The sequence below is a fragment of the Muscardinus avellanarius genome (assembly GCF_963383645.1).
Source record: "Muscardinus avellanarius genome assembly, chromosome: 16".
Taxonomy (NCBI): domain Eukaryota; kingdom Metazoa; phylum Chordata; class Mammalia; order Rodentia; family Gliridae; genus Muscardinus; species Muscardinus avellanarius.
The window spans coordinates 44,085,526-44,200,010 of record NC_137802.1 but is presented as its reverse complement, the minus strand read 5'-3'; the positions used below and the strand labels follow the sequence as shown (position 1 = coordinate 44,200,010).

General features: G+C 42.1%; 2 protein-coding genes across 4 annotated transcripts; one reads left to right on the top strand and one right to left on the bottom strand.

Moving 5' to 3' along the window:
- Positions 1–8,985: 8,985 nt before the first annotated feature.
- LOC308275385 (nucleoside diphosphate kinase A) lies at positions 8,986–30,342 on the top strand (the record flags this gene model as incomplete). 2 transcript variants are annotated; one of them, XM_080713624.1, is made up of 7 exons in its annotated part: positions 8,986–9,111; positions 11,570–11,671; positions 14,075–14,187; positions 22,751–22,880; positions 25,735–25,836; positions 27,421–27,533; positions 30,174–30,342. In XM_080713624.1, the coding sequence occupies 7 exons, from the start codon at positions 8,986–8,988 to the stop codon at positions 30,289–30,291; spliced, it is 804 nt and encodes a 267-aa protein (XP_080569750.1). The 2 variants fall into 2 exon arrangements, with proteins under 2 accessions (XP_080569750.1, XP_080569751.1); XM_080713625.1 differs by lacking the exons at positions 22,751–22,880; positions 25,735–25,836; positions 27,421–27,533; positions 30,174–30,342 and adding an exon at positions 14,619–14,736.
- Positions 30,343–36,643: 6,301 nt separating this feature from the next.
- Positions 36,644–97,283, bottom strand: MBTD1 (mbt domain containing 1; the record flags this gene model as incomplete). Of its 2 annotated transcripts, none has more annotated exons than XM_080712701.1 (15): positions 36,644–36,762; positions 53,925–54,002; positions 54,463–54,697; positions 55,754–55,836; positions 57,064–57,211; positions 63,396–63,500; positions 63,826–63,881; positions 64,744–64,978; positions 65,184–65,272; positions 65,699–65,833; positions 67,604–67,721; positions 84,683–84,765; positions 88,328–88,451; positions 90,229–90,362; positions 97,130–97,283. In XM_080712701.1, the coding sequence occupies 15 exons, from the start codon at positions 97,281–97,283 to the stop codon at positions 36,644–36,646; spliced, it is 1,896 nt and encodes a 631-aa protein (XP_080568827.1). The 2 variants fall into 2 exon arrangements, with proteins under 2 accessions (XP_080568827.1, XP_080568828.1); XM_080712702.1 differs by having other exon boundaries at positions 88,337–88,451.
- Between the last annotated feature and the right edge of the window lie 17,202 nt (positions 97,284–114,485).

Genomic DNA, 114,485 nt, shown 5'->3' with positions numbered 1-114,485 from the left:
TTGTTTTTTAGTACCAGGGACAGAACCCAGTGTAACATTTAAAATAGAGTTTAGCACCAACCAGGTTATTAACAACGGCTTTAATCAAGAACCCAGCACCTTCCAGGAGTCAGCCAGCTGTGGAGGAAGGGACTGATGAGTCTCTGTTAGGAGGGCTAAGTGCATTCCCAATCGGCCAGCTGAGTCACACGTGACAGGGCAGAAGTGCCCATGTTTTAAGTGGGGCTTTGAGGGGGGGCTAAGTGCGGGAATGCCGATCCTCTCAAGACATCTGGAGCCTCCCAATGCCTGGGATCTCGGGTCACATGGATTCTCACAATATCTCTGCTCCTAGCTTCCAGGGTTCCGCCTCCTGTCCCTGCTGAGGGCTCACGTGGGGGGACCCGACCTATCACCCAGGGGCAGTCTACCTTCGAGCAACACCCCCAGCCCTATTTTTTATTCTTTATTTTGAAACAGGGTCTCATTGAGTTGCAAAGGGCCTCACTAAGCAGCAGCTGAGGCTGTCCACGAACTGCAATCCTCCTGTCTCAGCCTCCCAAAGGCTGGGAATACAAGCTTGTACCACCATGCCCAGCTCTTTTTAATTTTTTTATTTTGAAACAGAGTCTTGCTAGCTTGCTGAGAGTCTCACTAAATTGCTGAAGCTGATCTTAAAACTGCAAGCCTCTTGCCTCAATTTCCCAAATGCTGGAACTATAGGTGTGTACCACCATGCTGGCTAAGTCTATGATTTGTATGTATGTGTATGTGTGTGGTAGTAGGGATTGAACCCAGGGGCATTCTACAGCCCTAGCCCTAATGTTTTTTTGTTTGTTTGTTTTTACTGGTGTTCCTGGAAGCCCTTCTCCCTCCAGGCTACACTCCCAGACCTATTTTATAGTTTTTATTTGGAAACAGGGTCTCTTAAGCCAGCAAGGCTGACTTCGCACCTGCGCGATCCTCCTGCCTCCGCCTCCCAAGCGCGGGGATTGCAAGCGTGCGCCACCACGCCCGGCGATGTTTTTTGTCTTGAAACAGGGTCTCACTAGTTGCTGAGAGTCTCGCTATGTTGCTGGCCTTGAACCTGCAACTCTCTTGTCTTAGCCACCAAAGTACTGGGATTATGGATGTGTACCACCATGTCCTGATTATTTTTTATTCTGAAACACAGTCTAAGTTGCTGAGGGCTTTGCTACACTGCTGAAGCTGGCCTCAAACCTGTGATCCCCTTATCTAAGCCTTCCAAGTACTGGGATTACAGGTCTATGCCACCATACCTAGCTTAAGTCTATGATTTCTGAGAATATCATAGCCAATAGAGGTTAAGAATGATCTCTGAAAGCCAGGCGTGGTGGCGCACGCTTGTAATCCCCGCGCTTGGGAGGCTGAGACAGGAGGATCGCACAGGTTCGAAGCCAGCCTCAACTACTTAGGCTCTCAGCAATTTAGTGAGACCCTGTTTCCAAATAAAATATAAAATGGGTCTGGGAGTATATCCCGTAGGTAGACAGCCCCTGGGTTCCACCCCCAGTACCACCAAAAAAAAAAAAAAAAATGATCTCTGAGAGCTGGGCCTGGTAGTGGTGCATGCTTGTAATCCCAGCATTTGGGAGGCTGAGACAGGAGGACCGTATTTCGCAGCCAGCCTCAGCTACTTAGTGAGGTCCTTTGCAACTCAATGAAACCCTGTTTCAAAATAAAGAATAAAAAATGAGCTGGGAAACCCGGCGTAGTGGCGCACACTTGTAATCCCAGCATTCGGGAGGCTGAGACTGGAGGATCACGGTTCACAGACAGCCTTAGCTACTTAGTGAGGCTCTCTGCAACTTAGTGAGACCCTGTTTCAAAATAAAGAATAAAAAATAGGGCAGGGGATGTAGCTCGGAGGTCACATGCCTCTGGGCTCCATCCCCAGAACACACACACACACACACACACACACACACAAATTGGTCTGGGAGTGTAGCTCTGAGGTAGAATTCCCCTGGGTTCCATCCTCAGTACTGAAAAAAAAAAAAAAAAAAAAAAAAAAATGATCTCTGGACACCAGTCTCAGCAAATTAGTGAGGCCCTCAGTAAGTTATCAAGATTCTGTTTCTTTTCTTTTTGTGGTACTGGGAATTAAACATGGGCATTATACCTCAGATCTACAGCCCAAGCACTATGTTTTATTTTATTTCTTTTTTTTTTTTTTTTCGGTACTGGGGATTGAACTCAGGGACATTCTACCTCCAAGATACACCCCAGCCCTATCTTTAATATTAATTAATTAATTTATTCATTCATTTATTTATTTTTGCAGTACTGGGGATGGAACCCCGGGACATTCTACCTCTGATCTATACCCCCAGCCCTATTTTTTATTCTTTTTTTTTTTTTTTGTCTTGATTTTGCGGGTCTGGGGTTGGGACCCAGGAGCATTCGACCTCTGAACTACACCCCCTGCCCTATTTTTTTTTTATTATTATTCTTTATTTTGAAACCGGGTCTCACTGAGATGCAAAGGGCCTCACTAAGTAGTTGAGGCTGGCCATGAACCTGGATCCTCCTGTCTCAGCCTTCCAAATGCTGGGATTACAAGTGTGCACCACCATGCCCGGCTTTCATTGCATTATTCTCTATGTGTGTTTGGGGGGGGGGGTATTGGGAATGGAACCCAGGGGCTTTCTACTTCCAGGCTATACCCCCAGAGCTATTTTACATTTTATTTTGAAACAGGGCCTCACTAAGCTGGTGAGAGCCTCACTAAGTAGCTGAGGCTGTCCGCAAACCGTGATCCTCTGGTCTCAGCCTCCCAAATGCTGGGATTACAAGTGTGTGCCACAACACCCGGCTTTATTCTTTATTTTGAAACAGGGTCTCACTGAATTGCAAAGGGCCTCCCTAAGTAGCTGAGGCTGGCTGTGTGTTGCAATCCTCCTGTTTCAGCCTCCCAAATGCTAGGATTACACACACACACACACACACACACACACACACACACACACAAAGGTATTTGGAGAGATAATATGCTGTCTGTAGTTTGGGGAAGAACTCAGCATTGAATTCACTCTGAGGAAACATCAGAGACAACAGTTGGAATGTTTTTGGTTTCCATGTTCTGTTCTGCCTTCCTCCCTCACCTCACTACCCCCATTCCTCTGTTCATTCTCGACTCTGCTGGTCTTGTGTGAGGGTTTTGTGTGTGTGCGAGTGTGAGTGTGTGTGTTTTAGGGAGTATTGAAACCCCTGGGGGTGCATTCTACCACTGAGCTACACTCCCATCCCTATTTTATTTTTATTTTGAAACTGAGTCTCCCTAGTTTGATGACTATTTCACTACCTTCTGAGGCTGTCCTTGATCCTGTGATCCTACTGTCTCTGCCTCCCCAGTACTGGGATTACAAGCTCATGCCACCATAACTTGCCCAGCTTCTGTGTGAGTTTTGATAGCTTCATACCTTGTCTCTCCATGGATTAGACAGGTTGGTCGGTCATCATGGTCCAGAGCTCAGGCCTTGGAACCAGAACCTTCTGGCAGCAACCTTCAGCTGCTCAATTTCGCCTGGCTTTTGTTGATCCATTGGTAAAATGGGGGTGATCATGTAGCCCCCCCCCCTTTAGCCAGATGTGTAAAGCAGCTGGGCATGTTGGAACATGCCTGTAATCCCAGTACTTGGGAGGCTGAAGCAAGAGGATTGAAGATTTGGAAGCCATTTATTAAGACCTCATTTAAAAACAAAAAGTAAAAGCCGGGCGTGGTGGCGCATGCTTGTAATCCCAGCATTTGGGAGGCTGAGACCAGAAGATCATGGTTTGCGAACAGCCTCATCTACTTAGTGAGGCCCTCCGCAACTCAGTGAGACCCTGTTTCAAAATAAAGAATAAAATATGGGGCAGGGGGTATAGCTCAGAGGTCGAATGCCCCTGGGTTCCATCCCCAGAACTGCAAAAAAAAAAAAAAAAAAAAAAAAGTAAAAAGGCTTGGGTGTATATGGTTGTAGCTTAGAAGTAGAATGAATGCCTCTGGGTTTAATCCCCAGTAGAAGAAAGAAAGAAGGGAAGAAAGAAAGGAAAGAGAAAGAAGGAAAGGAAGAAAGAAAGAGAGAGAGAGAGAGAAAGAAAGAAAGAAAGAAAGAAAGAAAGAAAGAAAGAAAGAAAGAAAAAGAGAAAGGAAGAAAGAAGCTCTGGAGCAGGAGTAAGATGGACTCACAGCTAGGTTCTTGCCACCTTACAGTTTTGTGACGTGGGACAAATTATTACAACATTCCATGCCTCAGTTTCTCCATCTATAAATTAGGATTAAGAGCAGTACCCACCCCAGGTTGTAACATTAGACTATGTGATAAACAGTCCCTCATGACTTTCTTCCCCAATCAGCAAATAGGGCAGATTTCCCAAAATCTCTCTACCTCCCTCTCTCAGGACTCGGTGGCAGAAGACCTGTGTGTGGGTTTTGTGAAGCACAAGCAATTGCCTTCAGTAAGTGATCCTGCTGTTTGATTGGTAGTTGACTCTAGAGTCGAAGGTGGGAGGGCTCATACTTCATTCTTGATTATGGGCAGTGAAGATCTCCCCCGGGACTCATTCTCAATGAGCGCTATGAATGTTCTCGCTTTTCCCTGCATCCCAAGGTGCCTTTCTGTTTCTTATGCACAGGCATGACAATGCATTAGTTGCTCTGAATTCCTTAAATCATTAATATCAGGACAGTCTTGTTCTGAATCAATTCTATTCTTTTTTTTTTTTTTTTTTTTTTTTTTTTTGCGGGTCTGGGGATGGAACCCAGAGGCATTCGACCTTTGAGCTACAACTCCTGCCCTATTTTTACTCTTTATTTTGAAACAGGGTCTCACTGAGTTGCGGAGGGCCTCACTAAGTAGCTGAGGCTGTCCGCAAACTGTGATCTTCTGGTCTCAGCCTCCCAAATGCTGGGATTACGAGTGTGCACCACTATGCCTGACTTCAGTTCCATTCTTTGCACAGTATTAAAGGTAGCAATCATCTTGGTCTCAAATTACGTGTGTGTGTGTGTGTGTGTGTGTGTGTGTGTGTGTGTGTGTGTGTTTCTGGAGATTGAACCCAGGGGCATTCATCTATAAATTAGGATTAGAGAGTTCTACCTCTGAACAACATGCCCAGCTCTATTTTTTTTTTTTTTAATTTTGAAAGAGGGTCTCACTAAGTCTCTGAGAGTCTAGCTAGGTTGCTGAGGCTGGTTTTGAACCAGCAATCCTCCTGTCTCAGCCTCCTGAGTACTGGAATTACAGGTATGTGATATATACCCATCTGGTCATTATTTTTATTTTTATAAATACACTGGAGAAGCCAGACATTTGTTGCTGCCTGCTGTTAAGTAAAATAAAAAAAATGTGAAGTAAAATTAAAAATATGTGAGTACGGCGGAGTGTGAAAAACACGAGAGAAGTCCGGTACATGTGGCATGTAAAGGTTTAATTGCACGGCTCTCCCGGGGATCAGGGCAAGGCACCATGGGGCCCACGCGCCTGTCCGAAGCTAGAGGACACGGGCTCTCCTTTTCAAGGTATGCATCTTGCGAGATGGGGGGGTTTACTCACAGGACGCCCAATTCTCGCGGGGGTTTTGCCCCCCCCCCCGCCCGTGCAGAGGTCATGTGACACAAAGTCACACGCACACGCGTGCAGGACCCAACTTATCACCTGCAGTGGATACAATCCTGGTCTACAATTCTGCCCACTTCTTTGCAACTGGTCCTGTTTTTTCATCCTGCCTTTATTGTTCACTTTGACCCCTACATTATCTTCAAAATTAAGAAACACACCATTTTTTCTCCAGTATAACTTTCATTGTCAAATTACTACTGCTAGTTGTCCCTTCTTTCTGAGCTCTGGTTTCCCTTTCTTGGCTGTAACTATTACCTCACCCACACTAGCAGCAGGAAGTCTGTTTTGCTGTCCCTTGACCCCCTGCACAAAGATGACAGACAGACTTTTGACTCCTGTCTTGTCAGCACAATTAAATGATATAGTGTCTCTCTAACCCTTGCCAATAATAATAATCCAATCAATTCCCAGATCCTGTCAGTTTATCCTATATATTCCTCCATAAACGTTTCTTTTTCCATTCAATCCAGAACATCTGATATCCTCAAAGTCTGATTACTTTGTGTGTATATAAGTGCTGGGATTGAACCCAGGGGCATTCTCCCAGGGGCATTCTACTTCCCAGCCGTGTGTGTGTGTGTGTGTGTGTGTGTGTGTGTGTGTGTGTGTGTAAGTGGTACTGAGGATTGAAGCCAGGGACATTCTACCTCTGGGCTAAAACCTCGGCCCTTTTTTAAAAAAATTGAAACAGGGCCTCACTAAGTTGCTGAGGCTGGCCATGAAACTGTGATCCTCCTGTCTCAACCTTTCAAGTACTAGGATTACAAGTCTGTGACACCACACCTGGCTGACTCAGTTTCAAAATAAAAAATAAAAAGGGAGCCAGGTGTGGTGGTGTATAATCCCAGCATTTGGGAGGGTGAGACAGGAGGATCTTGGTTTGAGGACAGCCTCAGCTACAATTTAGTGAGGTCCTCTGCAACTAAGTGAGACCCTATTTCAAAATAAAGAATAAAAAATAGGACTGAGAGTGTAGCTCGGAGGTAGAATGCCCCTGGGTTCCATCCCTAGTACCAAATAAATAAATAAATAAATAAATAAATAAATAAATAAAGGGCTGGTGGACACTGGGCGTGGTAGCACATGCTTGTAATCCCCGCGTTTGAAAGGCAGAGACAGGAGGATCGCTCAGGTTCCAAGCCAGTCTCGCTGATTTAAGAAACCCTGTTTCCAAATAAAAATATAAAATAGGTCTGGGAGTGTAGCCCAGAGGTAGAAGGGTTTCCAGGAACCACCCAAAACAAAAACAAACAAAAACAAACAAAACAACAACAACAAAAGGGCTGGTGGTATAGCTCAGAGGTAGAATGCCCATGGGACACACTTTCCCAAGTTCTATTGTATTATTATATATGTGTATGCACATATACATGCATATCAGGCGATGTCATTACTGTTCAAAACCTCCACTGGTTTCCAACCGCATTTCTCCAACTCAGTGCCCACTATAATTCTCGGCTCTGAGATAATCACCAGGCTTGTCTCCTTGCTTGGGGCAGGTCTACTGTATTATCACTTTTTAGACAGATTTCTCAGAGACTTATCTTCCCTCTGCTCAGCTTTTTCTTTACAGTGCTTACATAATATGATGTATTGCATATCAGTTTGATTGTTTATTGTCTGCCTCTACTCTCACCCAAGGAGCATACTGCTTTATCCCCAGGGCCTAGAATAGTGCCTGGCACTTGGTACGCACTCAGTAAATAACTGACTGCTTGACAGGCCGGAAGAAAGGAATCAAGTAAAGTGGGGAGCTATAAGTCAGTCTCCTTTCGGGTCAGACCCTAGTTCAGACTTCATGCAAAGCGTGAGCGCCACCTGTCGGGAAGCTAATTTCCTTGAGGACGAAGGAAGTGAGTCACAGAACCTTAAGGTCGAAAAAAATAGGTAGCAGCCCGACGGAAGAGGCGGAAAAAACACATACCGGAAGTTAAACACCGGAAGTTTGCTCTCTAGAATAAAGTCCCACCTACTAGAGGAGTCGTGGGCGAACGGTGTTCTTCAAATAGTGCTCTCCTGCAGCGGATCTGTGCAAATGCGTTCCGGGCGTGCCAACGCTGGGAACCACGTGGGGACGGGGAGTATTTCCGGTCCGGACGGCTGCAGCCGCAGTTAAAACACCGGCAGCTGGAAGGGTGAGGATGACTCGGGGGCCTGAGGGAAAGGGGGAAGGCGTGGGCTTCCGGGAAGTTGGAGACGGGAGGTGAAGAGGTTTATTGAAGAGGTGGGTTCTGCGCTGAGAGGTGGCGAGGGGATCTGATGGGCGAGAGGGCGGACCCGTGCAGACTTGTCAGCGCAGCCCCTGCGCCACGTGGGCTCGCCTTTGTCCGTGGCTGCCTTTGCCCTAATGCCGGGCTGTTCCATATTCTCTTTCCAGTACGGTGCTGGGGACGGAGTTGGTGTTTACAAGGCGCTTGCAGAATAAATGAGGAGTGTGCGTGTCAGGGTTGGGTGCGGAGGGGCATTTTGCGGATCTTTTACTCTGGGGAGGCCTTGCTTGCCCCGCGCTCCCTCGGAACTTTTTCAGCTAGTCTTTGGGCTTTGTCTCTTTTTCTTGTAAGGGCGGAGTGATTGTCATTTAAGGCATGCTAGGCCTGTGGCTGAGTACCAGATACATCCAGGAGTAACCTGCATTGCATACAGGCCACAGATGGGAAGGGAGGCTGACACACAAACAGAAAATTGAACTAGTGTTCAGGTGCTGTTTTAAGAGGTTAACTCAAGTTCAGGAAAGATGAGCCAGGAGGTGGTGCTACCTCAGGGATTATCTTTCAAGGCGAGGGGCCTCCTCTCATGGAGAGGTCTTCCTGTGAAAAAGAAGGGTCTAGATTGGATGTTGTATTCTATAGTAGGTATTACTAATGGCTGTAATTCTCTCACAATTCATTATTTGTTGGGTAGTCGTAGTATTCATTACATATTAAGGTGTAGCTTGGAAAATGAAGGGAGTTGAGATTCCATAATCTCTTAAAACCCCTTTCAGTTTTAATATCACAGCTGCAGGCCAAACTCTTATTTCATAAGGCCTGTACCAGCTGTCACTTCTGCACTAGTAAACCACATTAGTGTGGTGTTCTCCAGTCTGCATTATTCAGAAAGAGTGTGTCTTACCTTTTTTTTTTTTTTCCATTTCCTGCCTGGTTCCATCACAGTGTTGGATACACAGATGATAACAGAAGCTTATTAAGTCAAATTGGATGGAAATGACAGTCCTTGCTTTTGGGCCTTCCACCACTTTGGGATATTAGTTCATAGATTAGGGGTTGAGGAGAAATTGGGATATTGCCAGAGAGTCTTGGAGTAGATATGAGAGGTTTAAACCAGCTTTATGAGGTAATCCGCTCGAGAAGGATAATGATCTGCCTCTCCCCTCAGGACCATGGCCAACAGTGAGCGCACCTTCATTGCCATCAAACCTGATGGGGTCCAGCGGGGTCTTGTGGGAGAGATCATCAAACGTTTTGAACAGAAGGGATTCCGTCTTGTTGGCTTGAAATTTATGCTGGTAAGTGGGCTTCATTCTTCCTATTATGATTCCTTTACAGGATAGGGGAACACTGAAGATAAGTGTTTTGGTCTCCTCTTTTTAGATGTCTCCATGGTAGGTTAACTACAAATGTCTTAACCCCTCAGTGACCTAGCATCTTGGCTCAATGTTGGAACAAAACAAGTTATTTGGGACTTTCAAAAATAGTCTTTTTCCTTAGCAATGTAGAATTCCACATATTACTGTAGCACTGTAATTTCTGACTCAGCTTTGGGCGTGTTTTAGCTTCCTAAGCAGGTAATTTTAGAGAATGTTTTTGCCCCTTTGAGGCCGGCTGTTTATCAGCAAGAAAATCTTCACATCATCAATTACTACCTGGTTAGTGCCCCATCTATTAGGTACCATTGGGACTTGGGTGGGAAACTGGTTTTCCTTTAGATAGTGTCTCCTGACATAGCAAAGATATCTATAAAAGATATCTATAAAAGCAGTATCTCAATAAGTACAAAAAATTGATTGGCCAACAACTTTTTGTGTGTGTGTGTAATATGTGTGTGTGGGAGCATTGGGGATTGAACCCAGAAATGTTCTACCTCTAGCTTGGTGGTTTTTTTTTTTTTTTTTTTTTTTTTTTTTTTTTTTTTTTTTTTTTTTTTTTAAACAAGGTCTTGATAGTTTGCTGAGTCCTGTTACATTGCTGAGGCTGTCCTGTGATCCTCAGGTCTTGGCCTCCCAAGTACTGGGATTACAGATGTGGACTGCCACACCAGGTGGCCAACAATCTTTACTCATAAACAAACTCAAGAAAAGTTGGGTGTGGTGGCGCATGCTTGTAATTCCAGTACTTGGGAGGCCGAGACAGGAGGATTGCAGGTTCGAGGACAGCCTCTGCAAGTAGTGAGACTCATCAACCTACTGAGACCCTGTTTCAAAATAGAGAATAAAAAATCAGAGCTGGTCGTGGGGACGAACGCTTGTAATCCCAGCATTCAGGAGGCTGAGACCAGAGGATCGTGGTTCGCGGACAACCTCAGCTACTTAGTGAGACCCTGTCTCAAAATAAAGAAAAAAAATAGGGCAGGGGGTGTAGCTTGGAGGTCGAATGCCCCTGGGTTCCATCCCCAGACCCGCTAAATAAATAAATAAAATGGGGCCGGGCGTGGTGGCGCACGCTTGTAATCCCCGCGCTTGGGCGGCGGAGACAGGAGGATCGCGCAGGTTCGAAGCCAGCCGTGCTGGCGTAAGAGACCCTGTTTCAAAAATATGAAATAGGTCTGGGAGTGTAGCCCGGAGGAAGGAGGGCTTCCAGGAACCCCGGTACCACCAAAAAAAAAAAAAAAAAAAGAAAAGAAAGAAAGCCCGTGGGTTCCATCCCTAGTACCACAAGAAAAAGAAAAAAGCATATTTAGAGCTGGATGTGATGCCCCATACTTGTAATTCCAGTACTTGGGAGACTGAGACAAGAGTATCACAGGTTCACGGCCAGCCTCAGCAACTTGTGAGGCCCTGTTTCAAAATAAAGAATGAAAAATAAGGCTGAGAATACAGCTTGGAGGTAGAATGCCCTTGGGTTCAATCCCCTAGGTGGTGCATGCCTTTAATCCCAGTAGTGGAAGGGTGAAACAGAATTTCAGGTTCAGGGACAGCCTCAGCAACTTAGTGAGGCTCTCAGCAACCTAGCAAGACACTTTCAAAACAAGAAAATAAAAAGGGGCTGGAGATTTAAAAAAAAAAAAAAAAAAGAGCCGGGTACGGTGGTACACACTTGTAATTCCAGTATTCAGGAGGCTGAGACAAGAGGAAGGAACGTGGTTTGCGGACAGCCTCAGCTACTTAGTAAGGTTCTTTGCAACTCATTGAGACCCTGTTTCAAAATACAGAATAAAAAATAGGGCTGGGGGTGTAGCTCAGGGGTAGAATGCCCTGGGTTCCATCCCCATAACCACAAAAAAAAAAAGTATTCTGGTAAGAGAAGGTCCGATCAGAATGTGTTAGGAGGTGACTTCTACACGTCTTCTATTTGAATAGGAAGAGATAGGTTGAGGGGTGAATACCTACTGTAAAGTGACCACACTGCCATGTAGTTCTGTGTGTGTGTGAGACTGGGGATGGAACCCAGGGGCATTCTACCTCCGAGCTATACCTCCAGCCCTAGTTTTTATTCTTTATTTTGAAACAGGGTCTCACTGAGTTGCAGAGGGCCTCGCTAAGGAGCTGAGGCTGTTGGTGAACTGCGATCCTCTGGTCTCAGCCTCCCAAATGCAGGGATGACAAGCGTGCGCCACCACACCAGGCTCAGAAGCATTTTTAGTCCCGTCACTGCTTCCTCTGGTAGCGTGGACCATGAGTCCAGCTAGAACGAACCAATGAGCTGAGTGCTCGTGTTTTAGTAAGAGGGTGGGTGAGGGGGAATAACTAGATTGTTGGCTCCTGGATAGTCATGGGGCTGGTTCTCATTCTCTGTCCTGTGCAACAGGCTTCAGAAGACCTTCTGAAGGAACACTACATCGACCTGAAGGACCGTCCGTTCTTTACTGGCCTGGTGAAATACATGAACTCAGGGCCAGTGGTTGCCATGGTGAGTGTGCCTGTGTGGGATAGAGGTGGGAATGGCTCAGTTGGGGTATGAGTCCACTCTCTGACCCAGCAAAGAGAAGACACATCTGCCTGCTGCTCTGAAGACCTATGGCTAGGAGAAATCAGGAGCGGCCTGCTCAATTGAAGCCCCCGTAGGGCAGGGAGATTGTCTCTTGTTTATTGCAATACTGCTGCTAAGTATGTATTGCTTGTTAGGTTTCTACCAAGCTCTCTTCTAGACCCAATCTTCTGTGTCCCGATGAATGGGGACACAGTCATGAATGAGACAGAATGGGTATCTGTTTTTATAGCTTACTTTGCCTACACTCCCTCCTCTTTTTTTTTTTTTTTTTTTTGTTCTGAGGATTGAACCTAGAGGCATTCTACCTCCATGCTACTCCCCCAGCCTGATTTTATTTCTTTATTTGGAAATAGGGTCTCACTAGGTTTCTGAGCCTCGCTACATTCCCAAGGCCTAACTTTGAATCTGCGATCTTCTTGTCTCAGCCTCCCAAGTACTAGGATTACAAGTGTATGGTACCATGCCCCCTCCAGGGGCATTCTACCTCTGAACTACATCTCCAAACCTGATTTTTTTTTCCCCCCCAGTACTGAGGATGGAACTCAGGGCCATTGTACCTCTGAGCTACACCCCAGCCCTAATTTTTAGTGAAACAGGGTCTCACTGAATTGCAAGACGCTAGGTAGCTGAGGCTGTCTGCAAACTGCGAGCCTCCGATCTCCGCTTCTCGAATGCTGGGGTTACAGGCAAGTGCCACTATACCCGGCCCCCAGCCAGATTTTTGATTCTTTACTTTGAAGGGTCTCACTGAGTTGCAAAGGGCCTCACTAAGTAGCTGAGGCTGTCTGTGATCATAATCCTTCTGTCTCAGCGTCCAAATGCTGGGATTACAAGCATGCGCCACCACCCTTGGCCCCCTCCCCTTTTAAATTGTGGTTCTGAGGATCAAACCCAGGCTTCATGAATGCTAGTCAAGTACTCTACGTCTGAGCAAGATCCCCAACCCTTGCCTACACTTCTTGAAGAGAGTAGGGAGGGGCAGACTAAGAACTAAGAAATATGCTTCAGCTCATAGTTAGTGAGACACACTGCAATATCATAGCAGGTGAACTCTTTAAATTGAATGGTCAAGAAAGGTGATTTTTTTTTTTTTTTTTTTTTGTGGTACTGGGCTTCTTCTACCTCTGGGCTACACTCCCAGACACCCACTTTCTATATTTTTGTTTGGAAACAGGGTCTCTTAGGCCGGCTTCAAACCTGTACAATCCTCCTGTCTCCGCCTCCCGAGCGGGGGGATTACAAGTGTGCGCCACATGCCCAGCTCTCAGCCCTATTTTTTATACTTTATTTTGAAACAGAGTCTTACTGAGTTGCAAAGAGCCTCACTAATTAGTAGCTAAGGATGGCCTCAAACTACTATCCTCCTGTCTCAGCCTCCCAAATGCTGGGATTACAAGCATACACCACCACGCCCAGCCCAGGAATGTGATTTTCAAACTAAGATCTGAAGGACAAGGAGCTGGCCTTGCACAAAATGACAGTGAAGAACATTCCCAAGAAAACAGCATGTGCAAAAGGACTCAGGGAGGAGCTTGGCTTTTTGAAGTACAGAAAGAGTAGGAAGGCCGAATCCTGGTGGGTAAGAGAAGTTAGAGATACAGCCAGGAGCCGCATCGTAGGGTTGTGCTGGCCATGTCCTTCATTAGTGCTGGGAAAATCAGGGAGGTTTCAGGCATTTTTAAAGGCCACTCTGAGCTGGGCAGCACACTTGTAATCCCCAGCTCGGGAGGCTGAGACAGGATCACACAGGTTCGAAGCCAACCTCAGCTACTTAGTGAGGCTCTCAGCAATTTAGTGAGACCCTGTTTCCAAATAAAATATAAAATAGGTCTGGGAGTAGAGCCTGGAGGTAGAAAGCCTCTGGGTTCTACCCCAGTACCACCACAAAAAAAAAAGTTAATAATAATAATAATAATAATAATAATAATAATAAAGGCCACTCTGAGCCAGGCGTGGTGGCACATGCTTGTAGTCCCAGTACTTGGGAGGCTGAGACTGGAGGATCTGGTTTCACAGCCAGCCTCAGCTACTTAGTGAGGCTCTACCACAACTAGTGAGACCCTCTTTCAAAATAAAGAATAAAAAATAGTGCTGGAGGTGTAGCTCAGAGGTAGACAGCTCCTGCATCCTACCCGTGGTGCCTCAAAAAAAAAGGCAGGAGCAGGGAGACCAGTGTCCCCAGTGACAGAGCAAGCAGATGCCCTGTAAAAGTCTGTTCAGTGAATAAATGCCATCTCAGTGGGGCCCTTTTCTGAATTAGTAGTTGGTAGATTTCCTGCCGAGGTTGGTTTTCTTTCTTGACCATATCTTCTGTCTTCGGAGGTCTGGGAGGGGCTGAACGTTGTGAAGACTGGCCGAGTGATGCTTGGGGAGACCAACCCCGCGGATTCCAAGCCTGGAACCATCCGGGGCGACTTTTGCATCCAAGTTGGCAGGTAAGATTTTATTTTATTTTTTTAAACCCTTTTCCAAAAAACGAGTTAGCCGCCCCATATATAGGTCAATATTAAGTCCAAGTTCATTGTCATCCTCCCTCTGGTGGTGGTGGACTGTGAGGGCTTTGGTCATCATCACGCTGTGGCTGTCCCTCTTGAGAGAGTAGGACCTGGCCAGAGTCTTCCCTGAAGGCTCTCACTCCCTGTGTCGGTGTTGCTGGGAGGGCTGGATGTGGGAGGTCATTCTTCATTCCTCCTTTAGTGGCAGCTGTGAGTTTTTTGTTTTTGTTTTTTTGACATGGTATAAAGTACGTGGCCCTCTGGCTTTTCTGCTGCTAGGACGCTAGGCTTTCTAGCTGTGGGGGTGTGGTGGGTTTCTGGGAGTTTAATCCTTCTGATCTTGGTAATGTGGCCATCTCTTGCTCACCCAGGAACATTATCCACGGCAGCGATTCTGTGGAGAGTGCAGAGAAGGAGATTAGCTTGTGGTTTCAACCCGAAGAACTGGTGGATTACAAGAACTGTGCACGGGACTGGATCTACGAGTGACAGGAGGGTGGCCTTCACGCCTGCCTGTCGGCTTCTTCCCATTCCAGCTGGGCAGGGGACCAGGCCATGAGAAGCCTAGGCATTTCTGGAACTTTCTCACAACCTAGAGGAAACTCTTGGAGCTGAGGGCTCCCTGTACAGTATTATGTTCTACCATCAGATTAAAATGTTTCATCTCAATGGAGGATCACTTGAGTCGGTTACTTTCTATTGCTGTATTACTCTGCGTTTTTGTTTTCCTTTTTGTGTTTTCTGAATAATCTGTCAGTACTATATAACTTATAGTGGCCAGAGAGATCTCACGTACATGACGCAGACATTCTTTGCCAATTTCCTCTCCTCTCCCTCTCCATCCCATTCACCCTTGGCACTGAGCTGGTCAACAAGAATTATGGAGGATCTAGGTTGTCAAGAGGGGACTGGGAGCCATGTTCAGTGGTGTGTAACTGTAACCCAACTACTGAGGAGGCTGAGGCAGGAGGATCGCAAGTTTGAGTCCAATTTGGGCAAGTTAGCAAGATTCTGTCTCAAAAAACAAAACAAATCCAGAGTGGGTGTTGTATCTCAGTGGTAGAGGGCTTGCCTAGCACAGGCAAAGCCCTAGGTTCAATCCTTAGTTTGCGTGTGAGTATGTGTATGTGTGTGTGTTACAGGGATTGAACTCAGGGGCATTCTACCTCTGAGCTACACTCCCATAAAAACAGGAATAAATTTCAAACTGGTCAGTAGGGGTGGTGATGGTCAGGCTCTGACCCAGTTCCTTTTTATTTTTTTTATTTTTATTTTTTTATTTTTTATTTTTTGGTGGTACTGGGGTTCCTGGAAGCCCTTCTACCTCCAGGCTACACTCCCAGACCTATTTTTACATTTTTTTAAATTTGGAAACAGGGTCTCCTAAGCCAGCGCGCGTGGCTGGCTTTGAACCTGCGTAATCCTCCTGGCTCTTCCTCCCAAGCGCAGGGATTACAAGCGTGTGCCACCATGCCCGGCTTACCCAGTTCCTTTTTAAATAACTTGAAATGAATCATTACCTAGATCCATCTTCTGCAAAGTTTGGGAGGGAAGTTAAAGGAGTATCCTTTACTCTTCAAGGAACAACTGAGCTGACAGAGGCAGGTGTGTATAGTCCCGGCTTCTTGAGAAGCTGAAGCCGGTGTTCAAGGCCAGCCTGGACAGTATAGTGAGACCCTGTCTCAAGAAAAGGGAAGCACTGCTGGGTATAGAGGCGCACACTTGCAATCCCAGCATTTGGGAGGCTGAGACCGGAGGATCGCCATTCCTGGACAGCCTCAGCTACTTAGGCCCTCCGCAACTTAGTGAGACCCTGTTTCAAAAATTAAAGAATAAAAAATAGGGTAGGTGGTGTAGCTCAGAGGTCTAATGCCTCTGGGTTCCATCCCCAAACCTGCAAAAAAAAAAAAAAAAAAAAAAAAAAGGCAGCTGGGCCTGGTGGGGTAAGATTACAATTCCTGCTACTCGGGAGGCTGGAGCAGGAAGATGGTAAGATTGAGGCCAGTCTCAGGCAATTTAATGAGACTTTTTCAAAATAAAAAGGGCTGGGGACGCATCTCAGTGGTAAAAGTGCCCCTGGGTTCAACCCCCAGATCTAAAAAAGGAAAGTACAACTAAACTTAAAGCCTTCACTTTCCCTGGCATCACATGGGCCACAATTGTCATATGATTGCATTTAGATAACATGAGGAACTGGGAAACGTCCTTTGGGTCACCTTGTGCTCATGTAAAAAATTGGTAGTTCAACTTAGGGGAAAAAAAGTGAGTGAATGGGGTCAAATACTGGGAGACAACAATGATTTTTGCCACAAACTTTTATCAGGTTTTCTTCTTTGGTGTTTTCTTTGTTCACCTGGCTTTAGCAGAGGCAATAGAATGAAAAGATCCTTTGGAGAAGAGGAGGAGGATCGTTGGGATGAGGTTGCCTTTGGAGGTGTTTGGAGATGGGAGGGCTGGATCCATTTTCCAAACTGGGGCCTGTTTTGATTCCAAGAAAAGCACTACAGGAAGCTGGGCCTGGTGACTCACACTTGTAATCCCAGGACTTAGGAGGCTGAGACAGGGAGATTACAGATTTGAGTGCAACCTCAAATAGACTTTCATCAACCTAATGAAACCCTGCTTCAAAATAAAAACGAAGCTGGGCATGGTGGCACACGCTTGTAATCCTACATTTGGGAGGCTGAGACTGGAGGATCGTCGTTCGCGGCCAGCCTCAGCTACTTAGTGAGGCCCTCTGCAACTCAGTGAGACCCTGTTTCAAAACAAAGAAAAAATAGGGCTGGGGGTGTACCTCAGAGGTAGAATGCCTCTGGGTTTCATTCCCCATACTGCCATAAATAAATAAATTAAGAAAAAAGTGAAAAGCCAGGCATGGTGGCCCACGCTTGTAATCCCAGCCCTTGGGAGGCGGAGACAGGAGGATCGCGCAGGTTTGAAGCCAGCCTTGCTGGCTTAAGAGACCCTGTTTCCAAATAAAAATATAAAATAGGTCTGGGAGTATAGCCCAGAGGTAGAAGGGTTTCCAGCAACCCCAGTACCACCAAAAAAAAAAAAAAAAAAAAAAAGAAAGAAAGAAAGAGAGCTGGGGATGTCACTCTGAGGTAGAATGCCCCTAGGTCCAAACCTCAGTACCACAAAAGAAAAAAAAAAAAAAAAAAAAAGAAGCACTAAATGCCAGGGTGACTAGTCCAAAGGGTTTGTTAGGGGAGCTTTACTTGCAGAATGTGCAGCTCCTCCTGATACAGACATGGACGGGAAAGCTGTATATAGGTATGTCTTTAGAGAGGGGTCAGTGTGTAGAGTTTATATGAGGGTTTAGGAATTTTGGCTCAGGGCCTTGGGCTAGTTTCTTTCAATGTTTTGGACAAAAACTGAAACCTTTTATCAGAGCTTTGGGAGAGTTAAAGGCCTCAGCTTGGGGTCAAGCCTGCTGGGGAAACTAGCTGGCTAGATCACAGAGTGGTCAAGGCACCCTGTGATTTTTGGAAACAGAAATAAAAGCGGGGGAGGGAACTTGCAGGGAGCTAGTGATTTGCCAGGCAGACAGGAGTGGGAATTGCTTCCAAGTTGAAGACCTGATTTCCATTAGAATCTTCAATCTTGCCAAGGATGGGTCTCAGTTGAACTTTTTTTTTTTTTTTTTTTTGGTACTGGGGATTGAACTCAGGGGCATTCTACATAAAAGCTACACTCCCAGCTTCCAGCTTTCTCTCTATTTTTTAAATTAATTAATTAATTTATTTATTTATTTATTGGTGTTGAGGATTGAACCCAGGGTCTTTTTTTCTTCCCTCTTTTTTTTTTTTTGGTACTGAGGATGGAACCCAGGGCCTTCTTACCTCTGGGCTATACCCCCAGACCTATTTTATATTTTATTTGGAAACAGGGTCTCACTTAAGTTGCTGAAAGCCTCACTAAGTAGTTGAGGCTGGCTTTGAACTTGCATGGTCCTCCTGTCTCAGCCTCCCAAGCACTGGGATTACAAGTGTGAGCCACCATGTCCATCTTGAACCCAGGGGCTATCTACTTTTGAGCTACACATGCACACTTATGCTTTAATATTATTCTTTTTTGAGGTAGTGGGACTTGAACCCAAGGGCATTTTACCTCCAAGCTATACCCCCAGACCCCCTTTTTTTGCGGTACTGGGGATGGAAACCAGGGACATTTGACCTCTGAACTACACCCCCAGCCCTATTTTTTATTCTTTATTTTGAAACAGGTCTCAGTGAGTTGCAAAGGACCTCAGTAAGTAGCTGAGGCTGCCTACGAACTGTAATCCTCCAGTCTCAGCCTCCTGAATGCTGGGATTATAAGCAAGTGCCACCATATCCAGCTACCCGCCCTATTTTTTTTTTTTCTTTTTTGTGGTGGTACTGGGGTTCCTGGAAACTCTTCTACCTCCAGGCTACACTCCCAGACCTATTTTTATATTTTTTACTTGGAAACAGGGTCTCTTCAGCCAGCAAGGCTGGCTTCGAACCTGCGCAATCCTCCTGTCTCCGCCTCCCAAGTGTGGGGATTACAAGCGTGCGCCACCACGCCTAGCTCCTATTTTTTTTTTTTTTATTATTTTGAAACAGGGTCTTACTAAGTTGTTGACAGCCTCACTAAGTTGCCGAGGCCGGCCACAAACCTGTGATCTTCCTGTCTTAGCCTCCCAAGTAATGGGATTACAAGCATGTGCCACCACACCCAGATTTTATTTTTATTTGAAACAAGACCTCACTAAGATGCTGAGGCTAGCTGGGAACCTGCAATCCTCCTGTTTTAGCCTCCCAAGTACTGGGATTATAAGCGTGCATCACCAGGCCAGGCTATTGTTATTATATTTTTTGTTGTACTGGGGATTGAACCCAGGGGCATTCTACTCTGGTTATACCCAGAGCCTGATTTTATTTTTATTTTGAAACAGGTTTTTGCTAGGTTAATGAGAGTCTTGCTACTTGCTGAGGCTGTCCTTGAACCCGTGATTCCCTTGCCTCAGCCTCCCAAGTACTAGGATTACAGGCATGTGTCACTATGCCCAGCTTTATTATTATTATTATTATTATTATTATTATTATTATTAATTTTTTGCGGTACTAGGGATTGAATCCTGGGGCACTCTACCTCTAAGCTATATTCTCAGCCTTATTTTATTTATATTTATTTTTTGCCATACTGGGAATGGGACCCAAGGGTATTCTACCTCTGAGCTATACCCCCAGCCCTATTCTTTAATTCTTTACTTCGGAAACGAGGCCTCAATAAGTTGCTAACGGCCTCACTAAGTAGCTGAGGTTGGCTGTGAACCTGCGATCCGATCCTCCTGTCTCAGCCTCCAAAGTACTGGGATTACAAGTGTGCTCCACCACATGTGGCTTATTCTTTAGTTTTGAAACAGGATCTCACTAAGTTGCAGAGGACCTTACTAAGTAGCTGAGGCTAGTCTTGAGCCTGTAATCCCCCTGTCTGAGACTCCCAAATACTGGGATTACAGGCATGTGCCACAAAGCCCCACTGATCTGGATAAGTGACCACATAGTATTACTGGGCAGGAACAGAACAGCTCATTGTGGCTGGAAAGGTAGGTGGGGAGACAGATGACCAGGGCCATACTGCAGAAAGCATGTGCTGTTATGGTTTGTAATGGCACTGTGGGCTCTATTCCTCTATTCAAGTAGAGTTTTTGAATAGGAAAAAATTAAAACTAATAGGGGAAGCCGGGTGTGGTGGCGCACGCTTGTAATCCCAGCGCTTGGGAGGCTGAGACAGGAGGATTACACAGGTTCGAAGCCAGCCTCAGCTACTTAGTGAGGCTCTCAGCAACTTAGTGAGACCCTGTTTCCAAATAAAATATAAAATAGGTCTGGGAGTATAGCCCGGAGGTAGAAAGCTGCTGGTTTCCACCCCCAGTACCACCAAAAACAAACAAACAAACAAACAAACAAAAAAAAAACCTAATAGGAGAGCTGGGTGTGGTAGCGTATGCTTGTAGTCCTAGTACTTGGGAGGCTGAGACAGGAGGATCATGGTTTGCAGACAGACTCAGTTACTTAGTGAGGCCCTTTGCAACTCAGTGAGACCCTGTTTCAAAATAAAGACTATAGGGCTGGGGGTGCCAGGTGTGGTGGCGCACGCTTGTAATCCCAGAATTCAGGAGGCTGAGACCGGGGGATCGCAGTTCGTGGACAGCCTCAGCTACTTAGGCCCTTTGCAACTCAGTGAGACCCTGTTTCAAAATAAGGAATAAAATTAGGGCTAGGGGTATGGCTTGGAGGTCAAATGCCCCTGGGTTCCATCCCCAGTACCACACAAAACAAAAACAACCTAATAGGTGGCTCAGTTGTAGAAAAAAAATTTTTGTTACAAAGTCAGTAGGAAATAGAAAGGGAAGAGAAGAAAAGCAGTGTGCCTGGCAGGCTCACTGGAGAGCCCTGAAGTGGAACTCTGCCCTCCTCTCAGACCAGGGCCCATTGGTGTATTCTTATCAGTGTTTCTAGGACAACTGGGCTAGCGACTCCTTTTAGGCTGGTGGTATTATCTTGTTGCTGGCCAGTGTACTTGTTAAGTGTAAGTATATCTTCTACTTCTGCTGTATCAGTTGCCCCTTACCTGGTCCTGCTTTGGAGTAACATAATGAGTTTGCATCCTGTATATCAAGGCCAGGTCACAGAGGAACACTGAAACAGAGGCCCTAATCGTGTAACCTCTCCGAGCAGAGCACAAGGCTCTTGCTATCTCTACAGCTATGGAGATGTGCCAGGTAGAGCTTCCAGTGACCTTAGGGCTTTACTGGGGATGGAACTCAGGGGCATTCTACCTCCAAGATACACCCCCAGTCCTATTTTCTTTCTTCTTCTTTCTTTCTTTCTTTCTTTCTTTCTTTCTTTCTTTCTTTCTTTCTTTCTTTCTTTCTTTTTCTTTCTTTCTTTCGATGGAACCCAGGGGGCATTCTACCTTCGAGCTACACCCCCAGCCCTATTTTTTTAAATATTTATTTTGAAACAGGGTCTCATTAGTTGGGAGGGCCTCATAAGTGCTGAGGCTGTCTGCAAACTGCAATTCTCCAGTCTCTGTCTCCCAAATGCTGTGATTACAAGCATGTGCCACCACGCCCGGCTGGTTTTTTTAAAAAATTAATTAATTTTTGCGGTACTGGGGATGGAACCCAGGGGCATTCGACCTCTGAGCTACACCCCCAGCCCTATTTTTATTCTTTATTTTGAAGCTGGGTCTCACTGAGTTGCAAAGGGCCTAAGTAGCTGTGGCTGTCCGGGAACCACGAACCTCCAGTCTCAGCTTCCCGAATGCTGGAATTACAAGTGTGCACCCCCATGCCTGGCTCTGTTTTTCCTTATTTTATACTCTTTCTTGCCTGGCCGCCTGAGTGCATCCAGGCTCTGACCACCTTAAAAGGTCACTTTTATTGGAACCAGTACCTGAGCAATTTCCCAATACTGACACATGCACTATCTTGCTAAGGAGTCTGAATGGCTTCCCGAGGCCTGGGACAGAGACAGGAGCAGATGGCCCTCTCGGGTGGGTGCTGAGAGAGGCTCAGGGCTGTAAAAGGTGACGTCGAGGTTCCCAGGAAGGATCTCAATCTGTGGGACTAGGGAATGAATCGCGGGGACTTTACCCTTGGGCTACTCTAGCTCCTCCCCCTTCATATTGCTACTCAATTGCTACAGGGTCTCGCTGGGTTGATGAGAGACTTGCTACTTGCTGAGCCTGTCCTCCAAACTGCGATCCTCCTGTGTCAGTCTCCCAAGTACTGGGATGACCAGCGTGTGCCACCACGCCCGGCTTGAGGCTTCTAATTTGGATATAGATGGCTGAGGGCACAGGGGTGGGAAAGCTGGTTTTCGGTGGAGGGGAGGATAAAGACTGGGATGTCTGAGCAGAGGGAGAGTCCAACTGGAAGAGGCCGAACACAGATGGCTTGCACCAGGCAGCAGCAGCAGCAGCAGCAGCAGCAGCAGCAGCAGCAGCAGCAGCAGCAGCAGCAGCAGCAGCAGCAGCAGCAGCAGGTTCTCGGGCGTTCTGGAGCATGTGGGGGTAGCAGAAAGCTCTTAGAGGCGTGCAGCCGGCTAGGGGAGGCTCGGGTGGGGCACAAATCACTTCCTGCTCAGTCAGCCTCAGTCGTGAGACCGGAGAGGGCGTCCACGGGCGCTGGGCGGGGACAGAGCCGCAGCCGGTCGGGCCTGGCCCTCGGGGTGTGGCTCCCCGCGCTCCGCCCTGCGCCCCTCCTCTGCAGCCGGCGCCCGGGTCCGGGGGTCGCTTGGGTCTCGCTCTCGCTCCGAAGCGCAGCGCCGCGGCCGCTCTCCCTCCAGCTCCCAGGTAAGGCCCGGCCGATCGCCGCCAGCTTCGCCGCCAGCTCGGCCCCCGCTGCCCCCGTGCACGTCCCCTCCGCCGGCCTTGGGCGTCCGGGAAGCCACGTGGCCGCTCGGCCCGGGCCCCGTGGGGACTGAGTCCTGGCGGCCGCCGAGCCCTGACCGCACCTCCGACCCCGCAGGACCATGGCCAACCTCGAGCGCACCTTCATCGCCATCAAGCCGGACGGCGTGCAGCGCGGGCTGGTGGGCGAGATCATCAAGCGCTTCGAGCAGAAGGGATTCCGCCTGGTGGCCATGAAGTTCCTTCGGGTACCGCGCCGCGGCCCCTCCCGCCCTCCCCGCCGCCCGGGGTCCCCGCCGCCTTTGGGGGTCGCCTCGGCTGGCTCGGCCCCCGCGGGATTCCCTGTGCTCCCCCGGGACGGACGCCCTTGGGAGGGAAGGTTAAGCGGAGGTGACGCGACTCCCGCCGCCCTGCTGGGCCGCCGCTGGGGGGCGGCAGAGAGCGGAGGAAGCCGGGGCCCTCCCCGGGCCGCGCGCCCGCGCCGGGGGCCCCGACCCTTTGTGCATTGGCCTGCAGCATCCGAATGACTGAGGTTTCAGGGGCAGAGACCCTCCTCTGGTGTAGGGGTGGTGACAGTATTTCCCATATTAAAATTTGCATATGAAGCTTGGGGCACAGATCTGAAACCTTAGGAAGTATTGGGGCACAGATCTGATCCTTAAGAAGTATTGGAGGTTTAGGTGAGGCTCGTTACGGAAGGGAATGCTCTTATTATCTGAAAGGTGTAGATGGGCCAGAAGAGTTTGATGTGATCTCTTTCTGACATACGGATGCCTCGGTTGCAGCCCACAGCTGTCTTAATCTGGACCGTCATACCTTCTGTTTAAGATTATAATGTGTGCCAGTAATGGTGGTGCAGGCCCGAAATCCCGGTACTTGGGGGGCTGAGACAGGAGGATCACAGATTTGAGGTTAGTCTCAGCAGTTTTGCTAGGCTGTCAACAATGTGTGTGTGTGTGTGTGTGTGTGTGTGTGTGTGTGTGTGTGTGGTACTAGGGTTCCTGGAAGCCCTTCTTCCTCCGGGCTACACTCCCAGACCTATTTTATACTTTTTTATTTTTGGAAACAGGGTCTCTTAAGCCAGCGCGGCTGGCTTTGAACCTGCGCGATCCTCCTGTGTCTCCTCCCAAGCGCGGGGATTACAGGCGTGCCACCACGCCCGGCGGCTCTCAGCAATTTGAAGGAGATTTTGTTTCAAAAAATGGAACAGAGTTAGAGTGTAGCTTGGAGGTAGAGGGCACCTGGGTTCAATCCCTAATACCAAAAAAAAAAAAAAGATTATAAAATATTATAAAATCCATAACATCATTGATACTACAAGGGTATTTTTATGATTAGAAATCTTTCTGCTAAAGTGGTATCAGTTGGCCGGGCGTGGTGGCGCATGCTTGTAATCCCTGCGCTTGGGAGGCTGAGACAGGAGGATCATGCAGGTTCGAAGCCAGCCTCAGCTACTTAGTGAGGCTCTCAGCAACTTAAGTGAGACCCTGTTTCCAAATAAAATAGAAAATGGGTCTGGGAGTATAGCCGGGAGGTAGAAAGCTTCTGGGTTCCACCTCCAGTACCACCCAAAAAATAAATAAAGTGGTATCAGTTGCATGATTTGGATAGGGTTTTTTTGTGATACTAGGAATTGAACCCATGGACTCCGGAGTTATACCCTCCAGCACGATATTAGTTTAATTTAATTTATTATTGTTTTTGCGGGTCTGGGGATGGAACCCAGGGGCATTTGACCTCCGAGCTACACTCCCTGCCCAAGTTTTTAGTCTTTATTTTGAAACAGGGTCTCACTGAGTTGTGAAGAGCCTCACTAAGTAGCTGAGACTGTCTGTGAACCATGATCCTCCTGTCTCAGCCTCCTGAATGCTGGGATTACAAGCATGCGCCACCACACCCGACTCCGATTTTATTTTTATTTTTGGTACTGGGGATTGAATTCAGAGGCATTCTATCTCAGAGCTACACCCCCAGCCTCATATTTTATTTTGAAACAGTGTCTTGCTAGAGTGTTGAGTGTCACTACTTGCTGAGTCTGTCCTTGAACCTGCGGTCCTGTCTCAGACAAGCATGCATCACAGTGCTCAGCTTATTATTACTATTATTATTATGGTACTGGGGATTGAATCCAGAGGCATTCTACCTCTGAGCTACACTCCCATCCCTATTTTATTTTTTTATTTTGAAACAGGGTCTCACCAAGTTGCTGAGGCTGGCCTTGAACCTGCGATTCTCCTATCTCAGCCTCCAAGATACTTGGATTACAGCGTGCACCACTACACCCAGCCTTTCCCCCTGCCCCCCTTTTTTTTTTGTGGTACTGGGAATTGAACCTGTTTTTGGATGGAATGGCTGGGATGGCTTTATCCTCTTGCTTGCTCCACAAAAGCAGGGAAGACTGGTTGGCAGAAAATTAATTTTTTTAAAGCCAGAATTGAAGAATAGATATAGTAGACCTTTTTTTTTTTTTTTTTGGTCTGAGATTTTCTTCTTTAGAGGCCTCAGAGTATGAAAAACCTTTATTTTTGTTAATACTTTTATGATACTGGTGATTGAACCAGGAACATTCTTCCTCTGAACTTCCAGCCCTTTTTATTTTATTTATTTGGTGGTACTGGGGGTGGAACCCAGAGGCTTTTTACCTCCGGGCTATACTCCCAGACCTATCTTATATTTTATTTGGAAACAGGGTCTCACTAAATTGCTGAGAGCCTCACTAAGTAGCTGAGGCTGGCTTCGAATCTGTGCAATCCTCCTGTCTCAGCCTCCCAAGTGAGGGATTCATCACGCATGGCCATCACGCATGGCTAGCCCTTTTTATTTTGAAACAGGGTCTCACTCAGTTACTGCGGGCTGGCCTGGAACCTTCCTCCTTTCTCAGCTTCCTAAATAGTGGGATCACAGGTGTCGCTGTTGAACCTGGCTGAGAATTAAAAAAAAAAGAAAAGAAAGGAAAAAAACCACATAGCTATGAATGTGGTCAGAGATACCAAACTGGGTTTCTAGAGAGCCTGCCGTGTTGGTGAGGGGCTCAGGGCCGGGTGGGGCCTCAGTGGGGCCTTTGTGGCCCGTTTCCTAACTGGATCCTCCACTGAATGCCAGGCCTCCGAGGACCATCTGAAGCAGCACTACATTGACCTGAAGGACCGACCCTTCTTCCCAGGGCTGGTGAAATACATGAACTCGGGGCCCGTGGTGGCCATGGTGAGTGCTGTGGGGATATGGAGACTGAAGGGAAACTAAGTGCCTGCCTGTTCTGTTTTAGATCTTTACCCCTACCCCATCCTAAACTGCTTTACAAATAGGGTGTGCTGGAGTTATTAGTTAACTAGAAACTTGGAAGGAGAGGAAAAAGATTAAGGTAAATCTCTCCAGGGCTTAGTCTCACTCACTACCTATAAAACAGTGCTAAATTTCTTCTGTTTTTTTTTTTTGTGTGTGTGTGTGTGTGTGTGGTACTAGGGATGGAACCCAGGGGCATTCTACCTCCGAGCTACACCCCAGCCCTATTTTTTATTCTTTATTTTGAAACAGGGTCTCGCTGATTTGCAGAGGGCCTCACTAGGTAGCTGAGGTTGGCTGCGAACCTGGATCTTCCTGTCTCAGCCTCCCGAATGCTGGGATTACAAGTGTGAGCCACCATGCCTGACTAAATTTCTTCTTTTTTTTTTAAATTTTTTTATTTTTTTGGTGGTACTGGGGTTCCTGGAAACCCTTCTACTTCCGGGCTACATGCCTAGACCTATTTTTCATATTTTTATTTGGAAACAGGGTCTCTTAAGCCAGAGCTGCTGGCTTCGAACCTGCGTGATCCTCCTGTCTCAGCCTCCCAAGCGCAGGGATTACAAGTGTGCGCCACCACACCCGTCAATTTCTTGTTTTTTTTTTTTTTTTTTTTTCGGGTCTGGGGATGGAACCTGGGAGCATTTGACCTCCGAGCTACAGCCCCTGTCCTAGTTTTTTTATTCTTTAATTTGAAACTGGGTCTCACTGAGTTGCAGAGGCCTCCCTAAGTAGCTGAGGCTGTCCGCGAACAGCGATCCTCCGGTCTCAGCCTCCCAAATGCTGGGATTACAAGCGTGTGCCACCACGCCCGGCTCAATTTCTTTGGTTTTGTTAGGTGTTTTCCATCTTGATGTATCTTAGACTTGAACCTAAAGTATGTAATACATTGAAGCAAAAATTCTCTGCTCCTATGCCATCGATGGCAGTAATGTCCTTTTGGGACTGAACAGAAGTGTAGGGGTGTGCCGGGTGTGGTGGTGCATGCTCGTAATCCCAGTACTTAGAATGCCCCTGGGTTCAATTCCCAGTACCCCCCCCCCCCAAACACACACACAAATAAAAGAGACTGTGTGATAGGAAGGAAGCAAGATGAGGAGTCTTTGCTGTTCCCTTAGTGTGACTTTTCCTTCCTCTTCCTCTTCCTGGAATACTTTTCCTTCCCCTTCAGCCAGGGCCGTCACTTGCCATCTTCTGGGCCGCTCTTCCCACTGCCCCTGGTCCAGGTATCCCTTTACCACCTTTTCACAGTTTGTGCTTGTGGCTGAATAGGATTGTCCCGTCGTCTTAGCTAGGCTGAGGAGTCTCCCAAGTGGAGCCGATGTTGGATCCTCCATTTGCAGTAGAATTTGTTTTGACCGAGGCCCCTGCTCTCTGCTTGGGGTTATCTGGAAGGGATGTCACCGCTGGGCCTCACTTGAGGTGGGCTGCCCAGGGGGAGAGTGTGTTCTCGATGGTGGTTGCCCAGCGGCGCACCCGCAACCTTTGCTTTGCCCTCCCGTCAAGGTGTGGGAGGGGCTGAACGTGGTGAAGACCGGCCGCGTGATGCTTGGGGAGACGAATCCAGCAGATTCCAAGCCAGGCACCATCCGTGGGGACTTCTGCATTCAAGTTGGCAGGTACGTCCTTGGGGTGGAGGGGGCTTGTTGGCCTTTGCTCTCCTTCAGTTAGTAAAATGGAACGTAAAGCAAATGTGCTCAGCATATCCTCAATTTTTTATTTTTTGGAATTGGAGATTGAACCCAGAGGCATTCTACCTCCAAGCTATACCCCCAACCTGATTTTTTTTTCTTTTTTTTTTTGGTGGTACTGGGCTATACCTCAGCCCTATTAAATTCTTTTACTTTTGCAGTACTGGGGGATCGAACCCAGGGTCATTCTGTTCTCTGAGTTACACCCCCCAACTCAATTTATTCTTTATTTTGAAACAGGATCTCACTAAATTATGGAGGGCCTCACTAAGTAGCTGAGGCGGGCCGCGAACCATGATCCTCCTGTCTCAGCCTCCCAAATGCTGGGATCACAAGCATGCACCACCATGCTCTGCTATTTATTTATTTATTTATTTATTTATTTATTTATTTATTTTGTGGTGCTGGGATTGAACCCAGGGCCATTCTACCTCTTAGCCACTCCCTGTCCCGTTTAAAAAAAATTTTTTTTTATTTGGAATCAGTGTCTCCCTAAGTTCTTGATAGTTTAATTAAGTTGCTGAGGCTGGCTTCTAACCATTGATCTTTCTGTCTTAGCCTCCCAAGTACTGAGAGTATAGGCATGTGCCAGGATATCTGGTTTATAGTAGGTTTAAAAGAAAATACATGACAGGTGTTTATTATGAAACAAGGTCTCACTAAGTTGTTGATGGTCTTACGAAATTGCTGAGTCTGGCCCTCTCAACTTAGTGAAACCCTATTTCAAAAATAAAGAATAAGCCAGGCGTGGTGGCGTACGCTTGTAATCCCAGCATTTGGGAGGCTGAGACCGGAGGATAGCGGTTCCCGGACAGCCTCGGCTACTTAGTGAGGCCCTCCATAATTTAGTGAGACCCTGTTTCAAAATAAAGAACAAAAATCAGAGTAGGGGGTGTAGCTCGGAGGTCAAATGCCCCTGGGTTCCATCCCCAGACCCGCAAAAAAAAAAAAAAAAAAGAATAAAAAATAGGGGTGGGGGTGTAGCTCAGTGGTATAATGTCCCTGGGGTTCCATCCTCAGTACCGCAAAAAAAAAAAAAAAGTAAACATTTTCCCCTAAAATTCCTTAGAGTGTATAATTTGTTTGCTGCTAATTTTGCTATAAAGGTGAAGCTGGGCATGATGGTATATATTGATAGTCTTTCTAGCTGGGAGGCTGAGATATGATCACAGGCTTAGGGCCAGACTCAGCAATTTTGTAAGACCATCAACAACTTAGTGAGACCTTTTTTTCAAAATAAAAAGGGCTGGGTGATAGCGCAGGCTTGTAATTCTAGCATTTGGGAGGATGAGACAGGAGGATTGAGGTTTGAGGATAGCCTCAGCTACTTAGTGAGGCCCTCTGAAACTCAGTGAGACCCTGTTTCAAAATAAAGAATAAAAAATAGCCGGGCATGGTGGCGCATGCTTGTAATCCCTGTGCTTGGGAGGCTGAGACAGGAGGATCGCACAGGTTTGAAGCCAACCTCAGCTGCTTAGTGAGGCTTTCAGCAACTTAGAAAATTGGTCTGGGAGTATAACCTGGAGGTAGAAAGCCTCTGGGTTCCACCTCCAGTATCACAAAAAAAAAAAAAAAAAAAAAAAAAAAAAAAAAAAAAAAATAGGCCTAGGAGCTGGGCGTGGTAACCCCAGTATTTGGGAGGCTGAGACAGGATCGTGGTTCGTGGGCAGCTTCAGCTTCCCTTTGCAACTCATTGAAATTAGCCGGGCGTGTTGGCGCACGCTTGTAATCCCCGCGCTTGGAAGGTGGAGACAGGAGGATCGTGCAGGTTTGAAGCCAGTCTCGCTGGCTTAAGAGACCCTGTTTCCAAATAAAAATATAAAATAGGTCTGGGAGTGTAGCCCGGAGGTAGAAGGGTTTCCAGGAACCCCAGTACCAAAAAAAAAAAAAAAAAAAAAAGAGAGAATTAAAAATAGGGCTGGGGTGTAGCTTGGAGGTCGAATGCCCTGGGTTTCATCCCCAGTACTGCAAAAAAAAAAAAAAAAAAAAAAAAAAAATCAAATCTGGGTGTATAGACCCTGGGTTCAATCTCTAGTACCCCCCAAATCCCAAAAAACCCCAAACAAGTCTATAGTGGTATCCTTTTTTATTAGACTGTGTGGCACTTTATTTTTTGGTACTGAGAATGGAATCTAGGGGTGTTCTACCTTCAAATACACCTCATCCCTTTATTTTCAAAATTTGAAAACTGGGTCTCCCTAAATTGCTGAGGCCGTTCTGAAATCTGGGATCCTCCTGTGTCATCTTGCCAAGTGCTGGGATTACGAGAGTGCACCACCACATCTGGCTGTCTTTGGCATTTTAAAACTTGGAGCTGAAGCCGGGCATGGTGGAGCACGCTTGTAATCCCAGCATTTGGGAGGCTGAGACAGGAGGCTCGCAGGTTCGCGGACAGCCTCAGCTATTTAGTGAGGCCCTTTGCAACTCAGTGAGATTCTGTTTCAAAATAAAGAATAAAAAATAGGGCTGGGGGTGTAGCTTAGAGGTAGAAAAAATACCCCTGGGTTTAATCCTCAGTTTTGCAAAACAAAACAAAATGTGGTAACTAGTCACTGTTCTTTCTCTTAGGAACATCATTCACGGCAGTGACTCTGTGAAAAGTGCTGAGAAGGAGATCAGCCTCTGGTTTAAGCCTGACGAATTGGTTGACTACAAGTCTTGTGCTCATGATTGGGTCTATGAGTAGCGGTGGACGAAGCAGGTCCTTCAGCACTTGGCCCGATGAGCCCCTGGACGATGCTTCATTCCACCGACTCGGAACCCACGGGGCGGGGCACTCTTTTCTAAACCATATTTACCAATAAAGCCTTTGGAACTGGTGCTGTGTCCTGTACTTATTTGATAATAAGCTGAAAGAAGTGACTTGTTCTCTGGCTGTAGTGGCATTATCCAAATTAATTAGTCCTCTTTATTTATTTTGCAGTACTGGGGATTGAACCCATGGGCATTCTAACTTTTGAGCTACACCTTCAGCCCTTTATTTTTTTGTGGGTCTGGGGATGGAACCCAGGGGCATTTGACCTGAGCTACACCCCCTGCCCTATTTTGTATTCTTTATTTTATAGTTTTTGTGGTACTGAATGCTGGGATTATAAGCCTGCGCTACCATTCCCGGCTCCTATTTATTTTTGAAACTGGGCCTCACTAAGTAGCTGAGGCTGATGGGGAACTTGCAATCCAAATCCTGTCTAAGCCTCCCAAGTACTAGGATTATACCTGGTTTGAGTCCTATTTTTTTTGGGGGGGGGTGTGTCTGGGGATGGAACCCAGGGGCATTCAACCTCCAAGCTATACTCCCTGCCCTATTTTTTTAAATTATTTTGAAACAGGGTCTCACTAGGTTGCAGAGGGCCTCACTAAGTAGCTGAGGCTGTCTGCGAACCATGATCCTCCCGTCTCAGCCTCCTGAATGCTGGGATTACAGGCGTGCGCCATCCATCACACCTGGCTTTGAGTCCTAGTATGGAAGATCCTACTCTGGGATCCTTCTCAGAACCCAAGTTTTTGTTTTTGTCTTGGGTACTGGGGAATAAACCCTGGAGCTACACTCCCACCTTTTACTTTGAAATTGTGACACTAGGTGGCTGAGAGTCTAAATTGCTAAGGCTGTCCTTGAACCTGTGATCCTCCTGTCTCAGCCTCCCAAGAACTGGGATTACAGGTGAGGGCCACCATGCCTGGCTTTTTTTTTTAACTTTTATTGGTGCATTGTCTCACATCATAGTGAAGTTCAGAGTGATAAGGAGGGACATATGCATGCAGCATTTGGGGGGCTTCCCTCCAGCTTCCTTCCCACTTTTTCCTTTTCCCAGGATACTGAGACTGGAACTGATAATTTTTTTTGTACACAATGTCAATGGATGTGTTTAGAATCGGTTCCCCCCACCCTTTCGGTACTGGAGACTGACCCTACCAGCATTCTACCTTTGAGCTACACCCCCAGCCCCATGTTTGTTTTTTTTTTTTTTGTGGTACTGGGGGTGGAACCTAGGGGATTTTCTACCTCCGGGCTATACTCCCAGACTTAACTGTTTTATACTTTATTTTGAAACAGGGTCTCATTGAGTTGTAAAGGGCCTCCCTAGCTGAGGATGACTGAGAACCTGTGCGATCCTCCTGTCTCAGCCTCCCAAGCGCTGGGATTATAAGCGTGTGCCACCATGCCCGGTTTAACTCTATTTTGAAACAGGGTCTCACTGAGTTGTAAAGGGCCTCCCTAGCTGAGGATGACTGAGAACCTGGATCCTCCTGTCTCAGCCTCTCAAATCCATTGTTTTCTTTTTTTTTTTTTTGCGGGTCTGTTGATGGAACCCAGAGGCATTTGACTTCCGAGCTACAGACCCTGCCCAATTTTTGTATTTTGAAACAGGGTCTTACTGAGTTGCAGAGGGCCTAAGTAGCTGAGGCTGTCTGCAAACCGCGATCCTCCAGTCTTAGCCTCCCAAATGCTGGGATTACAAGCGTGAGCCACCACGCCCGGCTTCAAATCCAATTTTTTTTTCCCGGGTCTGGGGATGGAACCTAAGGGCATTCGACCTCTGAGCTACACTCCCTCCCCTATTTTATTCTTTATTTTGAAACAGGGTCTAAGTTGCGGAGGGCATAGGCAGCTGAGGCTGTCCGTGAACTGCTATTCTCCGGACTCAGCCTCCTAAATGCTGGAATTACAGGCATGTGCCTGGCTCCAAATCCATTTTTTATTCTTTATTTTGAAACAGGGTCTCATTAAGTTGCAGATGGCCTAAGTAGCTGAGGCTGGCTGTGAACCTTGGTAAAGCTCCTGTCTCAGCCTTCCAAGTACTGGGATTACAAACGTGTGCCACCACACTTGGCATATTTTTAGTTTGAAATGGTCTCCCTAGGTTGATGAGTCTCACTACTTGCTGAGGCTGTCCCTGGAGCTGTGATCCCCATCTCAGCCTCCCAAGTGCTGAAATTATATTGTGTGCACCAAAAAATAGTCTACCCCCTTTCTTTATTCCCTAGTGTGAGATACTTAATATGCTTTTCCTGGGTAAGATTCATATTTTCCCTGCTTTTGAGATTTTGTTGGATTAGCACAGTTAAAATACATTTATAGCCAGGCGTGGTGGTGCACGCTTGTAGTTCCAGCATTCAAGAGACTGAGACAGAAGGATCCTGGTTCTCAGGCAGCCTCAGCTACTTAGTGAGGCCCTTTGCAATTCAGTGAGACCCTGTTTCAAAATAAAGAATAAAAAAAGGGCTGGGGTGTAGTTCGGGGGTAGAAAGCCCCTGGGTTCCATTCTCAGGACCGCAAAACAAAACAAACCTACCACCAACAAAAAAACATTTATAGTACCATCTCTTGGGAGTCTGGCATAAAAACACAAATGGGTAAACTTAGTTTTGTTAATAAAATGCTGAAAACTAAATGTCACTCCCATATGAGAATATGTTTATTATGCACACTGCTACACTAAATACAGTGACTGACACTGATATAATGTATTTGGGGTCTGAAAGCGCCCCAGCCTGGATTCGATCCCCAGCACTGCAAAGGAAAAAAGCTTCCTACTAAGCATGGTAACCCTGACAATTTCTCCACAGATGGCCCACTTGCTGCTCCTCCTGCCAGACCGCAGAGAATTCCTCAGTATCACGTGCTTGCTTGCTGAAGCAATGGATCTAATGGTCACAAGGGATTTTTTTTTCCCTTGTGGTACCGGGGATGGAACCCAGGGACACTGTACCTCTGAGCTACACCCCCTGCCCTATTTTTTATTCTTTATTTGAAACAGGGTCTCACTGAGTTGCCAGGAACCTCACTAAGAAGCTGAGGCTGTCTGAGAACCTCCATCCTCCGGTCTCTGCCTCCTGAATGCTGGGATTACACCATGCCCTGCCTCACAAGAGATTTTAACAGCTGCTTATAGAAGGTGCTCAAAAGTTTGAATGAACCCCCCCCCCTTTCAAACTACAACGCATTAAAGAATTATTCAAAGACTGTTAACTTTAACATTTTATTTTGTGTAAAAAAGGGCAAATTTAGTGAATTATTTCCATCTTGTACACAAAGTTATAATTTTAATGCTTTTCACATCCATGCTGAAAATTTGCAATTTGGTAAAAATGAAAGGAACATAAATTTCTCTGAGGGAATTTTTCACGCCATTATATACATTTCATGAGAAAGTTTCAAACACTTTCTCAATGATCACAAGTTACCAGAAAATAAAGGATTAAATTTGTACAGATATTGATCTATATATCAAATACATACAGAAATGATGTAAAAACCTTATGCAGTTACTTTGATCTCTGTCCTCAAAAGATTTGCCCAGGGACAGATGTTTTTCTTTTGTATAAATGACTGTGGCTTTATTTAAAATATGAAAATCAAAGGAAGAAACCCAGTTTAATCACAGTATTTTTAAAATCCCTTCCCAATATTAAAGGATCATTACCAAATATATAGCACCATAATACAAATATTGATGGGAAAGGGTGTTCACATCACGCAAAATTAATAATAATAAAAAACAAACAAACAAACACTGAAAACCCGTGTTAGTATCCGCAGAAAAAGTTGATAACAGCTTTAGCTTTCCTCATACAACAGCAAGGAAAAGGTTAAAGATTTTAAACTACCAAAAGTCCCCAGGTAATTCTAACAGGAAAACAAAAACAAACCCGAGGTCAGCAGTACATCATCTTGAACCATAAGAGAGCGGGGCTACTGAGTTGTACAATCAGAGATATGGCTAAGACATACATCTCCTCTGCAGAAACTTACTTTCTGTTCTCAGCAGCAGGAGTTAGAGTATGAGCAATGAAGAGGGCTGCAGGTGGTGTTTAGACTAAAGAGAGTCCTTAACCAACCCTCAACTGTTGGTCACTGGATCAAGACAAGAAACACGCGAGGAGGAGGAGGTGGGAACTTCTAAAATACTCCGCGCCTGGTTTTGCTACAGAACTGCAAGCTCATAATACCTGGCTACAAATGAGCATTTCGTAGAACTAATTACCAGGACTGGCTGGCTCCAAATCACATCCCTCCTGGTTTGTTCAGTTCCCCAGAGAGCCCCGGCACCCAAGGTACTGGTAGCGTGCGCCGCACGGCAGGCTTTCTGTGCCTGTGTCAAGGACCCAGAGCCCTGGGTTTAATCCGCTGAGCCTGAGAATAGAGACTGTTGTACCCTTGCCTTGGACCTCTTCTAGGCTTTAAGTTTATGGGAGATTCTTCAAAGTTAAAGATTTGGGAAGTATGAAGATGTCACATGTATGGTAGGTCCCTCTCAGCAATGTTGTTTAAGATAAATATCCAGTAATTTTACAGCTGAATTCACATATATTTGACACATGAGAATCAACTTGCGTTGATGTGATCTGCATTTATGCCCCCAGAGTCAGTATTAAGAAATGATGACATGCGATTCCATACATTCTTACACTATAAAGTAATGTATTTTACTTCCAGTAGCTACTACAAAACCTTAAGTTATTAACCCCTCTTGCATAGAATGAGGTAAACCTGTGCGTATTACCAATGCTATTATTCCCAAAAGTAGAGCAATATTTTAGAAAATAAACTGCTGGTTTTTAAACGTTCTATGCATTTTAAAATTCAAAGAAAAATCTTACCTAAAATGGTCTCCTGGGACTTTCTATTAACATGTTTTAAAGCATTCCATAGGCTGAAGGACTGTAGAGGTTAATCATTTTGATTAATTTCTAATTAGCTCTGCCTATATTCCAGAGGAGGTGGTATGATCACTCTGAAGAGGCCAGGCTAAGACCCAGAAGCACTTTAGAACAGATGCAATGAATTCCTGAGAGTTTAGTTTATGAACCTCACTGGCAAACGCTAGCGCTCTCTCAGTCAGTCACAACTCGGCAGAAAGAAGACGGAGAGCAAACCTGGCACCAGTTTACCCCTGTATCCTAGTTTAAAGGAAGTCGTGTGAATTTAAAAATAGGGAATGTTTAAAATGGTCCAAACCAGTTATTACTGTTAAAATAAATCCTGGCTACAGTTAAAGACAACACTACATCTAAGAATTTTAAGAGAATTACATTCTTTCAAATTAGTTTTCTAGCAAATCCAGGCTAGTTAAATATGGAATTGGAATGATTCTGAAATTTAAGTGCATTTTTAGCTTTGAACAATTTTTGGTTCTCTTGGTAATACAAAACATCTGTTTTGGGGTGTGGTTATACCAAGTTGCTATCTCACAGATGGAGGAAAATGGTTAGAGAACTGATCAGAATCCCTGTGGGGTATTTTTTTAGGAAGGAAAATAAAATAAACGTAGGACAATATTGCATTTTCCCTAAACCCTCAGCACATAGACTGAGATCCTGTATATCTTGTCAACCATTCCAGTTTAACACTTTAGTGTTAGGATAATTTTAATCAATTTGTACTTAAAAGAGAACATACATCCAGAGTTCTTCCAGTTTCATATAGAACTCCAAATAAATTTTCACAGAATGAAATACATTTCTGTACAAACATTTAAAATGGGCTGCAATAAAATGCTGGCAAACAGAATGAATTACCCTTCTATGATCAATGTGGCGATGAGCCCTCTGTGAGGGGCTCTGTTGCATATTTCTGCAGCAAAGGAAGCTGGAGATGTGACTGGCCTCACTGGTAAAATCCAAAAATCTCCCAACAGGTACCAAAAAGGTTCATTTGTAATGACAGTTCATTTGCATTTACAACTATATCCTTCTTAAATCATTTCCTTCAATCCTGCTACCTAAACTTTAATCTTACCAAAAAAGTTAGAATTTCAGTTCTTGTTAACAATGCACATAAATCCAAACTTGGAAAATATTACAAAATTCTTTCAAAAGCTTCAAATACAACACAAAAATTGTCCATCTTTTATAAATTGAAAAATTTCCCCCCCACCCGACTAAAATAGTTTCCCTACCCACCTGAAAAATCTGGAACTGAAATTTTCTGTGTTTAGCAAAATGTCGCAGTAGAATAGCCCGCTGTACAGCTGGATCGATTATAAAGCAGTTCTGTGTAAAACTCTTCCTCTCCCACCCTCAGTTTCCGAGCCACCTCACGGCTCCTGTTTGATGTAGAAGTTGGCAGAGCCATTGCTTTCCTGATCAGAGGCTGCTTGGAGGAAGTTGTAATCCTCTCCATCTAGTAACTCCTCCTTCAGCTGCAACGTGGTCACTGCACGAGAAAGAGAAATGTACGGAGCGTTACCAATCCTTCCACTGGAATACACAGGTTGCCTTCAGTCTTGATGCTACGTTAGCTTTACGGTAAATAAAATTTCATTTCTTCAATAAATCTAATATTATATATGGGGTTCCATATACAATTTTAAAAGAATTAAATTATATATATGGATTGAACCCAGAGGCAGTCTGCCTCTGAGCTATACATCCCCAGTCCTATTTTATTTTTTACTTGGAAATATGCTCCTGCTACCTAGATAAGAGTCTCACTACACTGTTGAGGCTGTTCTCAAACCTGTGATCCATTTCAGCCTCCCAAGTACTGGGATCAAAGGTGTGTCACCACATCTGACACTCTCTTCACTAAATCTTAAATCCTGGAAGGCTCGGGGTATAGGGCGGTGGTAGAGCGCTTGCTTAGCATGTGTGAGGCCCTTGGTCCCCAAAAGCAAAACAGCAAAATGCAACACAACACACACAAGCACCTGGAAGTAGAAGCAGTAAAAAATATTCTTTTTCCATTGCTAGGGATCAGACCCAGGGCTTCTGGTTATCCTAGGTAAGCACTCTACCCCTAGTCCTAATTTTAGATTTCAAAATATACTGGCAATTAAGAAATGTGTGTGTGAGACTGAGGATTGAATCCAGGGGCATTCAAGCTCTAGCCTACACCTCCAGACTACTGTTTATTCTTTATCTTGAAACAGGGTCTCATTACATTGCAGAGGGCCTCACAAGTAGCTGAGGCTGGCTGCGAACCTGTGATTTTCCTGTCTCAGCCTCCCAAGTACTGGAATTATAAACCTGTGCCACCACAGCTGGTATTAAGGAATATTTTGGAAATGAGCAATACTGCATGCTGGTTACTGCACAGTAGATATCTTCATTGGAATGCTCAATAGTGTTCAGTAATTTGACTAAAATATTTTTTATGATTAAGTATTCACTTTTATGTCAATGCCTATAGATATGTTTCTTGCATGCTTTTGAGGTGTAATTTTTGAGGTATTATATTAACATAATAAGTATGACTTTAATATAATCTTATCTCCAAGGAGCACCTTTGTTTTTAATTTTTTTCCCCTAGTGTTGGAGATCAAATCCAGGGCCTTGTGCATAAGCACTTTATACCACTGTATACTAGAAGCTACACCCCTACCCCAATAACATCTTAGAACTCAGGGGTGTTCTACCTCTGAGCTATACTCCCACACCTACCTCTTACCTTTCTTTTCTCTTTCTCTCTCTTTCTTTTTTTGGCAGCACTCAGAATGGAACCCAGGGGCACTATACCTACAAGCTACATCCTCAACCCTATTTATTTATTTATTTATTTATTTATTTATTTATTTATTTATTTTAGGTGGTGCTGGGAATGGACTTCTACCTCCGGGCTACACTCCAGACCTATTTTATATTTTTATTTGGAAACAGGGTCTCTTAAGCCAGAGAGGCTGGCTTCGAACCTGCACAATCCTCCTGTTTCCACCTCCCAAATGTGGCGATTACAAGAATGCACCACCATGCCTGGCAGTCTTTTTATTTCTGAAACAGGGTCTCACTGAGTTGCAAAGGGCCTTGCTAAGTAGTTGAGGCTGTCCGCAAACTGTGATCCTCTGGTTTTAGCCTCCCGGATGTTGGGATTGCAAGTGTGTGTCACCACACCCGGATTTTTTTCTTCTTTTTTTTTGCGGTACTGGGGATGGAACCCAAGGGCATTCTACTTCCAAGCTACACTCCTAGCTAACCCTATTTTTTTTTTTTTTCCTTTATTTTGAAACAGGGTCTGAGTTGCAAAGGGCCTAAGTAGTAGTGGAGGCGGTCTGCTAACCATGATCTTCCTGTCTCAGCCTCCCAAAGGCCGGGATTACAAGCGTGTGCCACCATGCCAGGCTTCAATCCTTTCTATTTTGAGACAGAGTCTTGCTAAATTACCCAGGCTAGCCTTCAACCTCCTGTCTTAGCCTCCCAAGTACTAGGATTATACCTGTGTGCCAACCATGACCAATTTGACTTGCCTTTTTTCTTTTTTTGGTGGGTCTGGGGATGGAACCCAGAGGCATTTGACCTCTGAGCTATACCCTCTGCCCTATTTTTTGTTCTTTATTTTGCAGAGGGCCTCACTAAGTAGCTGAGGCTGTCCGTGAACCCTGATTCTCCAGTCTCAGTCTCTCGAATGTTGGGATTACAAGTGTGCGCCACCACGCCCGGCTCTTGACTTGCTTTTTAATTAATCAATCAATTAATTAATTTTTGGTGGTACGGGGTGTGTGTGTGTGTGTGTGTGTGTGTGTGTGTGTGTGTGTGAGGAACCCAGGGGCCTTATATCTCCAAGCTACACTCCCAGACCTATTTTATATTTTATTTGGAAACAGGGTCTCGCTAAGTTGTTGAGAGCCTCACTAAGTAGCTGAGGCTGGCTTTGAGCCTGTGTGATCCTATCTCAGCCTCCCAAGCACTGGGATTACAAGTGTGCCCCACCAACCACACTCAGCTTGACTTGCTTTTTAAAGAAAATGAATCAGAAGAATAGGCAGTCTTCATTTTACGAATAAATAAAACTAGGTGTAGCCCTGCATAGTGGTACATGCCTCTAATCTTAGTACTTGGGAGGCAGATGCAGGATGATTGAATGTTTGAGGCGTCTCAGCAATTTAGAAAGACCCTGTTTGAAAATAAAAAATGACAGGCTTGGTGGTGCATGCCTGTGATCCCAGTACTTGGGAGGCTGAAACTGGAGAATCGTAGGTTTGAAGCTAGCCTCAGCAACTTAGACTTTGTTTCCAATAAATAAACAAAACAAAGAAATAAATCTAAATATAGGGCTGGGGTCTAGCCTAGAGGTAGAATGCCTGTGTTCTACCCCTAGTAACACACACACACACACACACACACACACACACACACACACACACACATATAAATAAAAAGAGCTGAAGATGTAGTTCAGAGGTAGAATGCCCCTGGGTTCCTTCCCCACTACCAATAAGTAGGTCATGTTCCAACAGGTCTTTTTTTTTTTTTTTGGTGGCATTTTAAAAACAAAAACAGTCACATCAAGGTTTCTGAGGCTGGCCTTGATCCTAGGATCCTCCAGTATCAGCCTCCCAAGCAGCGGGATTATAAGCATGTGTTACCACATCCAGCTAAGTCTTTATTTTTTTATGAAGGAATGTTTCATAATTTCCTTTTTTCCCTTGCGGTTCTGGGGAAAAAACTCAGAGGACTTCTACCTCCGGGCTATACTCCCAGACCTATTTTATTTTTTTTTTTATTTGAAAATAGGGTCTCACTATGTTGCTGAGAGCCTAAGTAGCTGAGGCTGGCTTCAAACCTGTGCGATCCTCCTGTCTCAGCCTCCCAAGCATGGAAATTACAAGCGTGCACCACCATACCAGGCCCCATTTTATTTTTTATTTGAAAACAAGGTTTTACTACAAGCCTCATTAAATTGCCAAAGATGGCTTTGAACCTGTGATCCTCTTGTCTCAGCCTCCCAAGTTCTGGGATTACAGGCCAACTATCTGAAATTTTTTTTTTTTTTTTGCGGGTCTGGAGATGGAACCCAGGGGCATTTGACCTCCTCCGAGTTACACCCCTTGCCCTATTTTTTATTCTTTATTTTGAAACTGGGTCTTACTGAGTTGCAAAGGGCCTCACTAAGTAGCCGAGGCTGTCTGTGCACCCAGATCCTCCCGTCTCAGCCTCCCAAATGCTGGAATTACAAGCCTGAAGCCTGTGACACCATTCCTGGCCCTTTTATGGAGCCTTATCTACCTCCCACAAAACTTTTTTTTTTTTTTTTTTTTTTTGGTGTGGTACTAGGGGTAGAAGACCCAGGGACCTTCTACTTTTGAGATATACCCCCAGTCCCATTTTATTTTATTTTTATTTGGAAACTTGGTCTAAAATTGCTGAGGCTGGATTTGAACCTACAATTCTGTCTCAGCCTCCCAAGTACTGGGATTACAGGATTGGGCCACCCTGCCCAGCAACTAACTTCTTTTTTTTTCCCTTGGGTGGTACTGGGGTTCCTGGAAACCCTTCTACCTCTGGGCTACACTCCCAGACCTATTTCATTTATTTTTTTTATTTGGAAACGGGCCCCAAAGCACAAAAGCAGTAACACTGGCTATTTTATTATGACATGAAACAGGGTCTCTTAAGCAAGCGAGGCTGGCTTCGAACCTGCGCAATCCTCCCAAGCGTGGGGATTACAAGTGTGTGCCACCACGCCTGGTCAAAACTTCTCCCTTTAAAAGTCACTTTCTAAGCCAGGCGTGGTGGCACATGCTTGTAAACCCAGCATTCGGGAGGAGTGAGACAGGAGGATCATGGCTTGCGGTCAGCCTCAGCTACTTAGTGAGGTCCTTTGTAACTCAGTGAGACCCTGTTTCAAAATACATAATAAAAAACTAGGGCTGGGATTGTAGCTTGGAGACAGAAGTCCCTGGGTTCCACCCCAGTACTGCAAAAAAAAAAAAAAAAAAAAAAAAAAGAGGTCATTTTCTGATTGGGCATGGTGGTGAATTCCTGCAACTCCAGTACTTGGGAGGATCACAGGTTTGAGGACAGCCTCAGCAAGCTGTGAGACTCATCAATCTAGTGAGATCCTGTTTCAAAATAAAAATAGAATAGGGCTGGAGTATAGCACAGAGGTAGAATGCCCCTTGGTTCAACCCTGAGTACTACACACACACAAAAATAGTCACTTTCTTAATTTTCTAATGAAAAAGAGTTTAGCTAGATGTTAAGAGCATTTCAGTAACCACCAGCCTCTGAGAGAGGTGATCAGGTTCCTTAAAAAATTAGTGTCCAGTCAAAGTTGAGCCAGTAAAACTTCAAATAACTTAAGCCAGGCATAGTGGCACACGCTTCTTATCCCAGCATTTGGGAGGCTGAAGCAGGAGGATTGTGCAGGTTCGAAGCCAGCCTAAGCTACTTAGTGAGGCCTCTGCAACTCAGTGATACCCTGTTTCAAAATAAAGAATAAAAAATAGGGCTGGAGTGTAGTTTGGAGGTTGAATGCCCCCAGGTTCCATCCCTAGTACCGCAAAAACAAAAACAAAAACAAAAAAAAAACTTCAAATAATTTGAGAAAATAGTAAATGCCAACAGTATTTTGTTATTTTTGTTTTCTTTTTTTTTTTTTTTTTGGTGGTACTGGGGGTAGAAGATGGTCTTCTACCTCTAGGCTATACTCCCAGACCTATTTTATATTTTTATTTGGAAACAGGGTCTCACTAAGTTGCTGAGAGCCTCACTAAGTAGCTGAGGCTGGGTTTGAACTTGTGCGATCCTCCTGTCTCAGCCTCCCAAACGCGGGGATTACAAGCATGCGCCACCACGCCCGGTTCGCCAATAGTATTTTAAATAGCTCATGTGGCAGTGCTTAGCCTTGTGCTTTGAGATGTGAGCCCTGTGTCCTGGTCTGTGCTGTGTCCTCCCTCCCTGCGAGTCAGCTGAGCAGCCACCTCGGTCAGTAGATGGACCTCCACAGTAGTGCAGTGCTTGTGTTCAAGCACCTGTTTTTTTTTTTTTTTTTAAATAATGGCCCCAAAGCACAAAAGCAGTAACACTGGCTATTTTATTATGACATGTTGTTAACACTTTATCTTATTATTAGTTGTTAATCTCTTTTTTTTTGGCGATGAAACCCAGAGACATTCTATCTCCAGCCTACACCCCCAGCCCTGCTCTTTTTTTTTATTCTTTATCTTGAAACAAGGTCTCACTGAATTGCAAAGGGCCTCACTAAGTAGCTGAGGCTGTCTGTAAACCGCCACCCCTGTCTCAGCCTCCCAAATGTTGGGATTATAAGTATGTGCCACCACACCTGGCTTGTTAATCCCTTAATGTGCCAAACTTAAAAACTTCATCATAGTTACGTACAGGAAAAAACAGTATTTATGTATAGTTTGGTACTATCTGTGGTTTCTTTCAGGCATCTATTGTGGGGTCTTGGAACATACTCCATTTTTTTTTTTTTTTGATGGTACTGGGTTTCCTGGAAACCCTTCTACCTCCAGGTTACACTCTCAGACCTATTTTATATTTTTTTATTTGGAAACAGGGTCTCTTAAGCCAGCACGGCTGGCTTCAAACCTGCCTCACTAAGTAGCCGAGGCTGGGTTGAACCTGTGCGATCCTCCTGTCTCCACCTCCCAAGCACAGGGATTACAAGTGTGTGCCACCACACCCGGCTGAACATACTCCTTTAAATAGGGGGTTATATATATAAAAAACATAACGAGAATTGCTCATACTGAAAAAAAATTTTTTTTGTGGTGCTGGAGCCTGAATCTAGGGACATTCTACCTCCAGGTTACATTCCCAGTCCTTTTTAATTTTTTAATTTTGAAATAGGGTCTTGCTAAATTGCACAAGGTCGCATTAAATTGCTGAGTCTGGCCTCAAACCTGTGATTCTGTCTCAGTTTCCCAAGTACTATAAGTGTACACTAAAGCACTTGGCTTAAAAAAGTCAATCTGTGAGAAGTAGGACATGAGTATTTAGCATTTAAGTTTTTCATGTATCACTGACACTATCACAATGAAGACAGGTATTATTATTATTATTATTATTATTATTATTATTATTATTATTATTATTTGCAGGTCTAGAGATGGAACCCAGGGCATTTGACCTCTGAGCTACACACCCTGCCCTAGTTTTTTATTCTTTATTTTGAAATTGGGTCTGAGTTGCAGAGGACCTAAGTAGCTGAGGCTGTCCACGAACCATGATCCTCCAGTCTCAACCTCCTGAATGCTGGGATTACAAGCGTGCGCCACCACGCCCGGCTGAAGACAGGTTTTAAAATGGCTTTGTTTTTTGGACTGGGAGATTGAACCTGGGGCTTTGCATATACTAAGCAAGAAAAGTTACTTTACCACTGAACTACATTCCCAGCTCTCCCGTGTACTGAGTTCAGTTACAGAAAATCCATCCATCCATCCATCCATCCATCCATCCATCCATCCATCCATCCATCCATCCTTCCTTCCTTCCTTCCCCCCTCCCTTCCACCCACCCACCTACCTAAGACCGAGGGCATTTCATTTCTCAGCTACAGCTACATGCCCGGCCCTTTTAATTTCTTACTCTGAAGCAGAGACTTTACTAAATTGCTGAAGCTTGCCTGGAACCTGCCATCTTTCTGTCTCAAGTACTGGGATTTTCGGGGTACACTACCATACCCAGCTAGAAAATTACTTTAAAAAATAATGACTTCTGCTGGGCATGGTGGCGCATGCTTGTAATCCCCATGCTTGGGAGGCGGAGACAGGAGGATCGTGCTGGTTCGAAGCCAGCCGTGCTGGCTTAAGAGACCCTGTTTCCAAAATATAAAAATAGGGTTGGGGGTGTAGCCCAGAGGTAGAAGGGCTTCCAGGAATCCCAGTACCACCAAAAAAAAAAAAAAAAGGAGACTTCTGACATGTTATTTACTAATTTATAGAATAATCTTTTTTGGGTGTGGTACTAGAGATAGAACCCAGGGGCATTTTATCTCTGACCTAAACCCCTGGATCAACTTCATATTTTATTATTTATTTATTTATTTATTTTGGTGGGACTGGGAGTGGATCCCAGAGGCGTTCTCTCTCTGGGCTCTACTCCCAGACCTGAGGCTAGCTTCGAACCTGTGTGATCCTCTTGCCTCAGCCTCACAAGCACTGGGATTATAAGCGTACGCCACTATACCTGGCTATTTATTTATTTATTTATTTATTTATTTATTTATTTTTGTGGCACTGGGGATTGAATCCAGAGACATTCTACCTCTAAGCTAAACCCCCAGCCCAATTATTTATTTCTTATTTGAAAACAAGGTCTCACCAGGTTCCAGAGGGCCTTACTAAGCTGTCGAGGCTGGCTTTGAACCTGCAATCCTCCTATTTCAGCCTTCTAAGTACTGGGATTGCAAGCGTGAGCCGCCATGCCCAGTCAAGAATACTTTTGATAGATGACAATTTTTTTTGTGTGTGTGGTGCTGGGAGTTGAACCCAGAGGCATTCTACCTCCAAGCTACATTCTCAGACTGACTTTATGTCTTATTTGGAAACAGGCTCTACCCAGGTTGCTGAGAGCCTCACTCAACTGCTGAGGTTGGACAGGTGGCAATTCATTTCATCTTACTTTGGTACCTGTGTTGGTATTGGGGGTGAAAAGATTTAATGGCTCAAAGACAGAAAAGTGAATAAACTCTGTATAACCACAGCAAAACAAACACCAATTAGACTGTTAAAGTAAAAAAAAAAAAAAAAAGACTGCAGTTCTTCCTTTCTTCAAAAAATTGATGCAAATGCTGTTACTAAGAACAATATCAAATGTATAATTACCTTCACATTTAACCAAGATGCTAAGTATTAGGAACATTTTAACAATATCACAAAAATAAACACACAGAAAACAAAACCCAAGTTTTATTAAAGGTGCAGTACCCACAATAAAAGGTTGATTAAAACGATGTCTTACTACATGATGATCAGATGGCTAAATGAATGGGAATTACCATGCTTCAAGATCAAACATGTTTCATTCAAACGGATGTTTTTTAATGTAAGAAAGACAAGTTGAGATTCTAAAGCACATTCTGAAGCTATGTGAGCTTGCTGCTAACACCTTTCTGGAGAGGCTTCTAGTCATGTTAAAAAATGGAAATGATATGCTTAAAAAAATCGCTCAAGGTAAAGGTGAAACATTCACTCAGATGCGGAATGTTATAATGCAGTTCCACGGACTCTAAAATAAAGCCTGTCAGTTATGTTCACACTAATCATTTCTCCTTTCCGGGCCTTATTCTCATGAAGGATGGATGAAGGACAATAGATCCTGTGGCTGGAATGGCATTTTCTACACAAATGCAGTTTCTTAGCCCCCTTTTCTAAAAGGAAGTCTCTTTGTTGACACTAATCACTAACACTTCATGATTGAAGCTGAAACATTTTCCCAGCTACAAAGCCCATAAATGATAAATTATCTCAACCTCAGCTTTCGACAGTTACAGGAACGCAGTTCCTACACAGTTCCACAGAGTAAAATCACACCACATCACACGAGGTGTACCCCCAGCTTAGGAAGAAGGAAGCCCCGCAGAGGCCATGCGCTTTCCATCTAGCATGTCTACTCCAAATCCTTGGGTTTTGCCAATCCAAGAAGTCAAGTTTTATTTTACAATCGGAACCTTTCACAATATGACGCACACCTCCAATGCTCGTCTGTTTAAGGAATCCCATAAACATAGGCAGAACTCCTAACATCCTTACTCACTTAGATAAAAGAAGATTATTGCATAAACAGCAAATACAAAAAGAAAAATGGTAAACATTCAAACAAGAAAAGAAACAGGAAAGTGCTCTTAGATAGGTTTAGGTTTTTCTATTAAAGAGCAAATAACTCTGGATTTGTAATTCTGTTTTTCATATAAAAGAAATACAATTTCCTCTGGATGTAAGGGTATCAGTGTGATCTTCAGAAAAAACAACTGGAAAGGAGGAGGATAACCTAACCTACCATTAGAGACGCAGGAGCGAAAGAACACATTCTACAATGACATGGGAGAGGGGATGTTAACCTCGGATAAAAAATCTACGCAAACAGAAGAGAAGAAAATAGGTAGGCACTAAGTCCCCATCTAGGTTTTCAACACACAAGACCTTTTAAGGAATGCTGATTAAACAGTTTAGTTCAAAAGCAGAAATAGTTAAGAAATGGTGGAATATATGCCAAGGAGACACAACTTTGGCTTTGAGGCTGTGTGATCTGGACTCATGGCTGAAATTCATCACAGGACAGCAGAGCTTTCTAGCAGTCTGCTAATACCACCTTTGTTCTTAGTAAATAAAAAGGACAGGACTTTCTGTAGTCTTCCTTGTAATCTACTACCCTGGCCTGACCAGTTCAATTCACAGTAAATGTCATTTGTCCAAATTATCAGTATACATACATAAATATGAAATAATAGGAATAAATCTCACTCAGGTTCAATGCCAAGATTAAGATGCCGTATTTCCAAATCTACGTTATTCAGCTACAACCGTGGCATATGTTACTGCCCAAACCAAAATCTCTAGAACTCAAAACACATCTTTCCTACGAATGAGATACTGGAATGTTATGAACAAAATCTCATGCTTGGATCTGATTAGTCACTGTTCCTTCATGATACATTTCTCCCCTAGGCCAAACCACATAGAATTTTGCAGTGTAAAATGGTCAACTGTTTTAATGAAATCATAAAATATTACAAGTTATCTCACAATTCCATGAACTGAAATAACTACCCTAATTCAAAGCTGACAGGTGTTTTATAACAACAACAACAACAACAACAACAACAACAACAACAACAACATCTCTCCCTGATGATTCCTCTTAGTGAAGTGACTACCAAGGATAGGTGAGAATGGCTTTTTAGTTAAATGAAAAAGAAAACTTGATGAGTCAGCACCTGTCACGCCACCATGCTTTGTCTCCCGCCACCCTGCCCAGCACTTTACCCTCTCCAGTACCTGCAGTGCTGAGTGACTCGTTACCTGTTTTGAGGCTGGGCCTGAACTCTCGGCTAGTGCTGGGAGGTGGGAAGGCCTCCGGGGCTGTCTGTGCTGGCAGGGCTCGGTATGGAGGAGGAGTCAACTCTTCGTCACCAGAGAAGCCCCTCCGCACCCCGCCTGTCATGGGCAGGCTCGACAAACTGACAGGCTTCTTCCCAACTGGCATCTTCCTCTCTAAACATCAAGTCAGACTGAAGTGAGCTTTGACTTATGTGCGTGGTACGAAAAGTGCATTGCATAACTAGGAAGGCTGGGCTGCACAGGGCACTCTGCAAAGACAGCCAACTACGCAAGGGTTGTATTCTGAAATCAAGGGATCGAGTGCATGTGCGTTAGGGGTGTAGAGAGGGAGACTGTTTATACTCCAGAGTCTGAAAACTCTTGTCCTGCCTTTCATATTTATTTATTGATTGATTAATGGTACTGGGGATTGAACACATATTGCTAGGCAAATGCTCTACCACTGAGCCATATCTGCAGCCCTCAAACAAATTTATTCATTTAATTTTTGGTACTGGGGATTGAACCAAGAGGCCGTCTACCTCTGAGCCACAGCCCCAGGCTGATTTTATTTCTTATGTGGAAACAGGGTCTCACTAGGCTGACTTCAAATGAATTTAAAACAAATGAAAGCAATATGAGCTACGGAGAGCATTCAGTGTGAGAACAGCGGCTTAATTTCTTTCAAGTAAATCTCAGCTTGAGGTAAGGAATAAAACCAATACAAGAGAAAGAGGAATTTTACTATTATTTATTTATTTACTTATTTTGGTACTAGAGATTGAACCAGGGACATTCTACATTTGAGCTACATCCCCAGCCCTATTTTATTTTTATTATGAAACAGAGTCTCACTAGGTTGATGAGAGACCCACTACTTGCTGAGGCTGTCCTCGAACCTGCGAGCCTCTTGTCTCAGCTTCCCAAGTACTGGGATTACACGTGCGCATCACTATGCCTGGCTTTGAACTTTGTATTTTATTTATTTATGTTTGGCAGTGCTGGGCCTGGCCTCATACACGCTAGGCCAGAAGTTCTACAACTGCACTGTACTCCCAGCCTGAGTGAAAATCTTAAGGCACTACTTTCAGGGTAGCATTTCACTGCTCAGAAAAACCTAAAAACTGGTCTCCTCAGGAGGATATCTAAGTAAAACAGTATTAAAAGTATTATCCACATGGCAGAATTTTATTGAAATAAAATGGGCTTCCTTAACTTTTATTGTATTTTATTTTTTGTGGTACTTGGGGTGGAATCCAAAGGCTTTCTACCTCTGGGCTGTGCTCCCGGACCCATTTTCTATTTTATTTGGAAACAGGATGTCACCGAGTTGCTGAGAGCCTTACTAAGTAGCTGAGGCTGGCTTCGAACCTGTGTGATCCTCCTGTCTCAGCCTCCCAAGCGCTGGGATTACAAGCGTGCGCCACCATGCCCGGCTTCTTCCTTAACTTTTAGTTAGCAATACTTTCTTTTAGAAAAACGCCTTTACTTCTTACTCTAAAAAGCATTTTTTTGGGGGGGGGGCAATGGGGACTGAATCCAGGTACATTCTACCTGTGAGCTACACTCCCAAGCCCTATTTTTTCTTTATTTTGAAACAGGGTCTCACTAAATTCTGGAGGGCCTTAGTAGCTGAGGCTGGCTGCAAACCCATGATCCTCCCTCTGGTCTCAGCCTCCCAAGCACTCTGATTACAAGTGTGCACCACCACGCCCAGCTCTGAAAAGCACTTCTATTTTTTTCCCCATTACTGGGGGCTGAACCCAGGGGCATTTTACCTCTGAGCTGCACCCCTAGCCTTATTTTTTATTCTTTACTTTGAAACAGGGTCTCATTAAGTTGCAGAGGGCCTCACTAAGTAAACAAGGCTGTCCACAACAAACCATGATCCTCCTGTCTCAGCCTCGCAAGTACTCGGATTACAAGAGTGCGCTACCACGTCTGGCTGAAAAGCACTTCTTAAATTCAAAACTTACTTCTTACTGCCTGCAAGTTCTTAAATATAATTTCTTTGAAACAAATTCATCATATCCTTTGGGTATAGTTTCATAGGCAAACATAAGCCTTCTAGGACTTATACAGTGCTTTCACCAACCAAAATCTACTCTCAACTTTGCAAATACTAACCCGTCAAGCACAGTGCATCAGTAAGGTAGCAAGCTGAAGGATACCTACAGAGCTTTGTGACTTTAAGTTACATCTACTTTCCTCCAAAATCTACAATGACTACGGTAAGAGCGATCAGAGTAAGGCTTCAATAAGTGAGAACTAGAAGATAAACCTAAGGCAGACAGCATTCCTATGTAAGAGCATCTGGAAGGTAAGCTCCTAGTGAGTACACATTCAACTCTCAACTGGCAAGCCAAAATCCTATGCAGTGACTATTAAGACTTTTTCTAATTCACTATATACTCAGAGGTAAAGAAGCATGGAGCAATGTCTACCTTCTACTCTAAATAGCTCCTGAAAATAGCAATATATAACAAAAATTAGTGCTGCTTTTCCTGCTCAAGAATTACTATACCTTAAGAAAAAGAAGCTCTTGAGATTGGACAGACTCTATGATTCTCTTGGCAGAATATTACTCTTATTATAAAAAATGCTAAACAACTATCCCTGTATAGCACAACTCAGCGCATTACCCAACAAGGTAGAATGAAGCCAACTGGCGGTATCACTGTAACACACCGGTAGTACTGTAGGGCACAGTGATGAAGGGTTTTAAGTACGAAACAATCAAAGAGCTCTGAGATGAAAGAACAGAACCAGAACATAATAATCAACCAGCAAACTTAAGAGACTAATGCAAGGTTTTATAGCCCATTTGCTACTGAAATAACTCTGCTTTCCAATGGATGACTTAGGCTTCTAACTCCAAGTTCTTTCTTATTTGGGTAACTTAAGTTTTGTGGAGGAAAAAACTTCTAATAGCTGTTGAGTAATATAAAAACATAAGCGGATAGTATATTCTTACAATGAAAACTGCTTCTTCTTATAGCAAAATTCCCTTTTCTCAATTCCAACATTCAAAAAGTTTCTTTGTAAAGATGATTTTTTTTGTTAAACAAAATCACTATTCATTTAGTGATACACTTATTTGGCCCATTTAATGTAAATATATTTTGTTTCAGAAAATGTTCCAGAGTCTGCAATGGGTGTTGCATAGTTTATGCCACATGCACTGTATTTCTTTTTTAAAATCCTAAAAATTCTGAATTCCAAAACACATCTGGCCCTAAGGGTTTCTAATGAGGGACTGTGGGTTTGTAGTTCTTTTTTTGGTAGTGCTGGGTGAACCAAACCCAGAGCTTTGCATATATATGGCAGGCAAATGTCCTACCATCAAGCTACATTTCCTGCCTGGATTTGTATTTCCTTTCCTTTCTGTGTCCAAAGAATAATTTAAAGGCATTAGAGATATCAAAACAACAGAGTTAAGGAATATGTTCCATCTATATCTAAATCCAATTTTCCAGCTAATTCAGAAATCTGATGATATAAATTATTACCCAAAATAGCAGTACTGATATTATTACCTCTTTAATTAAACATTTCTTCAAGCCCAAGTCCTTAGCACATTAATTCAAATGATTTTTTTTTTTTCCTTTTTTTGGTGGTGCTGGGAATTGAACTTGGGAGCATACTACCTCTAAGGTATACCACAGCTCTATTTTTTTTTTTGTGTGTGTGTGCTACTGGGGATTGAACCCAGGGGCATTCTACCTCTGAGCTATACCCCCAGTCCTATTTTTTAGTCTTTATTTTGAAATCAGGTCTCATTTAGTTGTGGAGGGTTTCACTAAGTAGCTGAGGCTGGCTGCAAACCTGTGATCCTCTTATTTTAGCCTCTCAAGTACTGGGATTACAAGCATGTGTCAACACGTCTAATGACCTGTTTTATTTTTATTTTTAAACAGGGTCTTGCTAAATTGCTGAGGCTGGCTTCAGACCTATGATTCTTCTGTCTCAGCTTCCCAAGGACTGGGATTATAAGTGCGTGCCACAACACCCAGCTTTAATTCCATTAATTTAAACCCCATAAGCCAAAAACAAACCCTGTAAGAGTCACATTAAGGGAAGGTTGTGAATTGTGTACATGATGGTCATAAATTGGTAGTGTGTTAATTATAAATAACTGAGTAATAAAACTGTTCCTTTTTTTTTGGTGGTATTGAGAACTCAAGGCTTGGTACATGCTACGCAAGTACTATACCACTGAGCTACATACCTACCCTCCTACTACACTGAAAAATTTTTTATTCTGAACCAGAGTCTAAGTTGCCTGTGCTAGCCTTAAATTTTGACTCTCCTGCCTCAGTCTCCCAAGTAGCTAGGATTACAGTTTTGTTTCACCATGCTCAGCATAAAAAGTTTTTTTCTTTTTTTGTGGTACTGGGGATTAAATCCAGGGGAATTCTACCTTTATTTTTGATTTTTGAAACAGGGTCTTGCTTAGAAGTAGCTGAGGTTGGCCTTGAACCTGCAATTTTCCTGTCTTAGACTCCCAAGAACAGAGATTACAGGTGTGTGCCATCATATCCAGGAAAACTATTCTTAATTTGATGCCTGGAAAGAAAATTCTGAAATCTCAAAGTGTTGTCCAACACAAAGCGATAAGACAGACTAAATCAGCCTGCTAATTCACTTTACAGAAAGCTTAGGGATCACACATATTATAGTTAATCCATAGATATTGCCACCTGAATTTTTCCTAATTGTTTCCAGGTGGTTGGAACTTCCTCTCATCTGCCTAGTCTGGCAATGCTCTCTCTAATCAGCCCTTCTTAACACCTGGTGGGCCAAATAATTCTGGGTCTGCAAATACTATGAAAGACAGGGCAAGAGACAAATCCCAGGTCATTGCTAGTGTGAGGCTGACTAGGGTTTCATGCTGTGAAAAAAAGTTTTTCAAAGCACCATGGTAGAGGCTAGTAATCTTTTAAGTTCCTCACTTAAAAAATTATAAACAGAGCCTGGCATGGTGGTGCACACTTGTAATCCCAGCATTTGGGAGGCTGAGACAGGAGGATCTGGGTTCATGGCCAGCCTCAGCTACTTAGTGAGGCCTTCTGCAATTCAGTGAGACTCTGTTTCAAAATAAAGAATAAAAAAATAGGGCTGAGCCGGGCATAACACACGCTTGTAATCAGGAGGATCACGCACGTTTGAAGCCAGCCTCAGCTACTTAGTGAGGCTCTCAGCAACTTAGTGAGACCCTGTTTCCAAATAAAGTATAACATAGGTCTGGGAGTGTAGCCCAGAGGTAGAAACCCCCCCCCCCCGGGTTCAACCCCCAGAACCACCACCACCACCACCAAAAAAAAAAAAAAAAAAAAAAAAGGCTGAGAGTATGGCTCAGAGGTAGAATGCCCCTGAATAACATCCCCAGTACTGCAAAAAACAAAACAAAACAAAACACAACAAAAAACAAAACAAAACAAAAACCCCAACTGTAATCAGAAAGGTAAAAACAGAGTATACTAGATTTTTTCATGTGCATTAGCCTCTTGGTTAAGGAGACAAATTAGCATTCACTTATTTGAATATTAGGCAAACCAAGTAGAAAAGTCTACATTTTAATACTCAGGTACTTAAAATAAAAATCTCTAAATAAAAACAAATAACCTAGCTGGGTATGGTGATACATGCCTGTAATCTCAGTACTTGGGAGGCTGAGACAGGAGAATCACAGGTTCAAGGACAGCCTCAGCAAAGAGTGAGACTCCTATCAACCCAGGGAGACCCTGTTTCAAAATAATAATAAAATAGGGCTGGGGCATAGCTTGGATGTGGGCATAGAATGCTCCAAGGTTCAATCCCCAGTACTAAAAAACAAAACAAAACAAAACAAAAAAACCCTTATCTTAGGATCAAATATTCTACGTCAAGTTTCATGAATACAAAAACCTGTGGGTTTCTATGGTATGAAAAAAAGATTTTTATTTTTGTACCGAGGACTGACTACTACTGAACTACAGCCCCAATCTTTTTTGTAGCTTTAAAAAAAGATCACACCAAGTTGCCCAAGCTGACTTCAAACTTGTCATCTTCCTGCCTCAGCCTTCCAAGTAGCTGGGATTATAGGCCAAAAAAGAAAAAAAATCAAATTATCAATATATTTTATATTACTGCAGCTATTGATGCCACCCATCATTCATTGAAAGGTAAATATACAGTTTAGAAAGAATATTTAGAAAAATGTGCTGTTAGCCATCAGCCTGGATTTCTTACAAGTGCTGTTCTAGAGAGATGTCCTTTGTTAAGAGATAGGTTTATTAGGTTCCAAGTCTATTGTAAACATCAAGAACCTATTTTGTTTTTTGAAATAGGAAATTAAAGAAAATAACTTTCATTAGGTTTATGTATTACTTCAAAACCCATTTTTAGGCACCATGTATGCTTTAAATACTATGGTAATAATTTCTCTTAAAAGTTTCTCATTGAAAAGGTTTGCCTTTTATGGCATACTGCACCTTTAAGCATATCACATAATGCCCAGTATCAGTTCTCATGTGGAATACAATTTTCTGTGCAAGTATACTGTGACCCCAATTACTTAACAATGAGAAAATGTATGTAAACACACATGGCAACCCACTTTTCTTATGTCCTTTGTATTGCTGGGACTTAGCCTTTTTCTTCTGTTTTGACGAAGCTGATTGGCTTTCTCTTGATGCTGAAAAATAAAACGTAAAATTGGTACCAAATAATTGCTTATAATTCTAGATACAATTTAGATGAACTACTTTAGATGAACCATTATGCTTGTAAAAGTATATGATTTGAAAATAAGAGTATACCTGTTCCCACAAAACGATGAACTTCAATACCAAACGTATTCCATTATTTATTCAACAGCCCTTATTTTTAAATTCTAATTTTAAACTCACTAAAACATCAAGCCAGCTTAACTTGGTGACTGTTGTTTTGTAGTCACTATGTAACTACCGAGTTCACACTGCCATGGAACACATGGTCTGATTCTGTGATGTTGTTGAATCTTAATATCTTACCTGGCAACCAATCAGACATAGTACACTCTTGTCCTGTGAGCTCACAAGATGATTTATGTGAGATAATCCTCTGGAGAACTGCTGAGTTTTACAAAAGGACACCTTTTCTGTATACCAACTTACACTGTGATGCGGGAGGCTGTAGTTGATATCCAGTTAACTGACACCACCCTACAGGATAGAGGTCAGGGGACTCACAGTCTACCCACTGATCATACTCTTCTTCCCATCCATCGAAATGTATCCTCAAGAGACGATGAATAATTCGAGTTACTGTGGCTACACATATTAAACGCGGCTCCATGAGATCTACTGCTTCTAATTTCATTCCTACACGAAATCCATGATTTGGAACATCCTGATACAGAAAAGAAAGACATTAACACTGGTTTACAGAAGATGCAAATGTCTACTACCACTAAGAAAGGAAAGGAAAAAAAAAAAAAAAAAGAAGCAATGTAGCTAAACAACATAATCTAACCGCCAAGTCCCCAGTAATTCATTATGGAAACCTATACTATAAAGGTGAAATATTTAAGAACCATTTAGGAAATGTATTCATTTCCATTTCACCCAGATTAAAAATGAAACAGTTTAGAAACAACCTTTTCTAATAAATTATTTATATTGTTTTATTATTAAATATTTTTCCTACTAGTTTTCATTAATATTCTTTATTTGTTGTTGTTACTGGGAATTGAACCCAGAGGCATTCTACCTCTGAGCTATAACCCCAACTATTTTTAGTTTTTAATTTTGAAACAGGGTTTCACTAAATTGTTGAGGCTGGCCTCAAATCTGCAATCAAATCACAGTCTCCCAAGTACTGGGATTATAGGCATGAACACACACCTAGCTCATTAAGATTGTTCTAATACAGGCAAAACATTTTTTGATTTTTTTTTTTTTTTTTTTTTTGTGTGTGTGGTACTGGGGATTGAACCCAGGGGCATTCTACCTCTGAGTTATATACCCCCAGCCCATTTTTTTGGGGGGCGGGTCTGGGGATGGAACCCAGAGGCATTTGACCTCAGAGCTACACCCCCTCCCCTATTTTTTATTCCTTATTTTTTTGAAACAGGGTCGCACTAAGTTATGGAGGGCCTAAGTAGCTGAGGCTGTCCACGAACCATGATCTTACAGACTCAGTCTCCTGAATGCGGGATTATAAGCGTGTGGCACCACGCCCGGCCCAGTATTTTTGTTCTTTATTTTGAAACAAGGTCTCACTAAATTGTGGAGGGCCTCACTAAGTAGCTGGGGTTGGCCACGACCCGTAATCCTCCTATCTCAGCCTCCCAAGTACTGGGATTACAAGCATGCGCCACCACACCCGGCTCTTTAGGCAAAATATTTTGATTGACAATGATTTGCACTTCTGTGTCATTATTACTATGCTGCCATTTAAATTTACCTTATTAAATAGTTTTACTGGTGCTGCAATGGAGCCAGTTTCCCTGAGGTAGTCAAACCATTTAAAAGGAAGTTTTGTGTAACCTAAAAAATACAACTGGTTTAAGTAGCAGTTCACTTACAGTTAGTATAATATTAAAATGCAGATAAAAAGTAACTTAATACAGAAAATCTCAGATTTTAGGGGAAATGTTAAGCTTCTAAATCATGCGCTAAAAATTTTAAGTCCAACGATTTCTTGTTATAAAGATGCCCCTAGATACATGAGTATGTCTACTTAGCCTAATATAAAAGTGACTCTCTTCCACTCTGTCTACTATAGGAAGAGACTTCTGATTTTGTTTTTTCTTTTTCTGTGGCACTAGGGATTGAACCTAGGGCCTCAGCAATAGCTCTACTATGAAAACTATACTCCTAGCCTCACCTAGCCTCAAACTTTTCCATTTACAGCTTTTTTTTTTTTTTTTTTTGGTATTGGGAATTTAACCCAGGGAAACTCTGAGTGATACCCTAACCCTTTTTATTTATTTATTTATTTATTTTTGTGCTATTGGGGGTTGAATCAAGGGACATTCTGCCTCTGACATATACTCCCAGCCTTATTTTATTTTTTATTTTGAAACAGGGTCTTACCGAGTTAGTTGTAGAAGGCCTTGCTAAGTTTCTGAGGCTGGCTACAAACCTGCAATCCTCTTGTCTCAGTCTCTCAAGTACTGGGATTGCAGGCATGTACCAACCATGCCCAGCTTTTTTTTTTTTTTTTTTTGTGGGGGGGGTATTGAACTACTTCTAAGGTATACTCCCCAAGTCCTATTTTATTTTATTTTTTATTTATTTCTTTTGTTGTACTGAGGATGGGACACAGAGATATACCCCTAGCCCTATTTTTTATTCTTTATTTTGAAACAGGGTCTCATTAAGTTGTGGAGAGCCTTACCAAGTAGCTGAGGCTGGCAAAGAACCTGAGATCCTCCTTTTTCAGCCTCCCAAGTACTGGAATTACAGGAGTGTGACCACCACATCTGGCTCTTTTTATTTTTTTAAATTCTGAAACAAGGTCTCATTAAGATGCTAAAGCTGGCTTTGAACTTGTGATCCTCCTGTTTCAGTTTCCCTTGTACTGGGATACAGGCATGCACCACCATGCCTGGCTAACTTTTGTTTTTCAGATGTAGGCTTTAGGACAGTCTAGCATTTTAACACTTGGAGCGTCTATCTAGAGAAAAACCTAGGGCAGTGTTAAATGTTAACAGATACTGTATAAGAATAAATCAAGGATTTAAACCCAGTTTTTACATCAGGATGAAGTACCTCTGGGTGGAGTAAGTTCAATCATGTTAATTTCACAGAAACCGACAGGAAAAATAGAAGGAGAAGTTGCGTGATAACAGAACCAGTCAGATCCATCTGCTGCTTCTGAGCCATCAATTCCAATCATCAGGAAGCCGTCAGCCAGCACCTTTTAAATTAAGAGAATCCCACGTACTTGAAATCAGATATTACTATTATAAAAATGCTACTTTAAGTTTACTGATATTCTGAAATAAAAATTTGTTATTATTAACATTATTGTGGTACTGGGGATTAAACCCGGGGCATTCTACCTCTAAGCTACACCCCCAGCCCTAACTTTTAGTTTTCATTTGAAATAGGGTCTCTCTCATTGGGTCGAGTCTCACTACTTGCTGAGGCTGTTCTCAAACCTATGATCCTGTTGTCTCAGCCTCGCAAGTACTAGGATCACAGCTTCTCAAGTACCGGGATCACAAGCATGTGCCACCATGCCCAGATAGGAAATCTATTATATAAAGGTCTTTGAGAAGTAAAAAAAAAAAAAAAAAGCTTCTTTACTGAATTGTGTTAAGTATAAGTTATAATAAAAAACCCATGTAAATTTAATTTTGCACTAGAAACAACAAAAAGTATTATACAAGAGTGATTCCAGAGGTCTAGGAAACACAGAGTCTTTCCCAACTACCAATGCAATTGCTCTGTCACAGTTAAACCACCCAGTGCCAGCAAGGCACTAAGTCCTCTGTCTGCAACGCCTTCACTGCTTTTCTTCTCATTTATCCATTACGCAAGTTTGTTCAAACCTTCTCCACCCTGACTTGTCAGCTGGCTGATAGAAGGGTTCTTATTCCTTGTGTCATGTCTTGGATTGCTGCAACAAACAGATCTCTCAGTTGCTTTTTTTTTTTTTTTTTTTGCGCAGCACTGGGGATAAAACCCAGGGGCATTCCATCTCCAAGCCACCCCTCTCCCAGCCCTAGTTTATTCTTTATTTTGAAACAAGGTCTCACTGAGTTGCACAGGGCCTGACAAGTTGCTGAGGCTGGCCTTGAACTGGTGATCCTCCTATCTCAACCTCCCAAGGACTGGGATTATAAGTGTGTGCCATCATGCACACACTTTTTAAAAGAAGACCAACTTTTCCATTTTGACATACTATATTAGGTAGGCCCTTGTTCCAAAAACAACATTTCTTTTGCTCTAATGTTTCCCAATTTCCATTACATTTAAAAAATAGTTCCTGGCTATAACTAACAAAATAGATTCATATTTATAGAAAAGGCACAAGCATGGTACAGTGAACTTTCTAGTCTGCACTACATACCTAATTTAAGTTACATATTACATAATTCGTTATCATTCCATTTCTGCTAAATTCACTAACAGTCTACTTCAGTCTCCTGATCAACATTCACATCTCTATGATTTCTTCTGCATTTCTTTGGTGGGTGCCTTCCCACCTGTAACCCTCATGTTTCTTCTTCTTCTTTTTTCTGGTACTAGGAGTTGAACGCAGGGGTATTTTATTTCTAAGCTATATCCACAGCCCTATTTTATTTTTTGTGGTACGGAGATGGATCCCAGGGGACTTCTACTTCTGGGTCACACCTCCAGTCCTATTTATTTTTATTTGAAAACAGGGTTTCACTAAGTTTCAGAGGCCTCCCTAAGTTGTTGAGGGTGGCTTCAAACCTGTGATCCTCCTGTCTCAGTCTCCCACGTACTAGGATTACAGGTGTGTGGCAGCAGGCCTGGGTATTTGTTATTTTGAAACAGGTTCTCACTAAATTGTGGAGGGCCTTGCTAAGTTGCTGAGGCTGGCCATGAATTTGTGATCCTCCTGTCTCAGGCTCCCAATTACTGGAGTTAGATGTGTATGTCACCCACCTCCACATCATCATTTAGTTTTTGTCTCCAAACTATTTTCTCCTACTTACAACTTTCTCCTCTAGTCTAACAGCTTAATTCTTATCCTACCTCTGGATAGGAGTACCCTATTTGCATGGGATACTTTTCTCCATTCTTCTAAATTCAGGTAACTGGACCAGGGACAGTATGTATCACAGAGGCAACAGCTATTCAGATTCTCTAGTTGTCAGAATCAAGACAGAATGTTTCATGCCATGGGTGGAGCTGGTACTGAAAATCTGTTATACATGAGAGAGAGAGAGAGAGAGAGAGAAAGAGAGAGAGAGAGAAGAGAAGAGAAGAGAAGAGAAGAGAAGAGAAGAGAAGAGAAGAAGAGAGAGAGAGAGAGAGAGAGAGAGAGAGAGAGAGAGAGAACGCATCTGTGTAGACTGAGAGAGAGACCAGTTGGGAGAGAGCGAAAGAAAAGTGGCACAGACTCAGAGTAGAGCAGAGGAGCTAGGACTGAGAGGCCCTGAAAAAAAAAAAAAAAGGGGAGAATAATACTGGGTGTGCGTCTTTTTTATTTTTTGCAGTACTGGGGATAGAACCCAGTGGTATTCTACCTTCAAGCTACACCCCCAGCACTGAATTGCAAAGGGCCTCACTAAGCAGCAGCTGAGGCTGTCCTTGAACCAGGATCCTCCTGTCTCAGCCTCCCAAATGCTGGGATTACAAGCGTGCACCATCACGCCCCAGCTGGGTCTATGTCTTTACGGTTCACATCTCTGTGTTCTTGTGTTCATGAGATTCCCCACTGCTGTGACTTTAGAGTAACTGCGAAAGCCATCTTGAGTGGGTTTCTGTTCCTTATTAAAACAAAAAAAATCCCCACCTAACCAAAATATCAAATGCAACCCCCCACCCTATTTTGGTACAAGGGGTTGAGCTAAGCGGCATTCTATCTCTGAGCTATACCCCCAGCCTTTTTCTCTTTTTGTGGTACTGGGGATTGAATCCAGGGGCATTCTACCTCCAAGTTGTACTCCTAGCCTGATTTTTTCTTTCGAAACAGGATCATGCTAGGTTGTAAAGTTTCACTACTTGCTAAGGCTGCCTATGAACCTGTGATCCCCATCCTGCCTCACAAGTAATAGGGTTACAAATGTATATCACCACGCTTGACTTCCTTTAATTTTTTATGAAACAGAAATTGCTGGATCCAAGTGTGGCACCGTGCCTCGACTGAGACACCTCTGTTGATGTTACTGTATGAGCATCCCATTGGTGCACATTCTCCTCCCACAGGCAGTTTCCTCAGCATCTCTGCTGGGCCCTTCAAGGTGTTCTTGAATGCTTTGTCTTCTATAAAGCTTTCTCTATTTTCATTTAAGAGATAGAGTTTTTCCTTTCTTTGCATTTCAATAGAACTGTGCTTATCTCTCTTAAGCTAATGTTTATCTTGTAGTAAGCTTATTTATGGCTATATGATTTTTTTCTTAAAGACTACAAACTTTTTTTTCCTCTGTACTAGTGATGGAACCCAGGGGCATTCTACCTCCAAGCAACATCCCCAGCCCTATTTTTGTTTTTTTTTGAAACAGGGTCTCACTGGGTTGCAAAGGGCTTCACTAAGTAGCTGAGGCTGGCTGAGAACTGCAATTCTGTTTCAGGCTCTCAAATGCTGGGATTACAAGCTTGTGCCACCACGCCTGGCATGACTGTAAACTTTTTTTGGTACTGGGAATGAATCCAAGAGACCTTCTACCTCCAAGCTACACCCCCAGCCTGATTTTATTTTGAAACAGGGTCTCACTAGGTTTTTGAGAGCCTTGCTAAATTGCTGAGGATGGCTTTAAACCTGCAATCATCTTGTCTCTGCCTCCCAAGAACTGAGATTATAAGTGTGTGCCATCAGGCTCGGCTGGATTAGCGCCATGGCTGTTAATGAGAAACATCTGGAGCCTTTAGAAAATGCCAGCCATAGCCTGATGTGGTGGCGCATATGCTTGTAATCCCAGCATTTGGGAGGCTGAGACAGGAAGATCGTGGTTCTCAGACAGTTTCAGCTACTTAGTGAGGCCCTGGGTTAACTTAATGAGACCCTGTTTCAAAATAAAAAATAAAAAATAAAAAATAGGGAAGGGATTGTCTCTTGGAGGTAGAATGCCCCTGGGTTCAATCCCAATAGCCATAAAAACAAACAAAACAAAAACAAAAAAATAAAGAAAATGCCAGCCCTGAGGCCCCAACCCAGACTGAATAAAATCAGAACAGAGGGTAAGGAGTTTGGTCAACTGCATTGTTCCGTTCCCAGTATTTGTCTGATACTGGGGACGGAACCCAAGGGTATTCTATCTCCAAGCTAACCCCCAACCTGAAAATGAATCATCTTTTTTTTAATTTTTTTTTGTGGTAGTAGGGATGAGTCCAAGGGCATTCTATATCTTGAGCTATACTCCCACCCCATTTTATTTTGTAATGGTCTTGCTAAATTGCTTGGAGTCTCGCTAAACTGCTGAGGCTGATCTCAAACCTGCGATATTCCAGTCTTAGTCTCCCAAGTACTGGGATCATAGGCATGTACCATTGTACCTAGTTTCAAATGCTTTTAAAAAATTCCCAGCTAAAGCCGAGTGTGGTGGCACACTTATAATCCCAGTGCTTGGGAGGCTGAGACAGGAGGATTGCCCAGGTTCAAAGCCAGCCTCCGTTTCCAAATAAAGTATAAAACAGGTGTAAGAGTGTAGCCTGGAGGTAGAAAAGCCCCTGGGTTCCACACCCAGTACCACCAAACACACACACACACACACACACACACACACACAAACAGCTAGGCATGGTAGGGGGCTAAGGATTCCAGGTTTGAGGACAGCCTCAGTAACTAATCAAGATTCTGAGCAATCTAGCAACCTTCAAAACAAACCAAAATGTCCCTGGGCTCAATCTCTAGTACATAAAGAAAAGAAACAAAATTCCTTAGGGGCTTTTGAGAATTACTGAGCATTGAGAACCCTTTTTCTAGATATTTTCATAGGAACAGTTTCAAATGAGAGGGAAAAGAAAAGAATAAAGTAGTATCAAAAGAAAGAAAAAGCCGGGCGTGGTGGCACACACTTGTAATCCCAGCATTCGGGAGGCTGAGACCGGAGGATCGTGGATCGTGATTCTTGGACAGCCTCAGCTAACTTAGTGAGGCCCCCTGCAACTCAGTGAGACCCGGTTTCAAAATAAAGAATAAAAAATAGGGCAGGGGGTGTAGCTTGGAAGTCGAATGTCCCTGGATTCCATCCCCAGACCCGAAAAAGAAAAAAAAAAAAAAGAAAGAAAGAAAAATCAGCTGGGCGTGGTGACACACACTTGTAATCCCAGCATTTGGGAGGCTGAGACCGGAGGATTGTGGTTCAGACAGCCTCAGCTACTTAGTGAGGCTCTTTGCAACTGAGACCCTGTTTCAAAATAAAGAACAAAAAAAAAAAAAAAAAATAGGGTAGGGGGTGTAGCTCGGAGGTCAAATGCCCCTGGGTTCCATCCCCAGACCCCTGCACACAAATAAAAATAAAAAAAGAAAGAAAAATCATTAAAAGGAAACAAGCTAAAAATAAACCAGGCCTTGTTGTAATTCTGTGTTGACCAGGTAGTAACTTCTTTTCTTTTTTCTTTTTGCAGTAATGGGGGTTGAATCCAGGGGCATGCTACCTAAGTCCGCGAATCTGAGATCCTCCTATTTTAGCCTCCCAAGTACTGGGATTACAATTGTGTGCAACTACACGCAGCAACCAGGCTGCAACTTGAAGAAATAGTCTTCCTCTAATTTAGATATACTTCTGCAAAAAAAAAGGTAGACTCGCTGGGAGTGGTGAAGTACACTTGTAATCCCAGGATTTGGGAGGCTGAGGCAGCCAGGCTCAGCTACTTTAGCGAGGCCCTTTGCAACTCAGTGTGACTCTGTTTCAAAATAAGGAATAAAAGTAAATAGGGCTGGGGTGTAGCTCGGAGGTAGAATGCCCCTGGGTCCATCCCCATCCTGTACTGAAGAAAAAAACAACAACAAAAACATGTATTGACTCAAAATGACTATCTTAATAACATTCCCCCCCCTTTTTTTTGTGGTACTGGGGGTGGAACCCAGGGGCTTTCTACCTCCAGGCTATACTCCCAGACCTATTTTATATATTTTTATTTGGAAACAGGGTCTCACTAAGTTGCTGAGAGCTTCACTAAGTAGCTGAGGCTGGCTTTGAACCTGTGCGATCCTCCAGTCTCAGCCTCCCAAGTGCTGGGATTACAAGCGTGTGCCACCATACCCGGCTCACCAACATGCCATATTAAAAAAAAATGACAATAGATTTCAAATTTATTTTGAAATTTATGGTTAACTTTTTCCAGTGAAGATGTATACACATTTTATGATGAAATGATTAGTTCAAAATAATCATATAAATATTATGAATTTATATTGGTTTAAACCCAGTTTGTACAGTCATATTTCCATATTCTCTTACCTTTCGAATGGTTGCGACACATATTGTAGAAAGATTTAATGGGTCTATAGCTTCCAATTTCATTCCTTCCTTGAACCATTCTCCACTCTGGTCTACTTCTTTTACCTAGAGAATTACATGAAAGCACATGCACTGTTAAAGATGTTGCTATTTTAATAATTGAAATATTACTGATTTGAAAAGGTTTACAAGATGCCTTCTCCTGCCTACCTAATATCACATCTCAAACTTCCATTAGGGGATAGTGAGAATTCGGATAAACAGAATTTAGAATAATTATAACAACAATTTGTGACACTTATGGATTATAAGATCTTAATCCTTTTACATGAACATATGTAATTGTGATTTTTTTTATAATTTTAGAAAAAACCCACAACCCTCTTTCAAACCTAGTTTACAAATGAGGGTTCTTATAAAAACTTCTTACCTTAGCAAATAAATGTGGTGGTGTATCAAAATGTCCATCCTGTTTCTTTGTAATATCTACAAGGAAAAGTTACAAACTAATCTGTCAGCATTTGTGAGAAGACCAAACACCAAGTTTCTTTGAAGGCTTCAAACTCACAAGGTATTTAATACTCTAAAACATGGCGAAAGGATATGCCTTCTAATCTTTATGGTAAGTAATACTCATTAGTAGTGTTTTCTCGCTTCAGAGTACATGACCCTATACTATTAGGCACATTTCAGCCAATTAGAATGCTGTTAATTCCATAGTTTGGGTCTTACGACATTAGAAACATTTCTTTGTGTATGGTATTGGAGACTGAACTCTACTTCTGAACCACACTCCCAGCCTTGTTTTATTTTTTAGTTTGAAACAGAGTCATGCTACGTTGTCGAGTTGGCCTCGAACCTTGCAATCCTACCATCTCAGCCTCCCTGGTACTGGGATTACAGATGTGTGCCACTATGCCTGGCAAAAACATGTTTTAATGTGTTTAGTTAGTTATCTAGTCTAGCCACATTTAACCTTGCCATTTTGATTAAAAATTTGGGAAGGGAAGGACTATATTCCAAATGAGCAGGATAAAAAAAGAGCTAGAAAACATCTTTAGTTGTGACTAAAAGCGCATTATTAATATTATTTTATTATTTATTTTTTGGCCAGGGCCTTGTGCATGAAAACAGCATTATTTTGTAACTGAAAGAAAGTGGAAGAAATATAAAGGTATTAGGACACTAATATGGCATGAACCATCACTAATTAAAGTAGAATAAGCAGCTCAAACAACTAAATTGCTATTCTTGATCTATGCTACTTTGAAGGGGGGACAATAACCCCAAGTAGTACAATTCAGACTCAATGATACTTTTAATGGGAATTCTTGTGACAGGTACTTACCAGATCTTTTGAATCGATGACCTATGCTTCGAGACCACCCAATGTGATGGATTAAGGGGCTATGCATATGGCACCAGAAGTCATCAGTTCTATCTTCACTCTCTTCATATACGAGTCTTAATCTTCCTCCAATTACACTTTCCACCACTGCTACTCGTGTTCGACACAAGTGCCTCTTGTCAACCACTTCTACTCTCATGCAGGGTTTGAAAGGATACTGCATGCTCTCTGAAACCTTACAACAGAAGCAAAGTCTACTCAGAATTCATGATAAAGGTCTACAAAGTAATTTTAAGACTGTTAAAAATACAAAATGCATTCAATATTTGACCTAGACAATCCAATTCATGAAATTAAGACAATTCCTTAAAAATCTTCTAAGTTACTCATTCTTAAGGACCCTTCAGTCCTTTGTGAGATCCCCCCCCCTTTTCTTTTACCTTTTGTGAGAAATCAGGAGGAAGTGTTTTGGCACCAGTAAGTCTTTTTACTAGAAAAGCTTTCCAGTTTGTATACTTATGTTGAATAGCTAAAACAAAAGAAAAAAGTTTTACTTTAGAAGAAACAAAAATAGAGAAAATAAGTATATAACCCTCAAAGCAAATTAGTGAGACCCTATTTCAAAACAAAAATAAAAAAGGCTCTGGGTTTAGCTCAGAGGTAGAGTACCCCTGGGTTCAACTCCCAGTACCCACTATCACAAAAACAAAACAAACTAACAACAACAAAAAAAAGAGCCTGGAGGAAGATCTCCCCTGGGCACAATCCTCACTATCACTCCCCCACCCACAAAGAGCTGAAGGTATACCTAAAAGGTAGAATACTCCTAGGTTCGATCCCCAGTACCAATCAAACAAAACAAGGGCCCTATCATGTGTGGGTTACTGGCTTCAATCTTTAGTATCGAAAAATAAGACACATTTAAAATTCTAGTAAAGGCAAATAAGCTACTTACTTCTAGGTGGAACAAGAGGCTTTCCACTGGCTGCACACCACCCAACTGGATGGATGTCAGAACCACAGATATTGCACCAGAAGTCCAGACCAGAGTCATTTTCAAATCCTTCATACCTTAAAAGGGCATTGTAACCTGAAACCAACAATTTGATTGTTACGTTAAAAAAAATAATAAGCCAGGCATGGTGGTGCACGCTTGTAGTCCCAGTCCTTGGGGATAGTGCATGCTTACAGTCCCAGTACTTGGGAGGCTTAGATAGGAGGATCACAGGTTTGTGGCCAGCCTCAGCAACTTAGTGAGGCCCTGTTTCAAAACAAAAATAAATAGGGCTGGGGTGTAGCTCAGAGGTAGAGTGCTCCTGGATTCAACTCCCAGTACCACAAAAACCTAAACAAAATGATCTAACATCTGCTAGTGCTTGCCAAGTTTTAGCTGAATCCACAAAGAACCACCTGCAGGGTTTTTATGAGACTGAGGACTGGGCGCACCAGATTTGGATTTGGTAGGTGTTGAGTGGGTCACAATACTTGCATTTCCTATTCCTGGGTGATGCTGTTGTTGCTTTCAGAACCATCTGTTCAAAGCAACTAGTTATCTGGGCATGGTGGTGCACATATGCAATCCTAGGACTTGGGAGGCTGAGACAGGAGGATCATAGGTCCAAAGCCAGCCTCAGCAACTCAATGAGGCTTGCATCAGCTTAGTGACACCCTGTTTTCAAATAAAAAATAAAATAGGGCTGGGGGTGTAGCTCAGAGGTAAAATACTTCCGGATTCAATCCTCAGCAACACACCTCCAACACACACATTTACTTGCAGAAATTCAGCTGAGGTATATTTTATCTGTGGTACTGGGGATTGAACCAAGGGCCATTCTACCTCCAAGATATACTCCCAACTTTATTTTAAAATAAAATTATTTATTTATTTTTAATTTAAAATAGGGTCTCAGTAAGTTGTGGAGGGCCTCACAAAGTAGCTGAGGTTGGCTGTGAAATCTGTGATCCTCCTGTCTCAGCCTCCCAAGTGTTGGTATTGCAAGTGTGTGCCACCATGCCCGGCTCCAGCCCAATTTTTTTATTCTTTATTTTGAAACACAGTCTCACTAAGTTGCAGAGGGCCTCATTAAGTGGCTGAGGCTGGCTGCAAACCTGTGATCCTGTTTCAGCTTCTCAAGTACTGGGATTATAAGTATGCATCACCACGTCCGGCTGGAGTTAAGACTAAAAAGAGCAGAATAAGTCAGTCTCTTTTGGGAGTAATGTAAAGATCATTCTCCGAATTATCTGAAGGGTTGAACCTTCTCTAAAGTATGACAGTGCCCTACTGAACAACTCCACAAATTCCTTTTTGTATAATGCCTGTATTTAACATCTGGTAGTTTACAGGCGTGCACCACCATGCCTAGCATTTGGTACTAAGGATTCAACCCAGAGGCATTCTATCTCTGAGCTACACCTCCAGCCCTATTTTATTTCTAGTTTGAAACAGGGTCTTGCTATGTTGATGAGAGTCTCACTACTTGCTGAGGCTGTTCTCCAACTTGTGATACTCTTGTTTCAACTTCCCAAGTACTGGGATTACAGACATTTGCCACGAATATCAGCTTGTTTGCCTTTTTTTTCCCCTTGGTACTGGGGATGGAACGAAGGGGCATTCTACCTTGAGCTACAACCTCACCCCTATTTGTTATTTATTTTGAAACAGGGTCACACTGAGTTGCAAAGGGCCTCATTAAGTAGCTGAGGCTGTCTGTGAACTGCAATCCTCCTGTCTCAACCTCCCAAATGCTGGGATTACAAGTGTGCACCATCACGCCTGGCTTTGTTTGCTTTTTTATACCAAGAAATATGTCAGCTTCTACTGTGTCCTAACACCCACCTGGTGGCATGTGCTTCTCACCTGCAAGCTTTATGATCCCAGCGATCCAGAAGACTTTGGTGGGCAAGCTGCAGTCTGTGTTGGGAACCTCCACTCTCACGTGCTCTGAGATATCGCCCCAGCAGGTCCCCATTGGCGCCTGTCACATAAGTATCATCACATTACCAGCTGAAACATCATTCAAAACTAAGCACTGCCATCAACAGTGGAAATATTAGACTAAACATGACATTTCAACCCATTCATTTTCCTTTATAATTATTTCCCTTATACAGAATTCTATTTGAAAAAAGCAGTGTAAAAATTAAACTCAAGATGGAAGATAGAATTCATATGTATTAGAGATCCATGTTGATTTCAAAATTCAACAGTCCTAATGCAAGACTTTGGGCAATTTTTTAGGAGCTCAATTTTTTTTGTGGTACTGACGATTGAACCAGGGGCATTTTACCTCCGAGTTATATCCCCAACCCTATTTTTTTTCTTCATTTAGAAACAGGGTCTCTCTAAGCTGCAGAGAACCTCACTAAGTAGCTGAGGCTGGCCGCACATCTGTGATCCTCTTGTCTAAGTCTCCCAAGCACTGGGATTACAAGCAGGTGCTTGTGCCACCACACCTGGCAGGAGCTGAATTTTAAACTTGGTAACTTCATTAGATAAAGCTGACTTTCTTGAGAAATATTATTTCTGATGGGCACTGAATGAGCACACTTATCTAACCATTAATATTAAAAGAACTGGCCAAAGAACAGAAAGAAAAATAATTCCAATAAAATGTGGTTTCCAACAAAACAAATGAGAAACATAATTTACCTATCTTTATTTTCAATTTCAGAATCACAGAATATAGTCTATTAATACAGACACAAGGGAAAGCACTGAAGTTACTGAAATGGTGAAGAGGTTTTGGAGGTAAGTACCATGTGTAAATTGTATTTTTTTTGTGTGTGATATTGGAGATTGAACCCAGAGGCATTCTGCCCCAGCCCTATTTATTCTTTAGTTTGAAGTGGTCTCACTAAGTTACTGAGGGCCTCACTAAGTTGCTCCTGTCTCAGTCTCCCAAGTACTGAGATTACAGGCATATGCCATCACACCTGGCCAATGGTAAATTGTCATGTAATAATTTCAAAACTTCTTATGCAGAAATTACTATAAAGAGAAAAATTCCAATGTTAGTACTAGTAATCACTAACCTTCACACCAAATATTTTAAGATGGGTACTCAAAACCAACTAAATGTATATAGCATGAAGGGATTTTCCAAAAATATAATTTATGTTCCCAAATTACCATTTCTATTACCTTTTTGTTTTTGTGATACCGAGGATTGAACCCAGGAGTGTTCCATCTCTACACTCCCAGACCATTTTTATTATTTTTTTTTGTTATAAAATAGGGCCTCACTACATTGTTGAGAGCTTTGCTAAGTTCCCGTGGATGGTCTGGAAACTGCGATCCTCCAATCTCCGCCTCTCAAGTACTGGCATTACAGGTGTGCACCACCACACCTGGCCCATTTCTATTATAGTTTAATCCTTAAACTGCAGGGCAATTTACAATTATTTGGAATTCAAGCAATGACAAATTAAATCAAATAAATTTACAGATATAAATTTTCAATATATATGAATGCTGATAATACTACAGTCTCTGTGGCCCTGGATAATCAGTTCTTCATTAAATACAATGTAGAACCTTGGACATAAATACAAAAGATTAAGTGAGGTTATAAAAGAGAATACACAAACCAGGGAAAAACAAATAGCCTCAGCGCAAAGATAAGCAAACAAAGACAGCTAAGAGTTACAAGAACTAGCCAATTTGGACGCTGGACAAATGTCTTTAACAAAAGGTCCATCATACTTTGGTGGATTCCAACCCAACAGGATTAGCTTAAAACAGTATTTAACTCCTACCCTCTTAATAGCTTGTGGAATTTCTGAAGGACAAGAAGAGAATGTCAAATAATACTAAACTAGCACAAATCTAGAGACCAAAGACAGAATCAATTACTGGCCACGTCTCAGCTATTTGTGATTCAGGGAGGGAATATATACCCCTCTGCGTTATGCAAAACAAAAACAAAAACAAAAAAAACCTACTCTTGATTTTTAATTGAAAGATTGGGCCCTGTAGGTTCTGCTATCTCCCCCTACATCATTCTAGACTATAGGGCCATCCCTATTGCCAGCAGATATGACCATAAAAGGAGAGGATGGAAGGAAGAAAGGTAACATAGACTAAGGAAACATACATTAGTACAAAGGCCATGTATTTATTCTGTGAGAATGACCAATTAGAGCAGATAGATGCAGTTAAATGCATGCATAAATTGCATTGAATTGAAGTAGGGTAGCCATTCCTCTTTGCTTGACTGCTGAATCTGTGAATTCGGTTTATGTTTCATTGAGAAGAAAGAAGTATGGTTATGCCGACAAGCTGAGGTTAGGTTGGCACATTGCTAAGTGAATTTGGCATCAAGGATTCCCTTTTGAGCTGGATATGACAATCTGTCATACTGACTTTTTTATATGCCTTGGCATTTATCTGGAGAAAATAACTTTCAGTTATATCATAGTAAAGAAAGTAAAGTGTCAATATGCTGACTTAAAAAATAAAGTTCACTTTAGTGGGAGATCTTATGTTTGGGTCTCTACAGTCTGGATTGGTATAGGAGAAAGTAGCAGAAAGTGACATTTGTTCTTGCCTGTAAGGTTGTGGTTCTGCTAGGCCCTCTTAAACCAATCCATTTTGTTCACTCTAAGAAAAAAATGAAGAAAACAAAAATATCAACAAGAAAGAGCACTCCAGTTATAGCATAGTACGTATGTGCTCAATGTGTTGAAATAATGAGGTGATTTCATAGCTATATCTGCCCTTTTGTTTAAAACAAATATTCTTGAGTATGGAAGACTAAATGACCCAGGGCTTGACAGCCATCTTCATCCAAGTCATCTGTCTTCTCTTGCTGGCAGGAGGGATACCTCTGAAAGTCTGGATTGGCATAGCATGAACTAGCAGAACCATCATTTACAGGTAACAACAAATTTACCTTCCAGACTCAGGACGCGAGGTCCACCTCAGGCTCCTCCCAAACAAGGAAGATCTGCTCCACCACTTCCTGCTCCAGGGCCACTCGTGAGAGCTATCTGGGAGCGACTCTCCTTCCCTGCAAGGTAAGCTGTCATCAGGTCCTGCAGGACATGGCCAAATCCAATGCTGAGGGATCCCCAACACAAATGTATGACAACCTCCACCTGACTGTCTGTCTGCAAGAAAGTAATTGAGCAGGAATCTTACTTTCTGCACTTCAAGAACATTCCCAGATAGTCCAACAACCTGGACGGCTAGTGTTCAGAATGTCAAAGGGCACACATGATGCTTTGGTATAGAGACGTAGATTTCCCTCTGCAGGACTGCCAACTTCTACCTTTTGATAACCACACATAATCTTTAATATTAACAAAGAATATATAAGTGGGTAAAGATTAGACCTAAAGTTGCACATAGGTAACCAAGAAAGACTCGATTCCCATGATATGGCAAATGTACAAAAAGCCACCATTTAAACATCTTAAGACCAATGAGCATACGATTACTAAAGTGCATAGTAGAGAAAGATGAAATATTTGGCTAGAAAAGAGGAGAAAACATTATGGAAAATAAACTAGAAAGAAATTAGAATTCCTACATACTACTTACTGAAACTGGCAAAGGTAAAAACATAAAAAACCTGCCTTCCCCAGAAAGTCCATTCACTTTATGATACCAGAATATAACTTTTTAGGGTGCTGGTGGCAAAGAAATAGGGAGTACAAGGAGAGTAAAAGGGAAATGGAATGCTCAGGGTAGAAAGGTAAGGATGAGAAAAGCCATGCAGATGTAAAAAGAGACCGGAAGCCAAGGTCACTAATCTCAAAGGCTTAAAACAGTTGACAATTTTTTTCCACTGTAGTACTGGGGATTGCACCCCAGGGTGCTCTAACTCTGAGCTATATCCTCAGCCATATTTTATCTTTTATTTAGAAACAGGGTCTCACTACGTTGGTATGAGTCTCACTCAGTTGCTGAGTGAACCTGAGATCCTCCTGTTTTAGCCTCCCAAGCACTAAGATTATAGGTATGCACCATCATGCCTGGCTTACAGTTCATAATCTAAAAAGAGGTTAAATTAATATTGTTTAAGCATTAGGAGATTTGAAAACAAGAACAAAATCATTTTAGAAAATAGACCAAAAGCTGGGTGTGGTAGTACATACATGCCTGTAATCACAGTACTTTGGGAGGCTGAGAAAGTTGCAGGTTTGAAGCCAGCCTCAGTGATTTAGCAAGACCCTGTTTACAAATATAAAAAAGGGCTGTAAGTGTAGAGTTCAGAGGTAGAATGCCTCTGGGTTCAACTCCCAACACCCTGCTCGCATATGCATGAACACACAAATAAATAAAAAAAAAATTTTTTTGTTACTAAAGATTGAACCCAGGGGCTCTAACTCCAAGCTATATCACCAGCCCTTCTGTATTTTTTTAAACTTTGAAACAGAGTCTCTTAAGTTGCAGAAACTGTTCTCAACTTTGTGATCTTCTTGTTTCAGCCTCTCAACTACTGTCACAAGGCCCAGCTGAAAACAGACCCAAACTTATATTCTAGATTTATTTAAGATATTCTTTCTTTCCGCCTATAAAAAATGTTTTATTAGGCCGGGCGTGGTGGTGCATGTTTGTAATCCCAGCATTTGGGAGGCTGAACCAGAAGGACCATGGTTCTTGGACAGCCTCAGCTACTTAGTGAGGCCCTTTGCAACTCAATGAAACCCTGTTTCGAAATAAAAGATAAAAACTAACTCAGAGGGAGCACTGACTAACAAGCACCAAAAACTAAGTTATTTGCATTAGAAAGAAGTTCTGCAATCTAAGATGATATACTGAAGAAGAGTCTACCTTTAGTTACAATGAAAATGAATTCGCATTACTATCAGTTTTCCATAGAGTGGGTAAAGAATGGGGAAGAAAACCCATCTAAAGCAAAAACTAACTTTACTTGAAAAAGATTATTTTTGGGAGGCTGAGACAGGAGGATCGCGGTTTGCAGACAGCCTCAGCTACTTAGTGACTTGCTACTTTCAATCTAGTGAGACCCTGGTTCAAAATACAGAGTAAGAAAAGTAGGGCTGGGCGTGTAGCTCGGAGGTAGAATGCCCCTGGGTTCCATCTACACACACACACACACACACACACACACACACACACACACACACACAGCAAGCATACCCAAGAAAAAGATCTGAGTTTTACTTTAAAGCTCAATTATTGCTTTTGCACACACAAACAAAATGGCTATTGTTTTTGTCCTCAAAACCTAAAAGATTATGTATGACACAGGTTACAAAGAAATACAGGTAACTTTATTCCTTCAAAAATTCTGACATTTAGGTCAGATACAATGACTTAAAACAGATCATGTAAGTATTAACAGGTAGGTGTATCTGTGGAAACAAAATGAAAAAGTATGATAAAGTTAGCTTCAAACTCACAGCATACAGATGTATTAAGAACTTTTTATTTTGTTTTGGTGCTGCAAATTGAACCAAAAGCTTCACCCCAGCCTTTTATTTTGAGATAAGAGTCTTGTTAAGATGTGGAGGCTGGCCTCAAATTTGTGATCCTTCTGCCTCAGTTTCACGAGTAGGTGGGATTACAAGTGTGCACCATGGTGTCTAATTTGTAAAGGACATTCTATCTCTGAGCTATACCCCCAGCCCTATTTTATTTTTATTTTGAAACGGGGTCTCACTAAATTGACGAGAGTCTTACTACTTGCTGAGGCTGTCCTTGAGTTTGAGATTCTCCTGTCTCAGCTTTCTAAATACTGCAATTACAAGAATATACCAAAGCCAGGCGTGGTGGCGCACGCTTGTAATCCCTGAGCTTGGGAGGCAGAGACAGGAGTGTCGTCCAGGTTCAGTCTTTGGTTACAACACACACACACACATTCACTCATTCACTCACTCTTCTATTTGGTACCTGAACTATATACTCTCTTAGTTTTTTGATACTATCATTGCTAAGACCAAAATATAATTCTTTGTTCTTCCTTGAAAATAGTTATATTTAGTGGGTTTGGTAGCACATACCTATAATCTCCCAATATTGGGAGGCTGAGAGGAGGATTGCAGTTTCATGGCTAGGCCTTGGTAACTTAGTAAGACCCTGTTTCAAAATTTAAAACAGGGAAAGAGGTGTAGCTCAGAGGTAGAATGTCCCTTAAAGCCAGGTGTGGTGGCGCACACTTATTATTCCAATACTTGGGAGGCAGGAGGATCACTGGTTCACAGCCAGCCTCAGCTACTTAGACCATTTCCAGTTAAAGTATAAAAAATAGGGCTGGGAATGTATCTCAGAGGTAGAATGACCCTGGGTTCTATCCCCAGTGCCACCAAAAAAAAAAAAAAAAAAAAAAAAAAAAAAAAAAAAAAAAAGCCAGACATGTGAACATGGTGGGTTTTTTTTTTTTTTTTTTTTTTTTTTGCGGTAGTGAGGATTGTAGCCAGCAGGCAGGGCACTCTCACTCTGAGCCACATTCCAGCACTTATTATTTTTTGTTTTGCGACAGGTTCTTACTAAGTTTCTACCTAGCCTCAAACTTTTGATCTTCCTGCATCAGCCTCCTCAGTAGTTAGGAGGGATTATAGGACAGATTTTTTGTGTGTGTATGTGTTGAAAAAAAAACTTTGTTTACAAAAACAATTGGCAGGTCGTATAGGGCATGTGGACCATGCTTTGCCAACCCTCGTACTACAGTGCCATGATACTTAACTTTGGATATACATTTAGATTAATACTGGCCAGTTGTGGTGGTGCATGACTGTAATCCCAGTACTTGGGAGGCTGAGACAGGAGGATTACAGGCTCCAGGCCAGCCTCATCAATTTAGCAACTCAGCAGGACCCTCAGCAATTTAGTGAGACCCCATTTCAAAATTAAAAGTGGAAAGAGTTGGGATGTATCCTGCAGGCAGAATGCTCTGAGTTTCATCCACCGTATTGACAAAAAAGTTTTAAATTAACCCTGTAAAGATTTAAAAAATGGACCGAGAAAAGCGGGACTTAAGAGCCCCGCTAACCCCATCTTCATTACCACAAAATCAGCACCTTTCATAGCCAGAAAACACCATCACCAGAGAAACAAAAAAATCATCAGGCTCCAGAGAGAAAGCGGACTGAGAACAGAGCTCAGAGCCACAGAGGAGATACACCGGCCTCACGCCTGAGGACGCGGCAGCAGTGCCATACTGCCGGCGGCAGCGGCGAATTCACCGGACGGCTACAGCAAGCCTAGGTGAGCTGCTGTGGAACCGCCAGGCGGGATCTTTTGGCGCAGGGAGCATCTAAAGCTCCCAGTGGCTGAGCTCAGCACACGCTGCTGGGACTCAGAGTGGAACTCAAAACCAAGAAGAAATACGCCAGCCTCACAGCCGAGGGCGTAGCAGCGGCGCCATATTGCCACCGGTGGCAGCAGCAGCGAATTCACCAAGTCCAGTACAGCTACATCTGCGAACTCAAGAACAGTGAGTCAAATTGCGGGCCAAAGAGGAGAAATCCCAGTACTGTACTCCCTGGGACTTGACCCAGTGGGGGAGTGGTGGTGGCAGAGATATCACACCATAGGAGAACGCCCAACCTGGCACCCCCCATAGTCTAAAGCAGCCTCTATCGACTCCCTGGGTCGGAGACTCTGTGTGATACAACTCAGTAAAGGAGTAGTGGGGTCAGAGATACTATAGACTCGAGATCCAGAGCACCTTAAGTGAAGTCATAGTGACCCAAGGGAAGAACCCAGAGAAGGCACAAACTTCCGAAATCATGGGAAAGAGGAATAACACTGGAGCAATGAATGCCCACAACCCCACAACATCAGAACCCGATAAAACAGAAATTCAGAGATTTCTAGAAGATCAAATCAGGAAAATAACTTTAGAAATAATAGAGGTGTTTGGAAAAGAATTCAGAGAGAGCCAAAAAGAGATAAAGGATGCAATTAATGAAGTAAAGGCCTCAATTCAAAGTACAAACAACCGATTAGACCACATGGAGAATAGAATCTCGCTCTTAGAAGATGAGCAATCCAAAAATGAACGCATAGTTTCTAATCTAGAAAAAAATATCCGACAGCATCTGACATTGAAGAAATTTGGGCCCATTTTAAGAGAGCTAACCTAAGAATAATTGGAATAGAGGAGGGAAAAGAAGGTGAAACCAAAGGGATCAACAATCTCTTCAAGGAAGTAATAGCAGAAAATTTTCCAAACATAGAGCAAGAGGTTGATACACAGGTCCAGGAAACTTGTAGAACTCCCTTTAGACAGGATCGGAGAAGAGGATCCCCACGCCACATAATTGTCAAAATGACCAATGTGGAAGCCAAGCAGAGAATCTTAAAGGCAACAAAAACAAAGGACCAAGTGACATTCAGAGGCAAACCAATTAGGATCACTCCAGACTTCCCAAACCAAGTCATGAGAGCCAGAAGGGCTTGGAGTAACATATTCCAAACTCTGAAAGAAAACAACTTCCAGCCAAAAATTTTCTACCCAGCAAAACTTTCTATCAAATTAGATGGAAAAATAAGAAGCTTCCATGACAAACAGAAACTGAAGGAATTTATGTCTTCAAAACCAGCGCTAGAGAAAATACTCAAAGAGATTAACTACAAAGAAGAAATAGGTAACACACACCAGAACCAGAGAAATAAGATTTTTCCATCCAACAGACAACTAAGATTGGTTATCTGTGGAGATTCATTATTTATGTTAGTCTTTTACCTATCTCTAAATTGTATTGTTTGCCTTTATTGTTGTTAATTTTTAGGATTTCTAGTTGGAATATTAATATACCTTCAGATATAGCATTTGGAAATATTTTATCCAATTCTATTAGTAACTTTTAACTCTGTTTACATTGTCTTTGGATATACAATATTTTTTTCATTTTTTAGGGAGTTTGTATACTCTTCTGTTGCCTGTGCCATAGAAATCATATCCAAGAAATCACTGCCAATTTCAATGTTGTGAGGTTTTATGACCCAGATTTTCTTCTAAAAGTTTATAGTCTTAAGATTTATATTTAGGTCTTTTATCTATTTTGAGTTAATACTTGTATATGGGATTAGGTAAGGGTCCAATTTTATTCTTTTCCATGTAATTATTATTTTTCAACAATATTTAGTTAAAAGATTATTATTTCCACCACCAAATGTTCGTGGAAACCTTGTCAAAAATAACTTGACAATATAGGGAAGAATTTAGCTCTAGGCTTTTATTTAACTCCAATGGTTTATATATCTGCCTTTAGAATAGTACTACACTGTTTCAATTATTGTAGCTTTATATGGTTTGAAATCAGAAAATATATATCTTCTAGCTTTGTTCTTTTTCAAGATCATTTTGGGTATCTAGAATCCATATTCCATATTAGGATAGATTTTTTTCTGAAAAATAAATATATGATAGTTTCACCTAAAAAAATTGAAAAAAATATTCTCTGGTAAGAAAGAAAGCAAGAAGAAATATTGAAATGTTATCTTTAAGTCATCAAAAGCTTGGTATCAGAGAAATGAAACTGTTATGTGAGATTATCATTTTTAATTTTGGATAAATTGCTATAATACTAGATGTCAACCACTAAGCCAAGCATGGGAAGGAGGGATGGGGAGAGAATGGGGTGGGGATCGGGTGGGGGCTGACTGGGCAATGTGTGCATGTATGTCTACAAAAGTTTGTATCCCACTATGATGTATGAATACAGTGCACCAATAAAAAAAAAAAAAAGATTTAAAAAATACTGCTCCCTAAATCTACTCCCAGAGATAAGCATTCATTTGGATTGAAATGTGGTCTGAATGTTACTATGTTTGAAGAACTCCCTGAGTAATTTGAATGTGTCCATGGATTTAAGCTTCCTCTGATCCCTTAATCAACTGACCAGTAGTCAATAACTCTAAATGCCCTAAAGAGATTCATGATTTGTAAGAACTCAGAGGTGAGTTATTTCATTATAAGTTTTTGGAAGTCAGAAACATGATATCCTCATTTATCTTTCATCAGTTGAGATTTTCACACATCAATTTTTAAAAGTAGGAAATAAGCCGACATGCACAAATAAGCCCCCCATGCATTTTTTGGATTGGGGCAGTGTGTTATAACAAGACACTTGTTGTATGTAAAGCACTTAGTATACATCTACCATGCAGTGATAGTCTATAGGAATATGGAAGAAATAAATGAACAAGTAAATAAAGGAATGGAAACATTACTTAGAAATCTTAACCATCATTCAACTTAGGTTATTTCAAGGCTTAAATGACTTATTATATGGCTATCACTGATAATTTATAATGGACCTAATTAACATGGATTAATTTATTTTGGATATCAATATAAAGCAAGTTATATGACATACTTATGTCAGGGCACGATCCAATGGCTATTTTTTATTCTTCTATTGCTATACTCATTTTACATCATTATGAGATTCAAGGTGATAATACACATACGAACAAATGACTGGTGTATTTTTCTCTGAATCCCACTGTGCTCTTTCCTCATAGGACAGATTTTTATCAAGTGTTGTGTGTGTGTGTGTGCACAGACACATGTGTATGTGTGTATGTCTATATACATACATACATGTGTATATCTGTATTTTTTGCAGCACCGAGGATTGAACTCACTGGCATTCTACCTCCGAGCTACATCCCCAGCCATTTCTGTTTTTGAAACAGGGTCTCACTAGGTTGCTGACAGTTTTGTTAAAACTGCGGAGGCTGCTTTCGAATCTGTGATCCTCCTGTCTCAGTCTCCCAAGTACTGGGCTTACAGGCATGTGCCACCACTGAGCCAGGTTTTGAAATATGTATATTAAACAACAATGGTGAGCTAGGCTGAGACAGGAGGATGGCAGGTTCATATGGTCAGCCTCATTGTCTTAGCAAGGCTTTCCTCAATTTAGTGAGACCCTGTTTCAAAATAAAAGATAAAATAGGGCTGGTGGTGTAGCTCAAAGATAGAATGGACCTGGGTTTAATTCCCAGTACTACAACAAACAAAAACAAAAAGAGAAAGTACTTATCTGGAATCTTTATTCCAGGAGAAGAGGTTGGGCTAAGTTAAAGCAGCAAGGCAACGATGACTCTAATACCCACACTTATGCCAATTCCTGTTTCAATCACAACAGCTGTTTCTCTGTTATTCTTTGTGTGTGTGTGTGTGTATATACATACATACATACATACATACATACATACATACATACATACATATATATATGGGGGGGGCAGAACTGGGGATGGAACCCAGGGGCTTTCTACCTCCAAACTACACTCCCAGCTCTATTTTTATTCTTTATTTTATTTATTTTTTATTCTTTTTTTGGTGGTACTGGGGTTCCTGGAAACCCTTCTACCTTCGGGCTACACTCTCAGACCTATTTTTATATTTTTATTTGGAAACAGGGTCTCTTAAACCAGCAAGGCTGGCTTTGAACCTGTGCGATCCTCCTGTCTCCGCCTCACAAGCGTAGGGATTATAAGCATAAGCCACCACACCCAGCATTTTATTCTTTATCTTTAAACAGGGTTTCAGTGAGTTGCAAGGGGCCTCACAAAGTAGCCGAGGCTGTCCACAAACCGTGATCTTCCTGTCTCAGCCTCCCGAATGCTGGGATTACAAGCTTGTGCCACCAAGCCTGGCTAATTTGGATATTCTTAAAGTTATATTTGAAAAACAATATCCTAGAAAGCTAGGCTAGTGGCACAAAACTGTAATCCGAATAATAGGGGGTTGAGACAGAAGGATTGCAGGTTTGAGGGCTAGCCTCAGCAAGTTAGCAAGATTCTCAGGAACTTAGCAAGTCCCTGTTTTAAAATAAAAAACAAAAAGGGCTGGGGTGATGTAGTACAGAAGTAGAACGCTCCAGGGGTCAATCCCTTTTACAAAAACAAAAACAACAAAACCTCCTAGGTAGGGAAGGCTCCTGAGGTGCTGAGGCAGGCAGGAGGGCTGACAGTCTAGGGAAAGGGGTCTTATGAACACTGTGAGCAGAATCAAGTGTACAAGACTGATGAGACAAAGCAGGGCCTCCTGCAGGGTCCTAGCAGGTCCTGACTGTAAGTTCCCTAGAGCCAAAGCCACTAATTCTTAGTGGCAAAGAAAATGATTTCAGAGAGAGAACCATAGAGTCAATTCCTAAGGGAAAAAAATTAAGCTTGAAGTTAAGAAGCAAACTCACTGTACTAAGACATAGTAAGGAATATAAAGGTTTTCCTATTTGATAAGAGAATGCAGTTAAGAAAGATTAAGTGAACAGGAAAGCTTGTGGTCCAGATAATTCAGAGACAGATGCCTCAGTTTTGAGTCAGAAAGAGGAAGTTTCTGATCACATGGAGCCAAGTTATTAATAATATACTTCAGGTTAGCTGCTCTATTTCATATGATAGAACATACTATTTTTTTATTTGAAATGATCAGTTTTAACTATAAAATCAATATATGGATATCCTCCCCATAAAACAGCAAAACCTTACAGAGAAGGCTAAAGTTCCTTTTATAACCACCTCCACTTCCATTCCCCTAAATAAATCTCCTCTACAAGTGATCACTTTAGTATTTATGTTTTTAGAACGTTTTCAATACAATCTTTTTTTTTTACCTTGTGATAATGGGGATTGAACTCAAGGGCATTCTACCTCTGAGCTACACCCCCAGAACTATTTTTTAGTCTTTATTTTATTATACTATTTTTTGTGGTACTGAGGATGGAACCTAGGGGTTTTTCTACCTCTGGGCTATACTCCCAGATCTATTTTATACTTTATTTGGAAACAGGGTCTCACTAAGTTGCTGAGAGCCTAAGTAGCTGAGGCTGGCTTTGGACCTGTGCGATCCTCCTGTCTCAGCCTCACAAGCACTGGGATTACAAGCGTGTGTCACCACGCCTGGCTCTATTTTTTATTTTAAAACAGTCTCACTACATTGTGAAGGGCCTCACTAAGAAGCTGAGGCTGGCTTTGAACCCACAAGATCCTCCTGTCTCAGCTTTCCAAGTAATGGATTACAAGCATGCACCAACATCTGGCTTGAAATCTGTTCTCTAACTAGTAAAAATAGGATAACAGTGTCTATCTTACAGGAAAAGAACAGAAGCGAGCTGCAAGGTGGACAATGTTTTCTTCTTTCTAGTTTCTCACTGTGTTGGGAGGAGCAGATTGCAAGAACGGAACTTTAAATTCAAGATGGAGAAGATGATGTACCTATTTCCAGGGATGGAATTACCCAGCCCTATGATAGAACCCACCCTTCCTTCTTTCTTTCCTTCCTTCCTTCCTTCCTTCCTTCCTTCCTTCCTTCCTTCCTTCCTTCCTTCCTTTTTTCAAGAACTGGAGGTTGAACCCAGGGGCATTCTACCTCTGAGTTACATGCGTAGCCCTATTTTTTTATTCTTTATTTGCAAACAGGGTCTCGCTAAGTTGAGGAGGGCCTCACTAAGTAGCTGAGGCTGGCCATGAATCTGCAATTCTCCTGTCTCAGCCTACTAGGACTACAAGCATGCATTACCATGCCTGACTAGAACATTTTAATCTTAAAAAAAATAAAGTTAAAAACAAAATTAATCCATTGCATTATTATAATAGAGGTCTTTCTCACAGAGAACTCCCCCACACCAACTTCTGGAGATGGAACCCAGGGCCTCCAGCGTGCTAGGCAAGCGCTCTGCCTCTGCGCTCAACCACGCTCTGGGTTGAGCAAGGGTTTCACTGAGTTGCCCAAGCTGGACTCAAACTTGTGACCACCCGGCCTCAGCCCTCTCAGCAGCTGGTGCCATAGGTGTGCATTGCAAAGAGCTGGACTCATAAGGAACTTCAATATAGGATAACTGTTCAAGATACGGATAGGAAATAATGTTTTCAGGATGTTTGCTGTTTAAAAAAATCCTGACTAGCCGGGCATGGTGGCGCACGCTTGTAATCCCCGCACTTGGGAGGCGGAAACAGGAGGATTGCACAGGTTCGAAATCAGCCGTGCTGGCGTAAGAGACCCTGTTTCAAAAATATAAAATAGGTCTGGGAGTGTAGCCCGGAGGTAGAAGGGCTTCCAGGAACCCCAGTACCACTAAAAAAAAAAAAAAAAAAAAAAAAAAAATCCTGACTACTTATAAAAAAATGTCTTGGGGTCTGTTTGGTTTTTTATATTAAAACAAAAGTAGATCTAAAGAGAGATGAAGGTCACTTAGAGTGTAGAGTGTCAAAAGACAAAAGTTCCAGAAATCTGAGATGAACCATTACTATAACTCAGAACTCAATCTAATTCTGAGCTTTTTAGCACTGGAAAAATAATAGTCCAAGGGAAGAGAGTAACAGATTTGCTCTGTAGTTCTCTTCAAAACTGCTGGTGCAATGTGTGTGATGCATTTCATAAATGTGTCTTTTATCAACACTATAGCAAAATAAATAACCTTACACTGAGATAAGTATCTAAGATTCCATGCTGGGTTGCAAGACGGGCACATTAATACATTAAGCTTTAATTTGTTGTTTCTATCACTGAGTTAATATGCTCGATTTTGATTAAAATTTCTTTCTTTTTTTCTGTGGTACTACAGAGTGAACCCAAGGAGTTTTATTATTTTATTTTATGGGGTACTGGGGTTGGAACCCAGGGGCATTCTACCTCTGACCTATACCCCTAGTCCTATTTTTTCTTTTGAAACAGGGTCTCAGTGTTGTAAAGGGTCTCACCAAGTAGCTGAGGCTGGCCGCGAACCATGATCCTCCTGTCTCAGCTTCCCGAATGCTGGGATTAAAGCGTGTGCCACCACGCCCGGCTTCTTTTTTTATTTTTAATAGTAGTAGGGACTGAACCCAGGAGTATTCTACTTCAGAACTATACCCTCAGTCCTTTTTATATTTTTTGTTTTGAAATAAGGTCACACTAAGTTGCTGAGTGTCTCACTATGTTTGGAGGCTGGTTTCAAGCCTGTGATATTCCCGTGGCAGCCTCCCAAGCACTAGCATTGTAAGAGTGTGCTACTATGCCTAGCTCAAAATTCTTTACTTGCCATTAATGAGGAAAAACTCTTTCTGATTTTCAGTGAGAAACCAATCTCAGTTTGGTGTAAGAATAAAGCCCTAAACCCACAAAATGTGAAGTATAAACAAAACATTGTTTTCCAGATTCTTTTTTGTCTGTATGTAGACAGTAGTAGACAAAATCCTCACATATAGATTTAACTTCTAGTTAGGTTAAAAAATACTGGTGGGAATTAGGCAGATCATCAAATCAAAGAGAGAATTTGTCATCAGATACATTTTTGACACAATTTTGAATTACAAAGTTGTGGGAAAAAAACCTTGTAAAGAATTTTTGATGATATATATCACATTTTCAGCTCATAATACATTAGTAATAATGCCTTTGTTTTTGTGATCTTACAAAGGGAGACAAAAAAAATCTAGAAATCGATCCATCTTTTTCTGACTTAGCTGACAAATTACAAAGCTTCAGGTTAACATAGATGATCGATGGTTATCATTCGGTTGAGCCACATGATGCTGTCAACATGCAACTACTTTTGATATACAAACTCCCAAGTTTTATATGATTCAATGTAATATGAAAATTGGACAAAGCTAGTACTTTTTCCTGTTTTATTTATTTTTTGGTGCTATTAGGGGTGGAACCCAGGGGCTTTCTACTTCCGGGCTATACTCTCAGACCTATTTTACATTTTATTTGCAAACAGGTCTCACTAAGTTGCTGAGAGCCTAAGTAGCTGAGGCTGGCTTTGAACCTGTGCAATCCTCCTTTCTCAGCCTCCCAAGCACTGGGATTACACGCCGGGCTCCCTGTTTTAAAATCAATTCAATTTCTTTTTTTTTTTTTAATGTTTTATTGGTGCACTGTATTCATACATCATAGTGGGATACAAACTTTTGTAGACATACATGCACACATCGCCCAGTCAGCCCCCACCCGATCCCCACCCCATTCTCTCCCCATCCCTCCCTCCCATGCTTAGCTTAGTGGTTGACATCTAGTATTATAGCAATTTATCCAAAATTAAAAATGATAATCTCACATAACAGTTTCATTTGTCTGATACCAAGCTTTTGAAGACTTAAAGATAACATTTCAATATTTCTTTTTACTTTCTTTCTTACCAGAGAATATTTTTTTCTATTTTTTTTGAAACTATCATATATTTATATATTTATTTTTCAGAAAAAAATCTATCCTAATATGGAATATGGACTCTAGATACCCACAACAATCTTGAAAAAGAACAAAGCTAGAAGATATATATTTTCTGATTTCAAACCATATAAAGCTACAATAATTGAAACAGTGTAGTACTGTTCTAAAGGCAGATATATAAACCATTGGAGTTAAATACAAGCCTAGATCTAAACTCTTCCCTATACTTTCTTTCTTTTTTTTTTTTTTTGGTACTGGGAATTGAACCCAGGGGCATTCGGCCTACAAACTACAGCCCCTGCCCTATTTTTCTATTCTTTATTTTGAAACAGGGTCTCAGTAAGTTGCAGAGGGCCTCACCAAGTAGCTGAGGGTGGCCTTGAACCTGCAATCCTCCCATCTCAGCCTCTCCAATACTGGGACTACAAAGTGTCCGGCTTTAAAATCATTTCAGTTTCCTACTTATTTTCCTTGTGGTTGGTACTGGGGGTTGAACCCAGGTCCTTGAGCATGCTAGGCCAGCACTCTCCCACTGAGCCATACCCTCGGGGCCCCCAATTTTTTTTCTTTTCTGTAGTGCTTAAGGATTGAATGCAGGGCCTCACACATTCTAAGGACATGCTTTACCACTGAGCAACAGTCCTTTAACTGTAATTTTTTTTATAAAAGATTTTATTTGTAAAAGCTAACAAGAAATTTAATAGAAAAAGTTTAAAGCTATTAAATAATAAGAGAAGCATTTTCATTCTAAGGTATAAAACAAATAACTTCTAAAAATAAGATTCTTAGATGTTACTGTACTTCTGATTTAAACAATGACTATTTCAAAATAAGGTGAAAAATTATATACTCACATGTTTAAAACAGGTAACTGGAGCGGCTATAAAGCTATTGCTATTGATGTAGTTACCCCAGCTGAAGCCTTCCATGGAGACTGCTGAAATAAAATAAATTAGGTATAATTCTCAAGCCTTTAAATTACTATTACTATTATTATTGTTATTTTGGCCTTGGGGATTGAACCCAGGAGCATCCTATCTCTGAGCTACACTCCCAGCCCTATTTTCTTTTTTATTTGGAAACAGGGTCTCACTAAGTCGTTAAGAGCCTAAGTTGCTGAGGCTGGTTTTGAACCTGTGATCCTTCTGTCTCAAGCCTCTCAAGTACTGGGATTACAGGAATGTACCACCACATCCAGCCTCTAAGAAGGCTAGTATTGTTAAAATGTGAAAGGAAATAAAATGAATTTACCCCCTTTAAATCAAGTTTTCTTTTTTCTATAAAGCCTGAAAAACTTCAGTCTTCATGAAATAACGTGAAAATTTTTAGCTTGTATCATACAGGATGAATATTCCTTATCCCAAAAGATTGGGAACTGAAGATTTTCAGATTTCAGAAATTTCTTTCTTTCTTTTTTTTTTTTGGTACAGGGAATTAACCCCAGTAACAGTCTACTTCGATTCCCAGCTCAATTTTATTTTTAGACAGGGTCTTGCTAGGTTGATGAGCATCTTACTACTTGCTGAGGCAGTCCTTGACACTGTGATCCTCCTGCCTCAGCTTTCTGAGTACTGAGATTACAGTCTTGTACTACCACATCTGGCTAGCTTTTGGATTTTGAAACATTTGCATAGACTTTATTAGTGCTCAAAACGTTTCAAATTTTAGAGTACTGTGGATTTCATTTTCAGACTAGGAGATGCTGGACCTATATTTGCCAATGAAATACAGTTTCCCTTTTCTATTTTGATACTGGGGATTGAACCCAAGGGCGGTCTACTTTGGAGCTATACCTCAGACCTTTCTAATTATATATATATATATTTTTTTTTTGGGGGGGGGATGGTGGTGGTGGTACTGGGGATGGAACCCAGTGTCATTCTACCTCCTAGTTACATCCCCAGTCTGATTTTTTTTAAATTTGAAAATAGTGTCTCACTAAGTTGTGGAGACTGGCCTGAGATCTGTTTCAGCCTCCCAAGAACTATGATTATAGGCATGTGCCACCACACTTGGCTCTGTTTTTTACTTTGAAATAGGGTATCACTAAGTTGCTAAGGCCTCATTAAGTTGCTGAAGCTGGTCTTGAACCCGCGATCCTCCTGTCTCAGACTCCCACGCACAGTGTGAGCAGTCATGTCCAGCTGAAGTACAATTTCTTTAAGCCTCTACATTAAACACATGCTCCTTGGGAAGTGACATATAAGTTCACCAATGAGGGGTGTTCAACAGTTGAGAAAAGTGTCCAGAGTTATTAATAAACAATGCTTTTGTCTTTTTATTTTAAAAATACTTATATTAGACAGGCGTGGTGACGCACCCAGTTTTTTTTTTTTTTTTTGGTGGTACTGGGGTTTCTGGAAGTCCTTTTACTTCTGGACTACACTCCCAGACCTATTTTATACTTTTTTATTTTTGGAAACAGGGTCTCCACCTCCCAAGCGAGGGGATTACAAGCCTGTGCGCCACCATGCCCCGGCGACGCACCCAGTTTTAAGAATAAAAAATAATGGCTGGGCGTGACGGCACACACGCCTGCGCTTGGGAGGTGGAGACAGGAGGATCCTGCAGGTTTGAAGCCAGACCTGCTGGCTTAAGAGACCCTGTTTCCAAATAAAAATATAAAAATGGGTCTGGGAGTGTAGCTCAGAGGTAGAAGGGTCTCCAGGAACCCCGGTACCACCAAAAAAAAAAAAAAAAAAAAAGGGCCGGGCGTGGTGGCGCACGCTTGTAATCTCAGCATTTGGGAGGTTGAGACAGAAGGATTCTGGTTCGCAGGCAGTCTCAGCTACTTAGGCCCTTTGCAACTCAGTGAGACCATGTTTCAGAAAAATAAAGAATAAAAAATAGGGCTGAGGTTGTAGCCCGGGGCAGAATGCCCCTGGGTTCCATCCCTAGTACCACAAAAACACCCACAAACTTATACTGATGCAATGTTATTATAAATCATAGTGAGATTCAAAGCAACACACATCACTTGGTTTATTTTCCTCCATATACTTCCCCTTCTCTCTCCCTCTTCAAACATGTTAGTGAGAAGCATAGTATGGTGGTGCATGCTTGTAATCCCAGCATTTGGGAGGTTGAGATTGGAGGATCGTGGTTCGAAGGCAGCCTCAGCTATTTAGTTAGGCCTTTTACAACTCAGTGAGACCTGGTTTCAAAATAAAGAATAAAAAAATAGGGCAGTGGGTGTAGCTCAGAGGTTGAATGCCCCGGGTTCCATTCCCAGACCCACAAAAAAAGAAAAAAAGTTAGTAAGATTGGCAGTGATACCTGTTTTTGTGATTTTATACTCATTCAGCTCTTACTGTGTATCAATGTGATATTTATCCATCAATATCTGTCACCTAATATCTTTACCAGGGATAGTTTTTTGAGATGGGTGTCTTCCTATATTGCCTAGAGAGGTCTCAAACTTCTGGGCTCAACTGATCCTCCTATCTCAGCCTCCTGAGTAGCTGGGACTACATGTGCCAGACACTGCACCTGTTTTACTAGTTTTTTTTTTTTTTTGGTGTTACTGGGGATTGAACTCAGGGGCATCTTACCTCTGAGCTACATCCCCAGCCCTATTTTTTATTCTTTATTTTTAAAACAGGGTCTCAATAAATTGCAGAAGACCTCACTAAGTAACTGAGGCTGTCCTTGAACTGTAGTCTTCCTGTCTCAGCCTCCCAAGTACTAGGACTACAAGCTTGTGCCACCAGGCCTGGCTGCACTAGTGTTTTTAATTGCCTTTCATCCTACTTACACCCCTGCCTTTGTATTTCTATTTAAAATCTCCTATTAGATCCGATACTTGTAATCCCAGTACTTGGGAGGCTGGGACAGGAGAATTATGGGTTTGTGGCCAGTCTCAGCAACCTAGTAAAGCTCTCAGCAACTTACTGAGATTCTGTTTCAAAATAATAAATAAAACAAGGCTGAGGGTATATCTTGAAGGTAAAATCTTCTATTAGAAATGGTACCTGGTTATTCCTCTCTCTTGAATTCCTTTGAAGTCTGCTAAATGTTTCATTTATTTCCCTGCATCTCTACAATACTCTTCACTGTCTACAGCATAGTAAATGGGTACATAAAAGATAGTAAAATAAACTAAATTTAAAAAGCCAGGATAAACTGGGCATGGTGGCACAAGCTTGTAATCCCAGCATTTGGGAGGCTGAGACAGAAGGATTACAGGTTCAAAGCCAGCTTCAGCTACTTTGTTGGGCCATCCACAACTTAGTGAGATCTTGTTTCAAAATAAAGAATAAAATATAAGGCTGGGTTCTTAGCTCAGAGGGAGAACTAAAAAAAAAAAAAAAAAAAAATTTCAGGTTGCCACAAGCACTAAAACTTGTATATGCAACTATTCCCTCCAGAATAACTGACTGAGACCAGTGCTACCATCAGGAAGCCTGAGAGGGCACAAAAAATAGCTTAGGTAGACCCCCAAATTAAAATATCATTATTTAAAACTAAATGAACCAATATATTTCATTTGTTAAATTCACCAGTATTACCTGCTTTTGTCTTTGCTTGGTTTTGCAAGGTAGCTTGATACTGAGCATAAGCGGCTAATTTAGCAACTAAAGGCTGTTTCTGAAGAACTTTTGCTTTCTTTGTTGGAGGCTTACCCTGAAAAAAGAAGAGTTAAGTAAATAGGATTCTCTCTCATGCCCCACCACCAAAATTTAATACAACTGCATTCTACTCATTCTGCTTAAGTAAACATGGAGGGTTTAGAAAATTATTAAAGCAGAGGAAACATATAAGAAATTTTAACGAGAAAATTTTTTCTGAAGTTCTGCTACAATGTAGATTTCTAATATGGGTAGCAGATCTGGCAGAGACTAAAAGAGCAATATGCAAATTAATATGTTAATAAAAATTATATCCCATAAAATGTTAAAATATAGGCTGTGGTGGATACTTGATTTCTTCTCATAGTAGATAGAACCAGTGGTTATTTACTCATGCAGGCTGCCAAGCATTGCTATTTATGTGGTAAGAGAAGGTAACTTCATGTTCAAAGAGCAAGTGACTGAGGTTTATACCTTTAGTGCTAATGCAAAAGATCAATGACAAAATGATCATGGCCAAATTCACAGTGTGAGAAACTGCCATCCATGTGGGTACAGACCACTGCTCAGGATCTTTACGTACCGTCTGAAATATAGAAATACATCTGAGTGATGTATTTCCTTAATGTAGGGGACTTATATAATCTTTCAGTGCTATGTAATGATCACAGCAAGTTAAATGAGAAAAGAAAAAATGTGACCATTCAATAAAAGATTTTAAAATAATTACTTATGAGCTGGGCAAGGTGACACATGCCTATAATCCCAGTACTCAGGAGGCTAAGACAGGAGGATTTCAGGTTTAAGGACTGTCTTAGCAATGTAGTGAGACTTGCAGCAATCTAGTGAAACCCTCTTTAAAAAAAAAAAAAAAAAGTTACAAAGAGCTGGGGATATAGATCAGAGGTAGAATGGCCCTGGGTTCAGTCCCCAGCACAACAAATAACAACAACAATGATAATTAAAAAAAATCACTTATGTAATTCTTTTAAAATGTTGTTTATAAATTGGGCGTGGTGCTGCACACTTGTAATCCTAGTTCAGAGGAACAGTTGCCCTGAAGTTCAATCCCAGTAAAACACACACACACACACACACACACACACACACACACACACACACACACACACACAGTTGTTTATATGGTACAAGAGTAATAACTTAGTTAAGATTCCAGTCATTTTGTAGATACTGATGAACATTTAAAAGAAGAGGACTTACTTTCTGTTCAATGAATATTTTAAAAAAGGTTAGTTGGATTAACCAAATACATTTGGTTAAGATATCAAATTGCTTGTATTCAAAAAAGTACAAAGCTTTGCTTATCTTGCATGCCAAGGCCCTAGGTTTGATTCCCAGCATAACCACTATCCACACACACACACACACACACACACACACACACACACACCGTTCAGAGCAAAGATGATGGAAAAATAAACCTGGAGAGTAAGTCATTTCCCCTAAAATGTTTAGAGATTCTATCTTGGTATTAAAGGAAAAAAAAAAAAAAAAGGGAAAAAAGAAAATATCTCTATTTCTTGTATATTCAAAGGTGTTTATTTTATTCATACTTTTTGGAAAATGGAATTTTTAATTCTATTATTAAATAATGTATATAGTTTGTTTTGGATAGCATGTGTTATTAATTTAAAATTCAATTTTACAAAACTATAGGGTTCACACATTTTGTAAAAAAATGTTGGACATAAAATAGTAAGTGGCCACTTGGGTAGAGGTGAAATCTAGTAGTCAACTAAAATCAAATGACAGGTAAATGGTGAAAGCTATAGAAATAATAGATATAAAGAATAAGGTTTCTGTACCGTTACCTGAAGTCTGGCCAAAATGCTTGCCTTCTTGGAGTTTGACGAATAACTTCTTGAACAGGAAACACTGCAGAAACGTTTTGTTTTAGAGTAAAAAGCATCTCGCACGCCAACCATCCCACACATCTCGCAGGTGGCTAATCAGCAAAATGAAAACACTGATGTTATCATCACATAATAAATCTAGCATTTTAATAGTAATTTTTTTTGTGGTACTGGGGATAGAACACAGGGGCATTGTACCTCTGAGCTAACACCTCAGCCCTATTTTATTTTTACTTTAAAACAAGGTCTCAGTAAATCGTGGAGAGACTTGCTAAGTTGTGGAAGCTGGCAGCAACCTCCTATCTTCCTGTCTCAGCCTCCTGGGCATTGGGATTACAAGAATGTGCCACTATGCCCAGCTTACCTAGAGAATATTTTTTATGATATGCCTTGAGAGTTTCTCCTTTCTCTTTTATAAATAATAGAGAAGCTTATACAAAAGTTCGAGAAAAGACTAGTACTATGCCATGTGAGGGGCTTTAGAAAGTCTGATAATAGCCAAGGTCTAAATAAGCCAGGCATGGTGGTGCATACTTGTAATCCCAGCGCTTGGGAGGATGAGATAGGAGGATCAGACAGGTTTGAAGCCAGCTTCAGCTACTTAAGAGAGTCTCTCAGCAACTTAGTGAGACCCTGTTTCCAAATAAAGTATAAAATAGGTCTGGGAGTATAGCCTGGAAGTAGAAAAGCTGCTGGGTTCCACCCCCAGTAAAACACACACACACACACACACACACACACACACACACACACACACACACACACACAAGCTCTAAACAGGTCAAAAGACACACAAACAAATGTAAATCAGATTCAACTAATATTTTCTTAGTGTTTATTATGTGCTAGACATTTTATAAATATATTACAAATTTTAAGCTTTTGAGAAGATTATAAGCAAAAGATGAAAAAGGTGCAATCTAATTGAGGATTAACATGAATTACAGCGTAAACCTTTAAAATACTGCAGTTTCAAACCTAAAACGGGCTCATTTTGGAGGCTGAGACAGGAGGATCTGGGTTCGTGTGCAGGCTCAGCTACTTAATGAGGTCCTTTGCAATTCAGTCAGACTGCTTCAAAATTAAAGAATAGAGCCGAGCGTGGTGGCACATGCTTGTAATCCTCGCGCTTGGGAGGCTGAGACAGGAGGATTGCACAGGTTCAATGCCAGCCTCAGCTACTTAGTGAGGCTCTCAGCAACTTAGTGAGACCCTGTTTTCAAATAGGAAAAAAAAAAAAAAAAGGTCTGGGAGTATAGCCCAGAGGTAGAAAAGCCCCTGGATTCTACCCCCAGTACCACAAAAATAAAATAAAATAAAATAAAATAAATAAAATTAAAGAATAGAAAATAGGGCTGGGGGTATAGCTTGGAGATAGAATGTCCCTGGGTTCCATCCCCAGTACTGCAAAAGAAAAATAAAGTAACATAGCAAATAACTGAGTTACCATTTTAGGCTGAAGGTACAAGATAAGAGTATCAGAATATTAGAGATCAATACAGGGCATTTAATGGGAGATAAAGATGAATTTTTTTTAGTATGTGGGGGTATTATGATTGAACTCAGGGGTATTCTGTCTCAGAGCTATACCTCCAGCCCTATTTTATTTTTATTTTGAAAAGAGGGCCTTACAACTAGGTTGATGAACGTCCCACTACTTGCTGAGGGTATCCTTGAACCTGTGATCCTCCTGTCTCAGCCTCCCAAGTACTAGGGTTACAGGTATGTACCACCACTCTTGGCTCTCAATGTTTGCTTAATGTAAAAATTCTACAACAGATTGTTAAAAAGGTTTGTGACCACCTAGATAAAAAAAAGATCTGGGTATGGTGGCACACATTCAAAATAAAAAGGAGGGGTGGTTGGTATAGCTTGGAAGGTAAAATGTCCTTGAGTTCCATCCACAGTACCATCCACACAAAGGGACAGTGGATTCTTGTCAAGAGTTGTACATGCTGAAGATAACTCCTCTGACTAGGATGAAATCTTTATCAGGGCAGAGACCTTATTCTGTGCTGGCCTCCCAGGTACTGGGATTATATGCATACACCATTGTGGTTGGCTGTGTCTCTAGTATTAAAACAGATGCAAGCACACAAAAAGTTTCAATAAACATTTTCTTTTGTGGTAAGGTTTCCAGACTGGTATGCTATAACCAAACTACAGAAAAATATGTATCAAAAGAAAGAATATCTGTTAAAATCTCTCACATAGCTTTGTTAACCATGACTAAAAAATTATGGCTGGAGTAGAAGTTACATAGGTGGAGAGTCAAAAGCCCCTCTGACTCTATGTATGCGCTTTCTCTGTTGATTAGCTTCCAGGACGTGGTCATGCCCTTGACCTCCCCATGGCTGAGTCTTATTTTGGCCTGCACCAAGCAGAGAGGCAATTTCTATCCTTCCTCTGCCTTCGAGCCTCTTGCAGAAGGGCCTATGATAACACATGTGAAGTTCTTTGCTATCTTTTTGTAGAAGGTGCTGCAATTAAAAAAAAATGTTAATACAATCTAACCTAGAGGAAATTGCTAAAAATAACTCATATTGTTTGGGACCAACTCATTTAGTTGAGCTTGCTAAAAGCTCAGTTCCTTTCTGAACTTCACTGTGAATTTGGGGGATACTAAATTTCAGTGAAGGACTTTTCAAATCACATTGGCAAGGCTTAAAGAAAGAAATTTTCCAATGTTGCCACTTCTTCCTGGAATGTAGTTGTAGTATTCTTCAGTAGTATTATTAGGTATCTGTGTACAAAAAGTATACAGTTATTCAGGCTAATGTTTTCTTTTAAAGAATGTATTTGTAAAATGTAACGAGGTTAGTAGTTAAATCTTTTTAAGCTCTAAAAAAATTAAGATTATATGTTAGACCTAAAATTATAGTGAAATCTATTTTAATACTATTGTGGCTAGCAATGGTTGTGCATTTATGTAAAAATATATACAGAATGCCCTAAATAAGGGATATTCAAGATAGGTTTCACTTTTGATTTACAGAATTGTAACACTGCTAATGTCTTTTGCACAGTTATTAATTCTTCACAAGTTCTCTAAGATGTCAACTCAATTTTTGTCTTATTCAAGACAAGTGAACACCTGCTCTGGATCCACTATTACAGCCAGCTCTAATTTTGTCATTAAATATTTTCACTCTGTGGTGAAAAAAAAAATAGGTGGAAAGAGGGAGAGAGGAAGGGAAAGAGGGAGGAGAAATGGAGAGAGGGAGGGGAGAAGAGAGAGGGAGAAAGGGAGAGATTGATTGATTTTGTGTGTGTGTTTGAAATTTGTGTGTGTGTGTGGTACTGGGAATGGAACCCAGGGGCATTCTACCTCTGAGTGACACCCCCAGACCTATTTTTCTATTCTTTATTTTGAAACAGGGTCTTACTGAGTTGCAAAGGGCCTCACTAAGTGAGGATGGCCATGAACTACAATCCTTTATCAGCCTCTCAAATGCTGGGATTACAAGCGTGCACCACTATGCCCGCCTGCCTCCCTCCCTCCTTCCTTCCTTCTCTTTCTTTCCTTCTTTCTTTCTCTCTCTCTTTCCCTCCTCCTCCTCCCCTCCTCTTCCTCTTTTTCTCCTCCTCCTCCTCCCCTCCCTCCCTTCCTTTCCTTCCTTCCTTCCTTTCTTCTTTGTCTGGGGATGGAGCCCAGGGATTCTACCTCCGAGCTACACCCTGCCCTATTTGTTATTCTTTTGCCTCACTAAGTAGCTGAGGCTGTCTGCAAACCGTGATCCTCCGGTCTCAGCCTCCCAAATTCTCGGATTACAAGCATGCGCCACACACCCACTTTATTCTTTATTAAAAAAAAAAAAAATATATATATTTTTTGTGGTACTGGGGATGGAACCCAGGGCCTTTCTACAACTAGGCTACACTCCCAGACTTATTTTATATTTTATTTGGAAACAGGGTCCCAAGCCTCCCAAGCACGGGGATTACAAGTGTGCGCTACCATGCCCAGCTTATATTTTATGTTGGAAAAGGGTCTTACTAAGTTACTGAGAGCCTAAGTATCTGAGGCTGGCTTTGAACCTGTGTGATCCTCCTGTCTCAGTCTCCCAAGCACTGGGACTACAAGCATGTGCCACGACGCCTGGCTTTTATTCTTTATTTTGAAAGAGGGTCTCATTAAGTTGCGGAGGGCCTCACTAAATAGCTGAGGCTGGCCACAAACCGCGATCCTCTGGTCTCAGCCTCCTGAATGCTGGAGTTACAAGCGTGCGACACCACACCCAGCTCCTTCTTTATTCTTGAAACAGGGTCTCACTAAGTTGCAGAGGGTCTCATTAAGTAGCTGAGGCTGGCGGAAAATCTGTGATTATCCTGTCTCAGCCTTTCAAGTACTAGGATTACAAGCATGTGCCACCACGCTGGGGGTTTATTTATTTTTGTGGTACTGGGAATTGAATCCAGGGGTGTTTTACCTCTGAGCTGCACTTCCAGCCTTATTTTATTATTTGAAAACAGAGTCTCACTAAATTGCAGAGGGCCTCAAAGTTGCTGAGGCTGGCAGAGAACCTGCATCCTCTTGCTTGGCTTCCCAAGTACTGAGATTACAAGTGTGTGATACCGTACCCAACTAAAAGAGAAAATTTCCTTTTTTTTTTTTTTTAAGCAGTACTGGGTATGGAACTTCCCAAGCACCTAAAATTATAGGTATATACCCCCTCACCTAAGATCTTGTGTAGCTGTTTTTGGTACCGGGATGTAACCCAGAGGTATTCTCTTATATTTCCATCCTGTCTTTTTTTTTTTTTTCTTTCTTTTTTTTTGTGCAGTACTGGGGATTGATCCCAGGGGCATTCTACCTTCAAGCTACATCCGCAGCCCTATTTTATTTTTATTTTGAAACAGGGTCTCACTAGGTTGATGAGTCTCAGCACTTGCTGAGGCTGTTCTTGAATCTGCAATCTTCCTATCTTAGCCTTCCAAGTACTGGGATTACAAGTGTGTGCCACAATGCCCAGCTTGTTTTTTTTTTTATTCAAACAGGGTCTCACTAAGTCACTTAGGCTGGCCTCAAGAGTATTATCCCCCCTGGCTTAGCCTTCCAAGCAATGGGATTACAGGAGTGTACCACCACACCCAGCATCCTTGTGTAGCTTTAAAAGCATCAATAAGACCAAAAGACAAAAGTTAGAGCAGGATAATTTTGGTTCGGTACAAAGAACATACTAGTAACCAGAGATATTAAAATAATAAAACTTCTTCAGAGAGTACCTTATCATTTAAAGTGTTAAAATAGAAAACTTCTTATGAGGAATTACCAGAGGAGAAAGCTTTACCTTAAATATTTCTTTCAACTCTTTTTTTTTTTCCTTCAGTACTGGGGATGGAATCCAAGGGCATTCTACCTCTGAGCTATACTCCCAGCCCTATTTTTTATTTTGAAAAAGGGTCTCAGCTGGGTGTGATGGAGCACGATTGTAATCCCAGCATTTGGGAGGCTGAGACCAGAGGATTGTGGTTCTCAGACAGCCTCAGCTACTTAGTGAGGCCCTCTGCAACTCAGTGAGACCCTGTGTCAAAATAAAGAATAAAAAATTGGGCAGGGGGTGTAGCTTGGAGGTCAAATGCCTCTGGGTTTCATCCCCAGACCTGGAAAAAAAAAAAAAAAAAAAAAAAGAGAAAGAAAAAGAAAAAGGGTCTCACTGAGTTGCAAAGGGCCTAAGTAGCTGAGGCTGGCTGTAAACAGCAATTCTTCTGTCTTGGCCTCCCCAAATACTGGGATTATAAGCATGTACCACCACACCCAGCTCTTTCAACTCTGTAATCCTTCACACTTTTAGTTACATGGAAATTTATTATCATTGAATTTATGTCCACATTTTTTAATTTTGTCCTACCTGCTTCGCTGTAGAAGGAAGAAGGCCAATATAGATATCAAACACAAATTTAAAAATCTTATCTGAAGTAGTGTGTGGTCGCTCATCCTTATAATCCCAGTACTTGGGAGGCTGAGAGAGGAGGATCACAGGTTTTTTTTTTGTGGTACTGGGGTTCCTGGAAACCCTTCTACCTCTGGGTTACACTCCCAGACCTATTTTTTAATTTTTATTTGGAAACAGGGTCTCTTAAGCCAGTGAGGCTGGCTTCGATCCTGCGTGATCCTGCTGACTCAGCCCCCCCAAGTGCGAGGATTACAAGTGTGCGCCACCACGCCCCGCAGGATCACAGGTTGGAGGACAGCCTCAGCAAGTAGTGAGACTCATTAACTTAGTAAGACCCTGTTTCAAAATGAAAATAAAATAGGCCTGGGAGTGTAGTTGGAGGTAGAATGCCCTTGGATTCAATCCCTAGTACCCTCCCCCCTACAAATCTTACCTGAAATTATAAATTTTATGTGCTGTCTTTTTAAATAGCCTTTAAAAATTCTAAGAAAGGCCAGGTGTGGTGGCACACTTGTAATCCCAGCATTTGGGAAACTGAGACAGGTGGATCTTGGTTAGCCCATCCCCAGCTATTTAGTGATGCCCTCTGCAGCTTAGTGAGATGCTGTTTCAAAGTAAAGAATTAAAAATAGGGCTGGGGGGCATTGCTTGGAGGAAGAATGCTCCTAAGAAAGTAGCCCTGTGTGGCGGCACATGCCTATAATCCAATCCCAGTACTTGGGAGGATGAGGCAAGATTGCCAGCCTCAGCAACTTAGCTAGACCCCCTTCAACTTAGTGAGACCCCATTTCAAAATGAAAACTAAATTAGGACTGGGTGTAGCTCTGAGGTAGCCTACCTCTGGATTCAATTCCCAGCACCACAAAAATTCCAAGGAAGTGAAACGACTGAAGAATTCAAACAAAAACAAAAACAATCTCCAACATAAAGTTACATATGCAATGAAAGCTCTAAATACTCACCCATACCAGATTTACCATCTGGATACGTGTACACTTGTCCATTGTTTTTGATAATCGGGAGGCTGGAAGGTAAAGGAGCCACCTCCTCTTCGCTCTCCTCAGTGCTGGAGCTGCTACTTGTATCCTCACTGCAGCTATCATAGCCGTCAAACATCCCGGATGAGTCTCTTCTTCTCCTTTTGGATTGTGAAGAATACTCTGTCTTCAAGTAGATGAAAACAACAAAACATCAAATGTACTCATATAAACCCCTAAATGTCCTCAGCACAAATTTATGGCAAACGAGACTGGAGAAAAACCTAACCCCAAGAAACGACCATTTTATTTATAAGAAAAAGCTCATTAACATTTCTGTCAAAAAGGCATCTTTCACTTTTATGAGATTCAAATTTATCAGTTACCATGTTATTAATTTTGTTTTGTTTTTGTTGTACTACAGACTGAACCCAGGAGCATCCTACCTCTGACTTACATCCCCAGCCCTTTCTATTTTTTTTATTTTGAAACAGTCTTGCTGAGGCTGGCTTAGAAACTGCAAGCCTCTTATGCACTTGGGATTACAGGCATGTGCCATCACTCCTGGCCTATCATGTTATTAATCAGATTAGTCTTAATGAAGATGGGAAGAACACAGAATGTGAATCAGAAGACCATAACACAATTCAAGTATTATCTTAAGTTACTGTGTTACTTCTCTATAAAAAGATCAGCTCAAATGATTAACTTTTGTCATTAAATTATAAATTTCTATGCCAATTTAGAGCATCCAGAAAATGTAGATGTTTTTAAGAAATCACTAAGCGTCCTAAAGGAGCCTGCTCTGGTGGTGCACACCCGTAATCCCTGCTCTTGGGAGCAGGGACAGGAGGATTGCAGGTTTAAGGCCAGCCTTAGCAATCTGGCTAGACACCCCCCCCACCCCCCACCCCCGGTACTGGGGATGAAACTCAAGGGTATTCTACCTCCAAGCGACACCTCCAGCCCTATTTTTTATTCTTTTAGTTTGAAACAGGGTCTAAGTTGCAGAGGACCTCACTAAGTAGCTGAGGCTGTCCACAAACCTTGATCCTTCTGTCTCACCCTCCCAAATGCTGGGATTACAAGCATGTGCCACCATGCCTTGTGGCTAGACTTTTTTTTTTTTTGGTGGTACTGGGATGGAATCCTAGGGGCTTTCTATGTCCATGATACACTCCCAGCCCTATTTTATATTTTATTTGGAAACAGGGTCTCACCAAGTTACTGAAAGCCTCACTAAGTAGCTGAGGCTGGCTTCGAACTTGTGCGATCCTCCTGTCTCAGCCTCAGCCTCCCACGTACTGGTATTACAAGTGTGCACCCACCATGCCCGGCTTAGACTCTTGTTTTTTTTTTTTTTGGGTGGTACTGGAGATGGAACCCAGTGGACTTCTACCTCTGGGCTACACTCCCAGACATACATACATACATACACACACACACACACACACACACACACATACATACACATATATATTTTTTTCTTTTTTTTTATTCTTTTTTTTTTTTGGTGGTACTGGAGTTCCTGGAAGCCCTTCTACCTCCGGGCTACACTCCCAGACCTATTTTTACATTTTTATTTGGAAACAGGGTCTCCTAAGCCAGCGTGCGCGGCTGGCTTCAAACCTGCGCGGCTGGCTTCGAACCTGCGCGATCCTCCTGTCTGCCTCCCAAGCGCGGGGATTACAAGCGTGTGCCGCCACGCCTGGCTATTTAAGACTGTTAAAAGGACTGGCAAGCTGGGCATGGCGGTGCTGGCTTGTAATCCCTATTCTTGGGAGTCGAAGACAGGAGGATCACGCAGGTTTGAAGCCAGCCTCGCTGGCTTAAGAGACCCTGTTTCCAAATAAAAAAAAGTATAAAATAGGTGTGGGAGTGTAGCCCAGAGATAGAAGGGTTTCCAGGAACCCCAGTACCACCAAAAAAAAAAAAAAAAAAAAAAAAAAAAAAAAAAAAAAAGGATGGCAAGAAGGTTGTGGCAATACAAGCATGTATCCCCAGTACTTGGGAGGCTGGAAGAGGAGGATTGCAGGTTTGCGGGCAGCTTTAGCTATGTAGTGAGGCCCTTCACAACTTGGTGAGATCCTGTCTCACAATAAAGAATAAAAATAGCCGGGCGTGGTGGCACACGCTTGTAATCCCTGTGCTTGGGAGGTTGAGACAGGAGGATCGCACAGGTTCGAAGCTAGCCTCAGCTACTTAGTGAGGCTCTCAGTAACTTAGTGAGGCCCTGTTTCCAAATAAAGTATAAAATAGGTCTGGGACTATAGCCCAGAGGTAGAAAGCCCCTGGGTTCCAATACCACCAAAAATAAATAAATAAATAAATAAATAAATAAATAAATAAATAAATAAATAAAAATAAAAATAGGGCTAGGGGTGTAGCTCAGAGGTACAATATCCCTGGGTTCAAATTTCAAGTTCTGGGGATTTAAAAAAAAGTGTTCTAAGGAGATTAATGGGGAATTTAATATTTTGGGGATGATTTTAAAAGTTATTAACAATTTAAAAAATTATAGGAGTAGCTGGGCATAGTGGCGCATGCTTGTAATCCCAGCATTTGGGAGGCTGAGACAGGAGGATGGCAGTGTGCAGATAGCCTCAGCTACTACTAAGCGAGGCCCTTTGCAATTCAGTGAGACCCTGTTTCAAAATAAATAATATAAAATAGGGCTGGGGGGTGTAGCATGGAAGTAGAATGTCCCTGAGTTCCATCCCCAGTACCACACACACACACAATTATAAGAGATTAGATGGTCAGAGTGGCGCATGCTTGTAATCTTAGTATGGGGGAAGCTGAGACAGGAGGATGCCAACATGCAGTAACTTAGCAAAACCATTTTGAAATAAAAATAAAAAAGGACTAGGGTGTAACTCAGTGGAAGAGTTCCCCTGGATTCAATCCCCAGTATTATAGAGAAAATATGTAAGAGATAACATTTTACACATATAATCCTATTCTTTTCAGAGTGCAAAGCAGCTTTTATTTCCTCTTCTAGAGAAATTGGGATTTCTGGTATATAAAGATAAACTGCGTAGCCGGGCCTGGTGGTGCACGCTTGTAATCCCAGCATTTGGGAGGATCGCGGTTCGCGGACAGCCTCAGCTATTTAGTGAGGCCCTCTGCAACTTAGTGAGACCCGGTTTCAAAATAAAGAATAAATAATAGGGGTGTAGCTCGGAGGTCGAATGCCTCTAGGTTCCATTCCCAGACCCGCAAAAAAAAAAAAAAAAAAAAAAAAGGATAAATTGTCATAGACACAATTTCATACTTCACTTCAGTTGCAGTGGACCTTAGACAATGAATCAGACATTTACAGAGTTTTCCTCATATAGCTTCTAGTCCCACCCTTTCACTTTTTCCTTCATTCTAAGAAACTTCTTTTCCAGATACTTATGCTGCTAAGGCCACAAGGTCCTTTCTGACCGGGTTCTAAGACCTCACCCTCCATGTTCGGTTGATCTCCTGTCATATAAACCCATTTTTATGGATAAAACAAAACTTTTTCTTTTTTTTAACGCAATTGGGGATTGAATCCAGGGGTACTTTAACTTCGAACTATATCCCCAGCCCTACTTTTTATTCTTTATTTTGAAACAGGTTCCTACTAAGTTGCGGAGGACCTCACTATGTAGCTGAGGCTGGCTGTGAACCTGTGATCTTCCTGTGTTGGCCTTCCAAGTACTGAGATTACCATGTAAACAATGGTTTAAAAAAGTTCAACCCAGCCAAGCATGGTGGTGCATGCTTGTAATCCCAGTACTTGGAAGCCGGAGACAGAAGGATCGCAAGTTTGAGGCCAGCCTCAGCTACTTAGTGAGGCCGTCTGCAACTTAGTGAGTCTCTGTTTCAAAATAAAGAATAAAAAATTGGCTGTGGGTGTAGCTCAAAGGTAGAATGCCTCTGGGTTCAATCCCAATTACTGAAAAAAAAAAAAATTCAATCCAATTATCTCAAGGTAAACATTTTTCCCCCAAAGAATATCAATAGGACACTTAACATCTTTGTGAATATTAGTTATATTTCTACCTAAAAATGTTTCCTCATTAAATTAATAAACAAAATAAATGAATACTACTATTCTAACTCTCTCTAAAAGAAATTCTACAATTTCAAGCCTGGTGAAAAGAAAGTAAAAATAAAATAGGAAATAATAAAGAGAAAAAATATTGATAGTTATCTGAAATTTAAAAAAATAAAGTATCACTAAACATGCAGTTAATTATAACTAGAGAGATGACGACTGCCAAGGAATTGCATCTTTATGTTTTGTTTTATTTAATAGTTTTTATGTCACTTACACTTTACACAATTTCTTTGATAGTCTATGACTAATAACAAAGCTAAAATTTGTTGTTCACATACACTGAGATGTATCAGGTGTAACTATGAAAGCAATAAAAACATTTTTTAGCTCACACAATGGAAATATTATGTCCCCAAAGAATATCCATTTTTAAGAAATCTTCTTGGGAAGCTGTATCCATGTTTCAATGTTGTCACAACTTCCAACCTTATTTTTAGTACTCTTCTTTTAGAATTCTTTTAGACCCAATTTAATTAATTTGTTCTTGGCACTGGGGATTGAACCCAGGGGCATCTTAACTCTGAGCTGCAATCCCAGCCCTACTTAATTTTTACTTGGAAACAGGGTCTCACTAGGTCGATGAGTCTCACTACCTGCTCAACTTTGTCTTAACCTCCCAAGTACTGGGATTGCAGGCATGCGCCACCACGTCTGGCTTCTAGATTTTAAGAAAACCTACCGTTTGTGGTCACTTCAGAGTTACTCTCTTTCCCCGCCCCAAGTTTTCCCTTACTTGAACATCCATGTTATACAGATTTGGTTCTAAATAACTTTATGTATTTCTATAAATCAAAAGTATCTTCCAAGAATCAAAATTGGCCCCCGGCAGATTTATAAGGAATAAAACAGGCTCTTGTATCAATTCTAAAACAAAACACTAACATTTTTGCACTGATAAAGTAATAAAAGAATGGGATACTACTCACTGTTTTTGCAGTGCTGGGAACTGAACCCGGGGCTTCACAGAGGGCCTCACAAAGTAGCTGAGGCTGGCTGTGAACCTGCAATCCTCTTGTCTCAGCCTCCCAAGTACTGTGGACACCACGCCTGGCTTCAACACTTTTTTGGGGGGTACTGGTGATTGAACCCAAGAGCATTCTGCCTCTGAGATGCACCCAGCCCAATTTTTTATTCTTTATTTTGGAACAGGGTCTTACTAAGTTGCTGAGGCTGGCCATGAATCTGCGCTCTTCCTGTTTCAGCCTCCCAAGTACTGGGATTACAAGTGTGGGCCACATGCCCTGCTCGTCAATGTGTTTTTAATACTTCCTATTTGGAAATAACATCAAACTTTCAGGAATGTTCAAATAATAGTCCATAAATTCCTGTACTGGAATTCAACAATTATCACCATTTTGCTCACCTTGGTTTATTCTTCTTTCTAAATACTTAATTTTCTGAAGCATTTCCTAAGATTAAAAACCTACTCTCATAACTACAGCAATAACCTGCATGAGGAAGCATGACATTTAATATGATACTCTTCTTTTTTTCTGTGGTACTAGGGATTGAACCCAGTGGGCATTCTACCTCTGACATATGTTCCCAGCCCGCCCTCCCTTCCTTCCTTTCTTTCTTTTTTGTGCTGGGGATTGAACCCAGGGGCATTCTATCTCGGAGCTATACTCCCATCCCAATTTTTTATTTTTTAATTTGAAACAGGGTCTAAGTCTCTGAGGGCCTCATTAAGTAGTTGAGGCTGCTGCAAACCTGGATCCTCCCACCTCAGTTTCCCAACTACTGGGATCACAAGTGTGTGCCAATGTACCAGTATTGGGAATGGCCTAGGAAGATTTGAGAAAGCTATGATTATTAATATATTTTAAAAACTGGGTGAAGGGCAAATCTATGCAAGGACTTGGTTTCTGCCTAAAAGCAGGCAACTATTCCAATGTAAATTAACCTAGCTCAAAGCAATTAACCAGTCAATAGGAGAGGAGAACTAGGCCTGTCTCTATCTAAAGACAGATCTTAGTTGAGGAGAACTAGGCCCTTATCTAAAGATAGATCTTAAGAGAGGAGAACTAGGCCTTTCTCTAAAGACAGATCTACATGATTGGATGAGCTAGCTGAGATGGCAGGAGGGGTCGACCTTCATGGAAGGAGACACCTTGCCACACCTTATGGGGGGGGTACCTTACAGGGTAAGGGGAGGTATCTTACAGGGACATTCACTAAGTCAGAATTACATAAACAAGAGGGAGGTCATGGCTAAGTCAGAATTACGTAAACAAGATGGAGGTCATGGTATAAAAGTCCGGTCCACGTGTGATCCCTTTGGTGTATTCATTTTGAGTCACCCCCTCATGCCATTTTCGCATGGGGCTGTATTTCTATCTTTTAATAAACTTCTTTAAATCTTCAGCAACTGTCCAAGCTATGCATATTTACTTATTCTTAGCTTAGGACAAGAACCCGCGGTAATTTTGTTTTTGGTCGTTTTGGATTTTGTTCTGGGTTGAGGGAAAGTGTGTCCGGGACCCTTGCAGGGGTTCCTGGGGAACAGTTTCCTCAAACCATACTCCCCAACCCGTGACACCACCACCTTGGCTGGTGCTCTTTTCTTAGTTTACCATCCATATTTCAACAGACCCAATGTCACTGCAGCATTTTTCTTCCAGCCCAGGATTACATGTTGACTTTTTAAATTTTTTTTAAAATTTTTGGTGGTACTGGGGGTGGAACCCAGGGGCTTTCTACATCCAGGCTATACTCCCAGCCCTATTTTATATTTTATTTGGAAACAGGGCCTCACTAGGTTGCTGAGAGCCTCACTAAGTAGCTGAGGCTGGCTTCGAACCTGTGTGATCCCCCTGTCTCAGCCTCCCAAGCACAGGGATTACAAGCGTGTGCCACCACGCTTGGCACCTATTTTATTTTATTTTTTATTTTGAAAGGGCCTCACTAAGTTGTGGAGGGCCCAAGGAGCTGAGGCTGACTGCAAATCTCTAATACTCCTGTTTCAGCCTCCCAAGTACTGGGATTACAGTACCACACCTGGTTTTTACCCCCTTTCAACAGGAAGTTCTTTGTTTGGCTTTCATCTGACATTCATCATTACATACAGGTTATGAGGTTGTGTAGTCTCTTAAAAACGCGTAAATTGCCGGGCATGGTGGCACACACTTGTAATCCCAGTGCTTGGGAGGCTGACAGGAGGATCGCACAGGTTTGAAGCCAGTCTCAGCTACTTAGTGAGACCCTGTTTCCAAATAAATAGTATAAAATAGATCTGGGATTATAGACTGGAGGTAGAACGCCTCTGGGTTCCACCCCCAGTACCACGAAAACAAACAAACAAATGCATAAGTAGCGATGTGTCCTCACGATGCTGTATTCAGAGGCAAAAGATGTCCACCTGCCCCTCACTGATGAGGTAAATTCTGATCACTCTGCCAAGGGTTAGTCCACTTTCTCTACTGTGTACTTACCATACTTCTGCTTACAATTACTAAGCAATTTTGGAGATATAATTAAAACATGCAAATATCCTTATCCTACTCCCACCTCTATTTTTTTTTTTTTTTTTGCAGTACTGGATGTGGAACCCAGGGGCATTCTAACCTCTGATCTACACTCCCAGCCCTATTTTTTTATTCTTTATTTTGAAACAGGGTCTCACTGAGTTGCAAAGGGCCTAAGTAGTAGCTGAGGTTGTCCTCGAACCGCGACCCTTCAACTCAACCACCCCAAAGCTGGGATTACAGGCCTGTGCCACCATACCTAGCCCCACCCCTAATTTAGTAATGCAATGATAACCTTTTTTTGGTGGGGCTGGGAATTGAGCCCAGGGGCATTCTACCTCCAAGCCACACCCTATCCCTGTTTTATTTATTTGGAAACAAGGTCTGAGTTGCTAAGGGTGGCCTTGAACCTGTGATCTTACTATTGGGATTAAGTGTGTGCTATCAAGCCTGGTTATGTAGTAATTCTTTTACCAAACCAAACATATCAGATAATTGCAAAATGATTTCCTAACCCTGGACTTTACCAATCACAGGAAGACTTATAATTTCCTTTATCTACACTATTGGTAGGTATGAATTAACTGTTTTTCAAATGATTTGTAATTCATCACTAGCCTTAATTATTTGGGGGCTCAAATTATTTAAACCTGGCTGCTAGAATTTGTTCTCTTTAAATTTGTTCTTTTATCTTGGGGAGGCACTGGAGACTGAATTCATGGACTTTCTACCTCTGAGCTGCTATTCCTTCATCCCTTTATTTTGAAACAGGGTCTCACTGAGTTTCTGGGGCTGGCCTCAAACCTGTGATCCTCCAGTCTTAGCCTGCCAAGTATTGGGATTTCAGGTGTGTGCCACCACGCCCAGTCTCTGAATCTTTTGGACATATCCTCATCAGTTTTTGAGTGCTTCCTTACTTTTTGACATATTTTTCAGGCTTGTTTCATATCTATGCTGCTCCAGCTCTGAAATTAATTTCTCCAAAGAACTCAGTTCCTTATTTTTAGTGGGGAGCTGGTGGTAAAGACTCAAGATCTGAGTGGTCAGTGTAGTGTAAATTTATACTGAGGGTTTTTTTTTGCATCTTTTATGTAGCGTGATTCATCTATTATCTTTTTGCTTTTTTTTTTCCCCCCCCCCAGGACTGGGGATGGAACCAGGGGTATTCTACCTCCGAGCTACATCCCCAGCCCTATTTTTTCTTTATTTTAAAACAGAGTCTCACAGAGTTGCAAAGAGCCTAAGTAGTAGCTGAGGCTGTCCTCAAACTGTGATCCTCCTGTCTCAGCCTCCCAAAGTGTGCACCACCACGCCCAGCTCCTTTTTTTAAAATGAGTTTTTATTCATAAACTCAGTCCTTTGTATTTAAGAAATTTTTGGCATAAAATCAAGTTGTTTTTTTTTTTTGGTGGTACTGGGGATGGAATCCTTATACCCTTATACCTCCGGGATACACTCCCATACCTATTTTATATTTTATTTGGAAACAGGGTCTCTTAAAGCCAGTGATGGTGGCTTCGGAACCTGCGTGATCCTTCTGTTTCTGCCTCCCAAGCCCAGGGATTACAGGCGTGCACCACCACGCCCAGCAAGTTTTTTTTTTTTTTTTTTTTGGTACTGGAGTTCCTGGAAGCCCTTCTACCTCCGGGCTACACACCCAGACCTATTTTTTTAAAATATTTTTTATTGGAAACAGGGTCTCTTAAGCCAGCGCGGCTGGCTCTGAACCAGCGCGATCCTCCTGTCTCCGCCTCCCAAGAGCGACTCCCAAGAGCTGGGATTACAAGCGTGCACCACCACACCCGGCAAAAGTATTTTTTTTAATGTAGCAAAATTTACCAGTGTTTTCTTTTACTTTTTTTTTTTTTTTTGCGGTACTAGGGATTGAACCCTGGGCACTCTACTTCTGAGCTGTATCACCAGCCCTATTTTTTATTCCTTATTTTGAAACAGGGTCTAAGTTGCAGAGGGCCTCACTAAGTAGCTGAGCCTGGCTGCGAATCTGTGATGCTCCTGTCTCAGCCTCCAAGTACTGAGATTACAAATGTGTGCCACCATGCCCAGCTTTCCTTTTACTTTTTTTTTGGTGTTGGTGATCAAACTGAGAGCTTTGTGCATTTTAAGCACATACTCTACAAAGCTAACACCTCATATGCTGTACCCTGATTATGACTTTCCCCAAATTACGATACCAGAAAAACTGACCCACATCTTCTCCTGGTATTTGTACAGTATGGTTTTATATTTAGATCTCTGACCCAATTGGAGTTTATTTTTATGTACAGTGTGAAGAATAAATCAATCTAACAGGCTTTTTCAAATGGCTATATAGTTGTTGCAACATTCATTAATCAAGCATCCACCTTTACCTCTGATTTAAAATACCACTTAAGTATTAAATTTCTATAAGTAGTTGTATCCATTTGTGGACTTTATACTACAGTTATGTGTCAATGACAGGAATATGTTCAGAGAAACCAAAAATTTGATGGTTTTGTTGTTGGTTCAACATAATTTTTTACATAGACCTAGACACCACAGCCTTCCACAGACCTAGACTATACTGCGCAGCCTACTGCCCTGCCAGACTGCTTTGGAAAGTAATTCTTCTATATAATCAGCTTAGCAGTCGGCTTACATAGTTTCCAAAAGTTCTTCAGCTGCGTACTGCAGCACTCAGGCTCACCACTGGCAGTCACATTCCTAATGTGGTGAGGTCCAGCCCTTTTTTTTTTTTTTGGTGGTGGTATTGGGGTTCCTGGAAGCCCTTCTACCTCCGGGCTACACTCCCAGACCTATTTTTAATTTTTTTGGAAACAGGGTCTCCTAAGCCAGCACACGCGGCTGGCTTCGAACCTGCGCGGATCTTCCAGTCTCCGCCTCCCACACGCGGGGATTACAAGCGTGCGCCACCACGCCCTGCGTCCAGCCTTTCTTTTCACTATCACAGACTTGCTTTGGCCACAACCATCATGTTGCTGAGAGGAATATGCTTGTGTGTCTGCTTGTCAGTCCAGGTCATTACCAGCTTCTGCACATCTGGTAAAGCTAGCCCTTCTTGAATTACAGTCTTGTCGCCTTCATTGAAGCAGCTTTTTCTTGTACTTCCAGCTCGTGGCTCTGGTGGAATGGGGCACACCCTACTGGTGAACATACCATCACTGATTTTCCACCTTTGTAGTACCTAGGCACTTTTAATTTTATTTCCAGGTTACTGCTCGCTGTGGCCTCTCATGGGCTATAAAAACAGTGGATTTCTTATGCTCAGGAGCCACGGTGAGCAAAGTAACACTTGACTAAACAGAGTACAAGAGAAAACGATATGGGGAAGAGATGCAGCAAATGTGAGATATATGAGGCTGCTGTTGGTTTAATGGCATACTATTTTACAATTGACTTTTAAAAATAATTATCAGCGGTACATTCTAAAATAACGATAAAAATGGACACAAATGAGTAACAGTCATTTATTATCAGGTATTATGTAGTTGACATACTTGTGCATGCCATACTTTCACAGGACTCGCAGTACAGCTTTGTTGACACCAGCATCACCCAAGCACGTAACACTCTGTGCTACCATTTTATTGTCACTACAGCTGTGTCACTAGGAAACAGCAACTTTTCAGTGCCATTATAATCTTACGCTATCAGCCGGGCGTGGTGGCACACGCTTGTAATCCCAGCACTTGGGAGGCTGAGACAGGAGGATTGCACGGGTTTGAAGCCAGCCTCAGATACTTAGTGAGGCTTTCAGCAACTTAGTAAGACCCTGTTTCCAAATAAAATATTAAAAAGGTCTGGGAGTAGCCGGGCGTGGTGGTGCACGCTTGTAATCCCCGCCCTTGGGAGGCTGAGACAGGAGGATTGCACAGGTCGAAGCCAGCCTCAGCTACTTAGTGAGACACTGTTTCCAAATAAAGTACAAAATAGGTCTGGGAGTATAGCCTGGAGGTAGAAAGCCTCTGGGTTCCACCTCAAGTACCACCAAAAAACAAACAAACAAAAAACAAATAATCTTACAATATCACCACTGGATATGTGGTCTATTAACTAAAACATTGTGGTATATAATTACACTTCACTGATGTGTCTATTCCTGTGTCATTATCTTGCTTTTTATTTGGCACTGGGGATTGAACCCAGGGCATTCTAACCTTGAGCACCTCTCCTAGCCTGTTTTACTTTTTATTTGGAAACAGGGTGTCTTTCTTTACATTTTGTGGTACTTGGGCTGGTCTCCTATCTCTGCGCTACACATCCAGACTTACTTTATCTTATTTTTTTATTTTTTAAAAAAAAAAGTCTAAGTTGCTGAGGCTGTTTTCAAATCTGCGATCCTCCTGTCTCAGCCTTCCAAATACTGGAATTATTGACATGTGCCATCACACCCGGCTGAAATAGGGTCTCTTTCAAAATTGCTGAGGCTGGCCTTGAAACTGCAATTCTCCCATCTCAGCCTCCCAGGAGCTAGGATGACAGGCGTGTACCACCAGTTACCTTGCTTTCATAAGTATAAAGCCTTCCAGGGTATTTTTATTTAAATTTGGAGGGGTTAAATTAATCTCTAAGTTCTTTTCATGCTTTTATGTTCTTGCATGTTTATTTTCCAAATGAATTTCTAATATTAACTAGTTCAATTCTATAAAAAAATAGTGAAATTTGTCTATTTGGATCTCATTACATTTAACTTATGAAGTGACATCTTGATGTTGACCAAGAACAGTATCTTTCCATTCGTTCAGATTTACCCAGTATCTTCTAGGAACACTTTATTTTTTATTCTTTATTTTGAAACAGGATCTCACCGAGTTGCATAGGGCCTCACTAAGTAGCTGAGGCTGTCCCCGGACTGCGAACCTCCGGTCTCAGTCTCCTGAATGCTGGGATGACAAGCGTGTGCCACCACGCTAGGCTCTAGGGATACTTGACAGTTTGCTTCATGTAAGTTTTTTTCCCCCCTTGGTACTGGGAATTGAACCCAGGGGCATTCTACCTCTGAGCTAGCTATACCCTTAGCCCTATATTTAGTTCTTTATTTTTATTTTTTTGCAATACTGGGGATGAAACCCAGGGGCATTCTACCTCCGAGCCACACTCCAGCCCTGTTTTTTATCCTTTATTTTTTTGAAACAGGGTCTCACTGAGTTGCAAAGGGCCTCACTAAGTAGCTGAGGCTGGCACTGAGCTCGCGCAATCCTCCTGTCTCAGCCTCCAGAATGCTGGGATTACAAGCGTGCACCACCACACCCTGCACTTTCACATACATTTTAAAGCAATCCTTGTTCAAAGCAAGTCCTTTGTAATCAGGTTATCTTGATGCTGTTGTAAATGTGACTTTTCTCTCCCTTTGGCTGTACTGTCTCAATGGTTATTTTGTCATTATATAGAAACTCATCATTTTATATTCTATCTTGCTCAATTATTTTGTTTTGCCATTTTTAAGGTCTTTTCAGATAAACAACCATTACCAAGAATGAAACTTGTATTCTTCTCTTTCCATCATTATGCTTCTCTTTTTCTCTTTCCTGTGTAAGCATGGACTCCTGCTTTCAGTATAAAGCTAAACGGTGGAAAAAATGGGCACCCTTACTCTGTTTTTTTTTCTTTCTTTTCTTATTAGGTCACTGGCTTTAGAATTAAGATGTTTATTTATGAAAATTATAGTAAATAAAGAAGTATCTACCCATTCCTGCTTTCTCAAAGTGTTTTGAGTTTGAAAGTAAGGGAATCAAAGACCAGGCTGCCTATCACTAAGATACATTCCCAGGCTTTTCTGAGTCAGGGTTACTAAGTTGCTGACCCTCCTGCCTCCTCTTCTGAGTATTCGGGATTACAGACATGCACCACTTTGCCTGTCACCAAGGGTTTTCATTTGAATAGGTTAAGATTTTGTCACAGGCCTTTTCAGGATCTGCAACTTTTTTTTAAATACCTACAAATATGTTGAAATAGACCTCCAAATACTGAATTATCCTTGTATTCCTAGTATAAACTAACACTTTATTAAGATGTATTTCCCTTAACTCATTAAGTCCCAAGTTTTCAAATTCTGTGAACAAAATATTTAATTATTATTTCAAAGTTACCACAAATGGTATATTTGCTGCTCAGTTTAAGTTTTTATAGGATGATGACAGAGCGGGTTAATGTGGTATGAGAAAATGTGTAATACTTAGGGATTTGCAATAATATTCTTAAGAATTATGTAGCTGGGCGTGATGGTGCACGCTTGTAATCCCAGCATTTGGGAGGCTGAGACAGTAGGAGCAAACTATTTAGTGAGGCCCTTTGCAACTCAGTGAGACCCTGTTTCAAATTAAAGAATAAAAAATAGGGCTGGGGGGTGTAGCTCAGAGGTAGAATGCCTCTGGGTTTCATCTCCAAATACCACAAACACAAAAAAAGTACTTATAATTTTCTTTTATCTTTTGCCTTTTTCAAATTTAGCAACAGTATCTTGTGTGTGTATGTTTGGTCGTGGGGATTAAACTCAGAGGCATTCTACTACCAAATTACTCCCTTAGCTCTTTTGTGTGTGTGTGTGTGTGTGTGTGTGTGTGTGTGTGTGTGTGTGTGTGGTAATGGGGATTTCTACCTCCAAACTACAGCCTCCCAAATACTGGGATTACAAACTTCCTGGGATTAGAAATGTGCACCACCACATGGTCTCCCTAGTTTCTTTTTTTGTGGAGCTGAGGATTGAACTCAGGGGCATTCTATCTCAAGGCTACACTCCCAGCCCAATTTTCTTTTTCTTTTTGAAACAGGGTCTAAGTTGCAGAGGACCTCACTATGTAGCTAAGGCTGGCGGTAAATATGCAGTCCTGTCTCAGCCTCCCAAATGAGTGGATTACAAGCTTGCCACCATGCCCAGCTACATATTTGTTTTGCAACAATGTTTCTCTAGGTTGCTTAGAGTATTATTATTTGCTGAGGCTGTCCTTGCATCTGTGAACTTCCTGTCTTAGCCTCTCAAGTTATAGGTATGTACCACCAAGCTTGGTGGAAGAATAATAGTAACAATAACAATAATAACAATAATAATAATTATTATTATTAATTTGTGTGTGTGGGTCTGGGGATGGAACCCAGGGGCATTCGACCTCTGAGCTACAGCCCCTGCCCTATTTTTTATTCTTTATTTTGAAACCAGGTCTCACTGAGTTGCAGAGGGCCTCACTAAGTAGCTGAGGCTGTCCGTGAACCGCGATCCTCCCGCGATCCTCCCGAATGCTGGGATTACAAGCGTGCGCCACCACGCCTGGCTTGGAATTAGTATTACTCTTGCTTTGCAAAAATATTTACAAGGCATCTGTGGGGTGGAATGTAGACGAATATACACAAAAAATTGTTTATATGTTTTTAATATTTTAAACCTTGTGAGAATGATGTATAAATGCTATGTACCAATAAATATTAAAAAAGGATGTTTTTCTTTAAATTCTGTATTCATGTAATATTGGGAGCACCTGGTTTCTCAGGCAGAATTCCCTTCAGACTATTATTCTTTCTCCTTTTTCCATCTTGATTCAATTAGCTAGTGGTTTATTTTGTGAATTTTCTTCCTAAAGTCCAGGATGATTCAGTAATTAGTTGTACTGTTTTTCTTTAACTTCTTAATTTCTTAATTTTCTTTAATTTCTTTAATCTTTATGCTTCCTTTTCTGTGTTTTCTTTTGGCTCACTATTACTATTTTTCGGTATTGGGAATTGAACCAGGGCATTCTATCACCAAGCTAAACTCCAGTCCTTATTTTTCTATTTTAGAAGCAGGAATCTAAGTAAGTTGTTGAGCTTTTGCTAGGCTGTGGAGGCTGGACTCACACTAGCGAGATGGTCTCAGCCTCTCAAGTACTAGGATTACAAACAGATGCCTACCTCTACCGCTGGCTATTCTTTTCATTTCCAAATGAAGAATTTATTTTCATTGATATAGGAATTTACAGATATAAAATTTCCTCTGCTCACTGTTTTAAATGTAATCCATAAATTCTGATGCATACCCCCCTTCCCCGTACTGGGGGTTGAACCTAGGGGCATTCTACCTCCAAGGTACACTTCCTGCCCTATTTTATATTTCATTTGGAAACAGGGTTTCACTAAGTTGCTGAGGGCCTCACTAAGTAGCTGAGGCTGGTCGTGAACCTGCAATCCTGTCTCAGCCTCCTAAGTACTGGGATCACAAGCCTGCACCACCATACCCGGCATGCATAGCATTTTCATTATCATTATTTATCAGAAACTCTGCGATTGTTTGTATTCCCCTCTTACCCAACAGTAAAGCTTTTAAAAATTGAGGCACTTTTTCTTTCTTTCTTTTTTTTTTGCAGTACCAGGATTGGGAACCCAGGGGCATTCTACTTCTGGGCTATAGCCCCAGCCCTATTTTTCACTCTTTATTTTGAAACAGGGTGTCACTGAGTTGCAAAGAGCCTCACTAGCTGAGGCTGTCCACAAACTGTGATCCTCCTGTCTCAGCCTCCCAAATTCTGGGATTACCGGTGTGCCTACCACTCCCGGCCAGGGCAACATTTATTTTTTTGGGGGGTCTGGGGATGGAACACAGGGTCATTCAACCTCTGAGCTACACCCCCTACCCTATTTCTTATTCTTTATTTTGAAATAGGGTCTTACTAAGGTACGGAGGGCCTCACTAAGTAGCTGATGCTGTCCGTGAACCACAATCCTCTGATCTCAGCCTTCCAAATCCTTTGATTACAAGCATGAGCCACCATGCCCAGCTTGAGGCACTTTTTTTTAAATGCATACCAAGATACAGGACTTCTCTGTCATTCTTTTTTTTTTTTTTTTTTTGGTGGTACTGGGGGTGGAACCCAGGGGCTTTCTACCTCCGTTTTTTATTTAGAAACAGGGTCTCACTAAGTTGCTGAGAGCCTCAATAAGTAGCTGAGGCTGGCTTTGAACCTGTGCAATCCTCCAGTCTCAGCCTAAGAGTGGGGATTATAAGTGTGTGCCATCACGTCCAGCTAAATCCTTCTACCCCGGGCTACACTCCCAGACCTATATTTTTATTTGGAAACAGGGTCTCTTAAGCCAGCGAGGCTGACCTCAAACCTGCGGGATCCTCCTGTCTCCGCCTCCCAAGCATAGGGATTACAAGCGTGCGCCACCACGCCTGGCCTTCTCTGTCATTCTTGAAAGCTCCTTTGTACTTTCCCCTCCTCCCAGAGCTCTACCAGCTTTTGTACATACCTATAATGAAGTATGACTTATAAATTAGACACATAGTAAGGACAAGGAATTATAACACTATACTTTAATAGATTTATGTGACTGCAGTTTCACAAAATATCTTATTGTATTGTCCTGGTCCTTATGATGATAGATTGTCTACTTGATGAGATGAAGTGAGGTGAGTAACAGAGCTTTAGGCCACTGCATAGGAACATTTGAACAAGAGCACTGCAACACCTGGACAGTCTTATAACCAAGTAACAAATGGATAAACACATGGATATGCTGGATAAAAGGATCATTTATGTTTCAGGCAGGACAGAGTGAGATGGCATGTAACATATATATTTAAGGTTCCGGGGATTGAACCCTGGGGCCTTCTACCGCTGAGCTACACCCTCAGCCCCCCCCCCCTTTTTTTTTTAATATTCTTTATTTTGAAACAGGTTCTCAGCCTCCCAAATAATGGTACTATTATAAATGTATGCTACCAAGCCCGGCTTCAAATATGTTTTCTCAAACCTTAAATTTGAGAATTTATAAACATGAAAACACAAATTTGAGGTTTTAACATGAGAACACAAACTGC